This window comes from Labeo rohita, chromosome 11, assembly GCF_022985175.1.
Source record: "Labeo rohita strain BAU-BD-2019 chromosome 11, IGBB_LRoh.1.0, whole genome shotgun sequence".
In the NCBI taxonomy this organism is placed as follows: Eukaryota; Metazoa; Chordata; class Actinopteri; order Cypriniformes; family Cyprinidae; genus Labeo; species Labeo rohita.
The window spans coordinates 11930878-12053903 of NC_066879.1; the positions used below are offsets into that span (position 1 = coordinate 11930878).

A 123026-nucleotide genomic window follows, 5' to 3' on the forward strand; every position below is an offset into this window, starting at 1 on the left:
GAGAGACGGGCCGCAGCTTGTCCTGAATGTTTTCCTAGTGAAATAAGAACAGAAGAGTTCCTTTCCATTTCACATGATATTATCCCATGACCATTTGTGATGAGACATCATTGATACCCTTCTCTCTTATCTTATCACTTTTATTGGAGGGCTGAATGATGTAAGGTGTGACAAAATGCAACTGAAAATGTTTGAATCCCTTGTTTTAGTATGATTTCTAACAACACATCCCATTATGAATACTGCGAGTAGGCTGAGCTTTGGTGCTGTCTTGAATGTATTCAGTACAGATACATAGCATTTGATGAGCATTTCTAGTTCTACCTGCACAACAAAAGTCACTGTTTGGCAGTCAGGATGTTTTTGTCCACGTAGCTCCACTTCCACAGAATGAATGTACTCCGGTTCTGATAAACTGCGGTCCAGGAAGTGAACTCTGTGAGGAAGACTCAACTTCCTGCGCTCTACGTCTGCCTCAAAATGTATGCCAAGTGCTGATGTGGGAGATGAACACAGAAACATTCAAACATATGTATATGTCTGCACTAATTTGTTGTGATGGTAAATGTGGTTTATCTTACTGATATGTGGTGAGTAGGAGTCTGGATAAGCAGTGTATGTGTAGCAGGCCTTCACATCCACACTATATGAAAACAACACACGTTACAAATGCTGTTACTACATGTAATAAAGATAGCTTTTTTGAATTATTGTGCTTCCAAACAAGGTGTCTTTTACATGATGTGAAGACACAATAAGACAACAAGATGTGGCAACATATTTACAGGTATCAGTATTCATCAAAATGCATAACCTTAAGGAGAATAAATATATAGTGCAATCAGTAAAAAGCAATGTAAGCAAAATAACTTCTGACCAAACACCATCTAGGCCCAGGCAGTTGTGCTGCATAAGGTCAATATATTGAGGCTCAATGGAAATGTCTCGGATCACGTGGACCACTGGGCGTGACCTAATGGACAAACGATCATAGAATCTTGAAACTCAGAGTAACAATGCATCTATTTTTAAATATTCAGTTGACATCTTTGTTACAGGACACAGTTTTCAGCTCCAGTGTCATGTCACAAACATAAACAGGCAGTTCATATCTCACCTGTAAAGCACAACCTGGTCACTGAGTGAGCCAATAGCTAGATCTGGATAAAAATTCCCATCAACATCTAGTCCTCCAGATATGGAATAGCCCAGTCGCTTGATGCCTGCATTAAGTCCATCCAGAACCTGGAGGTAATGACAAATATGGCACTCCTGGCTGTATATATACACTTACAAAAAAGAAATTTATTCAAGTGTGCTATTAGTATACTTCTTTTAAACTAAATGGACTTCAACTGAAATGGACTTCATGTACTTCTCAGAAATATACTTAAAATGACATTTAAGTATACTTGACTTATACTTAGAAAAAGTCTAAATATATTTGAGCTATACTTGTGCTCCTAGAATCCATGTTTTTATTGTTATACGGTAGGGGGCTCTAGTACATATCTTCTGTACAGAATTTCCAAAAAAAAAAACAAGTGAAGTAGAAACTGAAACAACAGATGCCTCCACATGTAATCTAACCGGATCATCAAACATAAAACAGCATCCAAACTGTGTAACGTTGTGAAATAAAATGTTGACCAATGAAGAGGTAATAATGACTATCAAGCTTTGGGGTGCTGATCAACTCCCTGATCTTGGTCTTGTGTTCAGCTTTTTGTTCAAAATGTTGTTCATTTCTTTATTTTTTATTTATGAAACTTACCCACATTCAAGTGTTTAAAGCTAGAATAAAATGTTTCTGTTTACAAGCAGATATCCTGTTCTTTCTTTTGATGTTTTTATGTTCAGATATTCATATAACAAAATATATACAAATTAATACCTAGATAGGGACATAGTAGTATTCTTAAAGTATGATATAAAATTCACTTAAAGAAAACTTACATGTATATTTGCAGTATAAAACTACTAAACTAGTACTTTACTGAGACTATACTTCAAAGTCTACTAAGAATGCTACTACAAGTATTTAATTAGTAAACTATCAGTATACCTGTAAGTTCACTTTTAGTATAGTTACAAGCTACAACCATTGATGTAAACTAGTTGTGTACTCAAAGTTTACTACTGTTATATTTAAAGTATACTTTAAAGGATACTTTTATATACTAGAAAGTGGGCCAATTTGGAGTGTTGAAATAGTACACTTACAAGTATACTACTAGTACACTGATATTTGTATAGTTACTACATAAAGTATACTAAAAATATTCTTGAACTTTACTTAAGAATACTTAATAAAATAAACTTGAAGTATACTACGGTAACACTTCATTTTAAGATGTCCATAATACAGAGTAATTACCAGAGTAATTAAGTACTTAGTAGTAGCCATTGTACTTACATGAAACAAAATGTACTTACCATGTAACTAAGTTATGGAACAGCCTGTGATTACAGTTTGTAATTATGTAGATGTAATAGGCAGCTACACATATTCTACACACATGTAACAGGCTGAGTCTGTTACACAGCTACTTGTACAATTTAGTACACTCTTGATACACTTTATTTTAAGTAGCTTATGCCTGTGTAATATTCTGTAATTTTAATTTAACTAGAAAGGTATTACATGTATTTAGTTAATTATTCAAAGATCATTGAAAGGCATTTTTGTAGCAAATTGTTAAATCTTTGAATACAAAAAGCATCTTTAAAAAAGCAAGTCTATATATTGTAGATTACCACTGAACATAAGGCTGTCACTAACCTACAGTTCACAATGTTCCACTTTGCAGTCGGCCTGAAGTAAATTTAGGATTTATAAATTTAGGTCATTAACACAGCATTGGCTGATGTATCTGTCTGTAAGCACATGACTTTTTTTCTATTTCTGGTGTATGTGAACTTGCAAACTAACATTTTTGGCTGTTGTGCCACATATCAGTGTCAAGATGGCCTAAGTCGTCAAAAACAATAGATCCTTTTCACATTTTCTGGGTTCATATTTCTTACCTTCTTATTTACCCCAATAGCAAAGAAAAGTATGACTTTACAAAAGATGAAAAATAATAATAATAATAATAATAATAAAACATTACTGAGAGATCGGTTACATTGGTCAGAAGAAAGATGCCAAATTTTCTGCCACTCCTTCAGCCATGTATTAGAAATACTAAAAACAGTTTTATGCAATTTAATGCCAAAATACGAAAACACAGAGCGTTATAAATGTACATTAAAATTGAAAAAGAAAATTTTAAAATGTTTAAAATGTTACAATTTAAAATGTGCTAGATGTACATTGTTAATAAATGTGGAAATGTGGAAATACAGCTTGTGAAAAGAGTCCATTAATTTCTTTAAAGTGTGTCTTGTGACCCTTACTTTCTGTGGCACTCCATCTAGATGTTCTGAACATAAAAACAGGTCACATTTCAAGGGTTATAATTAATTGTTCTTTTTAAAATGAGTGTCATTATTATTATTATTATTATTATTACATAGTGTACATGTTAAACGGACACAGTAAACTGACAGCTCTACAAAAAATCTCACTGGATAATTACAAGATTTGCACAGTGAATATTTGGTAGTGAAAAATGTGTATTTCCTACTGACACGCTAAGGCAAAAGATATAATTAACAATCTTATAACAAAAGTTTTTGTGAAGCATATCTAATGTGTCCAAGATATTTGCCGAGTAATTTGTGTGTGTGTGTGTGTGTGTGTGAGTGAGTGAGTGAGAGAGAAAAGGTTTGCCTGAGAGGGTTTGGTATCAATGCCAGATGAAGAGCCACGGTAAATAAAAACTTTCCCATCTCCATCAAATGGAGCTCCAACAGCAATGTCTGAAAACAAACACAATCAGATTCAGCAATAAAAGTGAAAACACCTGTGATGACTGACAAGCAGGTTAGAAAACCGGCAATCATTAAAACAAATCTGATTACACCGTGATTTTCAATGCACAAACACAAACATCTCAGTTATAGACCTACAAGCTGTCTATCTGCATGTCTGGATCATGATTCCACACGGAGAAGAATTGCCAAAGGAAAATCTGACTGTGAGACTTCACAAATATGGAAAAGGATACATGAAGATTAGTGACCAACTAAATAAAAAACACTGGAAACACAGTTGCAGAGGTACCATGAGCCAGAACACTACTAATCAGAGGGATAATGGCCATCCTGAAAATCAACAGAGTTTCTGTGACAATTCAGGTAGACATTGGAAAACCTATTGTTTGTACCTCTTGTTTGCTCTTCAGTACAAAACTACAAGACTAAACTTTTTTATAGAACATGAAAAGAAGCCTAGGTGAATATCAGGAGCATATTCTTTGATCAGATCAGACCAAGACAAATTCGCTCTTTGGGGTGGCTCAGTGGTTAGCACTGTTGCCTCACAGCAAAAAGGTCCCTGGTTTGAGTCTCGGCTAAGTCAGGATGCCTTTCTGTGTGGAGTTTTCAAGTTCTTCCCTTGTCTGTGTGGGTTTCCTCTGGGTGTGTAAAAGTAAATTGGCTGTGTGAGTGAGTGTATCCCAGCACTGGGGATGCATAAGTTGGCAAGAAGGGCATCTGGTGTGAAACATGTGCCAAATCAGCTGTGCAGATCACTCTGATAAAGAGAGCAAGTAGAGAGAGATGTTTGGCATGAACATGGTCTGGGATACTGCAGTCTGGGGCTGCATGAGTGCTGATTCTGGGGAGATGACTATTGTAGATGACACCATGAATGCCTCTTGATGTACCAAAATACTGGATGACATCCTCTTATATTTGATATCCTGACTGTTGACAAATATGATGCAGGGCAACAACTTCATTACTGCAGTTATGCCCTAAAATTCAAGATATTGGTGCAAAAAAAATGCCCCTGTATATGTTGTCTCATAATCATAAATATCACATATTACAAGAGCAGCAAGAGCAATATGACAGGAGTGTTGATTTTGTCCCAATCGATCACAAGCTTAAATGTGATTTTATACAACAGTCTAGTAAATAAGAAGTTGATATAGTTTAAATTATCTTTTAAACACATTACGATTTTGCTCAATTTTGCAGAGAATATATTACCTTGAAGCCGTAGCAGAATTGTTGCATGTCTCTGTGCAACACAGCAGTGTTTAGTTTCTGAATGAATCCGCGTTTTGAATGAATTCAATCATGTGAACCAAAGGCCCATTAATAAAGATTCACGAATGAATCAGCCATTTGAACGAATCGAATGAATGACTCATAAAGACATTTACCACCACCAGCTGGCAGATTTAGCTTCTTATTTAGAGTATAATTTAATTAAAATATTACAATAGTAATAATAATAAATAAATAAACATTAAGGGGATTAGATTCTGTCATCATTTACTCAACCTTATGTTGTTTCAAACCTTGCTTTTGTGGAACATGAACAAAGGTATTTTGAAGACTGTTGGCGAAGCTGTTTTGTTTACCAGTGACTTTCATTTTATGAACAAAAAATACTGAGATGTTTCTCAAATTATCTTCTTTTATGTTACATAGTTTACATTCCGTGGCAGCCTAAATGTTTATGTACAATAAATTTTATGTTAAATCAAATAAAATATTTCTTTCTAAAGTTACAATTTGTAATGCCTATATCTCAGAGGTTGCGTTACACTTTAACATTGTCCGTCAATTTAACAAACAGGGTCGTAAAAATTCTGTCATAATCTATTGTTACCTGTCATTTTAATTCTCATATTTAATTCTCATATGCAGAGAACAGATGAACAGACACTCTGCGTCACTTTTCATGTTCAACACCACACCCCGCAGTAACAGCGGAGAACACTAAAACAACAAAACATGCTATTATGCTGTTTTCAGTTCATGAATGAACAGTAGCCTATATAGCCTACAAATTGCACTAGGCTTTTGTGCTTTGTTACTTTTGATATGAAACAAAGTCTAATTTCATTAGGAAATTTAAGCAATAAATATACTTTTGACGCTCTTTAATGTGGCGTGATAGATTGCTGGCTTAAATTGAGTACTAGCCTGTGTGTAATCAAATGCATAGCAAAAGATTCGTGACAGTTTCATTTTTGTTCTGGATCCCGTGCTGTGCTGCCACACTGGAGCGCACTTACCACCAACTGGACGAGGGTGGGAATTACAGTTACAATTTACAATAGATCATCCTTAGTGTAATCTGTCAAAGTGATTGATGGCCTTCAGATTTTTCTGTCACTGATAAAAAAAAACTCTGTCAATGACGGACGCGACCTCTGATATACATGTAACAAAATCTGCCTCCCAGGCACTGATTTATGATACTGAGCAAGAACAGTTCACAGAGGATTCTATCAGGGCTGTAAGTATTTTTAAAGTGCTTATAAAGTTTGGTCAGATTGACCTACTTTACTTTAAGCTAAGAATAATACTTTAAGATGAGAATAATAAAAAGGGGTGTACTGACTTCTGTACTGTAAAGGTAATCAGATATTACTTTTTTTATTTTTTTTGTCTGTGTAAAGAACTAAATCTAGAATTCAATCTAATCTGTTTTTTGAGATACCATAAACTAGAGTGTAATAAACACACTTGCATGTGATTTCGTTCTTACCTTCGTAACCATCCCGGTCCAGATCGCCAGCACTGCTGACAGTCATCCCAAACATGGAGTCATATGTTCCATTGAGCCGGATCGGTCGTGCCTTTTCCCAGTGGCTGGCTGGGTTCAGGTACACATACACAGCACCTCCAATCTCTGCTTTTCGGTCAAAGAAATTTGGAGCTCCTACTACAATATCTGTCCAACTGAATGAGAAATCATCCTGTTAGATCTTTAGCACAGAGTTATGGCTTTACACAGGAACAAGTAAAGTGTCTTACCCATCACTGTTCAGATCAGCTACAGCCACAGAATAACCGAAGGAGGAAGCCAGTTCCTCACCCCACAGAATGTGGTCAGGCATCAGCCGGTAGACGTTGTCCTTCCGTAGCAGAACCACGGCTCCTGTGTGATTTGCTCGAGGAGCTCCAGCAACAAATGTCAGCTCAGACTTACTCATAAGACCTCTGGCTGAGTCCACAGAGAAACCTATGAAGAGAAGGGACAGATTAACAAATTAAAGCAAACAGAGCACATGATGATTTTGTATCTGATTTCATAGATTTCATATATTTTTGCCCATTAGTCAGTGATTATGGTACATGATACCACAAAATCAGTAACCAATACTGGTATAATGGAAAATACATTAAATACATGGAAAATACAAAATTCAAAACATAGAAAAAAAATCATTATTATGTCAACATTCTTTGTCTACAAACCCAGGTAGCTGTTCAAAGCGACATCCTCAAATGAGCTTTTGGACGGTTCCAGAGTTTTGTAGACCAGAGCATCCTCAACAGGACTGGCCATAAATAATAGCCCTGAAAAAAGTTTATATAAGAAAAGGAAGATTTACAAGGAGAAAAAAATCCACATCAATTCATCATTGACATTATCCAGGGACAGTTATACTAATCTAATACCTAAAAGCAGAAAAGGTTTATATTAACACATTGACTCAGTCACAGGAAAATAATTAATGAATCCAATGTCCTAACAGCAGAAATTATATATATTTGTGTCTTTTATGTGATCATTTAAATTTGTGGTCATATATATTTTTGAAAAACTCACAATCTTGTTACCTTTCCAGTTGTAGGTCCCTGGAGCCCCAAAGAGGATGTAATTTTTGTCAGGTGTGAAACTAGCTGACAGGCCCTGCTGGCAGAAGCCAAACTGCTCGTGTCCTTTAGAACGACCTTCACAAAATTTCCACTCTCCCCCGTCCAGATCATCTCTCTCAGTCAAATCTTCACTCAGCACATAACAACGTCCAATCGGGTCACGGGTCTCAAACGTCTGGTTCACATGTTCTCTGAGCTCATAGAGGTGAGCACATGTCTGTGTGAGGACATCACAACACAAACAGGATCATGTAGCGCACATGCCACAATGACCTAGTCCCCATTTTACCTAATTCTGCTTTGTTTTTAAAATCTGAACTTTTACGATTGTTAGTTTTCTTATACATTGTAAGAAAGCAGTGACAAATGAGGTACTTGAATTGCACTGAATTCCATTACTGAGGGAGTACATAAAATATATTTTCTTAAGTCTATGTTCATTCCCTATCAGGGTACATTTTAAATGCTCACAGTACTCATGATGCAGAATGTAATGTGCATCACCACATTGTTAATGATTGTAGGTGTTTCAAGGACACAAAGGATGCATTTGATGCCCTCCAGGAGCAGGGTTGGCTAACCCTGCTGGCAAAATCCAGAAAGTGCAGCAGGGTTGACTAACCCTGCTGCACTTTGTGCATGACGTTATTTACTGTATACATGGCAAATCAGATCTGTTTAATGTACATTACAGGTATAAAATTTACTCACCACTACTTTTCCACCTATGCCTTGACTTTTGACTGTGACACCCAACCACTGGTTGTCTTTGCTCTCTCGATCCAGACTCACTTGAGAAAACGACAAACATTTTTTCTTGAATAGATACAGCTTAGCAGAACTAACAATTTAGTTCTTCACATAAAAATGAAGCTAAAGTGGTCTTAATGGAAGTAAAAAATATAAGTGTTACCATGTCCATCAATGTCTACTCGTTCACACTTCTCTGATGTAACTGGACAGCGATACAGTGCACCGGGACGGCTGTTCCGCAAAGTTCCTACACCCCGGGCCTGAGGTGCCCCAACCAATATCCTGCAGAAGAAAACTAACTTTAACCACTTTAAATGCTGTTCCTACATCACTAACAGTTCACAATTACAAGAAAGCAAAATTAGTTCATATAACATTAAATAAAATCATCATTCAATAATTTTAAATATTTAGAAGTTTAGCTAGTTATTCAGTTAGTTTAAACTTTATTGTCCACCACTGTGGAAATTTGTCTTTGGCTTCATACTATACAATTTGTGTGTATCAACATTATATTCTGTGAGTTGAGGCGATGTTGGTTTACAGCATAAATAAGTGGAAAAAAAGATTATGGCTGATGATGCACTAGGTCACACAACAACAACAAAAAGATATAGATAAAAGATAAAACTGTATGTCTCATCTGTGGAACTAGCATAGCGATAGCCAAGCGATGCAATGCAGAGAGACATTTCACCACAACCCACAAGACTTTTAATGGTACATCCACAGGTACATCACTGAGAAAAGAAAAATTAGTGAGTTGAAATCAACCTTATGCAGACAGTAATTATTTTTTTACCAGATGCTTCCTGAATGATGAAGCTTCCTTTACAGTGTTGGCTCATATTTTTTTAGAAACACAAAACATCATTCTTGGATGGTGACATTGTCAAGGGAGCAATGACTGTGATAGCAAACACTGTTTAAACATTCCAAGAATGGAAATGTAATAACGTCCACACACTCTGATGTTCAACTCAGAGTTAACACGATTGAAAGACGAGTCACGGCTATGTCAGTTAACATAACTGAGCAGCTGGAGAAAGACTTGATGAATGGTTTTCCAACCAGTGTGATGAGTCTGTGGCTTTAAGTAATACAGCTCATGGTTTTCATCAGAAGGGTTTTCAGTGATTTTTCAGTGAAATCTAAATTTCTGACAATACTAAGTAGCTACAAGACCTTGCCTTCCTAACTGACATTGACACTGGGAAACTGAATCATTTGAACAGTGAACTTCAAGGCAAAGACAATCACTGATGTGCTGTAAATGCATTCCAAAGCCAAGATCAGCCTTTTCTCCATATATTTACAGAGGGAGATCTTGCATCACTTCCCATCCATGCAGTCAATGGAAATTACAATGAAAGTTGTCTGTCTTCTTGGGCCAACTGACCTTTGTTTGTTTCTGTTTTGGGTGGTTTGGTCACGTGCTTTAGTTCAGTTTATGTGTTTCTGTTAGTTACCATAGTTTTTATTGTTTGATTAATTTGTACACCTGTTGTACATTTGGTTAATTAGTTGGTCTATCCAATTATGCTGCATTCCAAACTTGAAATTAGGATTTTTCCTCCTACTACCTCCTACTTGGAAATAACATCTGGAACACGGCAGATCGATCTACCCCGACCACAGCAAGATGTGTCATTTGACATCACTGCTTCCAGCAAGCACAGTGTGGAGTTATCTTATGTCAAACGTTCAAACATTACATATTAAGTTTACAAATTTATAAAAGGCAGAATTTTCTTATTTTTTCTTCTTGTTTTGCCATAATTGACAGACATATGTTAACGTGATGTGTGATTAACTGGAACTCTCTTAAGTTTGAAGTGGAACATTTCAACTTGAATGTTCCCTCTTCCAACCTTGTCTGAAATGCCTCCAGTTTTTGGTAATTTCTTCTCGTGTTATCCAATGGTAGTTCTGTTCTTTGTGCCCAGTGTATGTTTTTTGAGTTCTTTGTTTAATAAAAACTTTATACTGCTGTGCTGAAATTCTTTACTCCATGTTTATTTCAACCATGCTGTGACACCTGTGTGTTTTTATTAAGAACAAACACAGAACATGCCTTACTGAAGGACATTTAGATAACTCAATTAGAGTTGCAGTGTCAAGTCATACTCCTGATTATAGGTAATTTGTGGACATTATGCAGGGTTGATTGTTAAATAAAAATTATTTAAAAATGTTATTCATTTATTTAAATCTTGAAAAGCTGTTCAGCTTGTGTTTTAAGTTTTATGCATTAAAGTACAAGAGAACATATCGCTTTCTAATTATGATTTTGAACATTTTTATACTATATGTATAAGCATTGCTGATATAATCATTGTAATCATTTAAATTTTGGTCATTTAAAAATTGGTTGTCCAACCAAAAAAAGGTATTCCAAAAGCATGATAATATTCCAGGATGTCATGTAGAATCTCAGGGTAATATTTAAGGATTCCCATGACTTTCTTACTTTGGCTAGTGTTTATTCAGTGAAAATGCACTGAACGAGTATGTTGTGCATTCAAGACAGCAAGAAGGAAGCCAAGTAGATCACTGCTGCCCATTTTTTCAAAGGCCATGATAATGGAACCATAAGACTTTTCAAGAAGACTACCTTTAGAGTACCTTTAGGTTATGTGAATTCCTAAAAAATGCTTGTGTCTGCTATGCCTTGTTTAGCGCTTGTCTAGTCATCCTTCTATTAAATGCCCTCACCTGTTCCTTCTGTGCTTCTATGTATTTTGTTTCTTTTCTTTTTGTCTTTGCCAGTGTGTTTTGTGCTATTTGCTTTAGCACTCTTGTTTAAAGCTCTGCTTAACCTTGGCTTCGTTTTGCTGCACCACACAGCTCTACCACCTCTGTCAAGGCCTTTAGTTATAGGTGTTGTTTCAGACTGACCTCTTGTTACTGATCTCCTGCCTGGCCCTGACTTTGCATCTGGGATTCTCTTTGTGGCCTCTCGGCCTTCCTCAGACTTCTTATCCGCCTCTCACCTTGACAATCCTTCCTGCCTTCTCCCTTTCTGGTTGGAGTTTGCCACAGGAGTCAGTGGCATGTGGGCTTGTTTGCCTTTTGTCTTATTTTCACCTTAACTAAAGTTTTTGTCTGATTAATTGCTTGGATCCTCAGTATTTGCACTGACAACCTCACTCTATCTGAGCACATCAGGACTCTTCTGATCTGTTTCCTCTGCCCCTCTTTCCCCTCTCGCTTTTGATTTCACTTGTCCCTTCCACATGGTGGCAACTCATGATTCGCACGTGTTCCCGTTCTACACTCTGTGTCTTGACTCTCATTGTTACAATTCTCTGCTCTAAGGTCTCTCCTGTCAAAGGTCACTCCAGCAGCCACCTTGGTACTCAGACTGCCATACGGGGTGCCTTGAACCCTCATGTATGCTTTCGTTCCTGTATTTTGCTGCTTCATCTTGGTTGCTGGTTCGCTTGGAGTTTGTCTCGAAACACCTTGTTTTTCTTTTTGTTAAATAAAAGCATTGTTACTGTATACTCAAATGCTGCATCTTTTCCATTCACTAACTGACTCAGCTGATGTTTTGTTGTTGTTGTAATTTGATGGTTTGTTTGTTTTTTGGTGGATGTATGATATCTGTTCTCCTCCAGGTTCACACAGATATTCTAGCAGAGGAACCACAGATGTAGATAATCACATTAAAGTCACTACTTCCATTATTTCAGCATTTCCAACAGAATGACTTTCTGTAAGCTTGCTTATTCATCTAGTTCATTTTTAAATGAACCAATAATGTTTAGAGGTTTTTTTTTTTTTTTTTTACGTTTTGGAACTGCGATATATAGGAATGAAAATACCAATTTGCTGAAATATTTGCACTCCACCCAACCAACAATTTATAAAACTGTTTTATAAAAGTTTTACAACTTTAAAAACGCAATCATATATACACATATATATATATATATATATTTATTTCTTACAACTAGTGTGCATTACAAAGGTCAGTGGATACTTATAAAATACTGTAAATAAAGTAATTCATTCAGTGCTATAGGAACTAAAACTATAAAGATCAAGTTACAGTTTTTGTGTGTTTGTATCACTGGTGATCTGATGTTGTACTCTGAAGATAGTTTCAATGTCATAACCAAGTGTTTCTTTTTTATTTATGTATTTTTTTAAGATGATGGGCTGTTAAAATAAGTGGTCTAGAGAGAGAGAGAGAGAGAGAGAGAGAGAGAGAAAAACTGTTAGATTTGCCAGAGTTTGTTGTAAGTTTCATGGCATCGTGTCTCGAAAAATGGTTTTGCAAGAACCACAAATGTCCAGGCATTGCATATATTGCATGCCCTTTTTGAGCCCCTGACTGTATTTAACAAGCATTGTATTACTGAGTGGGAAAGCAAGCTGAAGATCTTTGAAGACAGAATGTGAGGGACTGTGTCTTGCCCTCGGTGTTGTGTTGTGGCGCCTGGATGTGGTACAAGTGCTCCAAAAACTCTGGGAACTCATTAGCATGAAAAAGACTCTGTGTGAAAGGCATCTAAAAGGAGGACAATGAGCCAATCCTCCCCTCCCGCTCTATCTCAATATTTCTTTCAGCTGTACATTTACTGCTCCGCATTTTTGCATTTGTTTAGTAAAGGCTGTGATCAGTATAGATGGGGAAATTACACCCACACACAACAATTTCATTGTCATACAACAGCTTTCCTGAACGTAGGTGTTTTGAACCAGAAAGAGTCTGTCCTTAACTCACGACAATCTGCAGCAGTTGTCGGATGATGCTGCAGTGCTGCATTGTGTGGACTCGGTCAGTTTATTCAGGTCCAACACAACAGGGTGATGGCTGACTTTCTGTGCCCATATCAACATAACCAACAGTCTTGGATGATAAACTAGAATGGGCTCAACCTACTAACTACACAGATGAAACAGGAAACGCAAAATGAGCCAGAAATCAATTCAGAAATTAATTCAGCATATACATGCAAACACAACACAAATACTATTCTAATCATGAAATACTGTTAGTGGGTATGTGTGTGTATGGAATTGATGTGATTTCTAGCTTGAGCCATCATATGAGAATCTGCCTATATATGTATATATATATATATATATATATATATATATAAAAGAGAGAGAGAAACTAAAGCTATTCAAGAAAAAAACAATGACAGGTACAGTATTTCTTAAATACAAATTTCCACAAAAGCTAAATAAATACATATTCATCAGAATGTGCAGTAAACAGGTCTACCCTATGTTGGAGGAGGCTGTGAGGTCGGGTCACTTCTCTTTTAGCGGTAGTCTATAACAGGCAGCAGTTCTCATATGAGTATAAATAGAGCACAAACACAGTAACAGCAGGTCAGACGACACCACATGACTTCCTTATACAAGGCCAATCAATTGCGTCCAAAAGTGCATTTACTGCTGGTACATTTAGACAAGGAGGATCTGATCTCACTGTATGTGTGATATGTGAATGTGTAGTTAAGGTATACCCTACGATATGGAGACAAATCGTCCCCACAAAAATGACAATAGCCGAAATCCTTGTCCTTGTGGGGACAAGTATTGTAAATCATAGGGAATGAAGGGTTTTGAAAATCTAAAAATGCAGAAAGTTTTGCGTGTGGGGTAGGTTTAGGGTAAGGGACGTAAAAAACGTGGAGACCATGTGTGTGTGTGTGCCAGAGAAAGATCAGTGGCATGCCTGAGGCATTAGAAATGATGATCACAAAGAGACACAAACAGCAAATTTTCTTTTGTAACATGTATGCTTACTTAGTACAGTTAGTAGTCAATGTTCAGCAGTCATATATTTGGGAATTTCCTAGATCAAATCACATGAAATTCCAAAATCATCAACTTCTGTAATCCAAAACGGTTATAAAGTGGGAGAAAAGCACCAGAAGCCAGTGTGTCATGGAGATTGGATTTATGTCTGGCTGCAGTTCTGAAGCCTCAAGGATCAATAAACAATATAAATTAAACAACCTGAAAAATACAAATAAAACCAAAGACAAAAAATTCTTCATATATCCTATACTCCAAGAGTTCCTAAAGCAATGAAAACAGGACTGGACATTTAAAGGTTAGTGCATTATTTGTCATTTTTTTAGGAACCAGTAACCATGGCAACAGAAAGCATAGCCGGTGACTGAAACCTGTGTCAGATTTTAAATGAATCCTTTCTCCTTGTTTCGGGCCTAAACCCAAACCCCTTAAAGCGTCAGGCATTAAACTTTTAATGTGACGGCTTTTAACAGCTTCTCGCTAAAAAAGTGTCTTGTAACCATATAGCTTATAGACACACACACAAGCTCCTTTTAGACGCTGGAGACAGACGGACTCCAGTATAAGTGTAGAACGCTAGTAAACATACAGGTCTGATGGACACTATGAATAGAGAAGAGAGTGATACTTTTACATTAGAGAAAGTGAAAAAAAAGCAAAACACATCATAGACAGGGATATCACATTTACAGAAGCAATGAGTCATTGAGTCGTGTGAATGACAAAGCCCTGTATAATCAGACTGGTTTAGAAACCACCATACGTGATCAGACGTGACACATTAGATGTGCTCCTGATGGACAGATCAGATCGCAAGTGTCTGAAAAGACATTTCTATTATTCCATTATTCTAACTTGACATGGCTCAATAGTGTATATGTGTACGCTGAAATTAAAGATGGATTTCTGCGTTAATGGCTATAGTAGTGAATTTAGAGACATACAGTGACACCCCAGAGTTGTTGTCTATTCGAGCACTGAAAAAATAAATGATTTGCTACTTATCATTTTAATCAATGCACATTCACGTATGTTTATTGACGGGTCACACTAGTGCTTTAGTTTATTGTGTAGCTGGTATTTTCTGTGAGAGGATGATCATGAATAAAGTGTAAAACACACTAACTGCTGTGATCATGCAATGCACAGAAGACTTTATTTATATATAATACATTAATATCTATATACACATTCATTTTACTAAGGTTCTCTGAAGGAAAAAAGCACACATTATAAAGCACAATTAGTCAAACATGATTACTGTTTCCAAGTCTCTAGATTACAGTCTCTGCCCTCTTTTTGACCTCTTTTCTGGTCTAGCAGGTAAAATGATGCATCTGATCACTTGGTAAAGCAACAAACCTCTCCTCAACAAAACAAGTGACTTGAGGAGTCAAATCCTCAAATAAATCATGCTTAGTGCTAGAGCATTCATTACATTATATGAGCATTAATAACAGTGATGTTGGGCACTAATAATAGCTGATAATAAGCAGTGAGCTCAGCACAGCGTAATGCTTCTGACTGTAACTCATCTCACGCACTCACTGTATGTCTGACAGAACACAAGCGTCCAGCTTTAACAGTCTCTGTGCATGGCAATATCTGCTGTGTCACTGACTGAGCAGAGCAGACCTGTCTCTGATCACAAAGTGATTCAGCATGACGGATACTTTATGCTGTTTCTCACACAAACACACATTAAAAGACTAAATCACATCTGCATATGTTAAATATACAAATACGATTCTTCATTTTATTTAAGTGTTGACACCAATGAACAGTGCTGCTAGATCATGTTTCAGGTCACAACCATTCTCAGCATCAATAATCAATAATCCAGTTGACAGACTCACCAGCTGTGAGGTTCAGGTGTGAGCTGCTGGTGTAAAGCCAAAGAGAAGCCGAAGAAACTTCCCTCCTCACCCTCCTTGATGAGGATGGTTGTTGTGTCCAGGTTAAACGCTGAGATCTGGAAGCAGAGAGTGAGCAGGAGGCAGCAGAGTCCAGCCGTGCACCTCCGCTGCGTGCGCCAAAGAGACATGACAAAGTTCAGCAGCTCTGATAAACACCACAGTCCTGGAGCAAGTTCTGATCATGAACATAGAACACTAGAAGTTCCTAAAAATGATCAGTGTCTGTTTGCCAGTCTGAGCTCGGCTCTAGGCAGGAGTAAGACTGCTAAAGAAAGACTGCACAAGTGCATGGCCGCCCCTCCTCACACACACAGAGCTGTGAATAGACCACCCACACCCCCCTCAGCTGACATCATCACTCAGCGATCCATGGCACATTGATCAGGATCACTGGATATGACTAAACGCTGAACAATATGAGGACCTGCAGCTACAGATCTGTTCTGAAGTGTTATTCAGTTGCACTGTGGCATCTCAGGCTAGAAAGTTTGTAGTGATATAGGTATGGCTTGCAGGGTTAATTGCTTTACAGTTCGTTACTAGACTTGTGCTCAAGGTCATGACACCATAATGTGTTCATGTAATTTCTACAAATATCCAGTTTTCTGTACAAAATCATAATATTAGGGTTGACTTTTTTAATGCAATCACATTAATACATAATTACAGTTTGGCCAGTTTCTTACACAAAGCAATGAAACTACTGTGGACTACTCTTAAAATACTTTCATGATACTGTATGGTGGGCTTTTTATTATTTCTGATAGAATCCACCCCTTACACTTTCATTGTATGAACATGTGAATGTTTATCTCCTGTGTCCACTGTAGAAAGTATAGTGGGTTTGGAACGATATGAAGGGAGTAAATGATGACAGAATTTATATCGTAAAGATCAGATCTCACTGATACAAACTAAAGCAGGCAGTGACTCTGATGGAGCGGTAATGAGAACATTAACTGATGAAGAGAATGTAAAGATGCTTTGGGACTGTAATCACAGACCAGCCTGTCAACAGTGTTGTGATATGTGGCCACAGCTGTTTCCATGAGTCATGTGACCTCCTCTCTTCCTCTCTGGCCTTATGCAACTGTCAGTCAAAATCTCACGAAATATAAACCCATTTCTGAAAAGACAGAATACAAGTTTCTGACCTGAAAAGCACATGGTAATGTGTTTCAGTATTAGTTTAATCATGATATAAATATGGATTAATTTGCAGTTATCATGTAGGATAAAAACATCAGTTCAGTGCATTTCTCTTTTCCCACTCTGAGACTGATCATTAACATTTGTGAACTCTCTGCTATTTTCACAAATGTTATATTGAACTTCCTTGGCCCTTCAGTGCTTCATGTTAAATGAAACGGTGCAATGACTTTGCTTGGAGTGGGGAGTATCACTCTTTAAGGAGTAAAGCACATTTTAGCAACAGCTCACCATGTTACTAATGATGAAAGATGGGATATTATCAGAAAGCCCTGTTTCACATTGTGTATGACTAAGGCATGTCCATGACGCTTCATGACTAAATGTTCCATTTCAGAGAACATTGTCTGCAAGTTGCAAAAGTAGGCTTAACAGTTAATATTTTAATCAAGCTTGGTTAATGAATTAGTTAGTTATCTACTATTATTTAATAGTATTGTATATTTTCTACTGACCACTCTCTGGTGTAAACAGAACCCCTTTGTTCCAATTTAAGGTTTGTCATGAAGTTATGAGGGAGGCTATTTCCTCCCTCATATTTGATGTTATAAAAAGCTGATTTCACTTAACTTTTATATATGATGTAATATTATCATATATAAAATTCAATCATTTATTCCTATAAGTAGTATGTATTATTACATGCAATATGGAAGATGGCTGTTCCTTTAATGAGGCACAAAGTCACTTTCCAAAACCTTCCTGAAAACCAGCTAAAGACAAACCTCTTCCACAACCACTTTGTCACAGTGTGTTGTAGGGAGGACTCAGGAGACACAGGAATAAACTTAAATAGCCTTTAACGAAGGGAACTCAACAGAAAAAAATCAAATTATCAAAAACAAAGTCCAAAGCCTGACAGTACAGGGGAGTGGGCGCCCTGGAGGCTGGAACCCAAGGGGGACATGGGAGATCAAGGAGCTAGGGGAGCCATGGTGGGTCAGGGAGCTCGGGGGACCATGGTGGAGCAGACAGTTCGGGAGACCATGGAGGATCACGGAGCTCAGGGGGACCATGGTGGAGCAGGCAGTTTAGGGAGCCATGGTGGGTCATGGAGCTCAGGGGGCCATGGCAGAGCAGACAGTTCAAGGAGCCATGGCAGATCAGGCAGTCCAGGAAGCCATGGTGGATCAGGCAGTCCAGGAAGCCACCGCGGATCAGGCAGTTCAGGAAGCCATGGCGGATCAGGCAGTCCAGGAAGCCACAGTGGAGCCATTTTCTTGGGGGGAATTAGGGTTTTACAGGCCCATAAGAGTTCAGGAGGAGTGGGCTCTGAAAGGCGCTCAGGAGGAGCGGGCGCTGGAGGGTGCTCAGGAGGTGCAGACACTGGAGGGCTGGACAGGACCAGCGGAGACATAAGAGACTCAGGAGAGAGGATTGGGCCAGAAAACTCCACTGGGAGCGCCATATCCATTATGTCCACCAACTCCATCTTGACCGGGCACTCAGGCGAGGCGGCCATCTGTTCTGGGCTGAGGACGAGGGATGAGCTTTGGAGGACTTGGGGAAGCGTGGGAGGAATGGAGGGATCAAACTCTTTGGAGCTGTATGTGGAGGGTACTGGCTGGCAGTGAGATAGAGCGTGTGCATGATTCTGAATGGAGAGAGGAAAATTAGGATCCTCCACATCAACCAAAAATTCTGAATGACTTAGATCAAGGACATAATTAATAAAATCCGCTACGGGTCTGCGGCAATCGTCAGGAGTAAAAAAGCAAAACAAACAATCATCATCTAGTCCCTTCCGGAAGCAAGCGTTAATCATGGAATCGCTCCATCTCACCACATGTAAGAGGCTCAGGAACTCCACATACCGCTCCAAAGATCTTCCCCCCCCTTTCCTTGGGGGAAAACACGGAAAACAAAGTCCAAACCCTGACACACTTAACCACCCTAAAACAATAACTGGCACTTACTAAAAATCAAAACCCTGTAGCTCTAGCTTTGTACTCTAGTTAATACCTGGCACTGCCTCCTGAGTGTTTAAGACAAACTCTTTGTTCCTGATGTTCCTCATTTGTAAGTCGCTGTGAATAAAAGTATCTCCTAAATAAATAAATGTAAATGCAATACAAGAAACAAAATTTAGAGTACGGTGTCTGTTCAGCAACAAAGTAAATACATTTTATTCCTTATAATGGATAATAAACGCACCAGAGTTAAAAGAAATTTGCTGTAGCTGTTTCATCTTTGTGCACCCCAACCAACACAGTCCCACATTCAGATGTTAGTCATGCCTATATGTTTAGAATCATAATAGGTTCATTTAATATGCCAGACACTTCACCTTGAATATAGACTGTAGAGTACAGTAGGTGGCTGCAATCCAAGAGAGGAGTGAAAAAGAGCTGTAAGGAGTGTTCAGACATAATTAAAACAGATCGACAGAAATAGAAATGAAACCACGTGTATTTTAGACAAGAACAAAACATCATTATTGTCCTAGGCTAATAAGCTGTATAGTTAATAAATCAATCCCATCATGATTTTAGTTTGTGCAGCTGGTAAACAACAACTGCAGCACCTGGGTCTAAAAACTGTGACTGCTTGGCTGTCGCAAGAGTATTTTAGCACACTGACATGACGTCACAGCAAGTTGCACAGCATTTCTAACCAGCATGCACCTCACGGTGAACTTCTCAAATGAGCCTGTAGTTTCTGAGGTGAATTTTAGCCACTGATGCATTGAAACTGATATTTTACTGATACTAATTACATTATTGTTAAACATAAACAGACTGTTCCAAAGATGTAATTTAGCCTATTTCTATTATGACTATTTAATGGCACCTAAATAAAATGCTTCTTACTGTCTTGCCAGTTTATGCTCTTTGTGCCCTAAAAGTCTTTGGACAACAGAGACTGTAAGTCGTGGAGATCTCAAACTTAGTGGGGTAGATCCGAACCCACCCACTACTTACATAGGTGCAATATATGCACTTCACTTAAAGTTGGTTATAATTCTGCAAATCTATTTCAGAAGGGGGTGTTGATACTAACAAAACAAGTCACTCAGGACATTTACATGGACAACAATATTCTGTTATTAACACGATTAAGACAATACTCTGATTACGAATCTACCATGTAAATAGAGATTTTTGATTACCTTAATCTGGCTAAAGTCATACTCGAAGTAAACACAAATCGAATAAAGACGTGGAATATTCCTATTTTAGTCGCATTATCGAAGTGCAGTATAGACGTACACACCTTAATCACACTATTACCAGATATTTTCTTACTATTGGGAGATAAGAGGGTCTGTATTACTTACTATTGGAGAAAGCGTGACGGTCAGCTTGGATAACCAAAGATAACCAATGACATAACAGCCTTGACATCACTGAATTACAGTCAGAGGGTTGTGTGACACTCATTGGCCATTTACGGATACTATAGGAATAAATGGGAAGTGTCGTAAACTGAATCCCACCTGTTGCATAAGTCTGTGACTTTTCTTAATACAGCATTTTTTTTCGGTGTAAACTCTAAAAAATAAAAAAGTCCAAAAGTATTGTTTAGTGTAAAACATGTTGAAAATTAGCCAATAGGCTGTCGATTCATTAAATTATGAGCTGTTTTATCTAAAAACCTGTTTATTCAGCACAGTGAAGCCTCTCTTCCATTGACATCCATTCAAAGAAAATGGCCTCTCATCTCATTTCCCAAACCGGAAGCGTTAGCCATTATGCTTTTTTTGCTAAAGGTTGCAGGCTTGCCTTCTATTGCCTTTGCTATTACCATTGTGTAGGACCTTTCGCTGCATTTTGTGACAGGATACACACACGGCAGTGATCAACCATCTGACGGCAAACAAAAGAGCATAGCTTCAAGCAAGTAGGCACGTTTTTGGCCCGAGTGGGAAATGAAGATGCAAAATTTTTTTTTTTTTAGGAAAACATTTCAGGAATTGTCTCCATATAGTGGACTTCTATGCCTGCGAGTTTGAACTTCCAAAATGCAGTTTCAGTGCAGCTTTAAAAGGCTCTAAACGATCTCAGCCATTGGAGAAGGGTCTTATCGAGTGAAACAATCTGTTATTTTCTAAAAAAAATAAATAAATAGAAAATGTATATACTCAAATGCTCATCTTGTCTAGCTCTGCCATGCACATGCATACTCTGTGCAGTCCCATTTAAGACAGTATGCATTTCACTTAAAATTGGTTATAATTCTGCAGTTCTAGTCCAGAAGGAGGTGCTGATACTAACACAACAACTCACTCAGGACATTTCCATGGACAATAATATTCTGTTATTAACACCATACTCTGACAATAACAAGACAATACTTTGATTAAGAATCACATAAACGTATTTTTGATTACCTTAATCCGGCTGAAGTCATTTTTTTGCTGTAAACTCTAAAAATAGATCAATCCAAAAGTATTTTTTAGTGTAAAACATGTTGAAGATTAGCCTCCCAGATAGCACACGCACATCTGCAAGATGTCTGTTAAAGATCTCTTGATCTGGAAAGCATCTGCTGTGTACAAACATCTAGCAGACGTCTATAAGATGTCAATTTTACATACATTCTAAATCATAAACATCTTAAAGACATCTAATAGGCGTCTATTTGACATCTGATTACAGGAGTCAAACAGACGAGTCAAATAGACATCTCTGAGATGTACGTGTGCTATCAGAGCTCTATTGGTTTTGCTTTTACCATTGTGTAGGACTTTTTGCTGCATTTTGTGACAGGATACACACACGGCAGTGGTCAACCATTTGACAGCAAAAAAAAAGAGCATAGCTTCAAGCAAGTAGGTACATTTTTGGACCACTGGTCCAGATGCATGTATAGCATGGCAAATAATTAACTGCACTTGAAGCTTTCGTAAAATTAAAAATGAAACACCTAAAACTGTGTATGGTACCATACTGTGTTGATACTTGAAATTCTGGAGGGAACATTGAATGGTGTCGCGTGGGGACATAATGCCGTGTGCCATTAATCGATCTATGTACTATAACATGAAAAAGGTAAACACAAAAGGAATATTCTAAAAGCAACACATGTAAACACCTTAATCATAATATTTTCTTACTCAGAATAAGGTAAATAATCGGATTACTGATGTCCACGTAAACGTATTTACTGTAAACGTACTGACTCATTGCTAGATGCATGCGCAGACAACTTTTGTGGCTTGCAGTAGATTTTTTTTTTTTTTTTTTTTTTTTTTAAATTAAATGTCAATAATGTTCATCAGAGTTCATCATATCATTCTTGCAAGTCAAGACCATCAGAATCACTGTAAAATGACAAAGGACTGGAGAAATAAAGGGTGTTTTACTAGTACTAACTCTGCTATAAATGCTATAGCAGGTGCATTTGCATTTTACTTCATAACTTTGAAACCATGAGGGCTAAAATCAAATCCATTTTCCTCTGAAACCTTCAGTCAGTTCCTACCATACCTTACAGTTTACCCTGGGATGTTTTTCCACCATTCTGAATTTTCTAAAAAGCCACTCTGTCTAAATTCCTTACAGGGTGTTTGTTTACATTTGGCACACATCTCAAGACCCTAATGAAAAAAGTCTGACTTTTTTTTTTACCACCTATATATGCTCAATGCAGTGTTCAAACTTAGCAAAACCTGATACACACAGACTACAGAACATTCTGAGGATGCACATGAAGTTGTATTATAACCTGCCCATAGGGGGTGCTACAACTAAAAACTTGTCATAATTCCATTTTTGATCAAGGAAAAAAATAATTTGATCTAAATCAGTGGTTTTCAATCCTGGTCCTGGTGACCCACCACTCTAATTCACCTAATTCAGATCACAAGCTCATTAGGTGAGAGCTCCATGAACTTGAGTTTTATCAGATAAGGGAGACATATACAATGTGCAGAGCAGTGGGTCCCCAGGACAAATATTTAAAACCACTGATCGATTTTTTTTTTTTTTTTCTGGAAAGTGCTAATCAATCTTTAAAAAGGAATTTCTAAATTATCAGCCATTTATACATTAATGTGAATGACAGAGGAAGGCTTTAATATTAATGTTGTCCACTAGAGGGAGCAACAGGGTAAGAAATCCTTTTCTCATAGATCTCAGTTTTTCATCTTTTTGCAGAGGAAGTTTGTGCCATTCATAATTTTGTGTCTCTGCTTGATTGTTATCACATGGGTCTACTTATATGTTGTATTAAGGTTTATATGTGTTAATAGTGATTAACAACTAATAATACAAATGAGAAACTAATAAAGCTCATTTGATTTGAGAGAATAACCAGTCTGTCACACCCTGGCAACCAACAAACACCCAAACCATTTGCGCAGATTTATGTGTCCCTGTAGCAATTGCATATGTATGTAATCGATACTAGTTAAATATAAATCTACTAAAGAAATATACACATGACAAAAAAGTCAAGTATGTAGAACTGTAAACTACCCTGTTGAAAAATATGGCATATGCTGGTTAGTTAGGCTTTGATGCTGGTTTTAGCTGGTCCTTAGCTGGTTTATGCTGGCTCTTTGCTGGTCCTTAGCTGGTTTAAGCTGGTCCTGGACCAGCACATAACCAGCTAAGGACCAGCATAAACCAGCTAAAACCAGCATCCCAGAATAAAACCTACCTAACCAGCATATGCTGTTTTTTTCAACAGGGTATACAGACAAAAGTATTGGCACACCTGTCCATTACACCAACAGGGACTTTAAAGGAGAACTCCACTTTACAAATAATAACAATTTACAAATAATGTACTCACCCCCTTGTCATCCACGATGTTCACATCTTTCTTTCTTCAGTCGTAAAGAAATTATGTTTTTTGAGGAAAACATTTCAGCATTTTTCCCTATATAATGGACTGATATGGTGCCCCGATTTTGAACTTTCAAAATGCAGTTTAAATGCGGCTTCAAACGATCCTAAATGCAGTTGTAAACGATCCCAGCCGAGGAAGAAGTGTAACGATCGGTTATTTTAATAAAAATAATACAGTTTATACACTTTTTAATGCCAAACGCTCGTCTTGTCTTTCTCTGCCTGGACTGCTTTTGTTCCTGTTCATGACAGTTAGGGTATGTCGAAAAACTCCTATCTCATGTTCTCCCTCAACTTCAGAATCACCCTATATCGCTGTTTTACCTTTTTTGTAGAGGGTGTTTGATCTTTTTTGCATGTTCACTTTGCAAAGACTGGGTCGGTAGTTCTGCAGCAATGTAGGACTTTACATGAGATTTTGGGATGTTTCAGAAAGAATTTTTGCACATTCATCCCATAGAGCATTTGTGATGTCAGATACTGATGTTTGATGAGAAGGCCTGGTTAGCAATCTCCATTACAGATCATCCCAAAGGTGTTGGATGGGACTGAGGTCTGGGATATTTGTGGCCAGTCAAGCTCTTCCGCACCAACCTTATCCAACTATGTCTTTACAGACCTTGATTTGTGCACTGGGTCACAGTCATGCTGGAATAGAAACGGGCCTTTCCCAAACTGTTCCCACAAAGATGGAAACATAGCATTGTCCAAAATGTGCTGAAGCATTAAGATTCCCCTTCACTGGAAGTAAGTTAAACCCCTGAAAACAGCACCATACCATTACCCATCATCAAACAAACATCACCAAACATCTGTTCCTCAGTCACACCCATCAGACTGCGTAATTGGTCACTCCATAGAGTCCAGTGTCTGTGAGCTTTACTCACTCTATCCCACGCATGGCAATGTACTTGGTGATGTAAGGCTTACATGCAGCTGCTTGGCCATGGAAACCTGTTCCATGAAGCTTCTGCCACACAGTTTTTGTTCAGATATTAATGCCAGTGGAAGTTTGGAACACTTCAGCTTTGGAATCAGCAGAGTGTTGGTGACTTTTACATAACATGCGCCTCAGCACTCGGTGACCTGCTCTGTGGGTGTATCTCAATCAGCTCTCTAGAACCCGAACTCAATCAGTATTATCACGTACACGAATTCGGGCACTGGTAAAGACAGGAAGAACCCTGCCTCACTACACACTGGTGAGTCTGTTTCCGGCAACAGATAGTCACATGTAAAATGTCACCACTGGTATTTAACAACAACTGAAAATAAATCTATAAAATAAAAATAAAATAAATAAAAAAAATTTCTATTTATTTATTTTTTCTATCTATTTTTAATGTTGTTTTGCAACATTTCAGCTGAATATTAATTATAAATGTTCAAAAGAGCACTATATGCTGAAATATAATTAATAAATGTTTAATTAATTAATTAGTGAATTTTTTTATTATTATTTTACATTTTATATTACTTATTTTCCTTGCTCTTGCTATGCCTGCTGTAAGAGAGAATATAGCAATTTCAAGGTCTTGTGTTGCTGTCACAGGCTGATAGTGGACTTTAGTTAATGCAATTTATGGTACCAGGGCTGCACAATTATTTGAATTTCGAATCATGATTACAATTACAGATGCCACAATTATGCAATCGTTCAAAGGCACAATTACAAAAAAAATAAATAAATAAATAAAAAATCCGCTTGTTCTGCTTTCTTAGGATGTGTGGGTGTGTGTTTGTGCGTGAGAGAGAGAGTGTGTGTGTATTTTTCCTACAGGTTATCTTAAGGGTTTTTTTTTTTTTTCCCTCATTGTTTTAATTTTTACATTTTTACATTTTTTATATTTAAAGAAGAAACTATATATAAAATGTGGCATATAGTTGCTTCAAACAATGCTATAAAGCTATTTAAAACATCATTCAATGTAAATTGTGATAATAATAATTAATAATCGCAATTACAAATATCAATTATGATTACCTAACATATATGGTACCTATACATAAAATGATCACAAACCAATAACTGTTCAGCTGCCCAAAGTGTCCGTAATTACACGGCTTCACTAGCTAAGCTGTGTGCAAGTGTGCATTACATATTTATCTTCATTTTCATTTCAATTCAACATTTATATATTAATTGCCTTTTTCTGACACCTCCATTGCTAGTTTGCAAATATAGGTGTGTGGCAAAGCTCAGATGATTTATCAAATGAAAAATGTCAAGCTATGACTTAAACACATTTTATTATTGCACACAAATCCATAGCATTACTGTGATAAGGCAGTACAATATATACAGTTTATATACAGTGGCCTTCAGAAAGTATTCACACCCCTTTGTTACACCATCAAATTTTATGATTGAAATATTTTTTTCTTCCATCAATAACAATAAATTCAAAAATAAAAAGGGAATCAATACTTTCTGAATGCACTATATATTTATAATGTGTACAACATTTTAACCCAAATATTGATACCTGCCCACTAAAACATTCAGAAACTACCAGTAACATGAAGCAAATCTGATCAAATCATCACACCTCTGTCAGTAATCCATTTATGGGTTTGTTCTGTTTTCACACAGAATAACCTTATATTATGGCAAGCAAATATGAACGCACAGACAGAAGATAAACGTGTGTAAATATTTTCAGCTAAATGGACTGAGCAGTCATGTTTGAGTACTGTAACAAAGAAATCGCCAAATAAATGTCTAAATCAATGAACTCTTATGGCTATTATCACATACAGTTTCTGCAGGACTGTAGAGAGAGGCGATTTTTGAATGTTGCAGTCACAGGCCTTCATCCTGTTTGGTCTACGAGTCAGAATTCAACACAAGACGTTTCCATCTTGCACTCGCTTGCTTTCTTCCTCCGATTCATGCAAACTTTATGTGTTCTCAACATACTATATAGTGTCTTTCACATCAAGTACAAAAATATATTTCTATTGACAAAAGCAAACGTCAGTAAATATTAGTTATCTGCAGACAGGTCTGTGGGATGTACAAAGTTACTAACTGTTCAGTTGAGTTACTCATACAAGCATTTAACATCACATCACACATGGGAGTAGATGCCTTACAATGTCTAAACACACAATGATGTTTAAGATACTGTCTCCGGTTTCTCATTTAAAATCAAATACCTGAAGATTTTTCTTACAAGCATTGAAAAAAAGGACTGAAAAAATACTCTCGTAACCAAGACTAGTTCATTTTCAGGCACATACACTAGCATAAAGATGGAGTGTGTCATTTTTGCGCTTTCGTCCATGTTAAACTCAAACAGATCACTGTTTGAAAGGATCACAGTGTTTCACTCTTCAGCAAGTCAAACTACCAATATGACCGAATGTGAAACCATCTTAGTGACAGGCAAATGACACACTTCACCTCTGAAGAGTGAAAGACACAGAAAACACAAGCACTGACTGAAAGCACAGACGTCTCATCCGTAGTTGTATGTGAAGTTGTAAGTACTGGGCTCTTTGGGCACAGGGGGCGGAGCCTCAGGGATGGTGATGTTCTCCAGGTCAAGGAGGCGAAGCTTCATTTCCATGCTCATTAATGTGTCAAGGTCACTTCGTGTGAGATCGCTGCCCAGCTCCTTCCCCAAGAGCGCAGATAGTCCATCTGTCCAGATGCAGTACTGATTTACATAAACAAATGCAGCACAAATGTCACTCATCTTTCTACAAATAATACATTATTTCTAATTAAGTGTAAACTGTCATATTTAAACAACACAGTCTGCTGTAGTCTCTGTAAATCTGTGGACACACGGCTTTTAATGTTCCATTAAAGCCATGCTTAACTCAAGACGCAGTTATTATGGGCCAGTGATTGACAGAAGCTGTCATTTGAAACAAAGTTAACGGAAGTCTGCCATGACTCATTAAGTACGAAATTTGATGTTCAGGGTCTTTCCATTTGCATACTGTTTGTGAATATTTTTGTAATTCCGTTCTAGGATTGCACAGTTTTACTGTAATGTCACAGTTGAGTGCTAGTTTTGCAGACATGTGATCTTACATTTGCATTTAGTCATTTAGCAGACGCTTTAATCCAAATTGTGCAGACATACACAAATCATAGTAAATTTTGCCACAAGTGACCATCTCAGCATAACCTATGTAGGAGTGTGATACTCTAAAGCTTTGACAGGTTTTTAATATAGGTAAAGATGTAAAGACATGAAATACTGGGAGCTCACTGACAAACACATCAATGTCTGTGAATTTCTAGTGTAGGCCTGTAAATAGCATGTTTTGCTTTTTGCTCATAAATTGTAATTTTGATTTTTTTAACTGGTAGGGATGGGGAAATATGTACAAATAATTAAGAATTAACACACTGGCAACATGCAGTGAATATGTAACTAGCGATGTGAACAGGGCTCAACATGTGCACATATCAAACGTTATAGTCTGGGATCGACATTAACGCTTGTCCATTTGTCTGGGACAAGTGGATTTTTTTAAAGGGGCAAGTGAAAGAGTATTAGATTGTGGTATGCAGATATTTGTGTTGTGTGTGTGTGTGTGTGTGTACTTGTTCTTGCTACACTGTGGGGACCCAATGTCCCCACAAGGATAGTAAAACCTGAAATTTTTGACGTGGAAAAAAATAAAAATAAATAAAAATAGTAAATGATGTTTATCTGAAAATGTAACAATGCAAACATGTTTTCTGTAAGGGGTAAGTTTAGGGTTAGGGTTAGGGTTGGGTTAGGGGACAGACAATATTGTTTGCTCAGTATAAAAACTATAGAAGTCTATGAAAAGGCCCCACAATTCACAAAAACAAATGTGTGTGTGTGTGTTTGTGTGCTGCAGTTCTAAAAGTGTAATTTAATGTTATAATGAATAGTGATTCTCTCTCTCTGCTTGGACACAAAGACCTCTTAGCAAAGTTAATTCGTAGTCGAATTTGAGGTCACCAGGATTAATGGCACACATGAACTTTAATAATAACTTTCTAATTATTATTAGAATAATTCCTGGCCTGTCCCTGCTCTCTTGGCCGCATAGCAGACTCATTGTATGGCTGTGGTCCATCATACGAGTAAGAATAAACATTTTCAATTTCCTCAGCATTTGAACTGTCATTGCAATCCAGTCCCTCCTGTTACGTCACTTGGAGTTTTCTGAGTTTTTCAGATGCAAAAGTGAAATGTCTTCACAAAAATGACTCCAGAAGCCTCAGTACTTTAAAAGTAAATTTTAAAGAGAGCTTAAAGAGAGGAACTAAAATGTAGTTCCCACATTTTTTTTCTATCTATTGACTCACTGGGTCCCTAACCTGCAATATACTCTTTAAGACAGCTGCTATTGGCGGTGTTTGTGCATTTGGCATAACATTATGCAGCAATTTTGCAATTTTAATGTATTCATCCCTGGTGGAAAAAATGCTGGGATGCTGGTTAGGTATGTTTTGATGCTGATGATGTTTTTTCACCAGGGATGCTACTTCTGAGCTTTATTAATCAGCTTGTGTAAATGCATCTAAATGCCACTTCAGATGCAGCTTGTGTTTTCTCTGCAGTGCATTTTCTTGATATTAATTTAATTTAATTTGATTGGTAACAGCCCTATAGTGTCATATTATTCTAACTTATTTAGCATTTAAAGTGGAAAAATACCCCACAGGAGAGCAGAAAGAGATATTTCACACTAAATAATACACTAAATAACATGTGATATAATTATTATATTGGGTTTATGTGACTGCTGTTATTGTTTTTAGATTAAAAAGCATATCAGATTGATCACATTCTGTAATTGTTGTTAAAAAATTATATATATAAAACAAATAGAGAAATATAGAAAAAAAAAATGCACAAACAAAATGGAGACAACTATGAACACTGTCATTTGTGATTGCCGTTCGTCCCACAAACAATGACAAGTTGGGCATTAATGTGGAAATAAAATCCTGGCTGGTGGTCATTTGTTTCTTAACATTTTCATAGCTACTTAGTAACTTCTGCACTATGTCGAAGGGTGTAATGCCATGTGATTTTAATGTCATGGGCTTGTGGTCTTATTCTAGAAGAAATGACAAGAACACCATTATAACCTCGCTAGTGAGAAATGTCATGTAGCTTTTAAGCTGCTAAACTATTTTACTTATAGCTATTTTACCTATATATTTTTTTTTGCTGTTGTAAGCTTTTAAATAACTGAAATCGTTTGGCGAAGTGATATGGACATGTAATGCGGTCAGTTGTTTTATACCAAGACATTTAAAATAAGTAATTTTGGAGCTGTAATCATAATACATGACACAGTAAGACTGTGATATTTTGGTTTAAAGTTATACAGTCAAAATTTCATACTGGCTTATGCCTATTTTTAATAACAACGTGAGGGTGAGTAAATGATGACAGAATTTTTATTTTTACGTAAACTATCAACTAATGATGAACTATCAGCTAATAACAATGAACTAAACTAGACACAAGTGCAAATCAACTGTAACCAAGGAAACACATGAACAACAGAAAGAAACATGGGAAGTGAATATTACAACAGTGAAGCTAAATTAAAATAAGAGTCCTTGGAAAACACAACAACAAATCATATGTGACAACTACTATCTGTGCTATTAATGAGTAACATTTTTAATTCATTCACAGCCCTATTAACTACATTTTGAGCAGAGATCAACAACCCTGCTCCTGGAGAGTTACCGTCCTGCAGACTTCAGTTCCAACCCAGTTCCAACACACCTGTCTGTAATTATCAAGCAGCCCTGAACAACTTGATTAGCTGGTTTAGGCGACTTTGATTGGGGTTGGAGCTGAAATCTGCAGGAAGGTAGCTCTCTGAGAGCAGGGTGGAGAATCCTGAGAGAGTTTAGTGATTAACAAACTATTCTTGAACACCTGCATTTCTAACAGAACTGTGATTTAGGTGCTGTTTTTGAGACTCACCTCATATTTGTTGGGTGCCACAAAGTTGAGAGCCTCATCAGGATCATAGAGGATGGAAAATGCCAACTCTAATACTTCCTACAAACACAGCACCATTTAAACGCTTTAATGATACATATATAAAAAAAAACATACAGAATGTGTAATATTCTTTATGGTTTGTGTATTTTATATATTATACTACTTTAAAAAGTGAGCCAAACTAAACAATTCCCTAAGATGTTTAGGTCAAAGAGGAGAAAAACCTTGAGAGGAACCAGACTTGGGTGAAGGAACATATTTAGATAAAAATGCATGCAATATTACCATATTAACATGTTTGCTTTATACACGTATTATTTAATAATGATGATTAAGTCAGTGATTTTGGTGTGCAGCCTTTTAAAATACACATTAAATAACAGTATCATGTCAGATCTTTCTCTCTCTATGTCAGTTCTGTTCCATAGAGCACTCGTAAAGATGAAGTAAGTGGTTTTACCTTGTTCTGTTTGAGCGCGCTCTTCTCTTTCATGTGCGGACAGTCTTTCCCTGTTAGCACTGCTTTAATGTCCGACACAGGAACTGTGGGTCATTGACAGTAAGTTTGAATACACTGCCCAATACATGATGTGAATAATATTCAGTGGTTTTATATCAGATAAGTGCACTTACTCTTATCAGTGAGCAGTTCAAACGGCACTTCACCCTGTGGAGTCTCGTCCAGATCTCCGTAGTGAAGGACCTTGTGATTTAATGACAGACGGCAGAACCAGAACTTCTCTGTGAGAAGAACCAAACATCATTAGACACTCCAACAAGAAGAGACTCACATTACAGACAAATACCGCAGAAGCGGCTGTCGCAGGCAGATGTGAGGTTGTGGCACCTTGTCTCCGTCTGTTGCCGAGTTTGCGAAAGCAGCTTCCCTCACAAAGACGATTGAGTCGCTGCTGTTTGATCAGTTCCAGAATCTCCGGCTGGATCCGCTCACGCAGTTCACTGACAATCAAGAAGGAAACATACTTGGGACCAGCTATTCCTCATGCTCAGATAAACTCATATATGGACAACAAAACCAGTCTTAAGTAGCACTGGCATATTTGTAGCAATAGCCAAAAATACATTGTATGGGTCAAAAATATAGATTTTTCTTTTATGGCAGAAATCATTAGGATATAAAGTAAAGATCATGTTCCATAAAGATATTCTGTAAATTTCCTACTATAACTACATCAAAACTTAATTTTTTATTAGTAATATGCATTGCTAAGAACTTCATTTGGACAACGTTAAAGGTAATTTTCTCAATATTTTGATTTTTTCACCCTCAGATTCCAGAGTTTCAAATAGTTGTACCTCGGCCAAATATTGCCATATCATAACATACATCAATGGAAAGCTTTTTTATTCAGCGTAAATCTCAATATCAGAAAACTGACTCTTATGACTGGTTTTGTGGTCCAGGGTCACATATGAGCATTTGGATTTGTGGGTCACTCTTCCTCAGTATTTTTGTCCTGTTTTCCAGCTCAAATGTCTAAAGATTCTTAAATCAAGATACATTTACTAGAAAAGCAAAATGATAGAAGATAGTAAGTCTTGTTTTCTGTGTAACTGGTCAAAATTAAGTTTGAGATTAAAACAAGAACACATTTCTGCCAATTGGCTCAGAAAACTCAACTCACCTAAGTAATTTTAATAACCCACCGACAAATATTTGTTCTTGCTTTAAGAATAAACATTTTGTTCAATTTCTCAGAAAACAAGACTTAATTTCTTTATTTTGCTGTGGTATCTTGAATTAAAGGTGAAGTTCACTTCCAGAACAAAAATTTACAGATAATGTACTCACCTCGTTGTCATCCAAGATGTTCATGCCTTTATTTCTGCAGTCATAAAGAAATTATGTTTTTTTAGGAAATTTTTTTAGGAATTTGAATGGCCAAAATGCTGTTTCAGTGCAGCTTCAAAGGGCTCTAAACAATCCCAGCTAAGAAATAAGGGTCTTATCTAGTGAAACGATCTGTCATTTTAAAAAAAAAAAAAAAAAAAATTATATACTTTTAACCTCAAATGCTCATCTTGTCTAGCTCTGCGATGCACATGCATACTCTGTGTAATCCGGGTCAATACAGTTAGGGTACGTCAAAAAACTCCCATCTCATTTTCTCCTCCAACTTTAAAGTTGTCCTACATCGCTGTTTTACCTTTTTTTGTGAAGGGTGTTTAACCTTTTTTGCGTGGTCATTTTGTAAACACTGGGTCGGTACTTCTGCAGTGATGTAGGATGGTATTGAAGTTGGAGGAGAAAAAGAGATGGGAGCTTTTCGACATACCCTAAGTGTATTGACCCGGATTACACAGAGTACGCATGTGCATGGTAGAGCTAGACAAGACAAGCATTTGAGGTTAAAAAGTTTATATATATATTTATTTTTTTTAGAAAATGACCGATCGTTTCATTAGGTAAGACCCTTCTTCCTCGGCTGGAATGTTTAGAGCCCTCTGAAGCCTCATTTAAACTGCATTTTGGACGTTCAAACTTGTGGGCACCATAGAAGTCCACTAGATGGAGATAATTCCTGAAATGTTTTCCTCAAAAAACATAATTCATTTACTACTGAAGAAAAAAAGGCATGAACATTTTGGATGACAATGGGGTAAGTACATTATCTGTAAACTTTTGTTCTGGAAGTGAACTTCCCTTTTAAGGATGTTTAGATATTTGTACTGGAAAACAAAAAGACAATGAAAGAACATCAATTTTGAAGTGCATGCAAGATTTAATGCCATGGGTTTATGAATTTAATATTTTCTGCTCTGATTTAAGACCTTTTTATAGCCTTAAATTGCAATGGACCTTTTGAAGAACCACAGAAATCCTGTAATGAGAAACTGTACATATAAGCGTCTAACTTTATATTTCATAATCATAAAGACTTATAATTTTGTTTAATTTCCTTCAAAAGACATCAGATGCATTAGTGGTTTATAACTACATAATTGACTGATGAAGAGATTCTTGATCTTGAATAAATGAGTCTGCTTAATAATGAAGAAGCTCTTGACTTACATTATAGGAGGTGACTGGAAGTCGTCCTGACTCATTCTCTCTGACTGACGTAGACGCAGGATCTCTGAGTAGCTCAAACTGCGCAGTTTGACCCGCAGCTGCTCCAGAGATGGCGGTTTCATGGCCAGAGCTCTAGTGATCTGTTCCCGCACCACTGTCATCACCTACATTAACACACAGAGAGTGTTCACTTAACACACACACATAAAACAGTCTGTACTCTAGTAGACCCTCTCACTAACACTAACTAACACAAACCTTGTTGAAATCTTCTGCAGTGGCCCTCATTTCTTTCCATGTCTTATTGAGCAGCTGTATGCAGACGCAGAAGAACTCTTCCCAGGCACGCTCGTGGGTAAAAAACATGGGATGGAAGTCGTTACACCCTTCATTCGCTGCAGAGACAAGACAAGTTTACGTACACATTTCCACAAGTCTCTCTCTGACTGTCACAGTAGAGACTTAATGTTTTACTTTAGCTAAAATAAACTTTTGCTGAAATGAAATATATATATATATGAAAAGAAATTCCATCTCAGCTAGTTGGCCAACGCAACATTTCTTATTTTTATTTACTTCCACTGGGGTTGTATAGATTAAAGTCATGATGGCTGTAGAATGAATGAATGATGAGAGAACGTTCATTTTTAGGTGGAAATCACTCTGGATCTCCTCTAAAGCTGCTCTAATGGAGCTTCCGAACACAGTCCAACTCATTCATCAGTGAAATGAGGAATCAAAGACATTACAGAACACTTACGCAGTTCTCCAACCTGTAGAATATCACACAGCATGCGTGTAAGCTCAATGGCAGAGCGACCAAATGGACACTCGTGTTTGTCTTCACGACTGCTGTTTTCTAGAACAATCTGAAAAACAAAAGCACAGTATGTACAGGCCACTGACGTGTATTTTTGCCATTTAATTATTATTATATGTTTTTTATCAGTAGGGATTAGGGAAGGTGAAAAAGCATAAGTTCTGACTCTATTTAAACAGACGCACTGTAGTGTGCTGGTAATGTTACCCAGGAACTCAAGTGTGTTCTTACTCTGATATATGTGTCCTGATGCACTTTGGCGAGGTAAAGCATGTTGTCTAGTGCCAACATTCCTGGGGGTGTCTGAGTGAAATCCATGGCAGGATTCACAGGATTCTGTGCACAGTACACATATCAGCACATCAATATCACCAATTATCACCATCATCCAATCATCACATCACATTAGCACATCACCATCATCATCATTAAACCGATCACACCATCACATCACTTTCACTGATCATCAAACCATCATCACACCACACACATCATCACATCATATTCACTGATTATCATTAAACGCTCAGATCACACATATTATTACATCACCCTCACTGAAGCAGCATTAAATCCCCATCATCGCATCACACACATCATCACATCACCATCACTCAAGCATCATTAAACCATAACCACATCACACACATCATCACTATTACTATTACTGATCAACATTAAACCATCATCACATCACACACAAGCACAATACTATCACTGATCATCATTTAACTAGCATCACACACATCATTATCACTGATCATCATTAAACCATCATCCATCACACACGAGCACATCATTATCACAGATCATCATTATACCATCATCACATCACACACATCATCACATCACTATTGCTGATCATCATTAAACCATCATCACATCACACACATTATTAGTATCACTATCACTGATCATCATTATACCATCATCACATCAGACACATCATCACACCACTATTGCTGATCATCATTAAACCATCATCACATCACACAGAAGCACATTACTATCACTGATCATCATTAAACTATCACATCACACACATCATCATATCACTATCACTGATCATCATTAAACCATCATCCCATCACACATGAGCACATCATCACTCATCATCATTATACCATCATCACATCACACACAAGCACATCATTACTGATCATCATTATATGATCATCACATCGCTATTGCTGATCATCATTAAACTATCATCACATCACTATTAATGATCATCATTTAACTATCATCATATCACGTATGAGCACATCATCATCACTGATCATCATTAAACCATCATCACATTACACACATCATCAGTATCACTATCACTGATCATCATTATACCATCATCACATCACTATTGCTGGTCATCATTAAACCATCATCACATCACACACATGAGCACATCACTATCACTGATCATCATTAAACTATCATCACATCACACACATCATCACATCACTATCACTGATCATCATTTAACCATCATCGTATCACATACGAGCACATCATTATCACTGATCATCATTAAACCATCATCACATCACACACATCAGCACATCACTATCACTGATTCATCATTCAGTCATTTTGAAATTATCACAGGTTATTACATAAGCAAACTGTCATCACTCACAGTGAAGCCCAGCATCTTGTAATCTTTAGTGTAGATGGCTTTCCTCTTTTCTGTTCCACTGGGATCATTGTCTCCATCAAAAGCAATTCTTCTGAGTTCAAAGATTATATCCCTTTGTGTCTAATAATAAGGGGTCAGAGGTCAGAATATAACAATATATAATTTTATATTTTGTTCAATAATTCAAGCTGTCTGAATTAGGTAAAAGAACAACTTTCCTAAGTATCTTGGTAAATGCTGAAGACAAGTCAGCAATGTTTTGCATTTTATATCTGAAATTTCATGTAAGGGATATTCTACAGTAAGTCAGTCAGTCAAGTTCCATCAATACCATTGTTCAGCAGTTCACTGTTTCCCAAAATTGTACTTCTACCAAATATTACAAACAGCATCATAAAGTTGTGAAGATGGAACTGCAGCTTTCTACATGTGGTAAGAACCATAATTTCTTCATTAGATGTAAATATACAACTTGCTCTATTCTCATACTATGGATATCTGCACATGACATGCAGAAAAAAATCATGAGCATGAATTAAAAAATAATTTAATAATCTGTTGTAGTTAAAATGTAAGCATGTCTATTGTTTATTAATTACCTCTAACAACTAATTAATAACTAATTAATCTAACTAAATGCGGGTCAGTGTTTGTTTTCTCTTGACCGTGTGAAGCTTGCCACAGACAAAGTTCAACACTCCAGACTAGTCTACTAAAAACTCCTAATTTTTTTGGATCTTTAATCAGTCTTTGTTTTATGCGTCTATCAAAAAAAAGATACAAACTGCCCATTAATGTTTCATTCTGCAGTGCAAACACACTTTTGCTCTGCATAAATGACAATAAATAAACCCAATAAATTAACCCAGTAAATAAATTTATTCACTTGAACCACGTATTCTGTTCCCTCCATTAATCTTAATGCCAAGTCAATAATTTTCAGACATAAAGTAATTGTTAATCACTTGCCTGGTCATTGGGGTCCATTTTGGTCATCATGCGTTCCTCTAGAAGGTTGAAGGTCAAAACCTGCAGCACGTACAGCTGATGTGCCATTTCAGCTTTGACTGGTCGATTCCCCCGGATGATGTGCTAGAAGACAAGATTAAAAGAATAGACTGTCAATGCTGCTGCTCACAGGTGTGTTTCCACTCATTATCACACTTCTCCTGAAGATCTATAAACAGATGTTTCTATACACACATCTGCTGGGAGGAAGTTCTGTGGAAAAGATGGATCTGATCTGTCTTCATTAATAATGAAAAGCTGTGGACACAATTTCTGCAGCTGACCTAACTGCATATGCATTTGTATGACTTCTCCCTTCAGACATAACATTTAGAAGGAGAAAATTTAAATTAATCATGCAAGGTGATTTTCTAAAGTTTGCACTGGTTAGTTTACTGGTACAACCGCAATTCCAGAAAAGTTAGGACATTTCGTGAAGTGCCATAAAATCAAGAATATTTTATCTGTTCTTCTCTTTAACTCTTATTTAATTGACTAAAGTACAAATTAAAAAAATCCAGTGTTTCCAAATTTAGATTTTCATGACTGCAACATACTCCAAAAAAGTTGGTATGTTTAACACTGTGCCACACCAACTTTCCTTTTAATTTTAATGCTTAATTGTTTGGGAATTGAGGATACTAATACTTCAAGTTTCAAGCAAAATTGTTGTCCAGTCTGGCCTGATAAAAACTGCAGATGCTCAGCAGTCTGTGGTAGTCTTTTTCATGACTGGTCATATATTTTCCAAATTAGACAGATCTGGACTGCAGGCAGGCCAGTGTAGCACATTCAGTCTGCGTCTACAAAACCATGCTGTTGTAGCACATGTAGAATGAGACCTGGCATTGTCTTGATCTAATAATTAAGAACTTCCCATGAAAGACGTAGTGTCCCAAAATCCCAAAACATGCCTCCATTTCAATGGTACCTTTGCACATATTCCAGTCACCAATGCCATTTGTTCTGCTGCACCTATTTTCATTTCACCTGCTTACAGTGAACTGTTTCAAAACCATGTAATTTGGATATTCTATACCCTTTTCACATTTATTTTGCCTCTGCTTCAACTTTTTGGAGGGTGTTGCAGCCATCAAAATCAAAATTTGTTTATATTTACAAAATAAAATTAAAAGTTGGCCAATGAAAACACTGGAAATATTTTCTTTGTACTTTAGTCAAATGAATAAAGGTCAAAGAGAATGAACAGATAACATGTTCTTGATTTTATAGCATTTCACGAAATGTCCCAACCCATTTTGCACCAGTGTTATTAGTCAGTCACCAGCACTTGATTATCATCTGCTCTGCTCATTTGCTACCCTAAGCTAATTAGCGCTGCTCTTAGTAGATTGTGTTGGTTATTATGGAAATGATCAGAGTCTGTGTTCTTTAATTTACTTATTGTCAGTAGCTCAGAACTTTCCATTCCCATCCACGCTTACAGGGGATGATAGCACTCTCACGCTACTTTGCCCTTTAGTAAATCTAAATTAATCTAGAACTTTTTTCATGAGATTTTGAAGGCCTACTTTCAGTTTCACAGTAATGATTATAAAAAGGACAGTCTAAAATAAAGTGTTTAATTACTACACTGTTCAATTAAAAATTTTTACAAACAATTACAAAAATATAAGACATTTAAACGTCTGACAAGCCAAATGAACCATCATCACTTAAATGACTGTAAAATATATTGTGATAAATTGAGACTATTATGATTTGTCCGTTTGTGGTGGTGCGTGATCTCCATAATGACAATAAATAAAGAAATAAACAAATAAACATTAATGTTTCTTGACAGGATTAACAGAATATGAGAAAATGCTTAAACATATTGCTAAATGAAACATTTAGCAACTCCATCGGAATGTGTTTAGCAACTAATAGAATATGAGTAACAAAGAAATTTACACTTACATTGAGTATGATGCCACGGAGGTGTTTCTGCGCCAGTGTACTTGCCATTTCCTGCCATAAACAAACACACAGAGTCAGACAAAACAATCACAAACATCAGCGGGGATCTGAATGTCTAAGCTAGACTATCACCACAAACACACAGCACAAACAGAAACACATTAATGAATACACAATGAATAATTGAGTGAGAATGTTTTGAGAGCATCCAACAAATTTATTGAGGGAATAAATCAATGACTCCTTCATTAAAAAAATCATGTGTTTCATTCCTGAATGAACCTGCATTTTTGAACAAATATCAGGACTAATAAAATGATACTTGACCAATTAGATGCTGTTGTATACAAATAAATAAGTGTTACTTTGTGTGGCATTTTCCTACAATTCTGTTTTTTGCATGCTTTTTGGACCTTTAAAGCACCAATGATTCGGTTTGTATGTGTGAGTGTGTGTGTGAGTTCACCTGACGTCTGTCCTCTGGGGTTTTGAGGAACAGGGCATTGATGAGAGCGATGGCATACGTCTGGATCTCCTGATTGGACCTGCAGGGTTGATGGTACACACACAGTTAGAGGTATCTTGCTCTTGGATTCCAACACTTCTGCACTCTAGATCATGTGTCACTGTCTCATGTCTCCAGCAGACTGGAGCTACTCAACCTCAGGAGACAAGAGGGCCACGTTCAACGCTGCCACTATCACTGAAGGTACAAAACGAGTGATGTGCTCTTGAGGTAAATAATTAAAAGGGTCATGAAATACAGAATCAAAATTATATGAATGATATAAGATGGTACTCTAAAATACAAACATATTGCAAGTTTAAAATATGAATTATTTTCTATCCTACTGAAACGGTTCTAAAAGGAGTGTTCTGAACAATGCATGTCTGTTTATCAATCAAAGGAGCAATACTGCTGTTGGATAAAGATGTTGAGTAAGACCGGCAAACTCTGATGAAGGCAGATAAAGACATGAATCTAATTGTGGTTTAATAAAGAACAAAACAACAACAACCAGAATTATGGAGAACAAGAACAAAGTAAACAGGAACAATAGCATTCTTTGCATACAACATCTGACAAAGCCATCTTGGTCAAAAATGAGATAATGATACTGAGTGAATGCTCCTGACACATAGTATATGTCCATCAAATACGTGTACTTCAAACTCGCTAAATTCCAGCCTCAACCCAATCAGAAGTACCAGTACTTACATAGAAACCTATACAAAGTAGCCAGAAAGAAATGCTAATTTTAAAGAAAAACATCCGATGGATTTAGAGGTTTTTGTATCTGAACTCATATACACAGGCTAACAAGCTAACAAGACTCACTTGATAATCAATACTACAAGAAACACTACAAACAGCACAGCAAACAGGAAGCATAACAAACGTCCTCAGACAACACACATGGAACATATAACACAGAAGCTATTCTGTGAGTGGATGTAAAAACTGCACCACCGCTTTGCATAACCTTCCTAAAACATTAGAAATGCATGACTGAAGTTCATTTTTAATGACATGCCTGAGAGACTTCACAACGGACTGTTTCCTGAATCATTATTAAACATGCTGCCATTTCCTTAAACATCTTTTATTGAAAGATACTCAGTTCCAAGCATTTTGTCCTCAGAGCTCAGTACACTGAACACCAAGCATATTACTGTATGAGCGTTGCTAATACAATCAGTACATTCGACCAGGGTTGCCAGGTTTTCACAAAAAACCCCGCCCAACTGCTACTCAAAACTAGCCCCAAAATAGCCCAATCGCGTTTTGAAGTACAGTTCAGTTTAATTTTATTTATTAAAGCACATTTAAAAACAACCGTGGTTGACCAAAGTGCTTAACAATGTCTGGAAATAAAAATTGCGTTCCGTGGAGCAAAATACACGTTTTTTGATGTGGTTCCTCTGGTAAAATTAGTATTCCAGCGGCTAAATATTACGTAATTGGGGTCAACCTGTGGCAACAGTGTTAAAGTGTAAAAAAAAAATGCAGACTTGGCAACACTGATAACAACGTATGACAAATAATAAAAGCACATTTTAAAACAATATGCTGAAAATTAAGCAATTAAGCAAATTAAGCAAAAATACAGCAATCGTTGTAGTTGTGTTTTTTCATTTTCTTCTGTTTTGGGTTCAAAAATATACGGAAGCCATCTTGATTATCAAAACATGACACGCTGTAAAAAATGGGGCGTTGATGCGGTGTAATGAGGTTAACCAATCACAGCAGTGGGCATTTACTTCAGTTTCTGCAAGAGCCTCTTCAAATTGAGTGTTTTTCACAGATAGTGAAAATGAGGATGGAAAATTATCATTTTATATCTGACCTTGAGAAACATATAAAAACCTGAAACTGCATTTAATGACCCCTTTAACTGCCTAATAGTCCTGTGATATTTTACTCTGGGTGTCCAATCACAGCTAGGCCCACCAGAGGTCAGATACGCCCCGTCCTCCTGTGAGTAAATGGCCGTGTGTGCATGCGTGCAGGAGAGAGAGGCACGTGACCTGCACTGCGGTGAGTGTGCGTGTGTGTGTGCGTGTATGTGCTCACACTTGCAGGTGTGCGATGAGCTGTGCCACAGTGATCTCCTGCGCCACACGCTGGTACAGGCTGTGGCTGTTCAGCACCATGCTCTCCAGGATGGCTAGTGAGCGCTGCAGAATGGACACGTCCACCATGGGCTGGTTCACGTAACCTGCAATCTGTCACACACCACACATCAATCACATCACTGACATCATTAGCTCCAATCTACCACACAATCTAACTAAACACTGACAACAAATCCCTCTTCAAACTTAATTTTCTTCTGGGGTCAGTAAGATTTTGTAATTTTTTGAAAGGTCTCTTCTGCTCAGCAAGGCTGCATTTATTTGATCAAACATACAGTAAAAACAGTAATATTGTAAAATATTATTACAATTACGGTAAAACTTTACAATAAGGTTCATTAGTTAACATTAGTTAACATGAACTAAGAAGGAACAATACGTCTACAGCAGCTATTAATCTTAGTTAACGTTAATTTCAGTGTTTACAAATGCATTATTAAAATCACAAGTTGTATTCGTTAACATTAGTTAATGCACGGTGAACTAATATGAACAAAGAATAAACTGTATTTGTATTAACTTACATTAACAAAGATTAATAAATAGTGTAATAAATGTATAGGTAATATATTAACTAAGAAAAAAGAGTTACCACAGTTTTTACCACAGTTTTTTCTATGTGAATATATTGTAAAATGCAATTTATTGCTGTGATCAAAGCTGAATTTTCAGTATCATTACTTCAGTCTTCAGTGTCACATGATCCTTCAGAAATCATTCTAATATGCTGATTTGCTGCTCAAGAAACATTTCTGATTATTATCAATGTTGAAAACAAGTTGTGCTGCCGAATATTTTTTGTGAAAACCGTGATTCATTTTATTTTTCAGGATTCTTTGATGAACAGAAAGTTCAAAAGAACTGCATTTATTTGAAATAGAAATCTTTTGTAACACTGTAAATGTCTTTACTGTCATTTTCTTGACAGTTTTTGCTAAATAAATATTGTAGTGACTAAAAACTTAGAATAGTATTGTATATACAAATTATTTGTTTGACTGACTTACTAACTAGTTTCAAATTACTAGTTACATACAGTGATTGCGAACTTTAACTACAGCAGCAGCAGTGATCCCAGAATCCCCATCAATGCATTAGACAATCAACATCTGTTCATCATCTATAAAATATTTTTTTTTCCATGCAAAAGGTCAATTAAAGCGCTGAATGCATTCAATTAAATAATGAAATAATGCATGTACTGAAGAAATACACATGCTTTTTTCTTTCCTTTTTCAAAAATGTTTAAAGTCAAACCCTTTCAATTTGTATTTACTCCCAGTGAAGTGAATAAAATGTTTTTTTTTTAATCAAAGTGGTTGAGAAAGGCTTACTTAGAAATAGATGGCCTGTTATATGTTTTACTTGCCTGTTTGATGAAGGAGATAGATATCAGATCCCAGGACACAATTCCATGATCCATGAGCTCCAGAAACGCTGTGAGAGTGAAGGCCAACATCTCTCCAAAACTACACACATAAAAGACAAATCACCGTACAGCAGGTGTGACAGTATTTGAACCCACACCTCTCTGAAACTTATAGACTGCAACAAATTACAAGGGCACAAAAATAGGGTATGCAAGATATGCAAGGCAGAGAAGCACCACATGGCCACAGGTCCCAAAATTATACTTTACCTTTTAAGATTAAAAATAACTACAAGCTCAATTTTATGGGTAATTGACAAATAGCCAGTTAAAAAACACTTTTTTTTGTAAAAGACCATTTTTGAAGAAGCAATTCATGTATTTATGAAGTGTGAAGAAAGTATCTTTGAGAAAATATAAAGGTTGTTTTTTTGTTTTTTTGTTACATTTTACTGAACTGTACCATACATTTGTCCTATGGTGTGACATAGCAAAAATTAAAAAAAGAAAAGAAAAAAAAAACTCTTAATAATCTACAAATAGCAAGAGACAGATTTATCTTCATTGTAAGACACTTATTTTCATATGGTGTTATTTATTTAATATAAAATTATAATGAACATAATTTTTTCCCCATGACTTGTTGGACAATTTCAAGACAAACTTTGCTGTCATTTGTTTTAAAACTGCTAAAAAATTATACCATTTTAAGATGACTGATATTTATACCTCTCCTATTGCAATACTAAGATATTTAAGATATTTTTGAGATAATAATATTTTGAGACAAATCTGTGGTTCTTTTATGTGTGTCACCATAGGACATTAAGTCACACCACAGGACATTACATCACACTAAAGGACAGAAATGGTAGTTATTAAAGTATTTCTATTTAATTTTGAACATGTCAAAGGAGAAAGTTTAATTTTGATACAAACAACATCAACATGATTAAAAAAAATAAATAAATAATAAAAAAATAATAATAATAATAATTTTCCTCAACAAAATTCAGTCTCTTAGTCAATCAGTATGTTACTCAAACTCTTCTAGCCCCGCTGCTGCACAGCTAAATATGATTGATATTCAAACTACATTCATTAAGATGTAAATTAATTTTTTTAAAACTATAAAGAGTATACCAACTCTTTTTAGGGGATTATTTTGATTCTGTTTACTTTCTGCATCGTTCTCTTAGAATCTCGTCCCTTCTGGCTGATCCCTGTTAATTTTTTGTCTATATTTCTGTGTCCACTAACTTCTTTTCCTCAATTCTTTCTTTTTCAAAAACAAAGTATCACATTTTACACTTATATTCATGACACTTTATAACAGTACAAGTTACATAAAGTTTTTAAGTAAAAAATGTAATTTAGGGGTGTCACACCAAAGGACAACAAAACGTAACACTTTTGTAGTTGTTCCAAACAATTCTGTGCACGTCATTGGGCTTCACAAGGGAGCTTCAGTAACATGATCACGAATGTGGTCCTTCAACTTATTTAAGTTTTTCTGGAATTGGCCGATTTAAAATCAGGAAATGGTGTCACACCACAGGACGTGGTTTTCAGAGACATAATGTATCAAGTTGCTACGTTTTCAGAAATATATGGATGAAAAAAATTATTGCCATTTACCATAATAGACACTTGTACAATTATTCCAGTGGTATTTATTAACAATTTTATGATTTTTTTTTTTTTAATTTACAAAAGTTGTAATTTTTTGAACCATGCTTGAGACAGTCACACCATAGGACAATTTTGACATTTGGCTCAAAAAACAAAAAACAAAACAAAACAAATAAAAAAAACAACCAATAACACTGCAGCTTTTATAACAACAAGTCTTGTAGGACAAAGAAATGTTTAACGATTTACTGCATTTTAAATAACGACAATATTAATTGTATTCATTTTTATCTTGTGGGACAGTGATAATACCACAACGATATATATGTGTTGTAGTATTTTTAAGATTGGCTCTTAACGTGATTGAAGAGCTTGTATGAGCTGTGCCTCAGTCAAACCCAATATGGACAGTTGCAAACCCCTCACAAATATATGCAGGATACGTACTGCGTGCCGCTCTCCACCAGCCGTGCCAGCGTCACCAGACCTTCCATGTTGATGAACTCTGTGGCGAACGTGGGGTCAGCAGAGAGTTTGGCCAGCTCTTTCAAAGCCTCCAGACGGGCGTCAATCCCATGAGACTGGATGCGCTCCAGCAGCTGTCGAGCAGCTCGCATCTAACACAGCAAAACACCACACACTTTTAGGCTAGTTAGCATCAGGCCTACATCAAGTCTACACACTGCTGATCTTGGGCAAAATCTGCAGATTGGGTTGTGATTGTGGTCAGACTTACAGGAGAGATGGCCAGCCTGAGGATGGTTCCATTTTTAATTTCACAGCGGCTCTGAAATGCATAGACACATCAATTAAACAACTGCAACACCTCACTAGAGCTTTGTTTATCTGTAAAGATCTGGCTTCATGCACAGAGTCAAAAAACTTTCCTTGGTTACAATATTTATATGCTATGAAATACAGATATATATATATTGAGAAAGCATATTATGTTTTGATTGTTGTAGTTTTATTGTATTGATTATGTAGTTACCAATGTGAAAAAGAATTAATAAACATTGGTGAAATGTCTGTTCTGCATATCAGATATCAGATACTTAAGCATAAATCTGTATGGATTTTTAAACATGACTATCAGTGGAGCTCCGGTCCATGATGATTTCTCTAAATGAGAGTCTGACCTGTTCTGTGATGTAGAGCTGTGGCCCGTCAGCGTAACGCAGGGCGAACTGCTCTGAACCTGACAGAGACCATCTAAAACAAACACAACACTTATATCATTAGCCATTAATTATTTGAGAAAATCAACTCAAAAGATATGAAGTCTTAAACAGCACATTATAAGGGCAGAGTTTGAACATTTATTCAAACGCGCATTCAACAATTAAAAAATATATGTCATATTACATATTGTCAAAATAATATTTGTTGTTTAAAAAATGTAAAAGCTGAGATTTCACTTTACATAAATTAATCTTAATTAATATGTAAAAAAAAAAAAAATGTGCTTGACAATTTTACATAAACAGCATAACAGTCTATGGAAGCTCACTGGAAGCCACGTCACAATTTTGATTCTTTTTTTCTTAGCTTTTTCTCAGAATTATGCATTTTTCTCCTAGAATATTTATTAATGCCCTTTTATATACCAGTATTGGTTTACATCACATTATAGATGTTTTTCCTGGGAATAGTAAAAAAAAACAATGGCAAACTAAAATTGTAACATCTAAATTAACTGGTTTTATTGAGGACAAAAATATTAAAATCACCTTTAATTATTTATTTATTCATTCATTCATTCATTCAGAACTGAAAGCTCTTGCAATATATCAGAATTGCAAGAACTATAAATTCAAAAATGCCTGAATTGGGAGATGAAACATTGCAATTACCTTTTTATTGTTTATTTTGTGGCAGAAACAAAAAAAGTTGCCAGATGTAATGTCAGAATTCTGTATTTAAATTTTGCAATTCTAAATCTTTTGAACTGTGAATTCATATTTTTAAATTCTGTTTGTATCTCACAATTCTGACTTTTTTCTTACAATAGTAAGTTTATATCTTTGATATATAAAATAAAAACGTGATTTTGACCTTTTATCTCATAATTCTAAGAAAAATAAAAAGGCACAATCGGATTTCACAAACATCACAAACGGCTGTCTGAGGGTAGGACTGCTTTACGATGAGCAGGATGCATAAGAACCATAGTGTGTCTGTGTCTCACCAAATCAGATTAAAGGCTGTTTTCTTATATTAGCTTGACTGTTTCTAAAAGTGTTTTACACAGATTCATTCATTTGATATTAATCATATGATGATCTGAGTGGCAACCTGCAATTGTTATCTTAGGGCAGAATCATGAAGAGACATAAGAAATTTAAGTTGTTGCTATTTTCCATCTTATTGGGACTTAAATATTACAATTTCATTATTATTATTATTATTTTTAAACTTGACTTTTATTATGTCTATATCCCCAGGCTTTGGTGGATAACAGAATTGATAAACAGAACACTTGTTAATTAATGCTTGTTACAACATGGTTGTAATTTCTAAACGCTTTGAAATACAGACCTAAGGTTGGTCTCTTTTTAAAGAAGACACAAAGCAGATTTTTGATGAAGTGAAAGCCTTTCAAAAAAAGAAAGTAAAAACGTTACAGAAGTTTAAGTATACAGATTTTTTTTTTTTTTTTATTTTTACTCCATATAAAATAAATGCACTAAAAAATAAATGCACATGAAAAAATGGTGCACTCTAAAATTGCTATAAAATCAAATGTCTAACTAAGTTATGTACCAAATTTGAAGTTGATATCACAAAAATTGTGGTTCCTGTGAGATTGTGTTTGGGCACTATACCAAGAACAACCACTGGGTTACACCCAAACTCTATTAAATATTTTTTTTTGATGCAGTTTTCTGTCACAAATCAATCATTCTCTGTCACAATATCACTTCTATTACAATACAGTCACCAAATACGGAACCTTGACTGTCAGACCTTTCCAGCGGTACAGTGGCATGCAAAAGTTTGGGAATCCCTTGCAGAATCTGTGAAAATGTGAATAATTTTAACAAAATAAGAGAGAAAATAATATTTTTTTATTTAGTACTGTTCTGAGTAAGATATTTTCTTTTTGAATTTGAAGATCAAGGTAAATTGTACTTTGTGTATACATATATATTAACAAAATTAGAAAAATGTTCATCCTGTTTAAAAGTTTTCACCCCCGGCCCTTTGTGCATTGTATTGTATTTCCTTCTATATGAATCTTTTTTAATAGCTGTGTTTAAGACCCTCAATTATCCTCAGTGTGAAAAGATGATGCTGGAAAACTGAAGATTCTGCAGGACCTGGAGGATTTTTCTAAAGAACAGTGCTCAGTTTAACTGTTCAGAACAAACAATGGATTCATGAACAACCATCACAAAACAGATGGGGATCATCCAGGTAACCACACACAGTATTAAGAACTAAGGGTTCCCAAACTTTTGAAGGGTTTTTTTTTAATCATTTCAGCTATTTTTTGTCTTGTGGACTATGTGTAAACATCTTTTATGTAAAATATCTTACTCAGGATAGTACTAAATACATTTTTGTTTAGCTAAAATTATTAGCATTTTCACAAATTCTGCAAGGGGTTCCCAAACTTTCACATGCCACTGTACGTGTTTTGTCAAGACTACAAAAAGATTTGACTTTCTGAAACACAAGCCACAAAAAGCAGAGTATATATGTGTTTTTATATCTTGATTTATACCCCTAAAGGGCGACGAATCCCCTGAGATACAAACATTTAGAGACAGATTACAAAAAAAGTATCCGTTTAATTCATATAATTTCAACTTAAACCTAATAAGCTAACGCTGAACAGGTACTGTAAGTCCCCTCCAACGTGTAAATATGTGAACTACATCAACTTTTATCAGAGGGTGAGTAGATTTCCCATCACAGGTGGCCATGCAGTTTTAAATGCTGCAAGTGAGCTAAAACAAAGAATGTATGAACAAAGTCAATATATATCTAAATATTCACAACATGTAACCAAGAAACGAGTCTTACACTTTCCCTACCTCTCCCCACAGCCTCTCAAATGCTTGTATTCTCCAGGATATGTCGCTTCTTTTAGGGTTACTTCTGCCTGATTTAACCCATTAGATTCAGTGATATTAAATAATATGTTGACCATTTTTCTGTGCATATTATACATATTATTTCATTTCTGCAACTACACTGTAATATAAACCAACACTAGGACACAAAACGATCTCATGAATATAGTCATTGAATGATGTAACAGAAGATGGAGGCTGATGGCAATGAGTGAAATCACACTACAACAATAAAACGAGTGAGTGAGTGAGTGAGTGAGCTCAGGTCGGGTCAGGTCATCTGTCTGGGGTTTGGGTCGTTCAGACCTCTATGAAAAAGTTTTGTGTGCTCAGATGGATGCCAGTGTGAATTCAGTGTTTAAGAGGACAGATAAGGAGACTGACTTACCCATCACACACTTCTCTAATGATGGACGTCAGTGGCTTCTTCTGCAACACACACAAATACATTACACACTCTCTACTGTGAATCTCAAACAGCACATACATTTTCTCCACACTAACACTACAGTAATTGCAGTTATTGTTTGTACCAATAAATAAATGTCCTTCAAAGTTTTACTATCTCTAAGTCATTTATTCTGGTGGCTGATAACTGTATTTAAAACAGTATGTTCATATTAAATATCACAATGACACATTTTTTGTGAGAAAAGGAAAAACTTTATGCGCTTTGAGAAGAGAAAAATATCAGCAAGTCAACAAAAGCACTAGTTCAATAGCATCTATGTGTTAGTTATACTAGTGTATGAGTAATAAACAATACCTGGTCAATTTCAATGAGTTGAGCGTTTGCACCAGGCCACTCAATGGCCACCTTCACGATGTCTGATGGAGGCGGCATGGCAGGCATCGGCCCTGACAGCAAAAACACACACCATCAGCTCACATATTAACGCCACGCATGTCTCATAACAGTCTGTGTCTCTGATCACATATTTAATCAAAAGCGACATGTTTCCAACATATTTACACATCACAAGAATCACTGCGCTGTTGTTTTCTAGTGGTCGTATCACTCTCAGCTCTCCCATTTGTAGTCAATGCATCACTTCCCTGCTCATCTGCATATCTGTCACTTCTCCAGCAGTCGCCAAGCCTCACAAAAACTGAATGACGCCCGGTGGCTTTGTGGCTGTGAATCGCTGTCAGTGTGAACGGTGCTCATATCAGTATGCCACACACTCACTCCAACACTTCGAGAAGTCAATGACTTTGACATGTTTTCTTGCAGAAATGCAAACAGATTTCCAGAGTAGCTGATGTTATAGCAAAGATTAATCTTTTTCTAACTTTGAATCTTTATCTATATTTATCTAAACACTCAAGTTATGCTGTTTGTCATGAGCTGACAAAATTACATTTTTAATTAAGTGTGAAAGGTATTGAGTGACACAAAAGTATTGTAATTAAAGAAAGAGCACTGCATCTTATTTCATCTTAAGATGATTCTTAAATATGTTGACTTAATGTGTTAACAGAATAATATTGTGTTAAACTGCCAAGCAGTGTTGGGAAGGTTACTTTGGAAATGTAATAGGTTACAGATTACAAGTTACTTTGTTTGAAATGTAATAGGTAGTGTAACTTTTCTATTACTTTTTTCATTATTACTTTTAATTACTTTTTGATTACTTTTCTAAATTTCTAATATTTTCAACTGTTAATCATTTTGAAACATTTAAACCAGGCAGAGTTAATCTTACAGTAGCACTCAACACTGATTACTGTCAGACTTTCAAAATACTTCATCACTTGAATTAAGATTATAATAAGTAAGGGACAACATACATCTTTATTTTGTGATAACAACTGGCTGAATGCACTTTATCTCACTTATTACACAGCTGCTTGATATATTATTTAGATGTTTCGTGGCAAAATTATTAGACACAAAACATTGATCTGAGTTGAAATATTTGAAAGCAAAGCTTCCACAAAGAAATCAGTTGCTAGCAAATGGCATGTTCAAACTAGACATTTTAGGTATACAGTGCAGTCATACCAGTTTCTTACACAACATTCCACCACAGAAATAATTAAGTAGTAGTACTAGTTTGTTAGTTATCTTATAATCCATTACAATGTACAAAAAAAAAAAAAAAAAAAAAAATGGCAGCAGCTGCATTTGTATGAAACAAGAGCAAGTCCACGATACCAGGATGACAGAATTAAGAAATAGAAATTGTACACATAATATTGAATTAAGCTTTAATATTTTATTAGCTAACCAAACGCAAGGCTTCCGCCAAGAAAAACTATCAAGCATATAGCACTGACTCAAGTTGCCCCGAATAAGTCTGAGCTGTGTAATAATTTAATTTAAAGCACAGCCACCACAAATTCAGACTTTTTTTTTAGCTTTTTATGCCTTTTATTGTTATAGGACAGTAGAGAGATGACAGGAAAGAGTTGGGAGGAGAGAGGGGAGCGGGATCGGCAAAGGACCTCAACATGGGAATCGAACTCGGGTCACCGTGAGCGCAGTTGCGCTATATGTCATAACAAGATCATAACATAAATAACATTATAACAAGAAATAGTTTAATAGCTATGATACTGGGTTTGAAATCAAATGTTTGCATAGTTATGACAGAAAACACTAGCATCTAACAATGCCTTGGAAAAAACAATCTTAAAAAATAAAGCTTATGCATAGAACCAAATAGGAAATAAAACAGTTATCGAATAAGCATGTGTCCTATTCTGTGTCCTAAACTCCTGAAACACTGGTGTCTCATTTTAGAGCAGTCAATACAATTTATGAAAGAAGTCAATTAAATCTGTAAGTGGGGGTGGGTGTGTGAAAAAAATCAGATGAAATCCCCTTTGTAATCACTGGCATTTTTCAAAAGTAACTGTAATTTAATTACATATTTTTTCTCAGTAACTGTAACTAATTACAATTACATTTATTTTGTAATTAAATTACGTAATTCCGTTACATGTAATTAGTTACTCCCCAACACTGCTCCCAAGGCAGTTTACAGCAGAATAATATTGCAGTTGTTTAACTGCCAAGAAAAATACACATCAGGTTGCATATATGTTTTGTTAATCTCAGTTTAATTTTCAAACTCTAGTAAAATAGCGTCTTGAAGCGCTTCTCAGACAGTGATTTCAGCAGTGACTGTCAGCAGCAAACTATCCCAAATTACTAAACTAATCATGAATTTGAATAAAATGTTAGTAAATGACAGTAACAAACAGGTGCATTTGCTGTTTCAACTACTCACTCAGGTTAGTCTACTTGGCATTCGCCAAAGAAATTTTAAGAGAAACATCTGAGACACATTGACACCACTGAAACATTTACATTTAATCATTTAGCAGATGCTTTCATCCAAAGCATTTATTTCCTGAGTAAAATTACCATGGTCACTAAACACACAGTATTCTGAGTTGGAATGTTTCTGTCATAGATTCCATTTCCTCTAACGTCACAACTAACCTGCCAACTAACGTCACAACTAACCTGGTTAGTACCATTAGTGTGTGTGTTTTTTTTTTTTTTTTTTTTTTTTTTTATTTTTATTTCTTTAAATACACCGCATATCAAAAAGATCTTTAGCGCTGTATGAATAGCGCTGCTGTTTGATGGTGTCACACAGTAATGTTGATGAGTTCAGTTCAACACATATGGAGAACATGTCAAGTAAAGATGAAAGACTGAACGTGACGTTTAAACGGCGAGGACACAATCACACAATGACACTCAATGACACTTACGTGACACTAGCACACATGAACGTTATTAAACGTGTCCAGATCGGATGATGAGTGTTGATATAATGCAAATTAAAATCGCACCGCTTTCGGCCGCGTTCACACGCGTCGCGTTTAAAGAGCGACGCGTTTAACTCCGCAATCATCGCAGATGCATCGATCATAAAATATCAAAATGAGATAAATCTGCACAGAATCGACAGCTGAAATGTATGTAAATAGCGCGCGCATTATTGAGACACCGCTGTCATACAGTATGTGAGTGTGTTTGTCATGTTTATGATTCATTAGCGCTATGTTCTTACCCCAAAACGAGCGATAAAACAGCGATGTTGTGCTCGGTGTGAGCTGCTGTTCAGATGGAGGCTGATGGGCGGAGTTTACGCCATCACATCTTCTTCATCACCACGACCACACTCTTCTTCATTCTGAAAATCACATTCATCTGTTATAAACCTGATCGAGGATCCGCACTATATAATCCAGTACAGAGAACGATTTAATCGGTCTAACTGTAGGTCAGTGATTCAGCCCTCCGTTTGATCCCGCCCACACCTTACATCATCCAATCCCCACGCGAGATGCAGTGATTGATGTGGGATCGATGCGACCAAGCCCCGCCCTATGATTCACTGCAGCAGCAGCAGACATCATCAGATCTGTTAACGACTACAAGACCAGTTAACTCGAGACAGGTGGGTAGAGTAGATACTGAACTAGAAGAGTACTGGAAGTATCAGCACTAATACTAATAATGACTTACTTAAGATTCTGATGACATGGAACATCATACACTACTGCTGAGATGCTGCTGCACTACATAACTGCTGAAAAATAAATGTAGTACATTTGTAAAAATACAAACATTTACTTACACATAAGTATCCAATGAAAAGATGACACAGTTATCATGTTAATGATGAAAATAATTCAATCATTGTATAAAGTGTACTCAAATCTGTTTAATCAAGTATTATATAATCCAGTCTATCAGTGTAAGAACAATCAATTATAAACCACAGCAGAGAGGAGACACATCATTAACATGTACATCAGATCTCTTATATAGGAGATAAAATGGCATTTGTGTGTGTATATTGTTGTGCATGTGAGGAGTCATGTTTCCATCAAACTTTAATTTACATGAAATCTTGCACAAGCATGTGAATTACACACATGTACATAGTCATACACAGACACATACATAGAATTTGATTCAGTGGGTTTGTAGGCTGACATCATAACAGTTCAGCAGTTTTCTGACTGTAGACCAAGTGAACATATTGGTCTCTTATATCACCTCTAGATCTTCATTGTTTTTATAGTCTTTGTACTGCAAGCGGTTGTTATGGATACAGCTTAAGCATTTCTCTGTAGTCATAGAAACCAATGAATATAACATCTACATTTGTACATATAATCCCTGTGATGGACTGGCTATCCATCTAGGCGTTTCCTCCAGCGTCCTCGCGACCCCACAGAGTACACACAGCGTGGAGAATGCATGGAACTGGACTGATGAACTTCTGACTAAAATACAATATTTATATTCATGTTTTCCCTGGGAGCTGAACCCATGATCTTGAAATTGTAAGCAGCACACACTTCAGAAATACCATTATATGCTCTTAAATCACTGAACATCACAATTTCAAAACATCATAACATCTCTGATACTACTCAGAATACTGCTTTAAAGTGTTATAAACAATCCAAATAAAAAACGAACTAAAAATAAATATGTAATTTGTCTGCCTGCATGTCACGTTACCATTAACCAACATCAGAAAAGCGTGAACAAACAAAAATCTTGAGTTAAATTATTGAAATATTAACTTACAATTCCAGGGGAACTTCAGGTTAATATTTTAGATCAAAGAGGTCTGGCTGACAAAAAAAAAAAAAAGGTAAAAAGTAAGAGTTAACAACTTTAGACCAATAGTTCATTTAAAAATGTTAATTCTAGCATCTTTTATTCAGCCTCACGTCATTCCAAACTTGTTTGACTTTGTGACTTTCTTCAGTAGGACACAAAAAGTCTCTTCTTTTTTTTTTTTTTTTTTTGTAGAAGATCTCACCCACTGCTCTCCGAATAATGAAAATGAAAGAGGACTGAGTCATCAAGCTCCAAAATGACACCAGACAAATGCCTTGGCATCATCACCAATGTCCTGCATTCTTTAAAAGCAAGTTGAACTAGTTCGGACTACAAGCAAAAGCAGAAGTGAAATACAGAAAAGAGACAGGACTTTTTTTTTTCTTTTCTTTTTCGATGAGGGTCGCAATAGCAAGTGTCTTGGTTTAAGGTTGCAGAAAAGCTGCTTCTTGAAAGCTGTGATGTCTCAGCAGTTCGGGTGGAGGTTAACAGCTCATTCCACCAGAGAGAAGCGTAACACAGTGAAGGAACAAGGCGTCACCCGTTCAGTGACCGTAGCTGGCAGGAGGGATCATGAACTTGTACAAATGTATTGAGGTGGGGTGTGCACTTCCAGTGGCAGTCCTGAAAATCAGCGTCAAAACTTTAAATCTGAAGCCAGTGGAGCGAAATCAGGTATAAAGTGAGTCCATGTTGGCTGATTGAAGACCAAACATGTTGCCACATTCTGGATTATTTGCACAGATTTAAAGAGGTCCTATTATGCTTTTTCACTTTTTGAATTTTAGTCAGTGTGTGGTGTGTATGTTTGGGCATAAAGGGATCTATAAAGTTACAAATCTCAAAGTCCACTCCAAAGGGAGATATTTCGTTTAAAAAAAAAATCCCTTTTCAAGAACTACAACGAATGGCTCGTTTGGACTACAGTGTTGTTTTCTGGGTGTTGTGATGTCACAAAACTCATTAGAATATCATTAAAATAAATCCCACTTACAGAAATTCTAATGGTAGGGATGAGGTGGGGGATTAGCCTAACTTTAGCGATGCAGTGTGGACAGCCGCTTCAGGGAAGCTTCAACGAGCCGCAGCGTGGCTGGTATAAACACAAGCGTTGACAAGAGTGGCCGCGATCTGCTCCAGTGGCTGTGTCAGAGCCGCAATGCACCGCAGATGTGTGCAGTATATGGGGTCAAAACACATGCCGAGGCACAGCTGGTATAAACACAAGCGTTGACTACTAGAGTGGCCACGATCTTTAATGTACTTCGCTCAATTTTTGTAGCTGCTTTTTAAATAACTAAGAAATGTAAGCATTATAATTAGTAACTTACAATGTTTTAATTCAATTGTTGTCATGTTGAATATAAATTAAGTCATATTAAAAACTTTAGGCTGCTTTTAGCTTTATGCTGGAGCTGGTTTCGGGCAATGAAACTAAGTATGTAAATAAGTAAATAAATTACCACAAGATTATCACGTACCAGGCTGACAATAGGACCCAAAACTACTGTAGCATCAAATATATCTCAATATATAACTATAATGGAGCAGACGGAACTTGCTGCTTGGCACAGTCTAAGCTGTTTGCCAATCACAACGCATTTCATTTTTCGGAAGGCGGGCCTTCGTCAAACCCGGAACTAATTGAGCCATTTGTGCCAGGCTGGGGAGAAAGGTATTGTAATAATGTAAAATATGTAAAAAATAATGTGTTTTTCAAACCACCAAGCATGAGAGCATGCTATAGTACACCCCCAAAATAAAATCAATACTTTGTAAAAGAGCATAATAGGACCCCTTTAAGCTGCATTCATGCCACATGACGTTCTTCTCAGAGCTATGTCCCCAGACTCGAAAATAAGTGTTTCTATGTCAACACTATCAATGTTCACATGATGGCAGAACTCCTAATTACAACTTGAAAGCTAGGCATGTTTTGAGAGCTATGTAGCCATGTGACCGCTGTGCCACCTGACTGCCACAGATTCATTTAGGCTCTACTTAGCCATTGATGGTAATATAGAAACATAATTCAGAGTCTGATGATGTGGACAGCTCAGAATAAAACATCTTGTGTTATCTCAGAATACCAGTTATTACATAATGGTGTGAACAGCTTTAGTTGTGCTAGTTGGCTAATACAGCATTGCAGTTGTCCAGTCTTAAGACGGACAAGAGCATGGACATATTCTGACAGGAAGCACATTTACCTTTATGATCATGCAACAATGAAGCTGTGTTTATGGAGAACAGGAGTGGACCAAACACTGAGCCTTGAGGCACCCCATGTGACTCAGACATTCCTCTTCTTCAGTAGATCTGCCTGTGAGCAGGACATCATGATAACAGCCAAAGCTGAAGCAACGCCTTTGTTTATGGTCCATTTGTGTTTCAGTGAAAAGACTCCCAATTCCTTACATTCCTAAAACTTACACTTTACACTCACAGATAGATAACATGCAGTCACAGGACAGCCCAACCATCACATCTGTCATCCACACCATCTGTGATGAACTCAGCATAACAACGGCATGTTCGCTTTCTGAGCTTTTGAACATATGTTCAAAAACTGCACGGAAAATATCTTCAGCTGGAAAGTCCAGCTGTCAATTCATGACCTTCATCAGTCTCATTAACATCAGCACTGTAAAATCAGGTTTAAGTTACATATGAGACCAAGTTCAGGAGTCAGGTGGTGTTTAAAGCTTTATTAACTATACTATTTAACTAGCAGAATATAGTGTAGCTCACCCATGTTCCTCAGACACAGCAGGTGTTGTTACAATTCAAACACACATAGCAGAGATGTGCTAGTCAGGTACATCCATGGAGCAGCAGATGTCAATGAATTCATGAACATATGATGTGTGGTTAACAGCAATATTCAATATCATAAAGAGATTCTGGGTGAACTTGACGATAATACAGTAAACAACCACCTTATTACTGAGGTAAGGAGAAACATCCCGTTCAGCCGAAATCACAAATAAAAGACCAAATAAATGAGAAATATGAATAAATAATGATGTTTGATGTCCAAGTCTTGAGTTTTACATGAAATCTTTGAGATCATTTGTTTCATGTATTCCAAGAAGCCACGAACAGCACATTTCACATCTGGAATGACAATATGAACAACACGCAACGGTTATTACAGAAGGAGGAAACAAACAAACTAAAACACAACATGATTATAAACGTCCTACATTTAAAAAAAAAAAAAATCTGAAATTTCCACAAAAGGCCATGAGGTGATGGAGGATGAACTAGAGGATATTAATTAAAATAATGAAGAGCCCATGCGTCATGCTTTTACAGACGAATGTTTGGTTATTGTTATGATTACATTACGAACAGGAAGTCTGAACGATTTCACTGATAAAAATTCTTTTTTTGTTTTTTCAATCTTTCTTTCTTTTTGAATAAGAATCTGTTTGACAGCTCATCATATACATACAGTATATATAATGAATACATACATATAAAATAAAAATTCAAGAAACAAAAAAACAAGAGTCTGTCATGACAAAGGAAAGCCACTGCGATCTGAAGGTTTATGATCCACGGACCACAAACAGCAGATGACATGCAGATCTCTGCTGGTGTCAAAATCACTATAATATCAAACATTATACTGTTATAATATTAAACTTCTCCATTGTGGACAGAGATGCCAGAAAGACCTTTATCAACTCATTCTCAACAGAAACAAACAACGACAGGCGAAACGAGTGACATGTCCAGTCAAAAGTGTGTTTGTAACGGGTGTTGTGCAGGAAGGGCTGATGAAAGCAAACGCACAAACCCTCTGCAGGTGGAGCAGGTTTCTGCTGGTCTACCAGCCACTGTTGTCCCAGGAATCCTCATCCACTTTCGACGGGCTCTTCTTGTTCTTGTCATCTCCAGCTTTCTCCCAGTCATTGTCCCAAGTGTCCCAGCTTTCTGCAGCACTATTCTTGTTGTTGGCCTGAGCCTCTGAGTTGCCGCTGGGACCCGAATCACTACCGAAGGTTTCCCAGAAGTCCCGTTTAGGAACCTGGTTCTGATATCCTTCTTCATAGGCAGAACTGAAAACAAATCAGCAAAACAAACTACAGTGACTTTTCCATGAAATACTTTCAAAAATCTGAATACAACAATTCCACAGAAACAACATCTACAAAACTGGAAGAGTGCTGAGGACTCATTCGTTTCCTTGTCCTGAAGTGAACATATGACACATTACAGAGTAAAACAGGATATTTACCAATAAGAAATGTTGAAGACCTGATTGAATGGTTAATGATTTATTCTGTAAAACATAGTAAATACATTCCTGCCATGACAACTCTCGGAGAGTTTAGCATGGTAAGTACCGAGACTTGCTATTTCCAATACATCCACAAACATGCTGCTGTGAGCATGTAAGAAACACTGCTGCTGCGTTGTTACTATAATTAATTTAAATATTATTATAAGTTTATTTTTCAGTTCATCTGAATGGATGCACAGCGTACCTGTATTTGACGAGCCGTAAACTCTAGTGTGAAGGCACATGACTAGTCGTCGCTTTGTCTCACACACACGCAAAGAAAGATACAGAGCAAGAGAGTCTTATATACCAAGAAGAATTGGCGAGCTACATGCAAACGATATTCTTTGCTGTATTTTCCTGTTTAAAATAACTGAGTTCCTTTGGAATTCTTCAGCTTTTAAGACCTGCCGGTTTCTCAAGGAACAGGCAGAACAAATGTGTAAACGGCAATCTCATTGGCTGGCGCTCACCTATTATTGTCCATGTTTTTATTTCAGCAAATCAGTTTGAGCAAACGCAGATAACATGATTAATATCCATGAACAGCCTCATGATTAATATCCAACAGCTCATTAATCCTTGGTGCGTTTTATATTGTTACTAGTAGAAGAATTCACAGTTTTGTCATCTTATCAGTATTATTTTTAGTTTTTTCCCTTTTTATAGAAAACACTAAATTACAAACAATATCTTAAAGGAGAAGTCCACTTCCAAAACAAAGATTCTTATGTAATGTACTAACCCCCCTTGTCATCCAAGATGTTCATGTCTTTCTTTCTTCAGCCGTAAAGAAATTATGTTTTTTGAGGAAAACATTTCTGCATTTTTCTTCACATAATGGACTGATATGGTGCCCCAATTTTGAACTTCCAAAAGGCAGTTTAAATGCGGCTTCAAACGATCCCAAATGCGGTTGTAAACAATCACAGCTGAGGAAGAAGGGTCTTATCTAGCAAAACGATCCGTTATTTTCATTTAAAAAATACCATTTAAATACTTTTTATTCTCAAAGGCTCGTCTTGCCACGCTCTCATTTAACTCTGTGTATTCTGGCTCAAGACAGTTAGGGTATGTCAAAAACTCCAAACGTATTTTCTCCTTCAACTTCAAAAATCATTTCAAAATCATCCTACATCGCTGCAGAAGTTCCGACCCAGTCTGGGTGACCCAGAAGATCAAACACCCTTAACCAAAAAAGTAAAAAAAAACAAAAAAAAACAAATCATCGATAAAGACGATTTTGAAGTTGAGGGAGAACATGAGATGGGAGTTTTTCAACATTATGAATCAACCCTAACTTTTATAAACAGGAAACAACAGTCCAGGCAGAGTAAGACAGGATGAGCGTTTGACATTTGACAAATTATATAAAATGTATTATTTTTATGAAAATAGCCAATCGTTTCGCTAGATAAGACCCCTCTTTCTCGGCTGGGATCATTTACAACCTGCATTTAAACTGCATTTTGGAAGTTCAAATTCGGGGCACCATATCAGTCCATTATATGGAGAAAAATGCTGAAATGTTTTCCTCAAAAAATCTAATTTCTATACGACTGAAGAAAGAAAGACATGAACATCTTGGATGACAATGGGGTGAGTACATTATATGTGAATCTTTGTTTTGGACGTGGACTTCTCCTTTAAGCACCACCACCAGTCCTGAGTTCAGTCAACATGACAAATATGCATTTATACATGGATATTCTAATTACTAAAGTTCTAATTACTAAAGTTTAATGCTATGTTTATTAGTCTGGTGAGTAAACTAAAAATTTTATTCATTAAACATCCAAGTTTTTTTTCTTTTTAAAGTAACGCAATATTTATTTTCCCTGGTAATTAGTTACTTTTATCATGAGGGAACTTAGTTACTATTTGTAAGTAGTAACTAGTAACTATAACTAATTACTTTTTAACAGTAACATGCCCAACATGCTCAACACTGGTGTACATGCATATATCCACACACAGAAAGAATGAAAACAGGACAGAAGAAATATTATCTCAGTTCATAATAACTGTGTGAATACATAAAAATGTAATTAATTGCTAGGACCAAAGCTGAATTTTCAGCATCATTACTCAAGTCTTCAGTGTTACACAGTCCTTCAGAAAACATTCTAATATGCTGATTTGCAGCTCAAGAAACATTTCTGGTTATTATCAATGTTAAAACCAGTTGTGCTGCTTCATATTTTTGTGGAAACCAGGATACATTTAATTTGTCAGGTTTCTTTGATGAACAGTTACAAGTTAAAGAAGTTAAAAAGAACAGTATTTATTTAGGGATTTTCTAAGGATTAAGAGAGGTATAAATAACAAACTTTGTTTGTTTGTTTGTTTATACTGTATATTCAGTCAACATTCAGTTTCCTTATCTTATTCTTATTATATTTTGTCTTTTTTCTTTTGTCCATGCTGCTGTGACATCTATATTTTATCCCCAAGAGGAAATTCAGTCTTCTATCTTATATCTTAAATCCCACGTGCTACTCAGTTGCCTAGACACGATTTTTTTAAACTGCTCCTAAGCTGTTTGTCCGATCTTGACTCAACACTGTACAAAGCAGCAATGGAGTATGACCATAAAAGGTTGTAGAGAAAATGGTGATATGTAAAAGCATTGTGAAGATTTTAGCAAATTTAATTGTCTTTTAATTAATTGTATTGAACTGTTGCATTTTGACAAATTGACCCGTATCTGCAAAACACACACAAAGTCCACACTAATAATAAATAAATAAATAATGCTCATAACTCCACAGCCATGTGATCAAGTTAAAAATGGGCATGCCCTTTTTTGGGGGGAAATGAAAACAAATTCTTAAAATATTACTCTTCGGTTAAAATTTCTTGCCTGAAAACTTTCCCACCATTTCGAGTCCTTGGGAAAAAACAAAACACTCCTTGAGACACTCCTTAAAAAAAAAAAAAAAAACTGTCAAAAGAATTTTGATTTGTTTTATTGTTGCAGGAATACAGGCTAATATGTTTGTAGGTGTGGCCCATAATGACTAACTGGCATATATCCTGAACACAGTGTCCAAACAAGACAACCGAAGCTCAGGGTGCAAACTTTTCAGCCATTTATAAATCAACAATATTCAGAAATGAAGGCCGCAATACTAATGATGTCCACAGGATAATAAATCCCTATAGAGCTCTTAGTTAAAAATCTGTGTCGGTGTGGTTAATTAGATTTACTTGTAGTGAATTAAATACAGAAAGTCCACAGTAACTGCATAAACTTTAATAGTCAAAAAGTCAAACTTCAGTCTATTCAGTTTGTAAAGAAATCTGTAATATCTAAATTATTTTTTATGCATCTTAAAATTTATGAAAACATTTGTCCAGCTACAAGACATAGCTGAATGTACTGCTGTCTAGTTAAAATGAAAAAAAGAGACATACCTATCGTATTGTCTACCTAAGCCAGGGGTGTGTGTGTATATATATATATACATATATATACATATACACATACATACATACATACATACATACACAGTCATGTGAAACAGTTAGGACACTCTATTGAATTTCATGGTTTTCTGTATCAGGATATAATAAAAAATTATCTGGTCCTTGGCAGGTCTTAAAATTTGGAAAATAAATCCTCATATAAACATTATCACATGACATATCACACAGTGTCATTATTTATTTAAGAAAAATACAGCCAAAAGGGAAAGGCCATGTGTGACAAAGTTAGGACACCCTATGAGTCAATTGCCTGTAGATCCACTTTTAGCAGCAGTAACTTGAATCATTCATTTTCTGTGTGACTTTATCAGTCTCTCACATCGTTCTGAAGGAATTTGGACCACTCTTCTTTTCAACACTGCTCCAGTTTATTGAGGTTTGTGGGCATTTGCTTATGCACAGCTCTCAACACAGCATTTAAGTCAGGATGAGCTCTGGACTTTGACTGGGCCATTGCAACACCTTGATTCTTTTCTTTTCAGCCATTCTTTTGTAGATTTGCTGGTGTGCTTGGGATCATTGTCCTGTTACACGACCCAGTTTTGGCCCAGCTTTAGATGTTGGACAGATGTCCTCGCATTTGACTCTAGAATACTTTGATATACAGAGGAGTTCATGGCCAACTCAGTGACTGTGAGGTGCCCAGGTCCTGTGGCTACAAAACAAGCCCAAAATGATCAGCCCTCCTCCAGCATGCATGTCTTTTGGTATGAGGCATTTGTGCTGATATGCTCTTTAGGTTTTCACCAAACTTGGCGCTGTGCATTATGGCCAAATATCTCCACTTTGGTCTTGTCTGTTCAAAGGATATTATTCAAGAAGACTTGTGTTTTGTTCAGATGCAACTTTGCAGACCTAAACTGTGCTGCAATGTTTTTTTTAGATAGAAGAGGCTTTCTTCTGCCAAGCCTTCCAAACATGCCATATTTTTCTAATGGTATTGTCATGAACTTTATCATTTAACACGTTAACTGAGGCCTGTGAGTCTGAGGTGTAGTTCTTGGACTGTCTGCCATTTCTCTGAAGTTTACACTGACTGATCGTGGGGTGAATTTTCTGGGACGTCCACTCCTGGAAGGAGAGGTGTCTGTTTTAAATGTCTTCCAGTTGTGAATAAACTTCAAATTGTTTGGAAATGGCTTTATTACTCTCCTCAGATTGATGGCAGCAACAATTGCTTCTCTAAGATGATTGCTGATGTCTTACCTCCTTGGCATTGTGTTAACACACACCTGAAGGCTCCAGACCTTTATGCTTTTAGAGAGGCGCTCAGACTTGCTGATGATCAGTTAATCAAAGGTATTTGATTAGCAGTGCTTGACTGTTATTTACCCTCTTAATTCCAATGTTAACAGTAAGGGTGTCCTAACTTTCACACATGGCTTTTCCATTTTGGCTTTATTTTTGTTCAGTAAATAATGATACAGTGCAATTTGTCATGTGTTGTTGTTCATCTGAGGTTTTATTTTTGAAATATTAAGACCAGCCAAGGTCCTGTTTTTTTTTTTAATGATGTCCTGATGCGGAAATTCAATAGGGTGTCCTAACTTTTTCACATGACTATATATATATATATATATATATATATATATATATATAGATGTATATTTCATTACTCTCTTACATTACATTCAACTGGCCATTACACTACCAGTCAGCAGTTTTTGAACAGTAAGATTTTTAATGAAGTCTCTTCTGCATTTATTTGATCCAAGTACTGAAAAAAATGTACAATTTTGAAATATTTTTACTATTGATAATAACTGTTTTCTATTTGAATAATTTTTTAAAATGTAATTTATTCCTGTGAATTCAAAGTTACATTTTTAGCATCATTACTATCATTCTAATACTCTGATTTGCTGCTCAAAAAACATTTATTATTATTATTATTAATATTATTATTATTATGTTAAAAACAGTTGAGCAGAATTTTTTCAGGTTTCTTTGATAAATGGAAAGCTCAGTAAATAGAAAATTACATTTAAAAATATACAAATAGAAAGCAGTTATTTTAAATAGTAAAAATATTTCACAATATTAATGCTTTTGTTGTATTTTGGGTCAAATAAATGCAGGCTTGTTGAGCAGAAGAGGGGAAAAAAATTTGACTGTTCAAAATTGTTGACTGGTTGTGTATATGTCCACATTAATAATAATCTGTATGAATATCCTATATCTCTGCCACAATACCGCAGTTACTGTTACTGCAGTAAATCCATTGTAAATGTAGGTGATTTGTGGATTGAAAAGCATTCTAACTGCATTTTTGTCACACAATGCTTCTCATGTTTTCCACGTAAGTGTTGTTGGAGCGCTGTTTCTTCTGTCTTTAAACTAGTTTAAATCACTGTGACATTCGTGGTTTGTATCGGAGACCTCTGCTCCAAACTCGAACGCTTCGCACAGAATCTCTCAGCGCTGTTTAGTGGTCAAGTAATCGAGATCAGTTAAAGAGTAAACGCATTTGTTCTGAGCTCGCGCTGCGCTGTCTTTAGGCACAGCTAATAATGGTCCATGTGGCGGCAGCGTGGTTCATAAGTTGCACTCTCCCGCTTTCGGTGCATTTAGGAATTTGTGCGCGGTAAAGAAATGGCTGCGCATATGTTATCAAATTGTTATCACTGCGTTTTACTACCACATCTGGTCAAAAATCAAGTGCTGTCACCTTCTGTTGACATTGTGAAACTGCAAATTTTGAATCTGAAATATGTTTGGCGGGCCACATATAATACATTTCAGCAGACAAGCTGCAGGCCGTTTGAAATTCATCCACGGGTCGGGCTTTGGACACCCCTGACCTAAGCCATTTGTGCTTGGTCTCCAAAAAAATGCCGCTTATCGTTATATTTCGAAATAGACAATATAACATTATAAATGTCTTTACAGTCAGTTTTGATCAGTTTGCTTGTTGAATAAATGTAATAAAATATGTATTCCCTCCCCAAATCATAAGACATTACAAAGCAAACAATGTTATCAATTTTACTGAATAAAACTGTAGTTACCCATCATCAGCGCCTTCTTGTTTCCCACTGAAGAATGACGTCATGTCCTTCCAGCCTTTAGCGCCTGCACCCTGAACCTGCACAAACACACAGTGACTCAACACCACTGACCCCAAACAATTCAAATCACAGAGAAATGACCAAATCACCCGCTGAACATAATTTAAGACCCTTTCACACCTAATGAACACTCTGGATCATAACCAAATGCACAGGAAAATATAAACTACCAATAATGATAGAGTACATACAAATAGACTTTATGTACTTAATCTCACTCAGGCTAATGCTGGTGCTGCTGACTTGATTTACTTAAGTTCAACATAAGGATTGTGTGTCATTGGTTTATTGCTGAAATGTGAGTGTCTGAACTGGCTTTGCTTTGGTGTGAAAGGGCCTTCAGGTTATTTTGTTGAACACAAAATAGTAGTAATTTATTACTGTAAACATGACATGACTTAATCTTTAAGACCCCATGAAACAGCCAGATAAGCAGTTTCCTTTCTTGAGTTCATATCTTTCCTATTAAACACTAAGCAGGAGACAAAAAAATCAGCAATATTTCAGTCTGTTATTCCAGAAGAGAGAGACATTACAATTGAATAGTGTTTATCTGCTAAAACTAGGAGCACACAGAGCTGTCACCAGGATTTTCATGAGGTCTTAAATACAAGCATCCATGATTACTGATTGTTTCCACAGACAGCCACACACTTCTTCTCATGATTACATAAGCCCTGTTATGTCTAAATCATTGTACTCACCACCATAATCACAATGGCAGCAGAAAAGGAGAAAGAAAAGAGAGTTGAGACACAGAAAGAGCACAAGGGTTTCTCCCACGGCACCTCCTCTGATCCCGATCAGCTGACGTGTCGCTGCATCACAGCAGTGGACCGTCAGATGAACGTGAGCAGACGAGCCGCGTGAGAGTCACCGGCAGCCTCGTACCTTTGTGGCCAGACCTGTGATGCCTACGGCCATTTCATCCAACAACTTTCCCTCCTTCACCTAAATGAGTCAGAGCATCGTTAGAGAGCAGTGGGCATCAGACTGAGATGCACTGAGCCTCTATGTCATCTAATATTTGCATTGGTCAACATAAAAAGAACTAGCTTCATAATGACGTCTGTCAAGAGTTCATTCACTGAGATCCACTGCTGATGTTGAATTTCACAGAGAAAAGAAAGAAAATAATAAAGAACATTTTAAATAAGGCATAAAGCTACCGTTTTTGAGCAAAATCTCACTTTCATGATTGTAATGTAGGGCTGGGCGATAATTCGATAACGATAATTATCTCGATAAAACGATATGAAGAGTTCGATAAATGTTCCATATAACTTTTATGTGCCAAAAGTGGAACGAAACAGCGCGACTCATTTGAATCGCGCCACACGGACTGTTTATCTGCTCGGACCAAAGTTCAAACTGCCGCGCTTCGTGAGCTCACTAGAGAAGATGCATTTACTCCGTCATGCGAGCACTAAACAGCGCTGTGAGATCCAGTGTGAAACACTTGAATTCAGCGATGAACACAAATGACACTGTGATTCAAAATAGTTTAAAGCTGTGTGCAACGAGACAGTCAGAAGGCTTTTCAATCTACGCATCGCCATCATTTACCATGGATTTACTGTAGTAACACTCACTGCACCATGGTATTGTGGCAGCAATGTAGGATATTTACATTTAATTTTATTACAGGAGTAATGGTGTGTGTGTATATATATATATATATATATATATATATATATATATATATACACAGTACTGTGCAAAAGTCTTAGGCCACTAGTATTTTCACCAGCTAAAAAATGGTTTAAAGTAAGTTATTTCTATCTTTTGCTGTAGTGTGTCAGTAGGAAGCATCAGTTTACATTTCCAAACATTCTGTTTGCCATTAATTGTAATAATCTAGTGAGATTTTTGTTTGCACAGGCAGTCTGACAACAGCCAGTGATCTCACCATCATCCAGTCTGTCTCTGGAATGAAATGAAGAAACAGACTAACTGACACAGACTAAATCCAGAACTGTTTCAACATCTCCAAGATGTTTCAAGTAATCTACCTGCAAAGCTACCTGAAAAACTGCACAAGTGCACCTAGGGCAAAAGCTACTTTAAATGCAAAGGATGGTCACATCAAATGCTGATTTATTTTAGTTAATAGAAGTTCATTGATAAAGAAAATCCATTTATGACATTGTTTTTGACAGCATCCTCATTTTATGTGCCTAACTGCCTAACAATTTTAACAGTACTGTAGCTTTGTAGGTATAGGTCTCTTAAAGCATCTTGGAGATATTGCCACAGGTTTTCTGGATTTAGTCTGTCTCCGTTTTTTCTGTTTCTTAAGACAGACTGGACTGAATCATGGAGAGATCACATCTCTGTTTGCACAAGGAGTCTGACAACAGCCTGTGCTCCATACAAAAATCTCACTGGATTATTATAACTAATGGCAAAATTAATGTTTAGAAATGTAAACTGATATTTCTTACTGACACACTACAGCAACAGACTGACTTTAACTGACTTTAAACCATTTTTAGCTGATGAAAATACTAGTGGCCTAAGACTTTTGCACAGTACTGTGTGTGTATATATATATATATATATATATATATATATACACACACACACACACACACACACACACACATATATATATATATATATATATATATATATATATATATATATATATATTATAGTATGTATGTATTTGTGATTAAGCTATAGCATGTGTGCATTTATACTGAATGTTTTCAGACTCCCGTTTTTCATACAAATAGGCTACCTATAAAACCACATAGTTATATTTTTACCATGGTATTGAGTTACCTTTATGTGTGGTTTTAACTGTGTTTATCATGATTTAAAATGTATGATTGCTACTATGGAAGACCAATGCTTAACTAAAAAATGTTTTAAAATAAATTTTAAAATAAATTTAACCATATAAAAACTGAGGTTGTTACAATTTTTACAGATGTTAGTGATTGATAATGAACAAAAATGTACCTCTGCATCCTCAAGCTACTATCAAATATGCATTTTTAAGAGACAAAAAAAGTGATTATTAATATTATTATTATTATCATCATTATCATTATCAGACAACCCAAACCTGTTTCTTGATTTGCAGAAATTACTTTTTCGATTTTAGATATTTATTTTGTTAAGGAAAATGAATGGTCTGGTTTCTACAACTTTCACTTTAGAGCAAAAATCTGACTTTAAACTTAAAAGAAATAAAGACCTGACATTTATTGTGATAACTATCGATATCGACTGATATGAAAAAAATTATTGTGATTATTTTTTTTACCCATATCGCCCAGCCCTATTATAACGCATTAAAATAGTACTGTCAGATTTACTGTCAGAAGATGTGCAGTAAAGAATTAGCGTTAAAAAGGAGTGGGCAGTTATTTTTGTCCCTGACCTTAAATGAATATGCAGTTCTAGGTGTTTTCTTTTCAGATGCAAAATGTATGGGAGGAGAGTATTAAAATTAAGAAAAGAACGTGTTTTACTAACGTATTTAACACTCAAAAAAAGCATGTCTTAAAGCAGATAGTAATTTGTGCTGCTCTTGGTAGATTGCGCCAGTCATTATGGAAATAATCTGTCTGCGTCTGTGTTTTTTAATGTGTGCATTGTCAGTAAATCTCACGTAGAATTTTCCCATCCCATCTGTGCTGTTATGGAATTGTGCTTTAACACTAATTTGCCCCGTTTAGTAAAATCAGCCCTTATTCAGCAAGGCTGCACTCAAGTGATCAAAAATGACAGTGAAGACATTTATGATGTTACAAAAGATTTCTATTTCAAATAAACACTTTTTTTTAACTTTCTATTCTTCAAAAAACTCCAGAACGGTTTACACAAAAAATGTTCAGCAGCACAACTGTCTTCAACACTGATACCAATCAGAAATGTTTCTTGAGCAGCGGCTCAGCACGTTAGAATGATTTCTGAAGGATCATGTGACACTGAAGAGTAATGATGCTGAAAATTCAGCTTTGATCACAGCAATGAACTACATTTCAACATATATTCTTATAGAAAATTGTTATCTTAAATTTAAGGATGTCAGTCGATTAAAATTTTGAATCTAATTAATTACATAATGTGTCGATTAATGAATCTAATTAATCGCAAAATAAATTTGACTCTGAAAATACCCACAAAAAATTATTTAAAGCTATTTGTGTGTTAAATAAGAAAGTATCAAGTAGACATTACAAATTGTAGCTCTAGAAATATTTAACTGTACGTAAAATTTATTACACATAAGCATTTAGGCTGCTAGGCCTAACATAAACTATGGAATATAAAAGATAACTTGAGAAACATATTTTTTGGTCATTTAATGAAAGTCATGGTAACTAAAACAGCTCTATTACCAACAGTCTTCAAAATACTTTCTTTCATGTTCCACAAAAGAAAGGTTTGAAACGACATGAGGGTGAGTAAATTATGACAGAATTTAAATTTTTTGGGTGAACTATCCCTTTAATGCTTTTATTTTTATTATTACTATTATTATTACTTAATAATAATAATAGTTATTTATTTTTATTTATTTATTTTTTGGACATGATACTCTAAATAAGAAACGAAATCAGCCAGCAGGTGGTGGTAAACGTCTTTATGAGTCATTCACTCATTCGATTCATTCAAACGGCTGATTCACTCTTTATGAATGGGCATCATTGATTCACATGATTCTTTCAAAAGCAGGTTTATTCAGAAACTAAACATCATCAATTCTGCTATGGCTTCAAAGGTAATATGTTCTCTGCAAAATTGAGCAAAAACACAATTCTGTGTTTAAATTTAACACAATATCAACTTCTTATTTACTGAACTGTTGCATAAAATCACATTTAAGCTCGTGATAGATCGGAACAAACTCAGCACTGGTGTCATAGGCCTATTGCTCTTGCTGCCCGTGTGATATGTGAAATATATAAATATGAGAGAAAACACATACGGGGCAATTTTTTTGCACCAATATCTTGATTTTTAGGGCATATCTGCATTTATGGAGTTGTTGCCCTGCATCATATTTGTCACAAGTCAACTACATGAAATATAAGATGACGTACAGGTCTGAGGGTGGGCCAGTGCGTTAACTGTATTAAAACATTTTAATCATATTATTTTTTCATAACTAATTAATTAAGTTAAACTGACAGCCCTACTTAAATTATAATAATATTTCACGATTTTTACTGTGTTTTTGATCAAATAAATGCAGCCTTGTTGAGCAGAAGAGGCTTCTTTCAAAACATTTGAAAAATCTTACTTATGAATATTTTAAACCTGGATAAATTTATTTGTATACAAAATTAGTTGTCTAAATGTAGAAAATGTACTGAAAATCTTCAATCTGCATCTCTCATTCACAGGCAGTGTTGTGTGAAACACGCTCACTCCTAACTTGACTAGTTACATATTAGTAATAAACACGCTGGTTACCTTCTCCTGTGTGGGCTTGATAACACTGTCATTTAACGTCTGTCCCAATTCAGCAGCCTGAGAGAGAAACACACGGGTGAACACACACTGACAAGAACATACACATGCACACTCACACGATATGGTGTATATCAGACACAAATAACACCTGATGAAAACATGGAGTCACAGCACATGCATGACAGACCATCAACACTGTGTGAGGAGGCATGATCTGTCACATGACCTTCAAATGCACTGCAATGGGAGTTTTAATTAGCTGTAGTGAATCGCGGGAATCAGGTGAAGTTATGATATGCTGGAAAGTAGCAGCATCTGCATACTGAACACCTGTCACATGTGTCATGCATCTGACTCAGTGTTCACAAGAACACACACGCACGCAGATGCGTGCAGCATGCGGTGAGTGTTACCGGCTCAGGCGGTGGTTTATAGCCCCGTAACTTCATCCAAAGCAGCAGTGGCAGAGACAGAATAAAGCAGCGTATATAAACCACAGACTGCACAGGTTATACTGTTGGACTTCATGGAATAGTTCAGCCATCCAAGATGTAGATGAGTTTGTTTATTCATCAGATTTGGAGAATTGTAGTATCACATCACTTGCTCACCAATGGCTCCTCTGCAGTGAATGGGTGCCATCAGAATGAGAGTCCAAAGAACTCATAAAAACTTCAATAAAAGTCACAATAACCCACAAGACTCCAGTCCATCAATTAACATTTTGAGAAGCCAAAAGCTGCATGTGCATAAAAAAAATCCATCATTAAGATGTTTTTAACTTCAAGCCGTGGCTTCAGGCTAAAATACGAGTCCATAATCCATAATAACATTTCCTCCAATGAAATGCTTTTACTAGCAGTTTTGCCGTTCTGACGGCACCCATTCACTGCAGAAAATCCATTGCTGAGCAAGTGATGCAATACTAAATTTCTCCAAATCTGATGAAGAAACAAACTCAACTACATCTTCAGTGACCTGAGGGCAAGCACGTTTTCATTTTTGGGTGAAATATATTTTTTTTAACATGGTCCCTTGTTCCTCACATAATTTCTAATGATGTAGCCCATGTGTTTGCTGAATATCTGTATATGTGTTCCTGCACTCACACATAAGTTCTTTAACATCTTTTTTTTTTTTTTTTTTTTTTTAAGATTTAACAATCAATATCAGTTTGTTAAAATGAACATGGATCAAATAAGGAAACTGACATTTTCAAACCAGTCCTAATATAAACCAGACACAAGTGATCAGATCAGAGAGGTTCACATGACACTACTGAAACTCACTACATGAGACATACCTTCAGAGTTGCTTGGTTGGCCAATTTTGTGGTCTGTGAAGGACAGAAGATAAAAAATGTCTTTATAATAACAATCCCATCAATTACTATGCATAAACAGCTGACACACACATACAGAAATTCATCACAATTAAATAATAATACTTCAGCTTGAAGATGTTGTATTGCCCATGTACACAGTGGTGTCTATACACTGTTTGACAGACAAGACACACGGAGGAGCGACATTATTAACGCCAACTCTGGTGTCTCACTGCTTCATAAAACATATTCAGGGCACAAATGTTCACAATCTAGTGACTCAGATCGGCTGATGCCGTCCTTCACTTGTAGATCTAGTGGTGTGATGAAAGCTAGGTTAACAGTTGGTCTCTGTGTGTGGGTGTGGAGTGATGTACTTACACTGTCTTTAGCGACCGATGCAAACTTACTGGCTCCAACAGTAAAGCTGCTCCAGCCCTGAAACATACACAACAGAGATGCCGGTAATGACAAACATCAGACAGACTGTTATTCTATCAATGCCGCTGCTGCTGTTTTACCGAGTATATGGAGGACATGGCGTTGTTGATAAAGTCTTCATCTTTCTTGGGCGGGTTGGGAGTGTTTCCAAAGCCCACATATCGATTCTCCTGTGGACCGGATGCTCCGGCACTGAAACACCACAAAATCCCAACAAGGTTCAGACGTAATTACAGACCACAGATCACAGCTGTTCACACACGTGAAATAATAGAGCTTTTTGTTTGACTACCAACAAATAAGACATAAGCTTTTGGGTCATCCACAATCATTTTAGCCAATATTGAGATATATGAAGAGCTCTTTTAAAACACCATTTTTTACAAAATTGAGTTACTGTCAAAATCAGTATTGTATCTGGTCGTTACTGAAAAGGCAGTTTTTAATTTTACGCAAAATGCGATAACCGCCGTGTTATTCTGTCATGTTTTCTCCCTTTTTTTCCAAACCACGACAAACGCCAGTTGCTCTTTTCTCCAAAATGCGATACATCCGCTCAACCAATCACAGCGCAGCATTTCATGCATTGTAAACAGTAAAGGCAGCGCTTTGAATACACCTCGCATCCTAGTTTTCAACGTAGAGTAATGTATCACAGACATATCTGACGAATTCTTTCATAAACAAAGTGTAGAGAGAGTGTAAATAAGAGATTAATTGAGCAGTGTAGAGAGTTTCGTTGATTATAATTTTGTCAGATCACGAAGAACTAAGATGATTGACAGCTTTTAATGATTTTAAGGGAGTTGGTAAATGAGATATTGATTTAATACAAAAGTTAAATAAACAAGAAGTTAATATTAAGTGACTTACATTGTCTGAATATAACACTATTGCCTGATTTTGCTCTATTTCATCTTCAAAAATAGTTTGAAACAAAGTCACAACTGAGCCGCTGCGCATCTCCATCTTCAAACACGGCGGTGTTTCGTTTACGAATGAAAGTGCGTTTTCTAGTAAGTCAATTAATCGATTACCCATTCATAAAAAGAGTCACTTGCTTTATTCCTGAATTAATCAGCCGTTCGAACGAATCGAATGATATGATTCAGAAATTAAATCAGTGACTTACCGCCACCTACTGGCAGTATTTAATTTTTATCTTATTTTTAGTTATTAAAATTATTTAATATTTCTCTGTTCAAAATTGTACATTTAAAACATTAACCTCAACAAGAGTTTATGTATTTGATTGCACTTATGCCATCTCTTTCCATCACTTATACTTTCTCTAAAAAGAAAAGTAAGCTTAGACCCCTAATGGATTTATTTGCATTTTGGGAAAAAATAATCCGTTTTTATAATAAATCTTTGAAAAATCAAAATCTAAATTTGAATTTTTTATGTTATTATAACCTAAAGATGCTATGTGAAAGCTTAGAACAGAAAATAGTGGTTTTCATCTTGCCACTTTCTTGGTAAAGAAAACACATTTTTACTCAAATTAATCAAAATGGATTTATAGCGTTTTGGAAAAGAGCTCCTCATATACAAACATATATAAATGTAACAGAATTTCTTATTGGTGTCATGCATTCATTAAATTAAGCTTGCCTTTTTAAACCTACTGTGTCGTATGTTAATTTGACCGACATTCAATTTTTAAACCACAATTTATTTTTTTTTTGAGATTTTGTTACATTTTCTCATTTACCGTCATGAATGTTCACGTGAAACAAACATGTGTTTTGGAAAGGTTCAGGGTCAAAATGATGCCCAATTTGCCTTAATTTTTCATGTGTTCTTTTTAGTCTTTCAAAAGCTACAATAGAAATTACTCCAGTCTTCAGTGTTACATGATCATTCAGAAATCATTCTAATATGCTGATTTGCTGTCATCATATTAGATGACTACGCCTGTGCTACACAAGCTTTTGTGCTTAAAAAGTATACAAAAAATGTTATTCCCCCCCCAAAAAAAAAAAAAGACTGATCATTTCGCTAGATAAGACCCTTCTTCCTTGGCTGGGATTGTTTAAGAGCCCTTTGAAGCTGCATTTAAACTACATTTTGGAAGTACAAAATCAGGGCACCAATGAAGTCCATTATATGGAGAAAAATCCTAAAATGCTTTCCTCAAAAACCATAATTTCTTCACGACTGAAGACAGAAAGACATGAACATCTTGGATGACAAGGGGGTGAGTAAATTATTTGTGAATCGTTGTTCCAGAAGTGGAATTCTCCTTTAAAATATATTCAAACAGAAAGCAGTTATTGTAAATCCTATTATATATATATATATATATATATATATATTTTTGTTTTTTGTTTTTTTTTTGTTTTTTTTTTGTTTTTTCAAAATTTTACTATTTTTGCTGTACTTTTGATCAAATAAATGCAGGCTTGGGGAGCAGAAAAGACTTCCTTTAAAAAAATAAATAAATAAAAAATGTTACTGTTCAAAAACACATACTTGACTGGTATGTGCACACAAACAAACTTAAATAATACAAAAATAAATCAGGTAAAAATAAGCGTGACAGTGGTCAATGGAGACATTCTGCCATCAAACAAATGAATGCAATGATGAATAAGTGTATGAAGAAGTGAAACACAAACTCACTTCTGATAGGAGTTGACATCATCAGTCAGCCAGTCCTCAAATGCTTTATCAGAAGAGTTAGTGTGATTCTGTCCTGCAGCGGCACTGGACCTACAACAACAGCATCACACGTCACCAACAGCATAAGCATTCATAATGAGCTTGTTCAGACGCAGTAAAGAGAAGGGTCGTACCGATGGGTGGCGCTCAGGCCGCTCTTGGCCTGTGGAGGAGTCCAGTTCCTGGCAGAAGAATTCTCAATAGTCCACTCCTTCCCTTCAGCCAGCGTCGCCACCTTCAACACACACAGCATCACATTACCACACCAGATGCTAAACTATATGAAACGACTGCAATATCCTGTCAAAATACTGTCATGTATACAAGCAGTCACATGAATCTGATCACAACAATCAGAACTTCAGTTCAGTTAGTGCTGCAACAACTAAAAGATCAAATCATTAATAAATCAATAATAAACAACTGACATTGCATTTATTCAATGATTAATCACATCTGTGCTCTGCATGGAAAACATCTGCCACTGATGTCACTTCACAGCAGTGAATAACACATTTCTATGGACAAAACGCATCACTGTGTTTCTGAATGGGTTTCTGGTTAAATGGCTGAAATAACGTTTATGTTTTATACAAGCTCGAAGATATTTTCACAATTTCTTCTATGATATAAAACACATCAACAATACCTCTGTGATATTTGAAAGCTTGAACTTATCTTGAAAAAGGAAGCTGCTAACAAGTCTCTAAACGGGCCTATGAAATTAAACGTCACCACACCAAACAAGTTAACTCATCCAATCACTAGTCGCACTCACACCCTCATTGTGCTTACAGTTGTGCTCTTGCAAACTATTTCAGCTTAAACCTTTAGGGAAAATGTTTTAAATGTTTGAGTCGTCAGCAGTTTAATTGTGGTTAAAGGGATAGTTCATCCAAAAATGAAAGTTTGATGTTTATCTGCTTTCCCCCAGGGCATCCAAGATGTAGGTGACTTTGTTTCTTCAGTAGAACACAAACGAAGATTTTTAACTCAAACCGTTGCGGTCTGTCAGTCATATAATGGCAGTCAATGGCTACCAAATCTTTGAGAGTAAAAAAAAAACAAAAAAAAACAAACAAACACACAAACAAAACCAAATTAAACCCTGCGACTCGTGACGATACACTGATGTTATAAGACACGAAACGATCAGTTTGTGCGAGAAACTGAACGGTATTTATATCACTTTTTTTTTTAACCTCTGATTCACCGCTATGTCCTACTGCATCTGGAGCGTGACGTGTACGCGCTCTAGCGTAGTATACGCAAACGGCGGAAGCGATCTCTGTGCAAAGTGTAAACAATAATAATGAGTGACGTTTAAGCGCAGATCGCATCCGGCGTTTGCGTATACTATGTCAGAGCGCATACACGTCACGCGCCAGATGATGTGCAAGCGTCAGGACAGTAGGACATAGCGGTGAATCAGAGGTAAAAAAATGATATAAATACTGTTCAGTTTCTCGCACAAACCGATCGTTTCGTGTCTTAGGACATCAGTGCATCGTCACAAGTCGCAGGGTTTAATTTGGTTTTGTTTGTGTATGTTTTTTTTTTTCTCTCAAAGATTTGGGAGCCATTGACTGCCATTATATGACAGACTGCAACGGTTTGAGTTAAACATCTTCGTTTGTGTTCTACTGAAGAAACAAAGTCACCTACATCTTGGATGCCCCGGGGATAAACATCAAATTTTCATTTTTGGGTGAACTATCAGTTTGATGTGACCTGCAAAACCTGTAAGAATCATAAACTTTTGTTGGTCACATAGCTTATTTCTTGCACTATTCCAAAAGTCAATGGAAAAAACCTGTTGGGTTTTTGTGGAGTGAACGTGGGTATGGTTTAGCCTACAAAAACACATCATCACTGCAGCGCTATACTTAGTTTTTATATCTGGCTGGTATTTTTGTTGGGACAGCTCACCTTATCTCTGAAGAGCGCAGCGGCTTTGCTGTTGTATTTGTCCTGTAGACTCCAGTTGGGGTCATAGTCGTCCTGCAGCTCCAGGAACATGCGGAATTTCCTGTTTCCTCCCACCTTCATCTTCTCCAGTTCCATGTCCTTCCACTTGTCCATTGAAACAGACCGTACAAAGCTACGACGAGAAAGACAGAGCTCATAAACTAATAAATCACAAAAAGCATCTAAATCAACCGCTACAGTGAGACAAACTCCATCTGAGAAGCTGCTGTGGTCGAAGAGCGAGTCTGACCTGAGGTGGACGCCGAGGCCTCTGTGTTTGCCTGAACACTCCAGGCAGATCCAGATTCCGTACGTCACGCTGACCCACTGCGGGTTAAACGCGCCGCACTCGAAACACACCTGACACACAAACACAACATGCTTTTAGATACTGCATGAGAGAGAGGACGAGAAGCTGATGAAGATACTTACATTGTTCTCGTCTTCAGTCCGGACCTCCTTCAGCACACGTCTGGTTCTGGGACTCGCCATCTGCCCTGAAACACACGGTTGGCAACATCATACTCTTATGACCGAAAGGTTAGATTTTTATTCAACAGAACGGTTTTATGTTTAATATATGAAGGTAATAAGATTACCATGCCTTCAACATATATTTTTTTCTATTTTTCAAATGTTTTATGTAATGATCTTGGTTTACCCTTATCCCAGATCTTATAATTGTTTTTAATAAAAAGTTCATAGAAACTTTAATATTTTCATATGTTCATATTTTTTTACTTACTTAACCATTGTTTAATTTAAATATTTAACTTGCAATAATTTGTATTCATTTTTAAAAATATATAAGGTATTGCCACTACTAATCAAAGCACAGCATCTCCGAAGAGCTTGAGATGCAATATCACTGGATGTGTGAAGAAACAAAGACAAATTTAAGTTGGACATCATTGGTGAACAGGTTTTACTATAATGCGTAATTCTCTATCAAGACATAATTTTATCAAATTATGCAAAAAGTGTTTGTCTGTATTTAGGACAAATAAACTCTTATCTGTAAAACAGACTGCCATTTTAACCCAAAAAAGTCTCCATAATAGAGGAAAAACATAAACACACCCTTCTTCAGGGATATTAAAATGATGATTCCTCAAAAACACACTGTGATGGTTACTGTGATACTGAGTGATCACCACAGACATGTATGACAATATTTACGTTACTCACAGAACTTTAATGAATTACAGATTACCCAGAATCACAGCGCTTTAGTTAAGGTAGTGAAGTCGTTTTTGTGGATGACTGATGTGATCACAACATGAATGAGAAGTGATGTTAATGGAGAAATGAAACACCGGCTGCTCAAACTGATTTGTCTCGACTGACAGTCACTGATGTGTCAATATCAGGACCATTTTCAAACAGTCTGACATGTGATCAATTACCGACCGCGATGTTATGTGATGATCTGACGCGTATCTCTTACCTGCTGGGTTTGTCTTCGGCTCTGATGATGATGAGGAGGAGGATGAGTATGGTGATGGTCTCTCTTTATGCAGATATTATTTACTCATGAACAGTCACGTGAAGCGATTTCCATCCGAGACGAAGCGTTTCGATCATCGGTTGATCTCTAACGTTTAACGCGTTTATTCACCGGTTGATCTGACTCGCCTGACCATTGATCACTGCTGCGCTGGCAGACAGCGGCATTCTGGGACATCCGCGCTGCGTCACGCCTGCGTCATTGGTGTACGTCATGCGTCGTGACGCGAGCGTCCGAAAGCCCCCTGTCGGAAGAGAAGCGAAGTCGGAAGACCACGTGAGATCATACAACACATTCCAACCTAAGACTACCTACAGGTCAAAACTAACACAAAATGTTAAATTAAATAAATAAATAAACAAACAAACAAACAAACAAACAGAATCATTGTTATATTTATTTATGTATTTGTTTTTCTTTCGCTTCTTACTTAGAAAATACAGTCTTTAGTGTAATATCCAGCAGGGGTCAGGCTTGTGCTGTTGGCCCCTGATACCAACACACTTCTGATCCACCGCTGCAAATCTCTTCATGCGATTTCAGTGTTTGTCATTGCTTAAGAACACTCATTGGTCATTGGTATTGTGGCATTATTGACTTAATAGTTTACATTTATAAATTTAGCAGATGCTTTAATCTGGAAGATACAACAGGAATAGTTACATTTATCAAAAGAAATAAACCAAATCTTTCAAAGTTCCTAAACTATGGTCATCAGAAAAAGAGCCAAATTAGAAGTACAAATAAACAATATGGAATCATCCATAACACAACATGAACTTTTTACTGCACTAACAAACATGGCTCTACATGGCTCTCACAACCAAATAAAGACCCAACATTACAGTCAAGCTACCATCCCATTTTCCTAATTAAAGCAGACATAAACTCATCACCAAAGCATTAGCAAATAGAATATAATAATCCATAATCCATGCAGATCAAACCAGTTTCATTAAAAGTAGATTTGCAAACACTATAACATGCAGATTTTTTAATTAAAATACTAAATTTCAATCAAGCGAAAACCTTTATGGTTACTCAGAGAAAGCCTGTGATAGGGTCAATTCCTGTTTTCCGCATTTTTCTGGGTCTTTCATTAACTGGATTAAGACTTGACACACCTTAAGCCACTGTTATCACCAATAAGACTAATGTAGACAAGGATGCATGCCCACTCTCCCCCTCACTATTCACCATCGAACCATTAGCAGCAGCCATTCATCAGGACACTTACATTAAAGCATTCAAACCCTAAATATACACCACAAAATCAGCCTTTACGGCAATAAACTTTTAGATTATATTTAGATCATATATACAGTTTTATGCGAAAGCTTGGGAACCCCTTGCAGAATCTGTAAAAATGTGAATATGTTAACAAAATAAGAGAGATCATACAAAATGTATGTTATTTTATATTTAGTACTGTCCTGAGTAAGATATTTTACATAAAAGATGTTTACATATAGTCCACAAGACCAAAAAATAGCTGAAATTGTTCAAATAACTCCATACAAATGTTTGTGGAAATTAATTAATTAATTAATTAATCCTGTGTGTGGTTACCTCCTGGATGATCTACGACTGTTTTTGTTGTTGTTTGTTTTGTGATGGTTGTTCATAAGTCCCTTGTTTGTTCTGAACAGTTAAACTGAGCACTGTTCTTCAGAAAAGTCTTCTAGGTCCTGCAGATTCTTCAGTTTTCCAGCAACTTTTGCATATTTGAACTCTTTCCAGCAGTGACTACATGATTTTGAGATCCATCTTTTCACACTGAGGACAATTGAGGGACTCAAACACAACTATTAAAAAAGGTTCAAACATTCACTGATGCTCCAGAAGGAAACACGATGCATTAGGAGCCAGGGGTGAAAACTTTTGAACAGATGTCCAAATTTCTTTTATTTTGTTGAAATATAATTTTTTTTCCATTTAGTACTGCCCTTCGGAAGCAACAGAAGATTGTTTCTTGATTCCTGGAAGACAAATTAAGTACAATTTACCTTGATCTCCCAGCTTTTTTTATTATTTTAATAATTTTAGCGATTTTTTTTGTAAATTATTATTATTTTTTTTTTTTTTCCAAAACTTTTGCATAAAACTGTACATATGATCTAAAAGTTATCAAACACCATAATACATATTTTTAACTTGACTCAATATACTGCATATATTGATGCCGACTTGTAACTTCAATACAATTAAAATGCTGCTGTCTGGGTAACTTATTTCTTGCAAGCAAACTTTGTTCAATTGTATGTTGCATATAAAACTGGTAAATACTGGTACTTCTGAAGCTTTACATGCATTTAAATATGTCTGCCTTTGGACTGAACCAGTTTAATAATGCACTTTATGAATATGGCTGTTAAAAAAAATGTGATCAAGTTTTTTTTGTTTTTTTTTTTTGTATATCTTAATCCATTGTTCAATAATAATAAAAAAAATGCTTTGTTTTACATTCCTTAAAATTACATTTAGACAAAGTTTAAATAATATTGCAATCCTGAGTCAATTTTCTCTGTAATTTATAAAACATCCTAAAATATAATGCAGCCCTATAAGGCAGATTTAGCTTGAAGTTTGGTTAGTGCCCTCTTGAGGAAGAGACTCCATTGCATGTTGCATTTAGCATCAAAGGTATGTATGGGACAGGGTGGCTTATTCGTATTTATGTATCAAGGCTGCAGAATGACAGTTTCAAAAGTATTCATACATACAACAGTGCAGACATTTAACAGACATTGATTTTCTGCATGCAACAATTACAAGCATGTGTAGACCCAGGGGCAGCAATTTGCCTCAGGCCCCCCCTCAGTTAAAATTGCATTCACTGGGGAAGTTGTGTTGGGCCCCTCTCTGATTAGGGCCCTTGGAATCATCCTAACCTCGCCCCGCCCCTCACATGTGTTCTATATATGTGAGCTGATCAATGTTTATATACGAATAAACAGGTAAATTAAATTTGACAAAACAAAGACATGTTTCTCAAAACTTTTAACACATTTCACCTGCTTTCACACGTTTCAATTTGCTCAGTGTTTTCTGCAAAAATCTACACAAGAACAACATTTTGCACAGGTTAACCCATGTTCTCATTTAGAAAACACAAACACACAATATAATTACCTCAACAATCACAAAATGAACACAAATAGCACACATTTATCCATGTGTGAACATTAAGTAGCAAAACTGATAACACACCAATCAGAACAAGAATACAGGTGATTTTGTGTTTTGGAAAATAAATCCTGGTAGTGGGAGGCAAAAAGGAAGAGGAGGAGAAAAGAAAAATAAAGGGGACAAGGTCAAATGTCATTTGTTCCTGATGAAATACAAAGCACTATAGTTGACCATGTTCTTGTGCATGGAATGACCATAAGGAAAGCTGGCCTGCTGGCTCATCTACATGGTTATTACACTACTTACACATTACAATTACAGTACATAGTAGCAGTACTTCAGATGAGAGAAATTTCACTATTCTTTGTACTGTAAAAACTGTAGCACACACCTTGAAACTCGTAACTGCTGAGTTAATTTGTAGCCAAGTATGTCTTACATGTACTGTATTTGTGCAGAATTGAGAGTCGGCAAAGGGGAGGCAGAGAAATTCTTATGCAGCCAACAGACATATCACCCTGTAGGCCGAGACTGGTCGCCCACTGAAGCTAAGCAGGGTTGAAACTGTTCAGTACCTGGATGTGAGACCTCCTGGGAAAACTAAACTGGGAAAACTGACCATCATGGCCTCCTAATATACTGATTGGCTTCATTACTCTGTCTCCTCTCCATCAATAACCTGGTGTGTGGTGGGTGTTCTGGCACACTATGGCTGCTGTCGCATCATCCAGGTGGATGCTACACATTGGTGGTGCAAAACCACCAGTGTAAAACTCTTCTGAAAACCATGATCTAAAACCCAGCAGCTGACAGCAGCGTCCACACAGAGACTGACATCCTCCAGCAATAAAAGACTCATTATCCCTGTGCCACTGCACTGGTGCTGCTGCTCGGCCAGCGTTTCCACTGACATGACAGCAGAAACATGACGTCACTTGACATATCTTACCCACAAACAAACATCACATTACAAGCTTTTTCCATTCAAGTCAGCAGCTTTATTTCATCACCAGATCTCATGTAACAGTTATTATTTCATGTATGATGATCAAACTAACTAAAAAAATTAAAATCCACACATATTTATAAACAAAACCATTTTATTTCAGTTAGACTGATGATGATAGAATGATAGAAAAAAGGAAGCTGTGAATTGCTTCATCGACTATAATGGTTTTTGTATTGCATCAGTCTTAGGGCGGCCGTACACGGTGCGAATTCGGACAGTCGGAAGACCGTATGGCCACGCACACGTCACGATTTTAAAACCTGCCGATTTCCGAGGCAATCACATTCACGAAGTTCCGCGCCAAAAACATGGACTCTGAGGAAGAGATCCTTTTCTTTGTGGCAGCAATGGCTTGCGAAAAAACAAAAAAAGAAAAGAAAACCAAGGGCATGGCATAGAGTTTGGCTTAAGGGCAGAGAACAACATGGACTTTCTTTTCTTAATCGTCGTCGTGGAAGATATTGTAAATTACACAATCATTGCGTGTCATGCAAGTTTCTGCAATTTGTGACGTTGTTACATGTTAAAATGCTGAATAGTTTAGGTATTATTGTATACATACTGCAACTTACATGTTGTATTGTTGTGGAAGAACAGTAATGCAGAATCATAAAACTGCCTTCAGGACTTTTGCTATATGGTTTTCTGATTGGTCATTTCCAGTTTGCTCAACAAATCGGCTCGTTCAACAGCACACACGTCACGCTTTCAATCCGACAGCTCCCGAAGTTTTTTGACATGTTTAAAAATGATCGTAAGGTCGGGAAGTGCTCGTAAGGCACTCTGCTCGTCTCGTAATTTCTCACACACCATACGAGCCCCGACCATACGAGAAGAGACGATTTCCTCCGATAACCAAAAAAAAAAAATCGCATGCGAGCTCGTACGACCTCAAAAATCGCACCGTGTACGCCCACCTTTAGCAGACTTTACACAGTGAGGACATAATCCTGATCCCTAATCAGTGAGTTGTAGGGGCCATTATTTTGGTTTATCTGTTTTGTCTGGTGGAAACATACAAAGCGGCAGTAAAACCAGCACACTGATGCTGGACACAGGATAACAGTCTTACACACACACACACACACACACACACACACACACACACACAAACACTGCTCTCCCACCAGAATGTAATGCAGCCTTATAGCACCTGCTAATGATAATGTTCCAATGACCCACAACACACTGTAAAGGCAGAGAAATATGACACTTAAAAGTTCATGTCTATCATCATGCTCGCTCATCCTGTACAACACTGAAATAACTTGATAAACTCACAGAGAAATACGTTTAGGCACACAGTTGGGTATGGTTGAATATTCAGTCCTTAGTTATGCGGTAGAAAAACACTCTTTATGGTCCAGTCTGCATTTGAGACTTCGAACTGCAATGAATGATGGGAATTAAGTGGTCATTCTGTAAAGAATGGATGCTCCAAAGCATTCAGCGCAGAGATTCGTTTCAACGGGTCAAATGTCAGCATTTCCTGTTGAGACAGAGGAAGATAAAAGTCAAGGAAACTGCATTCATTTAGTTTATTTATTTAGTTCTTGTGTGTAGAAACGAGTCAAAACAAACAAACAAACAAACATTCAAATTAGGGTTGTTTAGTATCACTATTATATAGATTACTTTAGTTTTTATTATGCTTTGTTTGTTACATTTTATTTTAAATTTTAAAGTTTTAGTAATTTTGTTACTATTTTCATTCAGCTTTAGTATTTCATATTAAAAAAATGAGATGTTTTACCGACTAGCTGAAATACATATATTCTTTTATTTCAGTTCGATAACATTAATAACCCAAAAGAGATTTTAATAAAATAAATCTAGCTTTTTTACATCACCTTTAGCCCACTGACTTGTTTTCTTGTTCTTATTCTGGTAAAATTGTAGCTGAATGTGAAGTGACATTGAATGTGAACGCACCAATAAGAGTTCCGCCCCCTTCTCACTGATCTCAGGAACGCAGTCTGTGATTGGCTGAGGGGTTTGAGGGCTAAAGTTCTGCCAGGACAGAGTGACATCAGTGGGCCACTCATCTTCAGCCGGAAGGCCGATCACCCTGTCAATCAACACCAATGTTAATCATGAGAGATGTTTACCAGTGATGATGATCTAATATGTAGTGCGCTGGTCTCTCCAGTATCAGCCTCTGTAACATGAGCGTGCGTGTTTGTACGTACGCAAAAATCTTGCCCAGCTGGTCCACCTCTGAATCTCCACAGAACAGAGGTCTGAAAGATGAGACATCACAATACAAATCATTAATTACCAATGAATCAGTAACAGACCTGATGGGAAAATGGGAATTAGAAAGCCAGTCATTAATAATGCTTTATATAAACTTAATAAGAACAGTTGCAGATTCAAATTCTGAGTTGATGAGCCACATTCAAAGCAGCTGTGAAATATACAATATACTACTATGTAATATATAACCTGCCATTGTATATTACAAATGTTGTTGGCTCTCTGATGAATGATATCGCTTTGGATAAAAGCATCTGATAAATGTAAATGTATCTGCATATGTCTATATAGAACAAATCCATACAATCTCAAAATAAATCAAGTAATTAAGATTATATCTTACTTAATGAAACAGGCTGCATTCAACAGCAAAACACAGAAACATCAAGTTGTAAATACTCCAGACATGTTTTATTTAATATACTGAAACTGGTTTGCACTAATTGATCAATACATAAAAATTAAGAGGTCACCTGATACTGAATTCAGCCTGATTAACTATTAAACTGTACATAAAGTGCTTAATGAGCATCACTACTTAAGACTCACTTGCGTTTAAACATCTCAGCGAAGATACAGCCGGTGCTCCAGATGTCCACCGGTGTGGCGTATGTGGTCTGGAGCAGCACCTCAGGAGAGCGATACCACAACGTCACCACCTGAACAACAAGAGAAAACAACATCAGCTGTCTTTGCACTGCAATGCGATGTGCATTCATGGCATGAGAGCATGTGTGTCCATCTCACCACCGGTGTAAGTGCCATGTGGCAGCTGTAGATCCGTGCCAGACCGAAGTCAGCCAGTTTAACCTGTCCTCTGCTGGTCACCAAAATGTTCTCCGGCTTCAGATCACGATGGAGAACTCGATTTGAGTGCAAGAACGCCAGACCACACAGCAACTGCTGCATCAAGTCCTGCATCACAAGCAAACACAACATATATGCTATTAACATCTGGGTCACGCTTTATTTTAATGTGTCCTCGTTGCACTGTAATTACACGGGTAAGTACTGTGTAATATTAATAATAACAACAACAACATGTATGTACTATAAGGTTATGGATATACACTAAGGGTTTTGGTAGAAATGCTAGTTGCTTGTAAAAACATATGTTTACGGAATTCAACAATTTTTTTTTTTTTTTTTTTTTAAACACAAGTGAAAATACAAGTCTTTCTGTGGTGCATTTCCTAAAAGCAAATATGGTTGCAAAGTCTGTTGTTCCCAACTAACTTCAACAGAAATTGTGGCCAAACGTACCATCCTGAACAGTTAGAACATTACATAATTTCATGGGGAACATCCAGCAGACATTTTACGCCACAAGGCTGGAAAGAAAAAGTTTGAAGTGTCTGAATTACTGGTTTTCTCTTTTGAAAGCATTCAGTTTGAGGCTCAACTTTCTTCACTGTATATTTAAGTAATTAAATTGCTGAATCGCAAACAAACATTAGGACTTGATCTATATTTACACCAGTATGTTTCTGCGTGAAGCTTCAGATGCTGTCTGACACAAACATCTGGATCAGCACATATTTTCTTTTTCCTCCTTACATAAGGCTCATTTCTCAGACAGACGACAAAGAACCTCTGAAAACCTCCACAGGAACAAACCCCCCGAGCTGGATATGCAAGTCCTATATGGGACTTCTGCAGCGTGTGAGCAAGTGAATGTGTTTGGTGATCTTACTCTGATCCGTTCGATGGGCAGTCCAGGTGCCGGCACTTTCTCCAGATACGTCCTGAGGTCCTGATCCACGTGTTCAAACACTAGAGTCACTTTAGTTTCCTGGTCTGTTCTGAGTGTGGCGCACACATCCATCAGCCTAAACACACACACAAACACATCACACATCAAATGTACCTGTTTGTATGCAGATCATAACCTGGTAAAAATTTATTTTATATTTAAAGTATACCACCACCCCCAAATCATATCAAATATCAGTATTTAATGATTTGTTTCAAAACATCAAAACATTATTTATGCATTTGTAAATGCAAATTAAATGCATTTATGTCTTGCATTAAACAGTCTGTGTAATTGCATCTGAATGCCACTTCAGACGCAGATTCTGTGCCACCTCTGCATTGCAAATTTTATTGATACTGATTTGTATCAATAAAATTTGCTGTAACAGCCCTATAGTGTCTTACTATTTGAATTTATTGATCAAATGTAAGAATTTAACAACAACAAAAAATGTGCATACATTTAGAGAAAATTGGTCTCATAAAGATAAATGGTCTTATAAAGATAAAAATGCACATAAAGATAGAAATCGGTTTAAACTTACTGAAAAAAATTACTTGTTGTTACCACTGTAAACTAACCACCATACAGCATTTAAAGGCGCTTTGGGTTTCAGCTGTCCACAGCAATCCTAAACCATGCCACCAGCACAATAACACACTTAGCAAAAATATTATCTAATTACTGTTATTGACAAAATTCCATAAACTATCGAGATTTTGTCGTAATTTTCACACACTCCTATTTTAGACACAATATTGTCTGTTTTTGCTCAGTTTTGCTAATAAAAATATTACCTATCCACCTTATTTTCCAATGTGGAAGCAAGCCATTTTCTGGTAATGTGTTAGACATAAGCCGGGTTCATAAGCCGGTTCATAACAAGAAGAATAACAGAACTGTTTGCACTACAAACCACTGTGTTCATAATTAAGATAAAACATTAAAATAATATGGTAAGACACACCAGTTTGCAATATCAAGCAGCAAAATTAGCTGTTTTGTACAGCTAAAAACAAGCTGGAAGTGGATGAGACCGGAAGCCAGACACATCAAATTTACAAACGGCCATGCACGCTCTTACGGGAAAAATAAGGTGGATAAAGCCACAGCAGACCTGTTGTGTGCCTCTGAGCAGCACACACCAGTAATTTGCTTCCAACTCAATCTGCGTTCTGGACGAATCGGATCAACAATGATTCAATGGCTCATTCATAAAGACAGTCACTTACTTCATTCCCAAATGAATCAACCATTTAAATGAACTAAATGAATGAATGAATCAATGACTTGCTCATTAAGACATTTACTACTACCTACTGGAAGTTTTTGTTCCTTCCTTAGTATGATTTCATTAAAAATATTTTCATATTTCCATATTCATAAAAATCCTATTAAAGGGATAGTTCCTCCAAAAATTAAACATTTGTCATTATTGATGACCTGTATGACTAGCTTTTTGTAACCAAATCCAAACTGTTTTGGTTACCACTGACCTACACTGTATGGAGGAAAAAAAACTATTACTCAAGATATTTATCTAATTATCTTTGTTAGTGTTTTACGGTTTATGTTAGGCCTTTGCAGTCTAAATATTGTGCAATAACTGTGTTGAGTCTTTTCAAAATATTTCTTTCCAATGCTACTTTTTGTAATGTCTATTTCATGCTTTTCTCCTTTACCAAAATATTGGCTATCAATTATCTTTTGGGGTAATGTCTCAGCTATTAATTTGCAATTAATTAGAAATAATCACTTAATCACTTGACAGCCATAGTTTAAACTGAAATTTTGAACAAGTGCAGACAGTTAATTATATACATTATTAAACATGCTCGTAATTTGTTTACAGAAAATACTATTAAAGCTACTGTGAAAAACTGTACATGCTTTAACTTCATGTTATGTGATTTTATTGTGAAATACTGTACATTTTATTTTTTTTAAAAACTGTTTTTGCATGCAAAAATTATACATATTTATGTAGTTTCCAATGAGAAACAGTAGTTGCAACACCTGTGTTATTAGTGATTACCAGCACATTTAAAAGGTAAAAAGCAGATACTGGTAGTTTAGGTAAATTGATAAATTAACATATCACTTACTATATGCTTACAAGCTTTACAACATACAGGCACCAGCATGCCATTCTGAAACACTTGAAATGTTGTCACTGTATTTTTCACAGTTAAAGTTTTGGCAACAATAGCTGATATTAACCATAAATTTAACAGGATATGTTTTAAGCTATAAAGGAACCTTTATAGCTTAAAAAAAAAAAAATCTAATATTTAAATGTGACGCTAAAGACGGAATGGGGGGTGGTGGCAAGGACATGATTTAAACCTTGTGCATCATATTTGATTTTGCAGTTATCATTGTTAAATGGTCCATAAAGACCTTTTTACTTTTTTCTCTCTTGCTGATACACAGCAAAGACTGAGACAGCAGACACTGTAATGCACTACTTTTTCCATAAAAAGCAAATATGTAGCATAATATATAATTTATCAGAAACAGAATAATGTAACACATATATATGTAACGCATATATTCCTCAATTGTGAGAAAACAGACCCTGTTTCTTCAGATTGTCTCACTTTCAGTGTTTTAAAACTTTATTAAAGGAAAACTCCACTTCCAGAACAACAATTTAAATATAATTTACTCACCCCTTTGTCATCCAAGATGTTCACGTCTTTCATCATTCATCCACAGTCGTAAAGAAATTATGGTTTTTGAGGAAAGCATTTCAGGATTTTTGTTCATATAATGGACTTGATTGGTGCCCTGAATTTGAACTTCCAAAATGTAGTTTAAATGCAGCTTCAAAGGGCTCTAAACGATCCCAGTCGAGGAAAAAGGTTCTTATCTAGCGAAACAATCTGTCATTTTTTTTGAAAAATAAAAACTTGTATACTTTTTAAGCACAAAAGCTTGTGTAGCACAGGCACTGGGATGCGCGTCCACGATGCTACAAATTAATAATGGGTCGTTCTTAAACGATTCATTCATATTGAACTAATCTTTAATGTGACTCGGGAAGAACGAGTCATCTCAGGGAGTGATTCGTTCAGTTGCACATGCGCAACATCCTATTAGGTTCTGTACTGGAATTAGTTCACCTGTTTCGAGTCTTCGGGTTTTCGATTCGTTCGTTCATCACGTGACAGCCCCATAAGATGAACAAACGACTCGAACCCGAAGACTCGAGAGATGAACTAATCAATTCTTTTTCTGGCTCACACAGCATTGGTTGAGCTTGTGAGGCTGTTATGTGATGAACGAATGACTCAAACCCGAAAACTTGTCAGATAAGAGGTGAGGTGAGCTAATCATAGACTAAAGACCCAGATAAACAATTAATTAATCTTTTCTGTTTCTTATAGCATTATAATTTTTAAAACATTTTAATTATATTTTGCTAAAATGAACAAAATGACTCGAAAAAAACGATTTGTTCATTTTGCTGAACGAGACTCAAAGATCCGAGTCGGTAAAACGATCCGAACTTCCCATCACTACTACGACTCACGTCTAAGTTCATCATCTGTGTATGGCGTATGGCGAGAAACTCTTATTTTCTCCTACAACTTCAGAATCGTCCAACATTGTTGTACCTTTTTGTCTGTAAACAGCGTTTGACTTACTTGCACTTTCTTAGTCTTTGCGCGTTCACTTTGTAAACACTGGGTCTGTAGTTCCAGGTGACCTTTTGATGTGATTCAGTAGTACGTAGCGTCGTGAACGTGCATGCCAGAACCTGTGCCACGAAAGCGTTTGTGCTTAACGTATAAAAAAATGTATTTTCCGAAAAAAAAAAGACAGATCTCGTCGCTAGATAAGACCCTTCTTCCTCGGCTGGGATCACTTAGAGCCCTGCATTTTGGAAGTTCAAAATCGGGGCACCAATCAAGTCCATTATATGAAGAAAAATCCTGAAACGCTTTCTTCAAAAACCATAATTTCTTTACAACTGAAGACAGAAAGACATGAACATCTTGGATGACAAGGGGGTGAGTAAATTATTTGTGAATTGTTGTTCTGAAAGTGGACTTCTCCTTTAATGTGCAGGTCATTATAATGCAGAAAACAGACCACGACTGGAATGAGTCATACAATGCTCGCCTGAGGCAGAAGCAAGACCTGATGTGAACTAAAATGTCATCCGCTCTAGATTACCGTCGTTAATTGTTTTTGAAAAATTAACATGACAGTAATTTGACTGAAGCCATTATAAAATTTTATGCAAAAACCTAAATGTGTAAAAGAATGTTTAAATGAAGATCCTGCTGAAGTTGGTCAACGAACATGTGTGTGTGTTTGCGTTTCAGTACCTAACGATGTTGGGATGGTCGAACTGCTCGAGTCGTTTGAGCAGCGCCACCTCTCGCACCGTGGACAGGGGAAGGCCATCCTGATTGGTCTGCACTCTCACACTCTTCAGAGCCACAAACTGCCCGCTGTCTTTATCTCGTGCCTTGTACACAGTCCCATAAGCACCACCACCAATCTCCGCCACCGGCTCATACTGCACTGCACTCTCCTGCGCCATGACCTGCAGCAAACAGCTGGACCAACCCATAATACGTCATGACAAGCATCTCTGCTGAACTGGACTGTGACTGCTGTATGACAGCAGACTGTGTAATTTATAGATAATTTAGGGTTTTTTTTTACTGAAGTCTGGGGAACCCCCAAAAAGTTTATCAAATAATAATACATTAAAATTTTAAATGATTACTGTTTTATTATGCTTTTTAAACAGCGTTTTGAAAATGTCTGTAATTGTATTGAGAGAAAACATAAAAAACATGTAAAGTGTTCACTTAATAGAAAAAGTTGAAACATTTTACTGTATAAATTGGGGTTTAGAATGAAAATACAGAGCTGCCATTGTGTTTTAGGAATGGAATCAATGGCTTTAACATGTTTGGAAACTCATTGTATTGCTGACCATTGTCCCAGACAGCTGGTTGGATACTTGTTGAACTGTCCAAAAAACAACATGATACAACATATTCCAAGAAAAACTCTCACACTGTTAGTACTGCTGTCTATAGTGCTGTGGTAAATTACAGTTGATATTTGAGTTTGGCCTGTAACAGTCCCACACTCGCAGGATGAGAGTGATGAGCAAATATCAATCAGTCTCATCAGTCACAATATGAGTTTAACTAAACTTACAGAGTCAATAACACGTCATCAAATCACATCCACCGAACTCATGCATCAACACTTATGAACACGACATTACATGAAGCGTTGTTACGTGTAATATAACGAGCACACATACAAACACTCAATGGGAGACACTCACCACGTTTCTTCTCGCGTGTAGAGCTAGTTAAACTAGTTTAGAAGAGTAAAGCGCGCATCTCATCTCCTCCGAGCACTTTCTTCCGTCTGCCGCGCTTCAGAGGTGTTGTGCGGTGTATTGTAGTGTATGTTGTTAAGCGATGCGTTCAGCTGATATTTCATGAGTTTATTTCATGAAAGTGTGTTTGTGAAACTCTGGCCTGTTCTCAGTCTGTCTCTATTCACTTCCTGTCTGATCTCAGGGCGGAGCGACATCAGACCCTTACACACTTGAACCAATCACCTCACCTCAATAACACTCTCTAACCATTAAACTTAACTCAGTAACACACTTTAACCATTAAACGACAAGCTAATAAACTTAACTGAATAACAGTAACTTACTTAACTCACATTTTAACTATTAAACAACTCCCTTACAATTAAAATTACAGTATAGTAACAGACCTTATCATTAAACAGTTTATTTTAAATCTTTGTTTATTAAAAAAAAAAAAATCTTTGGTAATAGTGGTGTTGGGAAGGTTACTTTGCAAATTACAGATTAGATTAAATACCCAGTTTAAAATGTAGTAGTGTAACAATTTAAATTACTTTAAATAATGTAACTGATTTCATTTTATTACTTTTTAATTATGTTTCTACATTTCTAACAAATGTTTTCAACTGTTAACTATTTTGAAACATTTAAAGCAAACAGGGTTAAAATTACAGTAGTAACTTACTCAACACTGATTACTGTCAGACCTTCAAAATCCTTCATCTCTTGAATTAAGATTATAATCATTTTATTTTAAAGCGTAGCCACCACAAAATCAGATATTAGCACCTGTTTTTACTTTGAGATCGTTCTGAGGTTAAATGTAGATTTAAAATGGCATCTGACAATGCTTTGGGGGAAAAAAAACAGCTAATCTCACAAAAAGAAAGCATACACATAAACCCAAATTGGAAATGAAACGGTTATCGAATAAGCATGTGTCCTATTCCGTGTCCTCCTGAAACATTGGCGTCTCATATTTTACAGCAGTTAATTCCATTTGGGAAAGAAATCAATTAAATCTGTATGTGTGTGTGGAAGGCATAACTCCCTTTGTAATCAGTAACATTTTCTGTATTTTTAAGTAACTGTAATTAAATTACTCACCTTTTCTCAGTAACTGTAACAAATAACAGTTACTTTTATTTTGTAATTTAATTATGTAATTCTGTTACATGTAACTAGTTACTCCCCAACACTGGGTACTAGGCATATTAAGTTTATTATTATTATTATTATTATTATCTCTACCCTGTGTATTTGTAATATTTATGTGCTTTATTTTGTCTTGGCATGGCATTAAAATGTATAACATTAGAATAAATAAATAAAAAGTCATAAAATTAGTGTAACTCCTATAAGTTTTAAGAGTAAGATGTTTAAGAATTTAATCTAAAAGGGATAGTCCACCCAAAAAATCTCACGTCATTACAAGATATTTTTAATTAAACCTGTCCCTCCACTGAAATTCCATTTAACCAGAACTTTGACACTTCCAAAAATTCATAAAGACATAGTTGCTAAACGTAATTCATATAAATCAAATGTTTAATCTAATTTAAGCTTTTGTTCACATATAAACGCTTAACAATGCACATACAAGAAGTCAGGAGACTTGGATTAAACTGGTCAATTCATATTTTATTTTATCATGTTTTTATTACAAGATTACTTTTACATTACAAACCTTTTTAAGCATTAGAGATTTGGTTGCATGGACTTTCAATGGAAGGACAGAAATTGCTCAAAATAAACGAAAGTCTCACGAGCTTGGAAGCGTGAGTGAACGATTACAGAATTGTCATTTTTGAGAAACTATCACTTTAAGTATTGACTGAGGTAGCACTTCAGTGTCACAAGTAAAGACTACAATAATGTAGACACAAAATGGCCAGCTCTTAAAACATTGCATACACCAACAATGAGCCTTTAGGAAAATATGAGATATACGTCACACTATTTATTAATGATTTAATACATTGTACTGATTAATTTGATTTTTTTTTTTTTTTTTAATGAGAAATAAAGAAGAACGTGTAATATTGTTTCTGTATTTTTATTCACACCTTACCCAATGTTTAAATCTAAATAATGTGCAACCTAAAGTCTATAAAACAAATATAAATGAAGGCTTTATAATGTGTAAAAAAGTATGATCCACACAATCAAAACAAACGCAACGGTTTGTTCATGAATTTAACACAGAATTTTAATAGAGAATTTAATACCATTGCAAAAGAAAGATTTGAAACTCCTGTGATGACACTCCTGAAAGAAATACACCCCTCATATCACTAGAGGTCATAAAGAATATGTCACAGGAAGTGAAAATGGTGTGATGATTTTAGATCTGGTTGAATTGAAAGAGCGTATCAGTGCTTTCAGAAAATACTGGCGGGGCTTCAGTTTTGATAGGTCAAGAAGGTTGTTATTGCGAAGCTAAGCCTTGACTTCCCCAGCTGTATATGATTTCAGTCATTCTGAAGAACTTAAAATTGGCTGAACAGCTAGTTTCATGAGTTTCACAAGAACAAACACTTATCATCAGAAGCAGCAAAAAGATCCAGGTCTTCACAATACATGGATTATAATTTACCACAGCTAGCATGTAAGACACAATAAGGAAAGATTCAATATTAGTAGACTGTTAGATTATGTTAGGGTTAGTAGAATAAGTTGACATGTAGTTACCTAATAGAATGTCTAAAGCAGTGGTTTTCAAACCAGTCCTGGTAGCACCCCCGCCCTGCACATTTTGTATGTCTTCCTTATCAGACACACCCAATTCATGCTGTACAGCCTCTACTAACGAGCTGATGAGCTGAATCAGGTGTGTTAGATGAGGGAGACATACAAAATGTGCAGGGCAGGGGTGCTTCCAGGACTGGTTTGAAAACCACTGGTCTAAAGTATACTGTAAAAATAATGTGTTAGGAAATATATATACATAAAATAAAAGAACCAAAAACAAATCTCAAAGGTTTTTAAAAACCTCTCACCATTATCTCACAGGTGAATCCAGGCAGGATTAATGAGCTAAGACCAGTACCTGGAAAACCACCAGCCCACAGACATCAGGGAGACAAAAATACTACAAGCCAAGAAGGGATCGGTACAACTGGTTTTGGCACAGTAAAAGCTGTGAAAATGTTTCCCTAAACATTTCAAAAGCGACACTTAAGATATACACTATACTGACAAAAGTATTGGGACACCCCTTTTAATGAACAGGTTTGAGTACTTTAGTAATTTCCATGAGTATAAATCTAAATGTTTAGGCATATAATAGTATTCTTGGGAATTGTGTGCTTCTAATTTTATAGCAACAGTTTGGACAGGACCCTGTTCTATTATAACATGACAATGCATCTGTGTATAAGGAAAGGTTGAAAAAGAAATGATTGCTTCAGTTAGTGTGGAAGAACTTGACTGGTCTGCATAAAGCAAAGTCCTAAACCCAGCTGCATAAAGCAAAGTCCTAAACCCAGCTGAACACCTCTGGTGTGACTTTAAATGCAGACCTTGAGCCAAAAACTCAACACCAACCACCAATGACTTGTATGAGTAAAGTCATTTTAGACTGCCAAAACTGTTGCAAAAGAGGAAATACAATTTTTAAACACATGAATTATGTTTATATCTTTGTTGCCACAGTTTTGGAAGTGCCTTTTTCTGTTCTAAAGAATGGGGTTTCTCAATATCTTTGTCCATATAGTGTATGTACAAGTCATTGGTGTTTGGTGTTTGGTAAGTTTTTGGCTAAGGGTCTGCATTTAAAGCACACCAGAGGTGTTCAGCTGGGTTTAGGACTTTGCTTTATGCAGACCAGTCAAGTTCTTCCACACTGACTGCAGGGTTGCCAACTCTCACGCATTTGGCGTGAGACACACACTTTCAGACTCTGTCTCAGTCTCACTCTGCCCGTGTAAATCTCACGCCAAACTGGCAACCCTGCTTGAGATTTTAAACAAAGTTTCAGCTTTTAAGTGTTATAAGTTTTAATACTAAATTCAAACAATAAGTACCGTTTTGGCTCACTTAATGTGGCGTACATTGTAAAATGTAGCGCTTCTGCTAACACCAGAGCCATTGAAAAACTAGCCATTGTTCAGAACATCTCCAAAACTGCAGCTCTTGTGGGGTGTTCTCGGTCTGCTGTGGTTATTATCTATCAAAAGTGGTCCAAGGAAGGAAGTGTTTTGAACTGTTGGCGACAGGCTCATTGATGCCTGTGGGGAACGAAGGCTGGCCCATGTGGTCCGATCCAACAGATGAGCTACTGCAGCTCAAACTGCTCAAGAAGTTAATGCTGGTTCTGATGTAAAGGTGTCAGAATACACAGTACATCACAGTTTGTTGCGTATGGGGCTGCATAGCCACAAACCAGTTAGGGTGCCCATGCTGACCCCTGTCCACTGCTGAAAGCATTAACAGTGGTATTGTAAGCATCAGAACATTGATTACCGTTTGTATAACCATAGTTTTAATATAAATACCATGGTTAAACTATGGTTAGTGTAGCAAGACCATGGTTAATTTGTGGTTACCATGGTTTAACTATAGTAACCATTATATTTTTTTTGCTATAAGTTTTGAAAGAGTTGCCTCTCCATCACTCTCCAGAATCAAGTTATACTGTAAAAGTCATTGACGTAAAAATCAATGCATAATATGCTGTAATGTTTACCAAAAATTGCTGCAAATGCCTGTATAGTGAAGCTGTCGTCTCTATCCTACTTAAACACATTCACATGTACTGTCAACGTTGGTTTGTTTGGAGAGCTCCATGAATCACGTGACCGCGTGGCAGCGACGCCAGCCAGATCAAAGTTTGTCGCAGCTCTGTTTTTCAATGGCTCTGGCGTTAACAGAAGCGCTACATCTTACAATTTACGCCACATTAAGTGAGCCAAAACGGTACTTATCGTTTGAATTTAGTATTAAAACTTACAACACTTAAAAGCTGAAACTTTGTTTAAAATCTCAAGCAGGGTTGCCAGTTTGGCGTGAGATTTAGATGGGCAGAGTGAGACCATGAGACAGAGTCTAAAAGCGTGTGTCTCACGCCAAATGCGTGAGAGTTGGCAACCCTGCAGTCAGTGTGGAAGAACTTGACTGGTCTGCATAAAGCAAAGTCCTAAACCCAGCTGAACACCTCTGGTGTGCTTCAAATGCAGACCTTGAGCCAAAAACTCAACACCAAACACCAATGACTTATACATACACTATAGCAGGGGTGGCCAACCCTGTTCCTGGAGATCAACTTTCCTGCAGAGTTTTAGTTCCAACCCTAATCAGACATCCCTGTCTGTAATTATCAAGTGCTCCTTGAGATCCTAATTAGCTGGTTCAGGTGTGTTTGGTCAGGGTTGGAGCTTAACTCTGCAGGAAAGTTGATCTCCAGGACCAGGGTTGAGCACCCCTGCACTATAGGGACAAAATTATTGGGAAACCCCATTCTTTAGAACAGAAAAAGGCACTTCCAAAACTGTGGCAACAAAGATGGAAACATAATTAATGTGTTTAAAAATTGTATATCCTCTTTTGCAACAGTTTTGGCAGTCTAAAATGACTTTACACACACAAGTCATTGGTAGTTGGTGTTGAGCTTTTGGCTCAAGGTCTGCATTTAAAGTCACACCAGAGGTGTTCAGCTGGGTTTAGGACTTTGCTTTATGCAGCTGGGTTTAGGACTTTGCTTTATGCAGACCAGTCAAGTTCTTCCACACTGACTGAAGCAATCATTTCTTTTTCAACCTTTCCTTATACACAGATGCATTGTAATGTTATAATAGAACAGGGTCCTGTCCAAACTGTTGCTATAAAATTAGAAGCACAAAATTCCCTAGAATACTATTATATCAGGGTTGCCAACTCTTACGCATTTGGCGTGCGACACGCTTTCAGGCTCTGTCTCACGCTCTCACTCTTACCATGTAAATCTCACGCCAAATTGGCAATCCTGCTTGTGATTTTAAAAAAAGTTTCAGCTCTTAAATGTTGTAAGTTTTAATACTTAATTCAAACGATAAATACCGTTTTGGCGCACTTAACGTGGTGTACTAGCCACAGTTGTCTAGCCATTACAATTTGGCCCTTGTCAGTCTTGCTCAAACCCTTTCGCTTGCCCATTTTTCCTACTTCTAACACATCAACTTTGAGGACAAAATGTTCACTTGCTGCCTAATATATCCCATCCACTAACATGTGCTGTGATGAAGAGATAATAGTGTATAATAGTGATAATAGTGTTATTCACTTACCTGTCAGTGGTCATAATGTGATGCCTAATTGGTGTATATCTGAATGAAACAGTTTAAACAACATCAAATGTAGCATGGTTTTTGTTTTTGTCCTTCGGAATTTGACTGGGTCACTGTTTTTGGCTAATCTTGATCATGATCTCATACACCCTTGGCGTATTTTCCAGGTTTCTATAAATGTTAATGAAAAATACAACCAATATAGACTATGAAAAAGCTGCATCTTCTATGTAGACTAATAATGAGCAACATGACTCCTTTTTAATGTTGTTCCTGGCCTTCAGTCGCTCACTGTGTCCTGCATCGTTTTTCTGTTTGTTCAATTTACTCACCAGTATTATGTTCATAGAACAACTTCATTTCACTGAAACACTAAACACTTTTCATTTAAGTTTACTTGATTACATGGATTTGTTAAGTAACATGGACAACAGAGGATTCAGTGAAACAGTGAAAGCTGTTTTTTTCTGTAAAGTCACTGAGTCACTATGAGGAAACAGCAGCCATGACACACTTTGAGGTTTCTATTTGGCCTGTCTTTGCTCAGTAAGTGCAATAAATGCCAAAGAATGCAATCAAAATGTGAGACAGATGTAAGTTGAGCGTGAACGTGCTGAGATGTGTCATAAGACATGTAAAGCGGAAGCTCTGTAAGCACCGCCTTCTCTACAGAATGGGTGTTAATGTTGATTTGGTGTCTCCTTGATCTCTGAAGACCGCAGCATTCACTGTTTCACTGAGGATCATATCATCTGGACAGGGATCATGGCCTACCAGTTCAAACTGGCTGAAAAACTGGTCATACTCAATGACCGGGGTCAAGGAGTGCTGATTAGAATGAACCACATTAAAAAGGTGAGAGGAAAATGGATGCTTGAAATATTCACAAACCCATGAAAAAGACGGATATAGTCAGGAGTGAAATTTTGATAGTTTGAACTCGCAGTGAATATGTGATTGATTCTCAGCACACTAAACTGAATTGACTGCTTTGTTTGTTGGATTGTTTGTGGAAACTACGATGCTCAAATCCTGTGCTGCTTTTTACGTTTTTCTTATGTGTTTTTATTATTCAGGTGGGATTTGAAAGCACATTATACATATTTTATTCAGAGGGCTTTTAAAAGTATCATTTATATATTGTATTTTGTCATGTTTTCAGAAGAAAGTTCTGTCTCAGTTTTGTAGAGAAAGAGGAAGTGCACACAGGAAATGAACAGGACCTTTCTGTAAACCACATCTCTCTCACACACACTGCAAACAGGCTGCACTTCCTGTCTGTCTCAGAACCAGTGTTACGTATAGTCACTGTAGAGCTTCTAAAGTACTAATCCACTCCCAAGACTAATGCAAATGTTATAGTGCAAATATATCAATTGATAAATCCTTTGACCAACCCTAATGGCATAAGCTTCTGTATTAGTTTAGCTCCAACCAGCTCCAACTCGCACCTGCTTGGAAGTTTCTACTAATGCTGAAGATCTTGATTAGCTGGATCAGGTGTGTTTGATTAGGGTTGGAGCTAAACTGTGCAGAGCTGTGGCCATCCAGGAATTGAGTTTGAGATCAATGCTCTACAGTGACTCATGCTGTAAAGGCCAAAGGTTATGCAGGCCTCTATTATATATATATATATATATATATATATACACACACACACAAAATTACGGTTTGCATTTCTACTACAACCCTGTTTCCTTAAGTATGCAAACCTTATTGCACATGCACTGGAATATGCATTATTATGGACGTTAAATTTTCAAATGAAAATGGAAACATGATCATTTTATAAAGTCAGCTGTGGTGAGATGAGGGGTGAACACAGCGAAAACTACAGTAGATGGGGAACCGATTGCTCCTTTTATGACAAAGAACCGCACATATGCAGATATTATAACAATCTGTTGATAAACACACACCTTGTCCTCTGTTTCTCACTCTGCGCACTATTGTCGCGGTCTGCGGATTGAAAAAAAGAAGAACGCGCTGAAAGACAGGAGGAGCCGATTGAAGTTTGACGCAACTTTCTTATGACATTTAAAGGGGACTGAGGCGATCACAAATTCGTGTACAGTTTATGGAATATTTGTTCTGGCATTTTGTGTTTTACGTGATTTTGAATTCTAGGTTTTGGGTCATGTATGCATTTTTTTTCAGGTATGCACAGACCCAAAGCGAAGACCATCATACTTCACTGACAAAAGCACAGAGTCTGCCGTAAAATATATCAACAGAAAATTTCCCAACATTGACATTAGGGGTGGCAGTGTGAGTATTCATGGGGTAAAAATTGATTAATTGTTGTCAGTGTTTTTGGCTCAAATGTTGAATATTTACCTGTTTTTCAATCATGTTTCTGCAGCAACATCTGAGCAGCATACAGAAGCAGAAGTCTGCCGTATTGGAGGGCCTGCACAGTTACTATGAGTCCTTCTTAGATATCATGGAGTTCAGGGTAAGAATGTCAACTGATTAAACTACTTGTGAAGTTAAATCAAGTTCATTTGGTGGCCATTTTGGTAATATTACTAGGCAGAAGTTTCTAGTTATGCAAGTACAGCTTAATCTACTTGAACTGAGGAAGACAAATCTTTACAACTGTTTGTAATAAATAAATAAATAAATAAAAGCTTCATTTAATACAGGTAATTTGAAATACTTTAGACACATGTGTGCAGTGTTTGTTTAAACTGACCACAAAGGCTATTTTTCCTACCTCCTTTCACCACTGCTCAGATATGTATATATTATATTACTCTTTGCACCTGTCTGAATAAAATGCTATTTGTTGGCATTTAACATATAGACAAACACTAATGATAAGTAGCAAAGACTAAAAATGTCTTCTAAATTATTAAATGGAATTGTATTTTGGGCCCTGACGTCTTTAGAGCTAGTTGCAGTTTGCTGATGTTTGACCTGACATTCTTTGAAAAGAGGCAATGTTATAACAACTTAAAAAATCAGCATAGATCAGATATCCCCATCTATGGATGTGCATCATTTTTCATGAGATACTGGAATATGACAAACTTTGAATAATTGTTGGATTGTTACATCAGCAAGGTAAATCTTTCAATATTACTGGAGCTAAGCTTAAAAAGGTGTCACTAACCTTTGTCTCAGCCTGATGGTGAAAAAATGAGGAATTTCTGAGAAAAGGTATTGATAGATTTGTTAATTAAATGTTTGTGAGGCTTATGGCACTGTGCCTTAATATAAAAGTTAAAAAAGTGTTTTGAAGAGCCACCAGATTCCAAATTTGAATGTTAATTTTCCACATTAACTAAAACTATTTATATTTTCATTATTCTTGTTATAGTATCAGTATTCTTTATCTTAAATTCATTTTTAATCAGTATTAATTTATTGATTAATTTATTAAATTGTATCTTTTGTCTTTAGGACAATGTTTATGAGTTGCTCAACACAATAGATGCCTGCCAGTGCTACTTTAACATAGTAAGTATGATTCTTGAAGAGAAAATAGAAAATTAAAGGACGCAGAGATGGTTTTACATTAATCTGTTGTCATGATCTGCTTCAGGCTTCAAATTTTGACCTCACCAAGAACTACCTGGACCTTGTTGTCACTTACGCCTCAGTAATATACATGTTGTCCCGCATTGATGACAAGAAGGTGATTGTCGGAATGTATAACTGTGCATATGAGTTCTCGAATGGAAACAGGTAACAGACCATGTGGCCACATTTATGTAAAAACAGTTGTAGCAGTTTATAAGTATTTTACAAATTGGTGGCAAACATACTCACACAATTTCATGTAATGTTCCTATTTGGCACTTTTGCGAATTTCTCATTCATCAGTTTTTATACGATCTGCTAACATGATCGTCTGAAGGTTAGGTTTGGTGGTGGACCTTCATGGTGACGTTTTTCCTACAAATCAGGTTTTCATATAAAATCACCAACTTGTACAATACTTACATATTACCATGAGACTGGATTGAATATAATGTACATGTAATATCAATATTAACTTTTTCAATTACACATGATTTGATTGTTCACACATAATATTTCAGTTTAAATTTGTTGATACATATAGTCTGAAATCAGTTTCTGAATTCAGATTTTGTAAATGGCTTTTCTTTCAGATGATGTGATGTGAGAACATTTGCCCATTAGATTTTTTTCTAAAAATGCAGTAAATGTAAATGTGACTTTTCTTGGTTATGTTTCCTTTTGTATATGTTTATGTATTTTTATGTATTCTGACAGTCATAAATCTACACACATTTGCGTTTAAGCAACATAGACAACTGACTTGTATTTACTATATTGTAGTGATGCTCATACCAAGGACAATATTTTATCATTCTTTTTCTGTCCCATTAATGTTCAGTTTAATTCAACTCTGCATTGTATTTTATTCTGAAAATTAATTTTATTTTCACACAGCCAAATTTGAGTTATTTATGCAGTTAGTCATTGTTTTACTTCAGGACTAGATGCAAAACATTAACTTTTATATTCCTGTAGGAATATTATTATTACAATCAATCAAGTACTCTTAGAAGCATGTTGATTATTTATGTCCATCCATCTAAATACATCCATTATCTTGTGCATTTTCAACTGGCTGGGCAGAGATTTTATTGGCTTGTATCTGTCTGTTGAAGCAGCCAACAGTCCTTGTTTCAGAAACATAATACAAATTCAGTAAGACTTATGTGAGGATAATATTATATATCAAAAATCTATGATAGTACACTATCTGATTGTGTGCATTTTAACTATGTGTAGTGATCCCTCATTCCCTCGACTTGGTCAGATGTTTATAGAGTATGACCATCCCTGGAAAAAACTTTCAGAGGAGTTTGGTCCCCACACCAAGGTCAGTCCTTTTAGATATACTGTAGTAACTGTGATTTCAATCAAAGCACATATTTAAACGTTGGTAACAAAATTATTTTTATAGACAAATATATATACAAAATAATGTTTTTATGACATGCAAAATGAGTGTTTTCAGTCTACCCCTCCATTAACATCAGTCTTATATTATATTCTAGTGTTTGGCACGTACGGCCCGGTTTCTGTTTTCTGTGCAGCCATATTGTAGAGAAATAATAAAAAAAAACTAGTAAAGGTTGAATAGATAACTCTTCAAATGCTTAAGTATAGTCATTGTGGTCTTTGAGTGATTCACTTACTGGGTTAGAGTTGATGTGAATGTCTGTGATGTGTGTTGGTCAGTCTGTGACAGAGGCTCTTCTCTCACTGCAAATGGTGTATCCGCGGAGAAATCTTTCTGCTGAGCAGTGGCGCAGCGCTCAGCTCTTGTCTTTGCTGGCATCCCCGGCCGCCATGCTCAGCCCTGCATGCTGTGACACTGTACGTACATCTTCCACTGTGCAGATCATCAGTTATCAGTTCAGCTGTGTGGTTTAGCTTGGCTTTTTGATGATACAATGCCACTGCAGTCAATGATTTGTCAGTAAACAGTTGTGCATTTGGTTGCTTGTAAAAAGGACTGACACTGAACAATGTTTTTAGATGGCTTGTGAGTATCTGTCCATGGAGGTGATGGAGCGCTGGATCCTCAGTGAGTATCTGTTATATACAAGGACACGTGTAATTTCAGTGCAATCTTCCAATATTTGATTAATACATCAACATCACTAAACAATGATAAACCATGCTGATGTAATAGTTTCTGTTCATAAACCAAGATGGCTGCTCTAAATCAATAGTGGAAACACTCTGGGTTTGCGTAATTTCACTGGAATGGATTACTGGGCTCAAGAAAGCCTTGTGAGAACTGTGCTTTCCTACAATTTTTATACTACATATTTTATTTAAATAATGAAAATGCCAACCCTAACCAAACACACCTGTCTATAATTATCAAGTGCTCCTTGAGATCCTAATTAGCTGGTTCAGGTGTGTTTGGTCAGGGTTGGAGCTAAACTTTGGAGGAAAGTTGATCTCCAGGACCAATGTTGAGCACCCCTGTATTAGTGCATTGGTAGTCTGACTGGTGCTGCAATTAAAGCTTTAAACTTGGTTCTCATTCACTATCCATTTGTGAAATATGTGTGCAGATATTTACACAATCATGAAAGAAATTATGATTCATCAGAGATTTTGCATTCAAAACGTATTCTAAATTTGCAATAAAATTAATAACCAACTGAGAAACCCTATATGCAACAAATTGCATACTTGGAAGGCTTAGAAACTAGTAATTTCATACAGCACCAATGTCTGAAGACACTACATTTATACTGATTTGCTGTTGTCTTATGGTTGTCAGTTGGCTTCCTGTTGTGCCATAGCAGTCTAAATACCAATGCTGGCTCTCAGAATTTATGGAAGATGGCCCTCCGTAATGGCCTGTACATCACAGTCGTCAGAGACGAGGTTCTCAACATACACAAGCTCTCAGAGGACTTCTTCGACAATCTCAAAGGGTAACGCAAGCAGTACACTGGAAACTGCATATATCAACAGCCTGTCACAAATGAATGTTACTTTAAGATTTTGATCTATTCACAGATCTTATAATGTAAACAGTTTATCTTCACCATTTTTTCCCCAGATACAGTAAGCGCATTCCCGACATCAAAGAATGTAAAGAGTATGTCATTACTAACTGGTGAGCATCTGAAGTATTTCAAACATCTCAAATGTGCATGAAGCATTTAACAGACTCCAGACTGCAGACTAAATGTTCACCCATCTCATGGGTTTTCCAGTGGGGCATTGCGGAGAGAGAAGCGCCATTTCCTGAGAAGTGCCCTGAAGGAACTTACCAAAGTTTTGGAGGATGAACCTGCACTGCTTGGACCCAAGGTTTATTATTATTATTAGTTCATTTATTTATTTATTGCATTCTTTGCTATATATTTAAATGCGAATAAATTATAATAATATAGAGTGGTAGGGCATAGAGTACATTAACTCAAATGTCTGTGACATGAACTGTACAGTATATGCGCCCTTTCTAGGTTTTATTTGTGTTCATGGCGCTGTCATTTTCCCGTGATGAAGTGCTCTGGCTTGTGCGTCATGCTGAGAATATCCCCAAAACCAAGACCCCAGAGGACTATACAGACTCGTAAGTTTCACTGAGCTACAGTGTGTAAGCATTAAAGCATTCCACGTTCAACACATCTGTAATATATGTGACCTTCTGCATTATTTTAATTCATTATTCGCTAATCACATCTTTTTCACTTACCAACAACACAAACATTTTATACAACATGTTTTTCCCCAAAACTTTCTGATTATAATGGAAATATCAGAAAAGGACAGCAGAGTGACAGACTAAATGTCAGTGATTAATTTTAAGATCTTTATATCATTACTTCATTATGTGTGGAGTATTACAGTACTGTGTCAGTATTTGAGATTCAGTAAATAAATAAATAAATATTTTTTTTTTTATTGTCACACAGTAGCAAAATCTGTACCATCACATAAAAGCAGTTCAAGTTTATGAAAGCTATGATCAGACAAAAACTTTCTTTCTTTCTTTCTTTCTTTCTTTCTTTCTTTCTTTCTTTCTTTCTTTCTTTCCTTTTAAGTTTTAAAGTAAGAAAAAGTGCCTCTAACTGAAGAATTACACATTATGTTTGCTATGAAAACTGCTATTACATTTTATAGAATAAAAAATTAGGCACTGGTGACTTTGTAAACTTGGAAAGTTTTATATTTTGGTAATATTCACTTTCACTTTTGTGTTAAATGTGCCATCACATGAACACATGTTCACATGCTACATATTTTTGTTATACAGACAGATGGCAGAGCTCCTCTACTACATGGAAAAGCTGCGCACTCTATTGGCTCAACACAGATATATTATACAACGCTACCATCTTCAGTACTTGTCACAGTATGATGCTCTGGCGCTGAATGACACCATTCAGGTACTATGGCACATGGCACTAAACTTCTGCAGAAGGGAACTAAAAAGCACCAAAAAAAGTTCTGCAATTCTATCAGAAGGTTTGCAGTTTTCCTTCATTTTCTGTCTTCTCATTTCAGGGTATGTTAGTCTGTCCAGAGGAAGAATCAGTTCTTATGTCATCATTTGTCTCAACTCTGTCTGCAATGAGCCTCAAGCACTGTGAGTTCACTTTTTGTTCTCATAAGTAGCGGCAGTACAGCATTTTTATTGAGTGTTGTGACTGCTTAATCAAGTTGGATTTGTTTAGGTTTGTGAACTCTGAAATTAGAGTTCTGCTTTGAAAACTGCTATTACTTACTATTATTTAAGTTTTTTATATTATAAGTTATATAATAACTTAATATAAAATCTAATTGTTACATAGAGATTTACTTCTTTTTTTTTTTTTTTAAATATTTGTTGATGATCTTTTTTATACAGTGGATGCTGGAGAAGAGTTTGACCTAAAACCATTCAGACTGGACTGGTTAAGACTGCAGGTACAGCTTAAGCAAAACTGAATTAGTTTGAAGCCTAAAGAAAAAAAAAAAAAAAAAAGAAATGAAAGAAAATAGCCAAAAACGAATTTCTGTAAGAAGACTTTTGTATATTTCATTTTATTTACTGTGGTCCTTGTTTGAAATTTCCTGAATATGTTTTAAATGAAAATATGAGAGTTTGTTCATCTAATCAATTAGATCTCACAGAAGTATACAGGAGGAAAATGCTTACCCAATTGCCATTTTTTCGATTTTCTTCCACTTTTTAAAACATCTGTATTGTTACTAAATCTTGAATCATAGTTCTTTAATGTACAGCACACCAAATTTACCTGTGTCACCCACTGGGAAACCACAGTGCTAGTTCTTAACAAAGCTAGAAAAATGTTCCAGAATATTATAGCAATTTATTTAGCTATTTCTTTATTTAGCCTTTTTCTTTAAAACTTAGTCATTCTTTTAATTTTGCACATAACATATGGCATAGGCTACATTTACTATGTTTGTTTTTATGGCCTTCAATTTGCACACTTGGGGGGCAACTCTTAGTAAGATAGAATAGCATGTTGTTGTTTTTTTTAGTGAAAAAAAAGAAAATTGCATCTTAACTGATTATTCAAAGAAATAATTGGCCAGTTAATCAATTAGCAAAATAATCTTTACTTGCAGCCATATTTTATATAAAAATGTCCACCAAATGCATAAATGCATTTAGTACACACTCAACTAGACTAAAGTATTCATAACATCTCTGATGTAATCGCAATAATCCATCAAAAGTTATGCCAACCATTACAGATCTGATGACACAAAGGTTTTGCATTCTTCAGGCTTACACCAGTATTGGTAAAGCTCCCCTGGCACTAAAGGACTACCCTGACCTTGCCAAGGTCATGAACATGGCCCAGTTTCACACTAGGATGATGGACAGTGTGAATGAACTCCTCTGTGAGACAGCTGATCTCTCTATTTTCTGGTGAGTCACTTGAGTGAAACTGTGACATTAATATAGATGCACATTTGTGTTTTATGGTGTAAAAGCCATCCACATATGTTAACAATAATTATGACATTAAAAATAGAATATGTATTTATTTAACCACAAACTTATACAGTACACTGTTAAAAATTCATATGATTAAAGTTACCATGACAGAATCTAGCAAGTTATTATTATTATTATTATTCCTAACTGTTGAAGTGTGCATAATCTATGAATCCACTGAGTCTTAAAGATGTAAATGGAGAAGAGATGCATACTGCTGGAGATACAGATATTTCTGTTGATTTCACATGTCTGCATTGTTTCAGTTTCCACGCGCGTGTGTTTGAGAAGCTGTTCTCTCAGAACAGTGAGGATGTGTCCATGCAGCGCTACCTCATGGCTTTCCCAGTCATCTGTTCACACTTCAATCAGTGTCTCCATCCGCTCTGTCCAGAGGAGGTCAGTACTGTAAGACTAAGTCACCAGTGTATTAGATTTCTCTAATACGTATGTAGTTAAGCTTGACCAGAGTTCTTGTGGGGAGAAGAATTTATTAAAGGTAGTAGTGTAGCACAGTTCTTCAGCAGCGATGTTAGCTTGTCTGCCTTCTGAGAATCTTAACCCAGAGTTTTGTCAAACAATAGAGACTATACTTTTACAGATTCAACTGTGATTGAGGGTCAGTAAAAAAGTAAATGTTTCTTACTAAAAATAATTGAAATACATTTACATCTATATATACATACATATATATACACTGCCCTCCAAAAGTTTGGAAACAAACTTTGGTTTTGGACAATATTGGCATGAATCCTTTTTAATTTGTGATAATTTTGCACTGATAAGGGACAACACAAACTACGGAAACATAGTTTATTACATAAAGAGTTTATACATAGAAAAAAACTTAAATTTGCGATTAATCAGAATATCCACCCTTAGGAGCTATTACAGCTCTGCATAATCGGGGCCTAAATTCATTGTATTCTAAACTTAATTGGCAATCAAATGTTGAAGCTATTAAGGTGTGCTGACCCAAAAATCTTTTAAAAACCTGGGTGAAGTTTAAACCAGTAACCAGGCATCACAGCTGGCAAAGGGGCATGTCTGACTTTGACATGTATACATTGCAATTATTATGTAATCAAAATGAAAATTATTATTGCTGGTATTTAATGATAATGTCAAGTTACTTTAATGTATTTGCACCAAAAAATGATAAGGATTTATGCTGATATCATCTAAAACCACACTTTGCCAGGGGTGTTTCTGTTGGTGCCCTCAGATTGCCCTCAGACCTCCAGGTGTCCATCTGCACCAAGAAGCTTTAATTCTAGCTTTAATTCTTTGTGATATCTTATCAAAGGATTTTTGTTTCAGGATCATCTAGATAGTACATGCCACATTTAGTTCTGATGTCCAATAAGTGTGGGTTTAAGGAAATTCTACCATAGATCATTTTCAAAGGAAAAACTGAAACACTATTTGCTACTACTACTAAATGATGTTCTGTCATATGTTTCTTGCTAAATGCACATGTGCGCATGGACTAGAATGAAGAAATAGAGAACCAAAGCTTGAAGCTGTGTGTGACCTTTCTGGAGGAGATTTCACGTCAGACGTGTACGGTTGTTCTGGAGATATGTGCTGAACAATGTAACCTACATGAGAAGGTACGTTTCACAGTTACTTAAAACATATTAAACCAGATGGTTCAGTGTGACTTAAAGCCATCAACCAACATAAATCTTAATTAAAATTATAATTAAAGAGGTTTGGATTTAGGTTTAAGATGTAATATCAGATATAAATATCTCTGAAAGTATCTCTGACTGAATATTATACAGTGGTTAGGCAGTCTCCAAAAAAAGCTTCATGAAGAGTGTACAGTTTTTAAAAGAAAAAAGCAGATAAGAACGTAAAACCATTGTAGGATTCTACACCATCTTTCCTCATTGTCATAAGCATGCAGTGTTTCTTACAGTGTTGTGTTGTGTTTTAGCTATTGCCCAAACACAGTGCTGAGACCATCAGTACAGCACGCAATAAAAAACTGAAAAAGTCATTACCAAAGAAAGGAGATGTGCCTAAAGAGAAACCAGGGACGGAAAGCCTCAGGAAGGACAGAGTTATTGTCACAAAGTACATAACATCGATAGTAATATTATAATATTTTTAGTTGTAAATATAAAATCTCACTGGCTTTCTTCTCTTGTAGTCTGGATAAGATGCACCAGGCGCTGACAGAACTGTGCACTTCCTACAATATCTGTGCTGATTTCACTGTGTTTAAACACATCATTGTACCTGCTGAGTTTCTGCTGACACAACTGGAGATCAGACTCAACAAGTATTGCTTGTTTTTTTTGTATTTATTGTGAAACTGCACAACTTTCTGATGAGTTTGTTTAAAATCCTCTTAATTACACTGTCTTAAAGGAATATCCCAGGTTCCCTCATTTTCTTATAATAAAAAATTTAATTAGATTACAATGAAGCACTTACAGTGGAAGTAAAAGAATAAACATGAAGCATATAATGTTTCTGTTAAAACTGTATATTTGTTGAAGTTGGTTGCAGTCATTTTACGGTTTAAACCATTATGTTGTCATGGTAATGAAGTTATATAATTGGACATAACTTTACACAGAAAAGTTTTTCACACTATAATCACGTTAACATGGATATATGTCTTGTGGTTATTCTTTTGAAGCAGAGTATTTTAACTTTTATGAAGTGGCCTCATTCACTTCCATTATATGTGCCTCACTGTAATATAGACTTTAGCTTAAAAAAAAAAACGAAAAAAAAAAAATTGTGGTAATCAACATTATTAAGTGTATCTGTCAACAGCTTAACTTGTTTTCAACCCAGAATATTCCTTTAAAGTTCCTTTGAGAGAGAGAGACAGCCTTCAAAACTGTAAAATATAATTGAAAAAGCATTTGATAAAAACACATGCATCTGATATATCGTTACCCATGCACTGCTTTGTTCAGTCAGCATTACTGCGACCTAACGAATAGAGGTTTACAGGGTAATTGTGCAGATGGCCAACTACAACCAGAGCACTCATGAAATTGCCCGGCCCTCTGACCTGCTTTCTGGGATTCAAGCATATGTTACAAGTCTGCACAGCCTCAGCTGCTACATTAACATTGATGTCACACGACTGGTGAAGAATGTCTTGTTGCAGCAGACACAGCCACTGGACTCATATGGAGCACAGACCATTACAACGCTCTATACAAACTGGTAAGTCCTCATTAAATTAACAGGGCCATTCCCTCTAAACTAAGACTTTCTCTCACTACCACCAGGCGGTGGATCAGTGACAGAGTCATGTCTGTATCCCTTAGACTTTGATAACACGGCTCCACCTCACAATCACAATCACTACTGTGCAAACTCAGGCTCCAAATGAATCACTACTGCGCAAACTCACTCTCTAAATTATGTAATCACCACAAGATGACAGTGGACATACCTAGGACATTTTGGCTTCACTTTTCTATAGTGGAAGCAGAGAAGCGTCATCATTTATTTTATTTATTTATTTTTACATATGAAAACAAGTGAAAAACAATGTGGGCAAACACAAAAACACTTTCAGTTTGAATGGCTGCTTTACGTCACAGCTAAGTTACCTCTCAAATAGTTGCATGAATTTTTTCAATTTTTTCAATCTTTTTTGATGTATATCCCCTTCATCCAGTGCTTCTTGTTCTCTGCTTTATTAAGTATCTCAATACTTTCTGTTTTACTGACTGAGAAACAGCTTCAAATGAATAATAGAGAGAGTGGTCCAAACAAATGGATTTTTCAATGCCATTTGACCAATTTTCTAAAAAGAAAGAACTGACTGAAAAAAAAAAAAAAAATTATTCAACAAATTATTTGTATTGCTGGTTCCGTTGACAGAAATTGGGGCACACATAATAAGCTGAAATATTCACAGGAATGTTGTTGTTCTGAATATCAGATTTGTGGTCTTTAATTTAATTGTGGTAAATGTGTTTAAATGTGTTCCTGGTTTAAATGGTTTCTGGTCTCCTGTTGTCAGGTTTCTAGAGGGTCTCTTGCGTCAGGCTAGCAGTGCTCTCATAGTCCACTGTCCAACCACACAGTGTTTTGTAAACCAGAATACTGAGAATGAGCAGAGCTTTCATGCTGAGGAATACTCTGACATTTGTGGTAAGTTAAATTAAGATATTATTTCAGCTAAATAGCTAAATATTTTATTTCACTTTCACTATTTTATTTTTAATAGCTTACTGGATTTGTATACATAATAATAATGTAATATGTGTGAAAATATCTTTAAATCCTTATGTATACAAGCTCACACTACTTGTTTTTTTATTGTACTTAAAATGATATTATTATATTAAATGGATAGATGACAAAATCCATATTGTGATGTTATGGTGACTTTTTTCTGTGTAGGTTTGCGATCATTGGCTGAACTGATTGGCCCTTACGGACTGAAGTTTTTAAATGAGAACCTCATGTGGCACATTATATCCCAAGTTGGAGAACTGAAGGTATGAATTTTTTCTAAATAAAGAAATTCTTTTGAATTATGTACAATGTACGTAATGTACAACATGGCTAATTAAGTAGCTAATTAAAGTGTATAAATTAGATTTTTTAGATTGAATTAAATCATGTTGTTGTTTTCTTGTAAGAAACTTGTAAGTGACAACATGGATGTCCTGGTACAAATGAGAGCTAATTTTGAGAATCCTGAAGCAATGAGTGACCTTCAAAAGAAACTGACAGGTACAATTACAGTTTTCAACATTTTCAAACTTTCAAGCTTTATTACTTAAGCATAAATTTAATCTGTCAGTACTTAGAAACTTTCATCCTACATAGTTTTCTGTTGTTTTTAACATTCTTCTTTTTAAAAAATAATCACAAAAACCACTCTATTGTTAAATTAAAAAAAAAAAAAAAAAAAAATATATATATATATATATATATATATATCATAAAACAAATAAATTAACTGCCTGATACAATAACGTGAGTTACGTTATAATATTACTTTTTTCAAGTAACTAGTAAAGTAACGCATTACTTTTGGAATTTCTAAGAAAATATCTGAGTTACTTTTTCAAATAAATAACGCCAGTTACTTTTTTCCCCCTTTATTGATTGACAAGTCTCCTGTCGGGAAATTGGGAGTAAACATGATGTTACTGTATTCTAGACTAAATGTGAACATGCATTAATTCATCTCACTCACAAAAAACAGATTCAGTATTTATCAAAATGAATAAAAACAGTGAAATGCAAACTCATAATATGACGCAACCCTGCAATAATTAAATATGTTGAATGAAACAAATATCCTTTATGTATTTAATCCCATTTTATTAACCAGTCTTTGCTGCTGACCTTCGGTGATGCAATTCAACCATACTAATAAGCACAAATTACTTTAGATAAACTAACATGTGCTTCTTCGTTTTTTTATAGCTGAAGAGTGATTTCCTGCATAAATGTACTTTTCTTTTAGCATGAGGTGAATTCATTTCACTTTTGGTGTAAAAGGGCTTTTACATTAGAATTGTTTCATATTAAAAAAAAGAAGCAAGCCCTGCCCAGATTTAAAAAGTAACACAAAAGTAACGTAACACATTACTTTCCATTAAAAGTAACTAAGTAACGTAATTAGTTATTTTTTCATGGAGTAACGCAAAATTGTAATTCATTACTTTTAAAAGTAACTTTCCCCAACACTGGTGGAAAGTCTTTTAATTTTCCAGTATATTGATACTCCTGTGCATAAAGTGAGCTCTATACAGATACAGGTTTTTGAGTTTGGTGTGGAAGAATTTGACTGGCCTTGCACGAAGATTAGGCCTGAACTCCTGCTGAACAACTCTGGGATGAACTGAAAGAGTGGTCCAGACCCTATTGCCCAACAGCCTCACTGATGCTCTTATGCCTGGTTGAGCATTTAGTTTCAAAAGCTTGACAAAAACCATTGATCTCTCTGCTTGCTGCTATAATATCTTCCACTGATGGCTCAAGCATGAGATTTAACTAATTCATATACCTCCCCCGGGGCTACTTAAAGTTGTGATGTGGAAGAGGTAGGGACATGTCATTTCCTCTGTCTTATGACGTACATTCCGAGTAAAATGGATTATGGAAAAAAAAAAAATGTAGAGCAGGATGTGGTTCTGTCCATCAGTAGGTGACTGAATGTAGGCAGATCTTAGCTTGCAGTTTAGTGAACTTCATGACGGGACATAAATCACTGGAGAGAAGTTATTTCACTAGAAGATCCAGTTATGGCATTTTGATTAAAAAGCATCTGGTAAATGCATAAATGTAAGAACAGCTGTTTATAGACTCTAAGGTAATGGACATGATTAGATTATTAGATTAAATATTCACTTTAGAACGTCACTTAATGTAGTGTTATGTGTTTCTGTATTCTTTCATTAATTAAAAAAGTATTATATTACCCTTATTAAATTAGTATTTGGATGTTGTTTAGCATGCCACTGTATTTAAGTTGTTTATGCATGAGCCACCACACACACTTACTTTAGAAGCACTTTGGTAGTGCCAGTGAAAATAAATAAATAAAAATAAAATCAGCTGAATTAAAAGGAAGCAATACGTATTATTTATCAGTAGTGGTAAGGTCCAAGAAAACAACAATGGAGTGCTGACTGAACTAGACTGTTTGGCAAGAGCAGCTTCAGTTTCTTGAGCACACAAAACTGAATCAGGAGGTGAACTATCTGTCCAAGACTAGTTCTCACTATCTGGTGAGATAATTTTTGCTAAATGCTTAAACCACTCCTGACCAATCTGTATAAATATGCAGCTCTTCTTCCACTCTCTTTTCAGCTCTTCTCTCACACAAATGACTCCTCTATATTAAAGCTCCCTTAAAAAAAAAAATAAAATAAAATAAAAAATAAATAAATAAATAAATAAATAAATAAAAAAATTAAAAAAATAAAAAATAAATAAATAAATAAATAAATAAAAATACAATAACCAGACATAGCAAAACTGTACTAGAAATACAAATATAAGAGAATTGCTAATACCAATATACTATAAAATTAAAAGGCAGGAAATATAATTTATAATAGTTTTATAGTTTTTATAGTTTTTAGTTTTGTTTTAATAAAATACAATTTTAGTGTTATTTATTTATTTACTCATTAAAATGTATTCATGCTTAATAAACTGGAGGATGTTTTACCCATTTATTATTCTGTTCTTCTCTTATTTTATTTTGTTTTATTCATATGACTTATCCAATGCTTTCCATCAGGCTGTGAGAATGTTTTGAAGAGAATGACGATTATTGGTGTGATTCTGTCATTTCGCTCTATGGTCCAAGGTGCTCTGGAGGAGGTGAATGTCTGTGTTTATGTAAATTAATGTTGAAATGGCTCACAATGGGTCAATGGATCTATATTTATATATATTACAATAATATCCAATAATAATGTTGATAGTAAATGTCAAACAAACAAACAAACAAAAAAAAAAACTGTAGTTATACGTGGCCCTGGACCACAAAACCAGTCATAAGTGTACATTTTTCAAAATTGAGATTTATACATCATATGAAAGCTGAACAGATAAGCTTTCCATTGATGTATGGTTTGTTAGGTAAGGACAATATTTGACCGAGATACAACTATTTATAATAGTTATAATTTTTATAATAGTTTAATCTGAGGGTGCAAAAAAATCAAAATATTGAGAAAATTGCCTTTAAACTTGTCAAGTCAAGTCAAGTCACCTTTATTTATATACCGCCTTTAACAATACAGAATTGTGACAAGGCGGCTGTACAGTATTAAATAGGAAACAGTACATCAACAATGCCAAAGGCAACATTAAACACTCACATTATAGGTAAAGGTAGTTAATCAAAAACAATAAAATAAAATGCAATATTGTGTTAAGAGAAAGTGTCCCCAACTAAGCAAGCCAGAGGCGACAGCGGCAAGGAACCAAAACTCCATCGGTGACAAATGGAGAAAAAAACCTTGGGAGAAACCAGGCTCAGTCGGGGGGCCAGTTCTCCTCTGGCCAAAGTTCCCGTGGTCTTGTGCCGACAGCCGTCTAGGTGATGTGGTCTTTAATGTGGATCCGTCTCTGGGGCTCATCTAGTTGATGTGGACTCCGCTGACATTCAGGGCTGTAGAGGTCGTCTCTAGGTGCTGATCCACCGTCTGGGCTGGGTTCGGACTGGATCCGGGGGACTGCAGTGACCATCTGATCTGGATACGGACTGGATCTGGTGGTTAATGTGACCTCGGAATAAGAGAGAAACAGACTAATATTAGCGTAGATGCCATTCTTCTGACGATGCACCGAGTACATCGGGTGTTATGGGAAGTGTTCCCGGTTCCGGTTGACCTAATTAGTGCAGCCTAACAATCCTTTAACGGATTTGAATTATAAGAATGTGGATTTGTTATGTGTAAGCAAGGTTAAAGAGATGGGTCTTTAATCTAGATTTAAACTGACAGAGTGTGTCTGCGTCCCGAACATTGTAGGGTAGATTGTTCCAGAGTTTGGGTGCTAAATAAGAAAAAGATCTGCCGCCCGCGGTTGATTTTGATATTCTCGGTATTATCAAATTGCCAGAGTTTTGAGAACGCAGCGGACGTGAGGGACTATAATGCGATAAGAGCTCACTCAGGTACTGGGGAGCTAAACCATTCAGGGCTTTATAAGTAATTAGCAAGATTTTAAAATCTATACGATGTTTAATAGGGAGCCAGTGCAGTGTAGACAGAACCGGGCTAATATGATCATACTTTTTGGTTCTAGTAAGAACTCTAGCTGCTGCATTTTGGACCAGCTGGAGTTTGTTTATTACGCGAGCAGAACAACCACCCAATAAAGCATTACAATAATCTAACCGTGAGGTCATAAACGCATGAATTAATGTTTCAGCATTTGACATTGATAGCATAGGTTGTAGTTTAGATATATTTTTGAGATGGAAAAATGCAGTTTTGCAAATACTAGAGATGTGGTTTTCAAAGGAAAGATTACCATCAAATAGCACACCTAGGTTCCTAACTGATGACGAAGAATTGACAGAACAGCCATCAAGTATTAGACAGTGTTTTAGGTTATTACACGCTGAGGTTTTAGGCCCAATAACTAACACCTCTGTTTTTTCAGAATTTAGCAGTAAGAAATTACTTGTCATCCAATTTTTTAACTCAACTACACAATCCATTAGTTTTTCAAATTGGTACGTTTCGCCAGGCCGCGAAGAAATATAGAGCTGGGTATCATCAGCATAGCAGTGAAGGCTAACACCATATTTCCTGATGATATCACCCAAGGGTAGCATGTAAAGCGTAAAGAGTAACGGCCCTAGTACTGAGCCTTGTGGTACTCCATACTGCACTTGAGATCGATATGATACCTCATCATTTACTGCCACGAATTGATGCAAATCAATTGTCCAAATGAAGTTCATAGCAATGCATATTACTAATCAAAAATTACGTTTTGATATACTTACGGTAGGAAATTGAAAAAATATCTTCATGGAACGTGATCTTTACTTAATATCCTAATGATGGCATAAAAGAAAAATCGATAAATTTGACCCATCCAATGTATTTTTGGCTATTGCTGCAAATATACCCGTGCAACATAAGACTGGTTTTGTGGTCCAGGGTCACATATATGTCAAGCTATACAAAAAGCTACAGCTTGACATAAATAATTTCAAGTTTTAAAAAATACACCAATCCCCTCTGTATTTGCCATGCTATGTATAGCATTTTATGGTATATACAGTACATCAAAGTAACTGCATTATAGTTTTTTACATGTTATAATGTACTGCCTATTGTATGAGTGAGCACAGGATGTAAATAATGATCATGTCTATCTGTAGATCATGGACAGACACTGCCCATTTCTAATGAGACCCATCAAATGTCTAAAGGACTTTATCTACCCTGACGCTGACATCAAGGTAAATCACTGAATCACTGTTACTGGAATAACATTTCTTCGGTTAGTTCGTATCTGTCTGTAGGGAAGAGAGAAAGAATAAATGCAAAACTTTGAACTCTGCAACATTGACATTATTGAACTAAATGGAATCAACACTGAACTAAATTGAGCTAAATAAAGACACTATTGTCTTCTGTAGAGCAGTTTCCCACAGAAATTAAAGTTTCATAGTTTAGTTTCATAAATTATGAATATTACAACATTTTCCTCTTTTATTGCGAAGCTGCTTTGAAATCATCAGGACTGTATAAACTCATACATAAATGTGACTTGACCTAAAAAAAACCTGTGTGACAAATTAAAGTGCTTTTTCACAACTGTGTGTCATCATAAGAAATACCTCATCTCAAAACTTTTCTCTTTTTTTATTGTCTGTCCATCTCTGATTGTGTAGGTGACACTCAGTGTATATGAAATGGCTTCGGCAGCTGGTTTGCCATGTGAGATTGACCCTGCGCTGGTTTCGGCGATAGCAAACATGCAGTCAGGTGCAGTACCATATAGAAGTTTGTCTGTCTGAAACAATGTGCCTAGTTAATCCAGTTTCTTCAATACATAATTCATTATTCTTCCTGCCAGACAACTCATCTATTGAGGAGGAGTTCAAAATCTCTTGCCTGCTGCTGGTTTTTATAGCCGTGTCTTTACCCACCCTGTGCCTGGATCCAAACTCATTTTACAGCCGAGAACATGGAGGTAATATTAGGCAGAAGAGCAGGAGTTGCACAAGAGGCAATGCAAATGTAGTCTTGACAATAAGTCGACGAAAACAACCAGTACGATGAGCAGATGATCACTGAATGTAGATAAACTCCAGAATGTCTTTACTTGCTCTGCTGGAAAAAAAAAAAACATTATGACCGATGTATATAGACTTCTAAAAGCCCAGTACTTACAGTTAATATCAAATATTTGAAGATGTATTTTGCTGAACTATTTCTTAAACTCAAATTAACTTTACTTGTTCTTTAACAGGTCACCAAAACAACATTCATTGCTTGGCCACTGCAGTTAACCATGTTGCTGCTGCTATGTTCACTGTCCAGAGAAAAAATATCCAGACACAACTTCAAGAATTTCTGAAGGTGAATCACAAACTATTGAATACACAGCAAGAATTCAGTATTTATCATTCCATACATTCACATTCAGAAATCCATAGCAAACATGTACTGAAAAACTTGGTAATGCTTCACGTGAGGTTCTATTTGTTAACATTTGTTATGTATATTTCTTAAAATGAACTAACATTTTTTTTTTTAAATCATTTATTAATCTAGGTTAATGTTAATTTCATTATTAATATTAGGACCTGAGATAACATGAACTAACATTAAATACATTTGTATTTTTATTAACTAATATTAACAAAGATTAGTAAATACTGTAACTGTAATATATTGCTAATTGTTAGTTACTGTTAGTTAATGCACCAATCATTAAGTAATCAGACCTTATTGTGAAGTGTTAATTAAATATTTTATCTAATATATTTGATTATGCTCTTCCTGCAGGTGGCATCATCTATCTTACTGCAGTTAGGTCAGAATGTGGAGCGAGTGGAAATAAAGAACAGAGATTCAGTTTATCTCATTCTACACATGGTAATAAACCTATGGAGAGTAAAATAATTATTAGAATTTAAAAATGCTTTATTATACAAATCTTACTTTTGTATTCTTTTGGTTGTAGATAGTGGAGCAGTCACCGTTCTTAAGTCAAGACATGCTGGAAATGTGTTTTCCATATGTACTCCTTCGAAACGCTTACAGAGAGGTGCACAAGATCTTCATCCACACTATGGGCTAAACTTATGAGGATGTAAAATCATGACTTTGTTTTTATATGTATCATAGTTTAACAATTTAAACTGATATTCAGCTGGGTTAATTTGTATTGCGGATATTTATCTTTAAGTTGATTCCAGCAGACTCTGGTGAAATTAGGGGTAAAATAACAATATAGAGAAATGTGTTAAGAGAACTGCACATAATAATAATAATTTAACTTTTAACCTTCTTGTCATGATGATTAATAACTGAAAGCTGTATTTTCATGTAGATCATTCTCAAACTCACTGATAACTATAATTTGCACATTTTTGGCATTTTGTCTTCTTTATTGCCTAACAATGTAAGCAGAAAACTCAGTGCCTAGCAGAAGCATCTAAACCAGTATATAATAATGATCTGCTAGAATCCTAAAATAATTTCTAGACTGTGCTGTATAATGATTATGATTGTGCACATTTGTATTTGTTTAAATGCATTTATGTTTTAAAGCTTTTTTCTAGAAATGATCAAAAAATTGATTTAAAAGTGAAAATGTTATAAATAAAAAAAATAATAATATGTGTCTGTTTTGTTATGTTCACATCTACTAGTGTGTTAGTTTATAGGAAGAGATTTTAAATAATATTCAGAAAGAATACAATGTATACAAAGGATGTTTAGTAGAACACAATAACAGGAGCAAGCATACTCATGCAGGTAAACATTTCCTTGGAGATTTCTTTAGCAGCATGTTCCTTCTTTGGAATTTCTTCTTTATCGTCCTTCTTTTTAGCTTCCTGTGATTCTCACACTTTCACTGCTGTTTCATCTGGAACTGCAACACACTATTGTTGCTCCCCCAATGTCTCTCTTCAAAAATAAGCCCAAAATTGCTCCATGGTATCTGGAAGATTCCAAGGCCTTCAATCATCCACAACCAGCATCAGAGCTGTATTGTCTCAAATGTAGGGCACGTCTTCTAACCTCTAAATTTAGTGGCTGAACCTTAGCCAGACCCAGTGGGCTTTATTCTTTAATAGATCATTTACTATTCTGGAGTCTTTAGTCTCTGGAGCCTTCTGTCTCCACTTATTAATTCAGCTCTTCTCCTTTCACCATCATCAGCCCCATCTAGTGGCCTCAAATAGCTAATAGCTAATGCCACCACCACTGATCCTGCTTCAGCAGAATGTCCTGAGCCAGAGGGTCAAGGGAGCCCTGTAAAGCTAAAGGGATGACAGACCACGGCAGAGCCGAGGGATTGTCTTTTTAATTCGAAGAAAGTTGTATCTTTTTTCCTTATTTGTCCTTTTTTCTTGTAAGAAAAAAAACAGTGTCTTCGGGAAACCATTAAATAAAAGATTAATCCAACACACAAAAAGCTATGTGATCTAGCCTACTTGGACTGAATAAAAGATGTCTGAACAACCATAAGATGGAGGTATAACTAATGAAATAACTATTTCAAAACAAGTCAAGTCATGTTTATTTATATACTGCTTTTAACAATACAGAATTGTGACAAAGCAGCTGTGCAGTATTAAATAGGAAATAGTGCCTCAATAATGCAAAAGGACAACAGTAAACACTCAATTTCCAGTTAAAGACAGTTCATCATTGAATTCAATGATGTCACTATTCAGCTCAGTTCAGTTCAAATAGTATACAATATTGTTTGAAAATTAAGTGTCCCCAACTAAGCAAGCCAGAGGCGACAGCGGCAGGGAACCAAAACTCCATCAGTGACAGAATGGAGAAAAATCGTTGGGAGAAACCAGGCTCAGTCGGGGGGGCCAGTTCTCTTCTGGCCAGACGCAAAAGACTCATCTGGTTCCCGCGGTCTTGTGCCAAAGGCCATCTAGGTGACGAAGTCTTCACTGGGGATCCGTCTCTGGGGCTCATCTAGTTGACGTGGTCTCCGCTGACATTCAGGGCTGTAGAGGTCGTCTCTAGGTGCCGAACATAACTTTAAGATCCGACGACAAACAATGAACTGAATCCAACTTATAAAGGGGTGCTAACGATACAAGGACAGGTGTGGGTGATTAACCAATAATGACTTAACAAGGAACAAAACAGGAAAGACCATATATGGGCACAGAAGGGAGAAACCAACATAAACAGTCCACAGGGGTGTGACATTACTCCCCCCTCTCCCGGAAGGCGCGACTTAGCGCCATAGAAAAAACAAAAACAAGGAGTGGACGTGGGAAGGTAACACAAAGTCAGTGTAGGAGGAGGCTCAGGTGGAGGACGGACTCCCGGGAGGAGGACAACAAACAAAGTCCAGTGTGGTGACAACGGAGGGAGGAGCCAGGGAGGAGCCAGGCGAGACCCAGACCACAGCCATGATGGTAGCCCACGGCGGAGCCGATGGAGGGAGGAGCCATGGTGGAGGAAGGGCTGACGACTCCACGGGGAGAAGGTGAAGGTGGAAGTGGAGCCCAAGACGAAGACAGAGAGCTGATGATCTTGGGTGACACTGAGGATCCGGAGGGCCAAGGCGGAACCCAAGGCTCTGGTGACCAAGGTGGAGATCCGGAGGTCCGCAGCGCACCCGGAGCAACAGAGGACTGAGGCAGAGCTGGAGGGAGGGAGGAGCCCAACGGAGCCAGTGGGACGGAGCGACGAGGCACAGCCAGAGGAGTGGAGTCCTGAGGCGATGGCGGGACGACGACCGACCAAGGCGGAGCAGGAGGGATGATGGAGCCTGGTGGTGCTGGTGGACCAATGGGTGACGGTGGAGACGAGGGAGTTGACAGCCAGCGTGGAGCTGCTGGGTTGAAGGGCTGAGGCGGAGTCCAGGACTCAGAGGCTGGAGGCGGAGACAAGGGATCCTCCAGCCATGACGCAGATGGAGACTGGCAGACCTGCGGCAAGCCCACCGCACAGATGGTGGGCTGAGGGTGAGCAGTGGGCCTGTCAGGAGACAGTGGTGGTGGGACTGAGGCAGCAGTGCCAATAGGA

At 36.3% G+C, this 123026-nt stretch overlaps 5 protein-coding genes across 14 annotated transcripts in view; 1 reads left to right on the forward strand and 4 right to left on the reverse strand.

Moving 5' to 3' along the window:
* itga7 (integrin, alpha 7) overlaps positions 1 to 16471 on the reverse strand; it is a 28038-nt gene extending 11567 nt beyond the window's left edge. For both annotated transcript variants that reach the window (XM_051123197.1, XM_051123198.1), the window contains exons 1-13: positions 16119 to 16471; positions 8645 to 8766; positions 8443 to 8522; positions 7693 to 7948; positions 7327 to 7428; positions 6883 to 7090; positions 6614 to 6807; positions 3776 to 3864; positions 1118 to 1245; positions 878 to 973; positions 582 to 643; positions 325 to 494; positions 1 to 34 (exon numbers count right to left, since the gene is read on the reverse strand). The exon at positions 1 to 34 is cut by the window's left edge and continues 116 nt beyond it. In XM_051123197.1, coding sequence (XP_050979154.1) covers positions 1 to 34; positions 325 to 494; positions 582 to 643; positions 878 to 973; positions 1118 to 1245; positions 3776 to 3864; positions 6614 to 6807; positions 6883 to 7090; positions 7327 to 7428; positions 7693 to 7948; positions 8443 to 8522; positions 8645 to 8766; positions 16119 to 16306 — 1729 coding nt within the window. In that variant the 5' untranslated portion in view covers positions 16307 to 16471. The remainder of the gene's footprint in view (positions 35 to 324; positions 495 to 581; positions 644 to 877; positions 974 to 1117; positions 1246 to 3775; positions 3865 to 6613; positions 6808 to 6882; positions 7091 to 7326; positions 7429 to 7692; positions 7949 to 8442; positions 8523 to 8644; positions 8767 to 16118) is intronic.
* Positions 16472 to 26412: 9941 nt separating this feature from the next.
* elmo2 (engulfment and cell motility 2) lies at positions 26413 to 53548 on the reverse strand. 2 transcript variants are annotated; one of them, XM_051122872.1, is made up of 21 exons: positions 53316 to 53548; positions 50051 to 50142; positions 49673 to 49713; positions 46345 to 46417; positions 45942 to 45992; positions 45653 to 45822; positions 43574 to 43673; positions 42149 to 42294; positions 40034 to 40112; positions 39568 to 39618; positions 37609 to 37731; positions 36640 to 36759; positions 35235 to 35339; positions 34944 to 35052; positions 34442 to 34578; positions 34184 to 34347; positions 31997 to 32109; positions 31783 to 31890; positions 31610 to 31692; positions 31129 to 31206; positions 26413 to 27843 (listed from the first exon to the last, which is right to left on the reverse strand). In XM_051122872.1, the coding sequence occupies exons 2-21, from the start codon at positions 50135 to 50137 to the stop codon at positions 27643 to 27645; spliced, it is 2139 nt and encodes a 712-aa protein (XP_050978829.1). In that variant the 5' UTR covers positions 50138 to 50142; positions 53316 to 53548; the 3' UTR covers positions 26413 to 27642. The 2 variants fall into 2 exon arrangements, with proteins under 2 accessions (XP_050978829.1, XP_050978828.1); XM_051122871.1 differs by having other exon boundaries at positions 42143 to 42294.
* A 4026-nt stretch (positions 53549 to 57574) lies between these two features.
* Positions 57575 to 79268, reverse strand: arfgap1 (ADP-ribosylation factor GTPase activating protein 1). 8 transcript variants are annotated; one of them, XM_051122638.1, is made up of 15 exons: positions 79012 to 79268; positions 77997 to 78061; positions 77815 to 77924; positions 77526 to 77697; positions 75731 to 75831; positions 75558 to 75647; positions 73013 to 73124; positions 72873 to 72929; positions 72471 to 72503; positions 71581 to 71610; positions 71168 to 71224; positions 66626 to 66685; positions 65675 to 65751; positions 58692 to 58953; positions 57575 to 58003 (listed from the first exon to the last, which is right to left on the reverse strand). In XM_051122638.1, exons 2-14 carry the CDS (start codon positions 78054 to 78056, stop codon positions 58722 to 58724), a joined length of 1191 nt encoding a protein of 396 aa, XP_050978595.1. In that variant the 5' UTR covers positions 78057 to 78061; positions 79012 to 79268; the 3' UTR covers positions 57575 to 58003; positions 58692 to 58721. The 8 variants fall into 8 exon arrangements, with proteins under 8 accessions (XP_050978595.1, XP_050978596.1, XP_050978594.1 ...); XM_051122639.1 differs by having other exon boundaries at positions 58688 to 58953; XM_051122637.1 differs by having other exon boundaries at positions 57575 to 58953; positions 79012 to 79267.
* A 3466-nt stretch (positions 79269 to 82734) lies between these two features.
* On the reverse strand, positions 82735 to 92765 carry cdk4 (cyclin-dependent kinase 4). Its single transcript, XM_051123376.1, has 8 exons — positions 92542 to 92765; positions 91559 to 91792; positions 87159 to 87294; positions 86213 to 86380; positions 86015 to 86124; positions 85399 to 85449; positions 85142 to 85277; positions 82735 to 84698 (listed from the first exon to the last, which is right to left on the reverse strand). The coding sequence occupies exons 2-8, from the start codon at positions 91774 to 91776 to the stop codon at positions 84624 to 84626; spliced, it is 894 nt and encodes a 297-aa protein (XP_050979333.1). The 5' UTR covers positions 91777 to 91792; positions 92542 to 92765; the 3' UTR covers positions 82735 to 84623.
* A 6751-nt stretch (positions 92766 to 99516) lies between these two features.
* Positions 99517 to 120151, forward strand: nckap1l (NCK associated protein 1 like). Its single transcript, XM_051123453.1, has 31 exons — positions 99517 to 99698; positions 101001 to 101111; positions 101206 to 101298; positions 102249 to 102305; positions 102391 to 102533; positions 103611 to 103701; positions 104064 to 104201; positions 104364 to 104412; positions 105124 to 105280; positions 105409 to 105465; positions 105566 to 105662; positions 105818 to 105927; positions 106612 to 106744; positions 106863 to 106944; positions 107206 to 107264; positions 108095 to 108240; positions 108576 to 108708; positions 109803 to 109922; positions 110252 to 110391; positions 110468 to 110599; positions 111286 to 111504; positions 112313 to 112443; positions 112696 to 112793; positions 112938 to 113031; positions 115559 to 115641; positions 118166 to 118246; positions 118682 to 118775; positions 118867 to 118983; positions 119263 to 119372; positions 119802 to 119891; positions 119980 to 120151. Exons 1-31 carry the CDS (start codon positions 99609 to 99611, stop codon positions 120094 to 120096), a joined length of 3372 nt encoding a protein of 1123 aa, XP_050979410.1. The 5' UTR covers positions 99517 to 99608; the 3' UTR covers positions 120097 to 120151.
* Positions 120152 to 123026: the final 2875 nt, after the last annotated feature.

What these genes read in the sequence shown, in the direction of transcription:
- elmo2 (XM_051122871.1), bottom strand. Translation starts at nt 50,137, where the DNA reads ATGCCTGCCATGCCGCCTCCATCAGACATCGTGAAGGTGGCCATTGAG. An exon ending in AACTCATTGAAATTGACCAG is followed by an intron (nt 49,714 to 50,050) that starts GTATTGTTTATT and finishes TGTGTGTTGCAG; the next exon opens with AAGAAGCCACTGACGTCCAT. An exon ending in CTCATCGCACACCTGCAAGT is followed by an intron (nt 40,113 to 42,142) that starts GTGAGCACATAC and finishes TCAACCCTGCAG; the next exon opens with GTCCAATCAGGAGATCCAGA.
- arfgap1 (XM_051122638.1), bottom strand. Translation starts at nt 78,056, where the DNA reads ATGGCGAGTCCCAGAACCAGACGTGTGCTGAAGGAGGTCCGGACTGAA. An exon ending in GATGTCAACTCCTATCAGAA is followed by an intron (nt 73,125 to 75,557) that starts GTGAGTTTGTGT and finishes GTGGTGTTTCAG; the next exon opens with TGCCGGAGCATCCGGTCCAC. An exon ending in CCATGTCCTCCATATACTCG is followed by an intron (nt 72,930 to 73,012) that starts GTAAAACAGCAG and finishes TGTATGTTTCAG; the next exon opens with GGCTGGAGCAGCTTTACTGT.
- cdk4 (XM_051123376.1), bottom strand. Translation starts at nt 91,776, where the DNA reads ATGGCGCAGGAGAGTGCAGTGCAGTATGAGCCGGTGGCGGAGATTGGT. An exon ending in GACCATCCCAACATCGTTAG is followed by an intron (nt 87,295 to 91,558) that starts GTACTGAAACGC and finishes GTGTGTGTTTAG; the next exon opens with GCTGATGGATGTGTGCGCCA. An exon ending in CAGCTGGGCAAGATTTTTGC is followed by an intron (nt 85,278 to 85,398) that starts GTACGTACAAAC and finishes GTTGATTGACAG; the next exon opens with GGTGATCGGCCTTCCGGCTG.
- nckap1l (XM_051123453.1), top strand. Translation starts at nt 99,609, where the DNA reads ATGGCCTACCAGTTCAAACTGGCTGAAAAACTGGTCATACTCAATGAC. An exon ending in CCAGAGGACTATACAGACTC is followed by an intron (nt 105,928 to 106,611) that starts GTAAGTTTCACT and finishes TTTGTTATACAG; the next exon opens with ACAGATGGCAGAGCTCCTCT. An exon ending in CCTTCAAAAGAAACTGACAG is followed by an intron (nt 113,032 to 115,558) that starts GTACAATTACAG and finishes GCTTTCCATCAG; the next exon opens with GCTGTGAGAATGTTTTGAAG.